General features: G+C 42.6%; 1 protein-coding gene and 1 long non-coding RNA gene across 4 annotated transcripts; one reads left to right on the top strand and one right to left on the bottom strand.

Moving 5' to 3' along the window:
* Positions 1–61,872: 61,872 nt before the first annotated feature.
* RASGRP1 (RAS guanyl releasing protein 1) lies at positions 61,873–143,098 on the top strand. 3 transcript variants are annotated; one of them, XM_061430720.1, is made up of 18 exons: positions 61,906–62,203; positions 64,821–64,991; positions 66,439–66,623; positions 104,532–104,637; positions 113,737–113,799; positions 114,158–114,289; positions 116,135–116,288; positions 117,621–117,794; positions 118,825–118,941; positions 123,141–123,416; positions 124,835–124,915; positions 128,060–128,164; positions 129,157–129,266; positions 130,063–130,207; positions 130,878–130,914; positions 131,628–131,780; positions 132,576–132,961; positions 140,577–143,098. In XM_061430720.1, exons 3-18 carry the CDS (start codon positions 66,548–66,550, stop codon positions 140,709–140,711), a joined length of 2,250 nt encoding a protein of 749 aa, XP_061286704.1. In that variant the 5' UTR covers positions 61,906–62,203; positions 64,821–64,991; positions 66,439–66,547; the 3' UTR covers positions 140,712–143,098. The 3 variants fall into 3 exon arrangements, with proteins under 3 accessions (XP_061286703.1, XP_061286702.1, XP_061286704.1); XM_061430718.1 differs by lacking the exon at positions 64,821–64,991 and having other exon boundaries at positions 61,876–62,203; XM_061430719.1 differs by lacking the exons at positions 64,821–64,991; positions 128,060–128,164 and having other exon boundaries at positions 61,873–62,203.
* Positions 90,250–104,537, bottom strand: LOC133256035 (uncharacterized). The gene is made up of 2 exons (XR_009739087.1): positions 91,021–104,537; positions 90,250–90,743 (listed from the first exon to the last, which is right to left on the bottom strand). It is a non-coding gene; the product is annotated as an uncharacterized LOC133256035 (long non-coding RNA).
* Positions 143,099–144,179: the final 1,081 nt, after the last annotated feature.

Genomic DNA, 144,179 nt, shown 5'->3' with positions numbered 1-144,179 from the left:
TCTCCAGGCAAGAACACTGGAGTGGGTTGCCATTTCCTTCTCCAATGCATGAAGTGAAAAGTGAAAATGAAGTCGTTCAGTCGTGTCTGACTCTTAGCGACCCCATGGACTGCAGCCTACCAGGCTCCTCCGTCCATGGGATTTTCCAGGCAAGAGTACTGGAGTGGGGTGCCATTGCCTTTTCCAAATTCAAGGTAGTATTAGCATATTTTTAAAACCATTATTTATGTTCATTTCTTTTTTTCCCCAGCCAGTTGACTTGGGCATGTATGTATACACACATATAAAAGTAAATAAACACATACATAGTACATAAATAAATATAATGCTAATTTTTTAAGTTATAAATTGTATCAAGTCATAGATATGAGAGGGAAGGGTATTGCAGTCTTCTCTTTCTTTTTTTCTCTTTTGCTGATCTCCTCCTTCACACCTCCTACCTTCAGAGTGCTAAAACCCTAGTAGGTATCCTCTTGTATCTTTTTCTCCATACACACTCATACATTTTCAAGAATGGGTCATTACTTATTTAACAATAATGGAAACCAAATTATATAGGCTTTTCAGTGTCATACATTTCTCAATCAACAGAATGCCATAGAAATTCCCCTAAGTCAAATGGTACGATTGCAAATTCTTCTTTTTAAGGTTACATCACATCTTATGATATGATGGGCCCACAATTTTTTTTTTAATTCATTCCCCTCTTAATGAGCACTTGTTTTTGTTTTTTACAAATGAGACTGAATGTAGACCTCCACATTTTGGTCTTTTATTTCTGTGGGCTACATGCCCAGGAAAGCAATTGCTGGCTTTTAGAATGTATTTCCAGTCTGATGGGACTAAGTAGATAGCTTATTGTTACTTAGGTGCAAGCTACTAGTGATGTAAACTTTTCTTTAGGTATTTCTTACCATTTTGGTTTTTCCCTAGTGAATTGTTTCTTCCGTATCCTTTGCCTTATTATTGTTGGATGATTTGTCTTTTATTAATTTATAAGAGCTCTTCAAATATTATAATAAAATCTTCTACACTGGAATGACATTTTTCCATATTTATTATTTGTTTCTTGATGTTATTTATGGTCTCTCTTCATTGTTACTTCTCTATGTGCATATGTATGTATATATTCTTATACTCTTTTATCTATTCTTTTATAGTCTCTGGTTTTCCTGTCTTAGTTAAGAAAATGTCCTGTATCAGAGATTATTCATGAAGTTTCCTAGGTTTTACTGTATTTCATTGCACTAACTTTTTTGCATGTACATCTTTAGTCATCTGAAGTTTATTTGACTTTCTGTAAGATAGAGCTAATTTTGTCTTTATCCAGATGAAGAAACAGTTGTGCCAGGACCTTTTATTTAAAAATCTATCATTTCCTCATTGAATCACCTTCGAAGTACGTTAGATCCTCCATATGTTTCACTTCTTGTCAAGTTTCTGTATTCTGTTATGCTAATCTAATTCTCTATTCTGAAAAGAACATCATTCTATGATTACAAAATGTTCTGATATCTTATAAAGTGAAACCAACTCAGAAAATCCCCCCTTCTTTTGATTCCCTTTTTCTTTCTATTATTGAACACATATTATTTTATGTGATATTTAAGATTACTTTATCCAGTTCTAAGAGGAAAGTCTATTGAGATTCTCATTGAAGTTTAATTAAATTTTTACATTAGTTAGAGGAAGATTTATTTATAGTTCTAAGCTTTTTTTAAAGGAACAAAGTGTGTCTTTATAAATCTTTTATAATTGTCATTGCTATTGAAAATGAAATATTTTCTCTATGTTCATCTTAAGGATTTATGGTAATATGGAGAAAAGTTCATGATTTATTTACATTTATCTTATAGATAACCACCTACTTAATTCTTTTATTAATTCTGGTATTTTATTACTGGATCTTCTAATTTTCCAAGTATACAATTGCATAGCCAGCAAAAGAGATTATTTTTTCCTCTATTCCCAAAGTTGTTACAAATAGTTTTTATATTTTTTTAGTATCATTATACTGACTGCTAATAGAATCTCTAAGCCAATATTTAGTAATATTTTTATTTATTCATTTGGCTACATCAAGTCTCAGTTATGGCACATGGGATCTCTGTTGCATCATGCAGGATCTTTTGTTTTGGCGCAAGGGCTCTCTAGTTGTGATATGCAGGTTCAAGAGCACACAGACTTCAGCAGTTAGGGTACACAGGCTTAGGTGCCCCATGGCATGTGGGATCTTAGTTCCCTGACCAGGGATTATACCCACATCCCCTGCACTGCAAGATGGATTTTTAACCACTAGGGCAGTCTCCTTACTAATATTGATGGCAGGCAATCCCACTTGTTTCGATGTTTACTGGAAAGGTTTCAGCAAGCTTGCATAATTTCAGAAAAGGATTCTGTCACTGTCTAGGATCTCATTTCCTAAGTTCTCTTCATTTGCTGAGAGCTGCCCAGGGATTTCCTAGGGAGCAGCATATTCCTGCATTCCTGTAGGTACTTAGAGAAGGGAGATTCGAAAGGCAGGCAGAGGGAGCACCAAGAGTGGTGGAAGTCTCCCTCCCTAAGAGAAACGGTTCCTTTAAGGAGCATCAGTGACAGCAGGAGAGAGAGCAGAGGCTCTGACCTGTGAGCATGAAGCCATCTGTGCCCCAGTAAGGAACTCTCTGCCTGCCACCATGTCACCAGCTGCTCCCCTTCCCTTCTTTACAGGATCCTATTTTCTAGCAAACTCTTTCTCAGTTCACTCCAAACCAAACTTTTTACTCCACAAATGTGGGCCAGGAAAGCCCAGCCCCCTCCGGCTTGCCATAGGCTTTCCCTCCCATCACCCTCTGGACTCCTGATGTTCCATGTCTTCCCCCAGGTGGAACACCTTGAGCATGGGTGTCACCGGTCCCTCCATTTACTACCCACCATTGACAAGTTCCTGCAGCAACAGACGCTTTACTACAAATCTGCAGGTAATAGTACCTGGCCACACAGGCATTGCACAGGAGGATATCTAATCATCATTAAAGAATTAAATCCCTAGATTTGACCACTGACAACTGGATAATTCTCTGCTGTAGAGGGCTTTCCTGTGCAACGTAGGATGTTTAGCCTATTTAAACACCAGTAGCATCCCCAGTTTCAATAGTGACAATCAAATATGCTTCCAAGCACCGTCGAATGATCCCTGGAGGTGGGGGCAAAACCATCCTCAGTGAGAAAATCACTGCCCTAGGCTATGTGTCCTGAAGCATGCTACCTAGAGTTGCCTGTATGTGAAATAGCTCATTTGCGAATCATTGCCCATAAATTGAAGCATCTGTCCTTGTCACTTTCAATTTGAAACTTATTTGAAACTACTGCTTCTTTCCTCTCTTAGAGTCATACTGCTTATAGCTTGCTTCTCTCAACTGGCAGCTACCCTAGCCTCTTGTCGAAGGATGATGGCTCAGAGATCCTGAAAGTTAATTTTGTGTGTGCCACGGTGTGGTCAGTTCACAACAATGTTATCTATTTTTAGTTGCTTAGTAGAGTTATTTTTATTTAGCCTGCTGGCATATCACTCAGCATGAAGTATGTGCATTTTTGTTCCTATTGATGATAGAGATAAAATATGTGCAGCTTTCAGAATTGCAATTTTAAAAAGGAAACTAGCTTTCCCCTGAGTAGCCTGACACTGCAGTTTGGCAGATGACATCCCAGTAAACAACCTACAAACAAACTCTTGACTCTAGAAATAAGTATGAACTATTTATAGGCAAGAGATGATTTTCAAGTGGGTAGGTCAAAGGGAAAAACAGGCTGAGAAAAGTCAGCAAGGAAACTCCCGTTCACCCAGCACCTTGAAGTGAGACACTGTAAGGCCATTCGCCAAAATGGAAAATCTGCATCACTGTTACTAATGGAGGAATGATGTTTCGCTGAATTTTCAGCTTGTTGAAAGGGTCAGCCCAATTTTTTTTGACACAACCACAGGCTCAATTTAAAACCTAAAACATGAAGACATATCCTTAAGACAAAGGAAACAAAAGGATTTCGTATGGGATCTTGAAAACATCAATCAGATGACATATATCTTAGCAACAGGGATGCTGGTAAAAGGCTGTCTGCTGCAAACATAAGGCTTTCCACTCTAAGGCTATTGGAGAGAGGTCTCCATGTGTGTGTATACACAAAGGCCATCAGCATTGTGAAAGACTGTCATGTCACTGCTGCACTCTTTGCTAAGGAAAATCAGAAAACTTTTCATTGTCCTTTGAGGAAGTATTAGTACAATCTGGGACAAGAGACTGGCTTGCAAGCAGCTCTGAGGTTGAAGGAGGCAGGGTCCTGAAAGGGGCGATTCGATGGGCTCTGCGAAGGCAAAGGTTGATTCTTGAGGAGGTTGAGCTGTTCGGTCATTGGCCGCAGACAACAGTCTCCTTCCCAATCAGCCTTTCAGAACTGTGTCTTATGTTGCTGGCTCTATGGCTCCCAGATTCACTAGAATTCAGGACAAAGCTCAAAGCAAAGAGCAGCAGCTGATGATGGGAAAACTGTTGCCCTTGGTTCCCAGACAACAAGGACAGATCTTGCTCTCTTAAGATGGCCCTGAATTGAGCATCTGCGACCTCTGTCTAGGATATACAGATACTGTCAGTCTTGACCATGAGTCAGCTAGCTTTTCTGTGAAGAGCGAGGTAGTACATAATTCGGGCTTTTCATGCCATAAGCTGTCACAACTCCTGAACTCTGCCAGTGGAGCACAAAAGCAACACTAGACAATACCTAAGAGAATAGTGTGTCTCCAAATAAAACTTTACTCACAAAAATAGGTTAGTGGGTAGGATTTGGCCCCCAGGACACAGTTTGTGAAAGTGTTAGTTGCTTGTCAGTCGCGTCTGACTCTGCGACCCCGTGAACTGTAGCCCTCTAGGCTCCTCTGTCCATGGAATTCTCCAGGCAAGAATACTGGAGTGGGTTGTCACTCCCTTCTCCAGGGGATCTTCTTAAATGATTCCTGATCTTGATGAAAGACATCAAGCACAGCTAATTCTCTTCATCTGAAAAAGGTTGCTCCTTCATATCTGTCTGCCCTAGTTCAGGTCCTTATCTTCTTTTCGATCCCAGTCTTTCCCTTTCCCAGTAAATGGTTTCTATTGCTGACAGTATTAATATTATCCTCTTAGAATAAACAATAGACCCTTGAACAACATGGGGGTTAGGAGTGCTGACTCTCTGCGTATGCCCTCATCCCCAGATTCAACCCACCACTGGTTGGATAATAAGCTAGTATTCTCTACTAAAAAAAAAGAAAAAGACTACACCTGTAAGTGGACCTGCAGAGTTCAAATCTGTGTTGCTCAAGGATCAGCTGTATTATGAACCCATCACTCCTACCTCAAAACCCTCTACTAGCTCCCCAAGGCTTAGATCAAAAAATCCAAATTCCTCCATACGATCTTCAAACCTTCCACAACCCACTCCTCTTTCCTACAGGCATCCTGAGTTCCTGCCATGGTGGCCAAGGTGCCTGTCCCCAAACATGCCAGGCAGCTGCTGCTTCCAGACTTTGTCCACACACGTTCTCTGCCCTGCAGGACCAGGCCCACAGTCCCTGCCTGCCTCATCCTTAAATCATCCTCATCCTTAAGTCATCCTCATCCTTAAATCATCACTTCTAACTCTCCTTCCCAGTGACACCTTTCCTGTCTGCCTACTGTGTATGATTTACTCCCTTCCACGGGCTCCCACAGAGTTGATTTTATCCCTCTCTTAAAACAGCATGCCTTGAATTCGAGTTCTTGCCATCTGTTGTTCCCTGTTCCATAAATCATATGCTTCTTGGCCATTTTAGTTGGCCTCTTGGTTAAAAAGAGGCCTTTTTAACCTCTATATTGACCACAGTATGCTCAATTCAATTAGTTCATTGTTGATCCACAGACAGGTGTGTTTTGTGTACCTGCCGTATATTTTGTGACGTTTTCAGTGTTGGGGAGAAAGCCACAAGCTAAATGATATCTCTGCTCTCAGGCTTATAAAATAGTGGGGAAAGATAGATCAAAAGAGACAAACAAACCAATATATTAGATCATTTCAGATTGAGATAAACACCACTGAAAAAATGCAACCCAGGGTAATTTGTTAGGCAAAGTGAGGGTGTGGGTGGGCACAAAGCTACTTTTGCTATGGGGGGAGCAGGGGAGGTCCCTCTGGGAGGAGGATATTTGAACTGATAACAAATATTGATGATGCTTTAAGTGCTGAATGAGGGGAGGCAACCACTTACACCAAGCTCTGCTCAGAGAGTGTAATTTTAAATATCCTTTAAATAAATAATACATTCAAATATTTCTAATATAAATAAGTTATATTCATTAAAAAGTGAGGTAGGTATATGCAGATATGAAAAGATGTCTAAGGTGTACTGTTAAGTGAAAATAAGAACAACTTGCGGATGGGTGTAAATTTTTAACTTTTCTTTGAAATTAAATAATTCATGTATACAGATGTTAATTCATGCCCAAGAGATTTCTAGAAGGCACAGAAGTCAGGGTTAAAAGCAGTAACTTTTAGGGGGGATACCAAGGGACTGTGATATACTTTTGCTTTCCTTTCCACACCTGCCTAAACCATTTGAAAATTCTACAAGCAAATAACCCTTCGATAATTTTACATACAAAAGAAAATCTATTTTTTATGGAGAAAATTTCCCTTTATGAAGCCTTCTTCAGGTTTTTTGTTTTGTTTTGTTTTTTTAGTCTGTAACTTTTGGGTGAATTTTCTCCTGACGTACTGACAGAATTCTTCTTGTTCTCCTTACTGTTACTGAAGCTTTTGTCTTTTTCTCCTCACTCCCAACAGCAAACAACCCCACCCCTGCAATACCCTTTATACACCTGCGTGCATGCGTGCACACACACATACACACACACACACACAGATGCTCAACCTCATAATTCACCACAGACATCTTTTTAGATATGCATGGTGTCCTGAAGAATTGGGATTTTCCCCATTTTAAACCGGTTAGTGTTGTCAGATAAAATATAACGCCCAGTTAAATTTGAGTTGCAGATAAGTAGTGAGCAATTTTTTAATATAGATATGTCCCAATTATTGCATGCTAGAAAATTATATTAAACAATAGCTCTTTGTTAGCTGAGATTCAAATTTAACTGAGTATCCTGTATCTTTTATTTGCTAAATCTGGCAACCCTAAGACAGGCACATGTGCTGAATGAAAGATGCCAAAATCTTGGATGAAGGACACTAAATCTTTTCCATGAACATCTTTTCACTGAGTTAGAGGTGCGTTTTTCCAAACCCTAATTCTGTCTGAATATAGTCCCATAGCTTCTCTTTCATGGCCTTATCAAAAAAATATCTACACATGATAAGGCTTGATTGTTAACTTCAATATTTATTCTGTTATCTCTCCTTGAGATTCATCTACAACCACACTGCTTTAGTTAGAGTCCAGCAGAGAGCCCTTGTCCTCACACCCGATACGTATCTTCATGATGGTAGACACCGAGCCAGGCCTCTGCTTTTCCCCCGGCAGTGGTGCTAACGCTGACAACACAGGAGAATCACCTAGGAAGCTTTTCTGTGTACCCATGGCCATACCCACCCCAGATAAAGGGATGCAAAATCTCGAGCAGTGAGGCCCAGTCTTTAACACATTCTCAAGTTCCCCAGGTGACTCTAAGGTGCAGCCAGCATTGTGAATAATTGCCATAACACATAACAGTCTGTACCCCACCCTCAAGCTTTAAGTTCCATAAAATAGTGCCTCTCAAACTTTTATGCATGCAGATAAGCTCAGGATGCTGTTAAAATACAGATTATGATTCCATTGTTCTGGGGTAGGGCCTGAGACTCTGCATTGATAACAAGTTCCCAGGTGATGCTGCTGGCCCTTGAGACACATTTAAGAGGGAAGGCCATTAATAATAATAGTGATAAAAAAAAAAAAAACAGGATTAAACCACTTTCAAATCAAAGTCATTGTTATCTTTTACATTATAACCCATACTCTGGTTTCTCTTCAGATCTTATAAATCTTTCGCCTTTTACTTTATAATCCAAATAAGCAAAATTTATGAGACTGGTAATAAAAACTTTCTTTGGATCCACAGTAGTCCTAAGACTCGCACCATATGTGCACTCCAGTTTGAAGTTGCAACTTTTCTGGATTCATTTCCTATCCGTGGGAAGCGAAAGAGAAAATAACAGTGGTTCGAGTTTCAGCACACAGATTTTTTCTAGGCGCAGTCAGAAACCTCAGGCTGACATTTCCTGTCTACGGGTCATGAAATGCAATGCTCGGCTGTGCAACGCCTTAACTCACAGCCACTTACAAAAGGAGCCACCACGTCTTAGGGGACCGGCCACAGGATACGCTCTTTGCAGGTGGGGAAATGGGCTAAGTGGGACAAAAGTGCCCTGCAGCCTCCGGAAGCCATAACTGCATTTCCCCTGGAAGTGCCCCAGCTGGCTTTTCAAGGGAACTTTCCATGGGAGTAGCTGGAGCCCCCTGGCTTGAATCTGCTCTTTCACTGACCAGCTCTGTGACCTAGGACAAGTTACATCAGTTGCTTTAAGCCTTAGGTTCCTAGATATCGTCTGTAAAAAAGGAATAAAGATTATACGCTACATTTTTGGTTAGCACAATGCATGGCACACTACTAACATTAAATCCTAGCCATTTCATGTCAAGTTCTCCTCCATCTTTAAGTTACCTGGAAATACAAGCCTCTCTGTCCCTTACAGAGAAAATCTGAAATCACTGCTTTCAAGTACAGCACTCACTACCCTCAGTCCTGGCTTGGGTTCTAGCCTGTGTGAAGGACAGCAACTGGTGCTCACAAAGAAATACAATAATAGCTACATCATATCTCCACATACGAGGAAATCATATCAGGCTTGAACGCAAACAAAATCCAGCAGATTTTTCTCCCACTTCATGGAGAAGGAAGTTTGTCTTGTGACCAGAGCTACTTCCTTTTAAGGCCAAGGAAGAGAGAACTAAGGACAGCTTGAGTTACCCCTGTGCATCTTTTATAAGAGCAGAGACTTACAGTGTGATGCTATTAGTGGGGTCTGCAAATGGCAGGAGAGAGGAGCCAGTGAAGAGAAAAGTGCCATAGGTTTTTAATATGGATGAGAAGCTGCCTGCTCTTTCCTAAGCAAATGAGGAACAGAAGAAGTAAGGAATTCAACCCTATTTACAGAGAGTCTCTGGAATAAAGGGGTAAACGGGAGTGGTGATGTTCAGAACCATGTTTCAGTGTAAAACCTACTAGGATAAAGTCTGGCTTCTGGAGGGCAATGTGTGACTTGTTTCAGCAAAGAGATGATTAAAATGTAAAAATAGCAGATAACCCTTGAAATGCCAGTGTCAGCCCCAAAGAACAGCTTCCAGAGATGAAGAGTGGGTGGACTTCCAGAGATACAGATTCAGAATCTAACTTTAGCCTGAACTTTCTGAAGCTGCTCAGCAGTACTGGGGGAAAGATTTGGTGTGAAGGCAGCTAAGAATAGTAGCTCAAATCAGACTATGGAATTAGATGAGTTTCAATCAGCCACATGTCCCCCTGCCCCCCACCTCCCCATCTCTTACCTACTCCCAGGCTCAGTGGGACGTGAACACTCATAGTGCTGGAGAGTTAGGGCTCTAAGAAATGGTACTCAGACCCAGAACAGTGATGACAAGAGCTGATATTTACTGAGTAATTTAAATTTGCAGGCCTTATGTTAAGTGCTTCCTGGAGACTGGTGCATTTAATACTCACCCCAGAACTAGGAGTATCTTCATTTTACAATGAAGGTACCTCATTTTACATGTGAGGACATTTATACTTAGAGATGTCAAGAAACTAATCCAAGGTCACTAGGCTTGGCAAAAGAACAATGAAGTCCTGGGAAATGGAAAGAAAAACTGAAAGAACTGGAAGCTCCAGGACTTTGACAAGGCAGGAGAGAACTTCAGGGAGAGAAAGGGCTAGATAACAGAGACGTGCATTGTCCTCCCATTCTATGAGAAATGAATAGAGACATCTTACACTGCAGCAAGGGGTAAGGAATTAGGTTAGAGCTAAGGAAAAAAGATTCTGGATTGCAAAACTGTGAAACATAAGAATTCATTGTTGAGGGACAATAAGAAACTAGCCAAGTTGATTTTTAAAAAAACAAGGTGGTTTTGTGTTTCTCCAAGTATGCCCCACTGGAGAAGGAAATGGCATCCCACCACTCTGGTATTCTTGGCTGGTAAGTCTATCAGACAGAGGAGTCTGATGGGCTACTGTCCGTGGGGCCACAAAAAGTCAGTTGGGGCCGCTAAGTCTGACACGCTACGCTAAGTCAGACATGACTTAGCGACTAAATGACAATAAGTATGTCCCACAGAACACTAGTTCTCTAAGACATCAAATACTCAGGAAACATTGTGCTATATTTGAACAGGTTTCTTTTCTGGAGGAACTCTTAAGAGCTTCGAATTAGCTAATATATATCGTGAGTCTCTAGCAGCAGAATGGAGTAGGTGGTGTTCCCCAAACTTACTTGACAAGAACATTTTTCTTAATAGTCTTTACTCAAACATGCATGGGGAAAACCTGGGGTTTTCTAACATGGTTTAAGTATGGAACTTCCTGGAGATTAGGAACTGGCCTTGCCACTCAAAGTATAGTCCATGCACTCTTGTCATTGGTTTGCACATCACTTAGGAGCTAGTGAGAAATGTGGAATCTCAACCCCACCCCAGACCTACAGAATCAGAACCTACCTTTAACAATTTTCCCTGATGATTTATTAGTATACTAATACTTGAGAAGCTCCAAATTTCTTCAAGCCTCAGAATGTAGCTGACTATCTGCTACATAACAAACCTCACCCAAGTTTACGGGGTCTTGAAACACTAACAATTTATTCCTCATGACTCTGTAGGTTAACTTGGCTGAGTTGCTAGGCTCTTCTGCTTCAGGTGCCATGGGCTGCATTTACAGCCTGGACTGCAGGGTCCCTTGTTTCACTCATATATCTGGTGCCTCAGTGCTCTTCCCTGGGACTTCTCTACATGGATAGCTCAGGTTTCCTCAAAGCACAGCATTCTTGGGGGTACTGGCCTTCTTACATGGAAACTGACTCCCAAAAAGGATGAAACAGATGCTGCCAATTCTACCAGGCCTGGATTTAAAAGTCCCAGAATATCACTTCTGCTGTATTCTATTTATTCATCAAAACAAATTATTACTCCAGTGGGATTCAAGGAGTGGGAAAATGGTTTCTACCTCGTGATGTGCGAAGTGGCATCTATATGTAAGAAGGAAGGAGTTAGTGGAGGCTGTCTTTGGAGACCATCATACTGCCCCTCTTGAGTGAGATTAGATGCTGTGCATGAGCCCCACCTAAAACTAAGTGCCTCAAGTGTGCTAAAATGTGTCCTGGATTGGCCCTTCCTCCAAGATCAACAGACATTTCAACCCCTTTTACAAAGGAAAAGTATGTCCCATCCACTGAGCCCGTCGGTACCAGAGTTGGGGTGGGAGAATGGGTTAAGTTTCATCATTTATCAACACCAACCAAAACTATTCTGGACCTAATTTGTGCCAGGAACTTAGCTCTCAACACATAATAGTATACAATGCAGTTACAAGCCCATTCTCTGAAGCTTTCAGTCTAGTGTTAGAAAACAGTCGATAAACTAGTGAGTCATTAAATAAACACAATAATCATAGGAAGTGATAAGGACTATTAAGAAAATAAAATGTGATTGTGAGAGACTTCCTAAGTTCACTTAGATGAGAGGTCACAGAAGATCTCAAGGAGAGTGTCATTGAGCTGAGACCAGGAGGATGGGAAGAAGGTAGTCATTCAAAGAACTGAGGTCAGGGTGGCTGAAGATACGAGTACAAAGGCCCTGAGACAGGAACATGGTCTACATGTCCAAGGGATAGAAGAAAGGCCACGAGCCTGGAGCACATTCCAGAAACAGAAGGGAACCCCGGATGAGGCTGGAGAGGTGGGTGAAGGCCACAGCTTCAAAGAGCTCTGCATACAGAGTAGGAATATAAGAACCAGACCAGAGTAAGAAAGTGATGTGCTCACATGATATCCTGAATGCAGTGGAAAAACACCAGACAGCTTACTGCAAGAGCTGACATAGCTTGTTGTGCATTTTTATAAGAAGGCTCTGGCTGCTCTGTGAGAAACAGATTGGAGAGAATAGCAGAAGCAGGGAGGCTTAGGAAACTAAGCCAGCCAAACCGGATGAGAGGAAAGGGCAGTTGGCGGCCCTCAGTGGGTGGGCTGTGTGTGCTGCAGGGCCCTGTGGAGCATCCCTGCCCTTTCCACCCTCCTAGCATCAGAAAAGTGCAGCCAGCCGTCCTCCCAGCCTCTGCGGTGTCACTCCTGACAAGTACATCTTAACTGAAGCCTTCACAGCATAGAATATTGCCCTGAATGTCTGTATTTTTCATTTCATTGTATTCAGCTGATGAGAATTAGAATGAAATTTTCCTGAAGGCTCTTCAATACCCAGAAAAAGTACTGTGAGACATTCCATTTCCTTCCGTCATCTTCCAGGATCCTAACCCTAAAACCCAGTTGGTCAGAAATAGCAGAAAGTGAGGCTGAGACAACAACAAATTGGCCAACTCTATGCGACCCCATGGACTGTAGCTCCCACCAGGCTCCTCTGCCCATGGAATTCTCCAGGCAAGAATACTGGAGTGAGGAGCCATTCCCTTCTCCAGGGAATCTTCCTGACCAGGGATCAAAACTGGGTCTTCTGTATTGCAGGCAGATTCTTTACCATCTGAGCTACCAGGGAAGCCCCCAACAGTGGCTTCCCTAAGCTGGCAACACCAGCTTACTAATATGAATTCTGTTTGTTCATGTCTCACATACTTTGGTAGAGTCATCCCCTCTAGCCACCTGAGACCAAACAGAAGGAGCTTCTATACGATTCCTGCTTCCAGCTGGAAGCCAGAAGTTCCACAGATGCGTTAGCTAGTGCCCATGCCAATCCTGCAGCCATTCCTGAGTTGTGACTTCACTACGTGACACCATTTGTATTTGCTCCTTCTAAGATGTTACTTTTAAATCCTTTACATGTTGCAGCTTCTCATTCTGCAAGCCGTGAGCATGACATTACCTGTTCAATTTTCTGATATCACCCCAATTTGTATATACATATTCCTGTCAATAAAGGTGATCCATTTATTGCATAACAAAGTAAATTTAATAGTTATACTTTCATAATTTCTTGTAAGTTCCAAAATCAGAAACACCTACATGGCCAACAGTGTCTCCCAGTGTTGTTTTTAAAATATAATTATCATCAATAGCCTCTGTCTCTGAGAAAGTTACAAGAAATGTATCCTTGAATATCACTGAGTCCAAAATAAAGTGCTCCCTGCATACTCGCTGTGTGCCAGGCTTGTGCCATGTGTCCTTGAGAAACTCGTGATTTAATGGAGCTTCAAGCATGATGTTCTAATCAATTAAAAACATAATAAATGACCTTTGGTCATCACAAGCTTATCTTTCTACCCTGTTGGGTAGAAGTTGTAACAAACAGCCCAGGTAAACTGTGTGACAAGGAGAGAGGCCTGGAGAACAGAAGGATCTGGCAAAACATAATTTATTTCTGCCTCCTTTTATTTCCCCTAAAACCTCTTTTAAAGTTCACAGCTAAGAGGAAAACAAGCAGATTGATGCCCACTTGCTCAGGGACTGGAAAGAGAAGAGGGTCTCAGTTCCAGAGCTTGGAATAATGGTTGTGTTTTGTGAACTGTTTTCCAGAAGCTATTTCGTGTAAACTAAGGCCATAGGGTTAATGGTAGGCTAGGCTGATTAGAGTAGTGGGAGGGAGGGAGAGAAAAGGAGGACACAGAGAGAAGATGGTTAAAATAAGAAGGGAGAAAACGGTGATAATAGAATATGAAAAAAAAAAAAAGTGATGAAATCAGGATCACAGAATCCCAAACCAAAAATACAGACTCATTTTCCCAACCCATTCTGAAAACACAGAGACTGAGGGCAAAGTACCACACGGGGGACCAAAACCCGGCCCTTCTGATGCTCAAAGCTTTTCCTCCTCCACATTGCAATTTGGGTGATTTTGTGAAGGCCTCCACTTAGAGCTACGTGCAAATAGCTCCTTGCAGTGTGTGGAACTCCATAAATTTTAATGACAGCCAGGTAGTGATGATAAGGGCAATCATATGAGTATTAGCACAAATGTTTCCCTGGGTCCCTCAGTAAGGAAAAGCCAATGTCAAGGGCAACAGCCAGGGTACAGAGCCTTGTAAGAAGTCTGTTGTTAATTTTTAATTTGGAATTCCTCTTGGCCTCAGAGTTCTTTTCCCATGGATTTTTCTCCCTAGTAGTTACTGTGTGCAATGCAGGTGGTTCTTAAGAAGGAGGGAGACTTCTAGAGAAGAGAGAATGATTTTCAACCACTCAGAGCTAATGGCATGGGCACCAAGTGAACCAGTGGCAGCTCCTTGCTGAGTAACTGGACTCCCAGAGAAGAGAGTGCCTGGCAGAGGGCATTCTGTAAAATTTTGATGAGCAAATAAACAACCCTGCCTCCTGCTCCACCTCTCCATGATTCTGGGTACAGAGGAAAGGTTTAAACATACAGAAGAAGAAAAAGAATAATGTGGCAGTTTCTCTATGGCCTCTATCCCACTCAAAGGAGATCTATTTTTTAATATTTATTTTATTTATGTACTTGCCTCTGCCAGGTCTTAGTTGTGGCACACAGGATCTTTCTTCCATCTTCATTGAAACACGTGGGATCTTTAGTTGTAGCGTGTGAAATCTAGTTCCCTGGCCAGGGTTTGAACTGGGGCCCCCTGCATAGAGAACACAGAGTCTTGGCCACTGGACCCCCAGCCAAGCCCCAAGATCTATTTACAAGCTAGGAGTGTCCCTCCTAAAACTGCTGTTTAAACATCCAAGAACTGATGGTTAAGTACCCAGTGTGTGACTGAAGGTAAGGTCCAGCTATGACATGCAGGCCACCAGTGGAGTAACAAACATTAGATGAGTTAAGCCAAAGGCAAAACACAGGAAAGATCAACACCACATCTCCTGAGACCAAGATATTCAAGGCCAGTAGTGAACTAAGGGCACCTGGATATGTAAGAATTACTGGCCTCTGTGGAGAAGAGGAGGAGCCATAAGGAGGTCCCTTAATCCCAGGTCAAGATGCCAGGGACAGGAGCTCTGCACCACAGTCCAAACATTGGCTAGAGTGCACTTTCTGATACCTGGACCCACACAGAAAGGAGAGTGAAGGCTTAAAGGAGAAGGAAAAAAGGCAGAGAGCCATAATTTGTACACAGAGATATCCAAAAACTCACTTCTGGCCCCTTTAAAAACAAGGGGCTTGTCCAGTGGAAATGTGGCTATTCTTCCTTAGCATTGACTCTAGTAATATATCTAGTAATTCATCTCTTGTTCAGTTCAGTTGCTCAGTCATGTCCAACTCTCTGCAACCCCATGGATTGCAGCACCACAGGCTTCCCTGTCCTTCACCAACTCCTGGAGCCTACTCAAACCCATGTCCATTGAGTCAGTGATGCCATCCAACCATCTCATCCTCTGTCATCCCCTTCTCCTCCCGCCTTCAATCCTTCCCAGCATCAGGGTTTTTCCAATGAGTCGGTTCTTCCCATCAGGTGGCCAAAGTTTTGGCGCTTCAGTTTCAGCATCAGTCCTTCCAATGAATATTCAGGACTGATTTCCTTTAGGATTGACTGGTTTGATCTTCTTTCAGTCCAAGGGACTCTCAAGAGTCTTCTCCAACACCATAGTTCAAGAGTATCAACTCTTTGCCTCTCAGCCTTCTTTATGGTCCAACTCTCACATCCACACGTGACTACTGGAAAAACCATAGCTTTGACTAGACAGACCTTTGTTGGGAGAGTAATTTCTCTGCTTATTAATATGCTATCTAGGTTGGTTATAGCTTTTCTTCCAAGGAGCAAGCATCTTTTAATTTCATGGGTGCAGTTACCATCTGCAGTGATTTTGGAGCCCAAGAAAATAAACTCTGTCACTATTTCCATTGTTTCCCCATCTATTTGTCATGAAGTGATGGAACCTGATGCCATGATCTTAGTTTTTTAAATGTTGAGTTTCGAAACAGCTTTTTCACTCTCCTTTCACTTTGATCAAGAGGCTCTTTAGTTCCTTTTTACTTTCTGCCATAAGGGTGGTGTCATCTGCGTATCTGAGGTTATTGATATTTCCCCTGGCAATCTGGATTCCAGCTTGTGCTTCATCCAACCCAGCATTTCACATGATGTACTCTGCATATAAGTTAAATAAGCAGGGTGACAATATACAGCCTTGACGTACTCATTTCCCAATTTGGAACAGGTTCATTTTTTTTTGTTTTTGTTTTTGTTTTTGGACTGGCGATTCATTTCATATATGATATTATACATGTTTCAATGCCATTCTCCCAAATCATCCCACCCTCTCCCTCTCCCACAGTCCAAAAGACTGTTCTATACATCTGTGTCTCTTTTGCTGTCTCGGATACAGGGTTATCGTTGCTGCTGCTGCTGAGTCGCTTCAGTCGTGTCTGACTCTGTGCGACCCCATAGACGGAAGCCCACCAGGCTCCCCATCCCTGGGATTCTCCAGACAAGAGTACTGGAGTGGGTTGCCATTTCCTTCTCCAATGCATGAAAGTGAAAAGTGAAAGGGAAGTCGCTCAGTAGTGTCCAACTCTTAGCGACCCCATGGACTACAGCCTACCAGGCCCCTCCATCCATGGGATTTTCCAGGCAAGAGTACTGGAATGGGGTGCCATTGCCTTCTCCGGGGTTATCGTTACCATCTTTCTAAATTCCATATATATGCGTTAGTATACTGTATCGGTGTTTTTCTTTCTGGCTTACTTCACTCTGTATAATAGGCTTCAGTTTCATCCACCTCATTAGAACTGATTCAAATATATTCTTTTTAATGGCTGAGTAATACTCCATTGTGTATATGTACCACAGCTTTCTTATCCATTCATCTGCTGATGGACATCTAGGTTGCTTCCATGTCCTGGCTATTATAAACAGTGCTGTGAAGAACATTGGGGTACACGTATCTCTTTCAATTCTGGTTTCCTCCATGTGTATGCCCAGCAGTGGGATTACTGGGTCATAAGGCAGTTCTATTTCTAGTTTTTTAAGGAATCTCCACACTGTTCTCCATAGTGGCTGTACTAGTTTGCATTCCCACCAACAGTGTAAGAGGGTTCCCTTTTCTCCATACCCTCTCCAGCATTTATTGCTTGTAGACTTTTGGATCGCAGCCATTCTGACTGGCGTGAAATGGTACCTCATTGTGGTTTTGATTTGCATTTCTCTGATAATGAGTGATGTTGAGCATCTTTTCACGTGTTTGTTAGCCATCTGTATGTCTTCTTTGGAGAAATGTCTGTTTAGTTCTTTGGCCCATTTTTTGATTGGGTCATATATTTTTCTGGAATTGAGCTGCAGGAGTTGCTTGTATATTTTTGAGATTAGTTGTTTGTCAGTTGCTTCATTTGCTATTATTTTCTCCCATTCTGAAGGCTATCTTTTCACCTTGCTTATAGTTTCTTTTGTTGTGCAGAAGCTTTTAAGTTTAATTAGGTCCGTTTGTTTATTTTTGCTTTTATTTCCAATATTCTGGGAGGCGGGTCATAGAGGATCCTGCTGTGATTTATGTCAGAGAGTGTACCGGTCCATTGTTACATGTTCAGTTCTAACCGTTGCTTCTTGACTTGCATACAGATTACTGAGGAGGCAGGTAAGGTGGTCTGTTATTCCCATCTCTTTTAAGAATTTCCCACAGTTTGCTGTGATCCACACAGTGAAAGGCTTTGGCATAAGCAATAAAGCAAAAGTAGATATTTTTCTGGAACCCTCTTGCTTTTTCTAAGACGCAACGGATGTTGGCAATTTGATCTCTAGTTCCTCTGCCTTTTCTAAATCCAGCTTGAATATCTGGAAATTCTCAGTTCACGTACTGTCAAAACCTCTCCTGCAGAATTTTGAGCATTACTCTGCTGGCGTGTGAGATGAGTGCAATAGAACATTCTTTATTGTGCTCATCTTTGCATGAAATGTTCCCTTGGTATCTCTAATTTTCTTGAAGGGATCTTTAGTCTTTCCCATTCTATTGTTTTCCTCTATTTCTTTGCATTGATTGCTGAGGAAGGCTTTCTTATCTCTTCTTGCTATTCTTTGGAACTCTGCATTCAAATGGGTATACCTTTCCTTTTCTTCTTTGCCTTTAGCTTCTCTTCTTTTCTCAGCAATTTGTAAGCCCTCATCAGACAACCATTTTGCCTTTTTGCATTTCTTTTTCTTGGGGATGGTCTTGATCACTGTACCATGTCATGAACCTCTGTCCATAGTTCTAGGCACTCTGTCTAACAATAGAATGGGAAAGACTAGAGATGTCTTCAAGAAAATTAGAGATACTAAGGGAATATTTCATGCAAAGATTAGCACAATAAAGGACAGAAATGGTATGGACCTAACAGAAGCAGAAAATGTTAAGAAGAGGTGGCAAGAATACACAGAAGAGCTATACAAAAAAGATCTTCATGACCCAGATAACCACGATGGTGTGAAATGCTGGCCTGGATGAAGCACAAAGTGGAATCCAGATTGCCAAGAGAAATATCAATAACCTCAGATAAGCAGATGACACCACCCTTATGGCACAAAGTAAAGAGGAACTAAAGAGCCTCTTGATCAAAGTGAAAGGAGAGTGAAAAAGCTGTTTCGAAACTCAACATTTAAAAAACTAAGATCATGGCATCAGGTTCCATCACTTTATGACAAATAGATGGGGAAACAATGGAAATAGTGACAGAGTTTATTTTCTTGGGCTCCAAAATCACTGCAGATGGTAACTGCACCCATGAAATTAAAAGATGCTTGCTCCTTGGAAGAAAAGCTATAACCAACCTAGATAGCATATTAATAAGCAGAGAAATTACTCTCCCAACAAAGGTCTGTCTAGTCAAAGCTATGGTTTTTCCAGTAGTCACGTGTGGATGTGAGAGTTGGACCATAAAGAAGGCTGAGAGGCAAAGAGTTGATACTCTTGAACTATGGTGTTGGAGAAGACTCTTAAGAGTCCCTTGGACTGAAAGAAGATCAAACCAGTCAATCCTAAAGGAAATCAGTCCTGAATATTCATTGGAAGGACTGATGCTGAAACTGAAGCGCCAAAACTTTGGCCACCTGATGGGAAGAACCGACTCATTGGAAAAGACCCTGATGCTGGGAAGGATTGAAGGCGGGAGGAGAAGGGGATGACAGAGGATGAGATGGTTGGATGGCATCACTGACTCAATGGACATGGGTTTGAGTAGGCTCCAGGAGTTGGTGAAGGACAGGGAAGCCTGTGGTGCTGCAATCCATGGGGTCACAAAGAGTCAGACAGGACTGAGCTACTGAACTGAACTGAACTGAACTTGAACATTCTTTGGCATTGCCTTTGGGAGTGGAATGAAAACTGACCTTTTCCAGTCCTGTGGCCACTGCTGAGTTTTCCAGATTTGCTGGCATATTGAGTGTAGCACTTTCACAGCATCATCTTTTAGGATTTGAAATAACTCAACTGGAATTCCATCACCTCTACTAGCTTTGTTCATAGGATGCTTCCTAAAGACCATTTGACTTCTCATTCCTGGATGTCAGGCTCTAGGTGAATGATCCCACTATCGTGGTTATCTGGGTTAGAAGATCTTTTTTGTATAGTTCTTCTATGTATTCTATCCACCTCTTCTTAATCTCTTCTGCTTCTGTTAGGTCCATACCATTTCTGTCCATGAGGGCAGACCCATGTCTATTTCATCCCTGTATCTTTTAGTGTGGAGCTCAACTCAGGAGTTTTGTACATAGAGGCCCTTTGTCTGTTAAATGAGTCATCATGGAGGAAGGCTGCTTCCATAGGTTTTGTAAGAAGTCTCTCATCTTTCCCCTACTCAATCTGTATGTTACTTCAAATCCAGGTTAACCTTCATGATACATGATTTTGAGTATCTCGATCTGTACTTGGAACTGTCTGTGGTTCTCTGGTGTGTACAATTACATCAAGCTTACTGTCCCTGGCTGATGTGCACACCCTCTATACCATGCCAGCCTTGTCTCTCTCCATTACCCTTTAAACCCTCTGCTTTCCACCCTCTACCTGCAGCATTCCCTAAGTTCCCAACTCTCTCCATGACTTTCCAAGGTAGGACCTTCATTTACACCTGCCATCTGCCTGGAATCACAGCAGGAGGAAGATCAGACCAGAGGTCTGGACACCTGGCTTGAACTCCCACCTCTACTAGTTCACTAGCTCTGTGATGCATGGCAAGATTTTTTAAACCACTGAGTCTCATTTCTCTACTTTTCAAATGAGGGATCTTATTAACTTCGCAGAATTGTCATAGACTGAGACAAAACTCAAATAACATTTGTAAAAGCAGCTAGCAGGCATAGTAGGTACCCGATAAATGTTTCCCCTTCCTCTTTATGACCCTTCAGTTCTGAGTATAAGTGACAGCTCATTACTGTAGTCAGAAGAGTCCCTCTTCCCTGGCCTGGGCAAGTAGTTATGGAGGATTTTCATGTCACAGTGAGGGAGACGTCATCTCTAAATCAGACACATCCTCCTTGGAAACAGACAGGCTGGCAGATGACACAGCTACATGTCCTCAGACACAGATACCTGGAATCGTGGTGCTAGAAAGTCCTTACAGACTAACTAGATTTCCTGAGTTATATATAAGGACATTGAAACACAATGAGCAGCCCAGCCTGACCACCTACCTTTTCTCTTTACTCATCACCATGCTGTGAACAGGGGTCAGTACTCACTGAACCAACTGGATGTACAAGAATGCGCTGGGCTGAGCCTGGAATCACAGGCCAGAGAACTTCCTAACCAGCGTCTAGCCCATTGCCATGTTCTAGACAAGCAGACACCTTCCACTCACCTAACAATTACTGGTCACCTACAAAGTGTCAGGTCCACACCTATGAGGAGGATGTTAAGATTCCTGAGAGAGACACCATCCCTCCCTTAAGATTCACAACCTAGCCAGGGAGGAGTCACACGTTCCAATAATCCCCTTGCATCATGAGAACTGTGTCCACTCAGCAAGCAGTAAGAGCATCACAGGACTGGGCCATGCTCCCTGAGAGAACAGAAAACTTTCACAAAGGAGACAGACAAGTTGGACCTTAGAGAATAAGCAGCTCACTATGGGTACCGATGTTGGCCAAGGCATTCCTTCTTGGTCAGTTTTTCACTGTGCAAACAAGTTGAACAGTACATGCTAGAGGGGAGGCTATACACCGATGTCCACTGGTGACTGTTCCCATCACAACAGAAGATCTGGCTCCATGAAGGGCAACTTGGGGCTCTGTCAATCTGTGCCAGGGTCAGGGATGTTTTTGAACCAAATGCCAGTTACCCAATATTTCCCCTCATTTATTTGTTTTACTCTGATTACTTGCAAATGTCCCTTTTCACTCCTTTACTGCTGGAATTGAGGTGGGTCTACACTAGAGAAACCAGAATTTCTGATATGTAAGTCTTCATTCAGGGAAAAGAAAGTGAAAATGAAAGTCGCTCAGCCATGTCCGACTCTTTGTAACCCCATGGACTGTAGTCCATGGAATTCTCCAGGCCAGAATACTGGAGTGGGTAACCTGTCCCTTCAGATCTTCCCATTCCAGGGATCGAACCCAGGTCTCCCACATTGCAGGCAGATTCTTTATCAATTGAGTCACCAGGGAAGCCCAAGAATACTGGAGTGGATACCCTATTCCTTCTTCAATGGATCTTCCCAACCCATGAATTGAACTGGAGTCTCCTGCATTGCAGGCAGATTCTTTACCAACTGAGCTATCTGGGCAGCCCCAAGTTGTCTTTCATCAGGGAAAAGAAAGACAAACACAAATGGGAAAGCTCTCCAGTGATAAATAATAGGTAAACCTCTGAATAGACAAGGTATTTTTGCACAGTAGGCTAGTTGGGTACCCCAGAAAACAGATACCTAAGACAGAGTTGAGAGTCCAAGAAATCTGTTGAAGGTAAGACCAATGAAAGAGAAAGAGGGCAGAAAGGCTTCAGACAGTGATAGAGATCTGACATCCGACAGGCGAGGAACAGAAGAGAGGCTTGGGTAGAATATTTGGGGGCTCAGATTGCTGACAGAGGAGACATGATTGGCCCTTGTCCCTGATGAGCTCAGTGATGGCCAGGCTGCCTGGGCACTGCTTAATGGGTTTCAAAGCTGAGGCAGATTGCAAAGGAACCTGCCGCAACAGCATGCCTCATGACAAGTTCTCTCTTAAAGAGAGATCTGAGCAACACATCTCCATGGCTGCCAAACACATGCATCATCCTGACATAAAGGAAATTAGAGGGGAATCTACTGTCCTGATAGATGACAGAAACTTGTTCTTCATCTGTGGGGACTAAACTCTGATCTTAACATATTAATTGTCAGTTCTATTTGTTAGTTAATTATTGGTGTAGCTGATAGGAAAAACTCAATCACTAGTATTTCTGGCTAAACAGTTGAGGGTAGAGCTTTGCTCCTGGGGCTTTTAGCTCTCTAGGAACCACATACTTTGGTTGAGCAAGTCACTCAACTATCTGATTACTAAATGAAAAGAGGTGTAAACAATGTTCTCAGCCAGATTGAGAGAATAATGAGAGAAAGAGGAATAATCCATGAGACTTTGAACGCCATGAATATGGGATTCCATTGTCCCCAGCCCCACCCCTCCAGTGAATGGCTTGCTGATCCCAGTGTCTTGGATATGAAAGACCTCAAAAAATATAGGATGAATGAATCAGTGGATGAAAAGATGAATGTTACCCGCCACCTCTAGATAAAACAGTTCTCTCTTATACTTATTCCTCCCCATCTTTAGCTTCTCAGACATATTTTGATCCCAGTGTCTGGGATATGAAAGACCTCAAAAAATATGGGATGAATGAATCAGTGGATGAAAAGATGAATGTTACCTGCCACCTCTAGATAAAACAGTTCTCTCTTTTACTTACTCCTCCCCATCTTTAGCTTCTCAGACATATTTTGATTTTTTTTTTCTTTATTGTTTTTTACATGCCATGCCGTATCCATTTGGGGTTCAATGGTAGAGAACATAGTCCCTTCTAACTAGTTTAAGTAGGAAGGTATTTGTTTCAAGATAGTAAATGGCTTGTAGAATCACAGTGCGGCCTGAAGAAACAAACTGTAGGTTGAGCTATCAGGAAAGACTCCAGAGGCACGCTGCAGAACTGGACCATCAAGGGAGCTCTTCCATAACCAGGAAGCTACCTCCATGAGAATCACACTGCTGCCACAGCAACCAGGAAGCTTCTAAGACCTGGAATTCTCCACGACTGCCAGCCTCGGATTATAACACACCTGCTACAATATGAATAAGTGTCCCATCCTCTGCCTTTCACCACCCATGAAAGAAATAGACTCTGAAAAGGTCCACATACTTTTTGGCCCTCAGAAGCATGGCTCCTGACCCATGACCGTCTTCCAGATCTGCATGAGTGTCACTAATTCATCAAATTTGAATCACTTCAGGAAGCCTACCTTCTAGGGAGTTGAGAAAATGTAGTTTTTAGACACTCAGCCTTTGCGGGATAGAAGAAAGCACTGTAGGAGGAGGGCAGAACGAATGGATGAGCCTTCTCACCATAATCTCCTTTGATGAAACCTCAGAGAAGGTCTTATCCTCTTATCTTCTATCAATTGCAAAGTAAGCACCGTCAGGCCAACCCTGAGGTAGCATTGTATCCTTACTTGTGAAGAGATTTCAAACAACTTTTGTGTGTTTTCTATAGACATGGAAGAGCAGGAGTTACTGATTGTTAGTTGTCTTCCACAAAGGAACATCATATAAGGATTTTGAGTCCGTAGATACTCTACTCAACTCAAAGGCCACAAGGTCACTGATGGCATTCTGTAATCATGACTTTTTGAGGTCAGATAGTTAACAGCACTTAAAGAGTTCATAGCAACTAAAACACAACTTCTAGATTTGACTTTTGGTGCTCTTGTGATTTCTGTGTCTCCATGCAGAGAGTTCTGGTACAATCGTTAAACCATTTGATGTTACTCAGTAAAAAGATACTTATTGAACACTGGATGCAAACCAAGCACAGTTTGCATGTGTAACAGGCATGTTGAATAAGTACTTATAATTTATTCAGAATTGGTTTTGTCTCTATTTTGTTGTTGTTGTTGTTGAAGTATAGTTGATTTACATTATTATATTAGTTTCTGGTGTTCATTTATCCAACATGTGTTTATTGAGCAACTACTACAGGCACTGAGGACACCATGATGAACAAGACAGATGAGGCCTTCACCTTCATGGCTCAAGGAACTTACACGCAAGGAACATGTAGCACCTCACAGAATGCCCCTCAGAGGTCCCATCTGTGCTGGGCCCCTCAGAGATGTGACCCAATGAACTGGCACAGTGAGATTCTTCACTGCTTATCATGGAGGTCCACCACACTTCTAAACAGTGCCACAAACACTTCCGGAGAACTCTGACTTGTTTTACTAATGTGGACTCACTCATTCAGTGGCACAGTTTATTCAAAAGAAGGCCTGCTGTCCTGTAAGTCTAATACTGGGGACTATTTCATGCTCCATGAAAAAGGTGATGCTCCCTAAAGTGAGGTTTCCTCCTCACAAGTTACCAGAGTACACACACAACCTAGGGCTCCCCAACAATAACATCAGGTCTGTGCACACAGAGAGGAAGAAAAAAATCTCTCTCACATAGCAAATATTCTTGTCTTCACTTCTAGTAAGAGAGCATGGTTCACTGAGGTTCTCAGTAGTAGGACTGCTGTTCTGTTGCAGCTCCTTGTGAGGGCTGGGGAGGACAATGACAATAAGGCAGATCATGCCTGAATGCTGGAGGCAAAGAATACCTGAGTCTGAATATGTTAGTGTTGACAAACACTACATATCAGACTCATTGACAGCAGACTCTTGAGCATCCCTTGGACAGCGAGGTGATCAAACCAGTCAATCTTACAGGAAATAAACCCTGAATGTTCATTGGAAGGACTGATGCTGAAGCTGAAGCTTCAATACTTTGACCACCTGATGCAGAGAGCTGACTCTTTGAAAAAGACCCTGATGCTGGGAAAGATTGTAGGCAGGAGGAGAAGGGGGCAACAGAGGATGAGATGACTGGATGGAATCACTGACTCAATGGACATGAGTTTGAGCAAACTCCAGGAGATGGTGAAGGACAGGGAAGCCTGGTGTGCTGCAGCCCATGGGGTTACAAAGAGTCAGACACACTAAGTGACTGAACAATAGCTCCTCACAGAGGACGACCTAAAGGCTACAGGGCCTGGAAGGCCCTCTACTGAGAAACCATTTCTCCCCTCCCTCCATATCACAAAGCAAGATATCCTCACTGTGGGACTTCAGCTCAGGCAGGCTATCTCTAGGAGCTCTGTGTTTAGATAGCCATGAAGGTCAGTGAATATCAAAAATTCTAATCATGGTTGATAGTGTCAGTCCCTGGGCCCTCAATGCTTTGATTCAGAGAGCAGTCACAGCCCCCAACACTATAGAATTTGCTATAACATTTGCTATATTTGCTACAGGGTTTACTCTGCATAGATTTGATCTGAGCTTGATCTCAAATAACACAGGATAGGTGAGACCTGACAAGGGAAAAGTTGAAAGACCATGTCCAGACTCTGGGATAACACACAGAAGAGCACATGCAGCAAAGCTGCAAGAGGCCAGGTCCCAGAGGAAGAGATCCCTCAGAAAAGACAGACTCCACATCAGCACACAGGCGGCTGGTCCCTGGAAAGAAGGGAGCTGGCAGCCCTGTGTTCACGCCCAACTATATTTAACAAAGACAGAGGGCCAATGTTTCTGTTAAATATGGTCTAGTTTCTCAGAAGCCTTCCTGAGCTAAGACTCTTGTGTCCTCCGTAAACCTGTCCTGTAGAGACTGTCAGCACCACAAAACCAAATGAGTCAGCTGAGCTGCCAACTTCCTGGAGGCCACCACCAAGCCCCAGGCTGGGCTCACGTTGGCCTAAAGTAACTTTTCCAGGTGTCTTGAACCAGCCAATTGAGAACTTTCATGCAAAGATGAGGTAGCACTGCAGCTAACACCACTGATCCGCTTCTCTCACTTGGGGCTGGTTTTATTTTATGGCACAGACAGCAGAGACTAAGAGCAGAAATGAGACCTCCTCAGAGCTAACTCGCTTTACCACCAAGGCCAACAAGAGCACTGCTCCACCCACTTCACAAAAGACTGCAACAAAAATAGGCCAAGATGATGCTGACTCTGCAAATATAAATGCAAAATGTAAGCATGCCACTCCAGTGGTTCTCCCCTTTGGGCCTGCTGCTTCTGTTTCATAAGTCTTGTTACTTCATCCACCTGCCAGCCTTTAACAGGTGCCCTGAAGAGGCCAAATTTCCTGCATATGCTCCTGCTTTTCTGGAATCTTTCCCTCCTTTGTTTCTCTAGCTCACATCTTCTAAGATCCAAGTCTAACTTTCAACTTCCTATCAAGACATACTAGACAACTCTGAACCCCAGAAAGCATAACTATATACTTCAACAGTGCTTCTGAAATCCAGGGCAAAGCAAAATTCTCAGAGGAATTCTTTAAATATTTATTATCTCCCTCCTCGAATTGTTTGGACTTGAAATTTTGGAAGTGAGGATGGGAAATCTGTCTTTTTGGTTTGGATTCGGATTTGCCTGTTTCTTGGTGTACCTGTAGACCCTCATTTAAGAATCACTGATCTCTAAAGAATTGTGTTGTATTTGATATATACTGCCATAAGGGTTTTTATTGTTTGGAATTTGCTACTTTAGTTTTTCATACCAACCCATCAATTCTTTTGGCCAGAAACAGGGCTTCTCTCTCCCTCCTCTTCTCTCTGTCTCTCGCTCACACATACACACACACATGTACGTGTACACACACACACACACACACACACACACACACAAAGTCCAGTGAAGTATTGAGTACACAGTAAGGATATAATAAATCACTGATACTATATTGCCATATCTGATGAGGAAAGAAGGAGATGGAATGGAGGGAAAGTGAGTAACTTACATTATCATCCTTTTGTTGTGATTCTATGAAGAACAAATCCTATACATGCCCCAGACCATATTCTAAAAAGCTGATCTTAAAAGGGGAGGGTTGCGGCCAAATCCTTAACACTGACATGATGAAGATGGAAATTAATAGGAACTCTCCTTCGGTGCTTGTGGGAATGCAAAATGGCACAACCACTTTGAGAGACAGTTTAGAAGTTTCCTACAAAACTAAACATACTCTTAGCACATGATCCAGCAGTGGTACTCTGTGGTTTTTACTCAAGTAACTTGAAATTTTATGGACACAAAAACCTAAACATGGATATTTATATCAGCTTTATTCATAATTTCATATGAACTAAAGAGCCTCTTGATGAAAGTGGAAGAGGAGAATGAAAAAGTTGGCTTAAAACTCAACATCCAGAAAACGAAGATCATGGCATCTGGTCCCATCACTTCATGGCAAATAGGGAAACAGTGGAAACAGTGATAGACTTTATCTGGGGGGGGGCTCCAAAATCACTGCAGATGGTGACTGCAGCCATGAAATTAAAAGACGCTTGTTCCTTGGAAGAAAAGTTATGACCAACCTAGACAGCACGTTAAAAAGCAAAAGGTCCATCTAGTCAAGGCTGTGGTTTTTCCAATAGTCATGTATGGATGTGAGAGTTGGACTATAAAGAAAGCTGAGCGCTGAAGAATTGATGCTTTTGAACTGTGATGTTGCAGAAGACTCTTGAGAATTCCTTGGATGGCAAGGAGATCCATCAGTCCATCCCAAAGGAAATCAGTCCTGAATATTCATTGGAAGGACTGATGCTGAAGCTGAAACTCCAATACTTTGGCTACCTGGTGGGAAGAACTGACTCACGGGAAAAGACCTGATGCTGGAAAAGATTGAAGGTGCGGGGAAAAGGGGACAATAGAGGATGAGATGGTTGGATGGCATCACTGACTTTATGGACATGAGTTTGAGTAAACTCCGGGAGTTGGTTGGACAGGGAGGCCTGGCATGCTGCAGTTCATTGAGTCACAAAGAGTTGGACATGACTGAGTGACTGAACTGAACTGAATTATTGATAATTAACAAATCTTGGAAGCAACCAAGATGTCCTTCAAGAGTTGAATGGATAAATAAACCATGTTACATCTTCACAGTGGAATATTCAGTTCAGTTCAGTTCAGTCGCTCAGTCGTGTCCGACTCTTGGTGACCCCATGAATCACAGCACGGCCAGGCCTCCCTGTCCATCACCAACTCCCGGAATTCACTCAAACTCACGTCCATTGAGTCAGTGATGCCATCCAGCCATCTCATCCTCTGTCATCCCCTTCTCCTCCTGCCCCCAATCCCTCCCAGCATCAGAGTCTTTTCCAAGGAGTCAACTCTTCGCATGAGATGGCCAAAGTACTACTCAGTGCCAAAGAAGGAATAAGCTATTAAGCCATGAAAAGACATGGAGGAAGCTCAAACACATATCACCAAGTGAAAGAAACCAGTCTGAAAGGGCTTCACTCTGTATGATTCCAACTGTTTGACATTCTTGAGAAGGCAAAACTATGGAGTCAGTAAAAAGATCAGAGGTTGTAGGGAGGAAGGGATGAATAGATGGAGCACAGATGACTTTTAGACCAGGGAAGTTACTCTGTATGATGCTATAATGGAATGGATACATGTCATTATTGATTTGTTCAAACCCATAGAATATAAAACACCAAGAGTGACTCCTAATGTAAACTATGGACTTTGGGTGGTGATTATGTGTTAACCTGGGTTCATCAGTTGTAACGAATGTGCCACTTTGAAGGAGGTTGGTAAAGGGGAAGGTTACACATGTGTTGGGGTAGAAATATATGGGGAATCTCTGTGCCATCTGATCAGTTTTGCTGTAAAAATTAAGTTTGTTTTTTAAAAATGAGAGAGAAAGTTATTGCTGTGTTACTTGACAACTCGTGCATTTCTATCGTCTCACTCTAGTAAAAGGAGGGTTATAAGTAAACAAGAGATGATGGAATCTTAGAAAAGAAACTGAGGCAAGCCTTAGGAGAACTGAAAATCCATCAGAAATAGTAATAATAATGATAATAGCTATTCTTTTGAGTGCATATCCTGTGTCAGGCACTGTGCTGAGCAATTTGCCTGATGCAATACCATCACTCCTGTAAGATGAGGAAATTAAATCCTAGAGAAGCTAGGCAATTTGTCCATGTTCACAGATAACCGAGTCCAGAGTAGAACCCTGGCCTGTGAGACCCCAGAATTGGAGTGTTTAAGCAGTCCAGTCATTTCTTAGCTTCACGTGGCTCTTTCCTTCTTTGCCTTGCTCAGTGGAAGAGCTCCTTCTACTTTCTCATCTACTGGCTGTCTGGTCCCTAGAGCTTTGGTGGATACCCCTATCTCTATGACTCCCAATCCAAATTCTTGACTTGCCAATGAGTTGGCTGTGTTTGCATCCAGGAATCAATTGACCATAGCCAGGGGAGTCACCCCAGAACTATGGGTAGCATACGTCAATTGCCAGATATGTCCATCATTTGGGGACATCACTTATTAGCCTTGGAAATAGAGCCTTGGAGAGGGCATCGGAAACTTGCTGCTTTCCTCATGTCTAGAATCAAGCTAATAAAAGCACACCCCATGGTGCTATGCTGAGATTTAAAGGACTTAAACTATGGGAAGTGCATAGGACAGTGCCTGATACAAAGTAATTGCCATGAATAGTATTATTATTCAAGTTGTGCTACAACCATATTTGCTCTGGTTTTCTAGTATGCTATGCCCTGACTCCCAACTTTGTTTACCTGACCCACCTCTTTCAAGAACACATGTTTCAACAATTGCCAAACGCAAATGTCTCTGGAAACACATCCTTTTCCAGTGCAGGTTTGATGATACCCTTAGACAACAGGGCTTCCCAGGTCACGCTAGTGGTAAAGAACCTGCCTGTCAATGCAGGAGACATGAGACTCAGGTTTAATCCCTGCATCAGGAAGATCCCCTGGAGAAGGAAATGGCAACCCAATTCAGTACTCTTGCCTGGAAAATCCCATGGACAGAGGAGCCTAGAGGGCTATGGTCCATAGGGTTGCAAAGAGTTGGACACGACTGAAGTGACTTAGTACTAGTGTCTTAGACAACAGAGGTGGATGATTCCCAGTCTGAAAATGTTCAGGGCCATCCTCAATTGACCCAAACCAATGCTATCTTTGGGAAAGTAGTCAAAACCAGATCTTGAAGGAAGAAAGTGGAGTTCACAGAAGCGATAGGCAGATATGCCTGATATCAAATTCTGCTCCTGAAGGCATAGGTTTTGCTCCACTGGTCCATTTAACAAGGAAATCTTTCATTAATGGCATAAACAACAGGTGGAAAAAACCAGCAGACTGAACTTGTCCAGACACTCAGAGTGAGTTATGCATTTGCATGATACCCCTAATTGATGACACCACACCCAGCTAGGGAATTTAAGCATTTCCAGAGGACTGCATAGCTCTTCTAGGTTCAATGCAAACAGTGCTTTATGCCAAATAGGTATTCTGACATTTGTTGATAATACAGAGTAAATTAAGAATAGAAACAGGCAGTGTTGCCCCAAGGCATCATCCAGACAAGCAAGGTAAGTGATTTCTCAGCCCAGGCATCACAACTGCCACCAATTTATGTTTGTGTTATTTCAGATTTTTCATCTGATTCCCAATCCCAACCATTGCCCTGCAAAGAAAGTAAAGTTCTCCAATTTTACAGATGATAAAATTGAAGCCTAGCAAATTAGTACTCTTGCCCCTGCTGGTAAGAACCAGAAGGACTAGAAGCCACATCTCCTGACTCATGTGTCAATTCACTGCCCCATGATGTCTCCCTGTGGTGTGCTCCTGGTGAAAATTATTAATATAGAAGTAACCTTCCAAATAGCGAAATCCACCAGCTGAGAAATAACCGGTCTATCTTAAAACATGTTCCTTATATCACTTTTGTGTCATGAAACTCCAAGAGTAAGCTTGGGAATTACTGTTCATTAGGTAGATCATCTTGATTTATATAATACCCATCACTTTATTAAAGGCCCTGAGCAATATGCCTACAATATGAGAGACCTGGGTTCAGTCCCTGGGTCGGGAAGATCCTCTGGAGAAGGAAATGGCAACCCACTCCAGTACTCTTGCCTGGAAAACCCCATGGACAGAGAAGCCTTGTAGGCTACAGTCCATGGGGTCGCAAAGAGTCAGACATGACTGAGTGACTTCTCTTTCACTTTCACTTGAGCAATCTTACCACAAAGAAACCTATATAATTCATATTAACCCTGTATTCCTCAAAATTTGACCATATTCTGGGATATGTTATTTATTAATATCTTAGAGTGGAATATTCTTTGGAAACTGTTTTAGACCATGTTAAAAAACAATCATTCAGTGACATAAGTAAGTTAGTGAAAAAAATTATGCTTCATTCTATTTTGCTTGATCCTCTCTTAGTGTTAATCACTCAGTTATATCTGACTCTTTGTGACCCCATAGACTGTAGCCTGCCAGGCTCCTCTGCCCATGGGATTTCCCAGGCAAGAATACTGGAGTGGGTAGCCATTCCCTTCTCCAGGGAATCTTCCCAAGCCAGGGATGAAACCCAGGTCTCCTGCATTGCAAGCAGTTTCTTCCCCATCTAACCCACTTGGGAAGCCCAAACTAATTTCTAGAAGTAATACTAATTCTCAGAAAGATTTCTGGACAGGCAGCATGCTATTAGGAAGCCTACAAAGGGGGTAGGTAAAACTTGAAAGATTTGAAGCAGGCATTAAGAGGGCAGATTAATACAGAAATAGTTTCTATCTCCAGCTTCTGGTGGAAAGTCCAGGTAGCCTCTGTCTTCAGTTTTCCCCTCCGCCTACATGTTTTTCATTTATCTGGGTTGATGTCAGTGGTGTGAGCAATGAGATGATTCTCCTTCCTTTCTTCATCTTGTGGATCCCTGCCCCCCCGCCCCAAAGAGACCTTTCTCTAATCCCTAGGGAGAATTGGCTTTCAGGAGATCAACAGCTTCTACATAAGATAGAATGGCCACCCTGTGATTGCCAGAAACAATGATGGTGGCATTAAGGAAAAGGGGACCGTTAATTCACCAACCAACTGAAATCCACAGCACAAGCAGAGAGAGGCCTTGATCACACTACTTTGTCACAAGTAGTGTGGCACTTATCAGTGGCGGGAGCTCCCCAGTTACAACCCAAACAACTTCCCTCAGAAGAATTAATTTTGACGCCTCTTGGCCCTACCCCTTTTACATCCAGATCAAACTCATTGATCCAATTTACTGCACACATTTCCCACGTGGGGAAACACTTGAGCTTCCTTGCCTGTGGTTATTCCCAGAAGCAGTCATATTTTAAGATGATTTTTCTCCTCTCTGTCCTCACCCTGGGTGGAGGGATGGTGCAGGAGACTGCCTGCTTTCTGTAATGTGTTTTCCTTCTCATAAGATCCAGAATGGCCTGGGCCTCCCAGAACTTTTCTCCCCATCAGGTTCTCATCTCTAAGGTTTCTTCTGTACCTTTGGAGTGGTTCTTCCAGGAAACAGTCTCAGTGTTTAAGAAATTAAGGGCACAGGGCAGCCCCTTCTCTCACCTGCAAGCTGCAGACATCACTTTCTCAGTGGTCCAGACGGTCCTCCTCAAACAAGGAATGTGCTTCTTCTAGGAGGGCTTCTCAAGAGTGAGATTGGCTAGTATCCTCCTGAGTTCCTGCTGAAAGATGGAAGAGGAATTCCCCCTTTCCCACCACTTTCACCTCTCCCACCTCCACTCTCTCCGGGGCCCCTGAAGCAGATGTTTCCCAGCTCCACAGGCTTCCTCTCGGGGACACTGGCTGCCTGACAACTCCTCACTCCATAGTTTGGCTGGCACTTTGCGGTTACCCCTGAGCACTTCTGAGTCACCTTTATGGGAAATCCAGTCGGCTACCATCTCTTTTACCTCTCTTTTTTGCTCAGAGGAAGAGCAAAATTAACTTGCTAGACATTACAGAGTGAAGGATTCTTAAGGATTTAACCACTCAGAGCAGTGAAAAGCACCTCTCCTCAAATTATTCCCATTCTTCACTGCTTGTGATGTCCTTTGTATCATTTATCTCACTCTACCTAGGTTAAAAATATTCATACTAGTTCTCTTAAAGAGTAAGAAAACACTTTTAATAATAAATAGTTATTTAATAACAAAACCAAACATATATGTGAAATGCACATAAATACTTTATAAATACTAATGTTTATATTTCATAAATATAATGTTAATAAACTCATATAACAATGCTATGAGATAGGTACTCTTATGATGTCCATTTTGCAGTCTAGAAAACTGAGGAAAAGAAAGGTAAATTCCCTATTCAGCTAGTGTAGTGAGTGGCAGAGCTAGCATTCCTTTCTTTGTCCCAGACTCTCTGTTTTGGTGTCTCCCTCACTGAGAGGAAAGAAAGAGCCTGGAGCTAAGAAGTTACACGTCACCTGGAAATGGAGCATAAACCTGGGTGGATGCTACCCTACCTCCTCCCCTGCATTCATTCTCAGTAGGGCAAGATGGGCTGCTGGGTCTGTTGTGCTCAGGACCCATGGGGACTGAATCCAGGAGGATCCACTGGATGGAAAATTACTAAGAGGAGACATCAAAGGTAGGGGTATTCTTGCTAAAGTGGTCTAACAAGATTTTTAGCTGGGAAGGCAGGCCAGTCACTTAGACATCAAAGATGGGGGACGAGGCACACCAGATAGCAAGGGTGTCAGGGGTTTCTGCTCAACTGACTCATCAGGATTCTTGCTAAAATCACACCAAATAGGCCCAAGACAGGACAAGGTCAACGCTTCCTAGAGAAAGGGGTTTGGAGAGAGAGAAACCTGGCCAAAGTTTGGTCAAAGAGAGAGTCTTGGTCAACACACACACACACAGCAGGCTTGCCTCCCTGCATTCCTTCTAGCATTACTTCTTTTCTAAGAAATTGGGGCAAGTTAGTGATCAGAAGACTTGAGTTCTAATCAAGACTTGAGTTGCCCCTTGTTCTCCCTTTTCATCCTTGAGCTCTTTCTCGTGGACTGCCTGAGAAGGTGCTTGCTGGTTGGGGAAAGCAAGAGAGAACCATCTCCTGGGTTCCGGTCACTAGAATTAGGTCTCAGTGGCTGGGACAGGTGTACAAGAAGCAGGAAATGTAGAGCAAGTACCAGTTTTAAGGAGAACTTAATGTTCATTTTAACTTGTTTTCAACTGCATAACAATGTGGCAGAGAGGAAATCAGTGCCACCGAGGATTTCCCGCCATGATTTCAAAGAATGTTCAGCATCCCTATAGATCTAAGCATATAGCAGGGTCAAGAAAAATGGAAAAACTCTGAATGTGCAAGATTATTGAGTATTCTCTCAATACTCATGCAAGATACTGTCTTGAAGACCCTCCTAGTTTGTCTGATTCATTAGAGGCCTGTCCTTTCTTGGTCTTCAAAGATTTTACAACTCTGCAGAGACACACTTTAACTCATGGAAAGCTGAGAACGATGCAAATGATTCCTGTCCATAAAAAAGCAAACGAATTTTTTCCTGTGTGTGTCGGGCTGAGGGGGCGGGCACTGATATTCATCCTGTGGAAAAGGCTGTTTTTGTATCTAGTAGCAAATTTAAATCAGCATTTCTGATTACCTATATGCATAACTGGACTTTGGCTTTGCCTTTGAACTAGTTATAATATCTTATTTTTTGTTGTTATGTCCAAGTCATGTCCAGCTCTTTTGTGACTCCATGGACTGTAGCCCACCAGGCTCCTCTGTCCATGGGATTTCCCAGGCAAGAATACTGGAGAAGTTTACCATTTCCTTCTCCAGGGGATCTTCCCGACTCAGGGATCAAGCCCACATCTCCTGCTTGACAGGCAGGTTCTTTACCACTGAGCTACCAGGGAAGTCCAATATCTTACTAGTTCTCTCAATATTCATGAATAAAGTGTTTGATGTGTATTCAGTTTGTGTGAGAGTCATAGTTTTACCTTTTTAAAAAATTATTCTCTGACAATGCTGCTGCTAAGCTGCTAAGTCACGTCAGTCGTGTTCAACTCTGTGCAACCCCACAGACGGCAGCCCACCAGGCTCCCCGTCCCTGGGATTCTCCAGGCAAGAACACTGGAGTGGGTTGCCATTTCCTTCTCCAATGCATGAAAGTGAAAACTCAAAGTGAAGTCACTCAGTCGTGTCTGACTCTTAGCGACCCCACGGACTGCAGCCTACCAGGCTCCTCTGTCCATGGGAGTTTCCAGGCAAGAGTACTGGAGTGGGTCGCCAGTGCCGTCTCTGACAATAGATAGCTGATAATAAAAATCATTTCTTACTCTTCTGTTCTAGAGTATAATATTAAGATTAGACCAGATGCCAGATCATGCTGACTCTCAAAAAGAGCAAGCTTTAAAAGTAAATGAAGTCTTAAAAGATTCCTTGCAAGGGGACTAGGGATTTGTTTATTTATTTCCTTATTTATTTTATTGAAGTACAGTTGATTTATAATGTTGTGTTAATTTCTGCTGTATAGCAAAGTGACTCAGTTATACATCTATTATTGTTGTTGTTCAGTCACTCAGTCATGTCTGACTCTTTGCAACCCCATGGACTGCAGCACACCAGGCTTCCCTGTCCTTAATTATCTTTTTTTTTTTTCCTATCCTTAACTATCTTCCAGAGTTTACTCAGACTCAGGTCCATTGAGTCAATGTTGCCACATTCCTGTTTATATTCTTTTCCATTATGGTTTATCTCAGAATATTGAATATAGTTCCCTGTGCTATACAGTAGGGCCTTGTTGTTTATCCATTCTAAATGTAATAGTTTGCATCTACTAACCCCAGACTCCCAGTTCATCCCTCCCTAACCGTGGGACTAGGACTTACAAAGCACCTTTTATTCATGGGTAGAGACTTCCTGGAGCATTAAGATGTAGCTGAACCAACAGGAAAATATCAATTAGCAGTGTAAGTCCAAATAAAGGACATGAAAGGTATGTCTGCAAGCACACCATGTGTATGTTAGATCCACACTAGTGGAGTTTGGACAAAATCTTTTAAGAGAGGGGTGGAGAAAACTAATATGGAGAGAGTTCTAAATTCTATTAAGATACTTAAGAACTGAGATTCTTTTTAGTGTACTTTTATAGTCCCATTTACCTATTCTTGCTTTTTTTTTTTTTTTTTTTGCTTGCACTTTTGGTGTCATATATAAGAAATCATTGTCAAGATCTGTAGAATATCATTCAGTTTTTTCGAAGAAGGAAATCCTGCCATACGGTGACAACATGGATAAACCTAGAGGACGTTATACTAAGTGAAAAAAGTCAGTCACAGCAGGACAAATACAGCGTGATTTCACTTATATGAAGTATCTAAAATCATCATAGAAATGGGGATAAAATGGTTGCCAGAGGCTAAGGGGAAGGGAAAATATCGTTACCATACAGTGGGTGTAAAGTTTCAGTTACTAGAGATCTGCTGTATACCATTGTGTCTAGAGTCAGCAATACTGTATTGTACACGTACAAATTTTTGATAAGAGGATAGATCTCATGTTAAATGTGCTTACCACAATCAATAAAAGTAACAAACTTTAAAAGAAAAAGAATTAGGGACTCTTTAGATTCCAACATTTCTCTGTTCTTAATTCAAGCATGGCAACATAGACCAGAACGTGGCTGTAATGATGAGGGGGTGGCTGCTGACATTACCGAGCAGCTGTTTCATTTCATGCCTTTGATTTTTGGTCTCCTTTATCCTGCTGCCGCTGCTAAGTCGCTTCAGTCGTGTCCAACTCTGTGCGACCCCATAGACGGCAGCCCACCAGGCTCCTCCATCCATGGGATTTTTCTAGGCAAGAGTACTAGAGTGGTTTGCTATTACCTTCTCCATTATCCTACTTTACATGAAAAAAAGATTGGAGGCAGTGAACAGTGGCTAGACTCACAAACTGCTGACTGTCAGCCTTGCTTTTCCCACTGCCCCTGATCTTTTCTACAGACAAAAGCAGACCAGAAATATAACCACCAGGGTAACTAATCTGCTGTCACTAAGTGGCTGAAAGGAACCCCAAGGATCAACCGGCCAATCTAAAGTCCACTTGCCTCTGAGTCACCTGGAGAACTTACTAGAAATGTAGATTCATTTTCTCCTAAAGGTTGTGAACCAGTGGTGATTCAAATATACTTCAAAGTTTGTAGGTCATTACATTTCAGCCCAAATAGCAAAAAGAGGGGAGGATGGTGCTTATCCTTTATGGGTCTTAAACACAAGTCAGGACAGATCCAAACTGGGCTCCAGGTATCTCGACATGTGGGCCCTCCCCACTGCCCCACTGCCTCTCAGGCACAGTTAAGATGGAGAAATGAAATGAGCTTGATCAAAGTGTTTTGCTCTTCACCATCTGCTCACCATTTTCAAACCATCTGTTCTTCCTCACGAACAATCTTGGCTATTAAGGCACTAGAGAGTGGTGAGTAGAGCTGGATTCTCAACCAGGATTTAAATTCTGAAATAGCTTTGAAATTTCCTAGCTTTGAAACCCTGGGTAAGTTGCTTTGTATCTCAGTGCCTCAGTTTTCTCATCTATAATAATGATATCTATGGTGTTCTTCGGAAGGAATGATGCTAAAGCTGAAACTCCAGTACTTTGGCCACCTCATGCGAAAAGTTGACTCATTGGAAAAGACTCTGATGCTGGGAGGGATTGGGGACAGGAGGAAAAGGGGACAACAGAGGATGAGATGGCTGGATGGCATCACCGACTTGATGGACATGAGTTTGAGTGAACTCCGCAAGATGGTGATGGACAGGGAGGCCTGGCATGCTGTGATTCATGGGGTCGCAAAGAGTTGGACACGACTGAGCGACTGAACTGAACTGAACTATTATTATTGTGAGAGATATTCTAATTAATACAAACTGTGACAGTTTAACTAACACAGCTTGTGTGAATTCAAATTACAATATACAGAGAGTTCATCAATGATTTTGATAAAGTTGCAGGATACAAAATTAATACACAGAAATGTGTTGCATTTCTACCTACTAACAACAAAAGATCAGAAAGAGAAACTAGAGAAACAGTCCTACTTACCATCACGTCAAAAAGTATAAAATAACTAGGAATAAACCTTCATAAGGATACAAAAGACCTGTACTCCAAATACTGTAAGACACTAATGAAAGAAATTGAAGATGACAAAAACAGATGGAATGATATGCCATGTTCTTACATTGAAAGAATCAATATTGTCAAAACAATTATACTACCCAAAGCATTCTATAAATTTGATACAATCTCCATCAAATTACCAGTGGCATATTTCACAGAACTAGAACCAAAAAAATCTGAAAATTTGTATGGAGACACAAAAAACTCCAAATAACCAAAGCAATCTTGATAAAGAAAAATGGAGCTGGCAGAATCAGGTTTCCTGACTTCAGATTATACTGCAAAGCTACAGTCATCAAAACCGTATGGTACTAGCACAGAGACAGACCAGTGGGACCGGATAGAAAGCCCAGAAACAAACCCATGCAGCTATGGTCAATTAATCTATGACAAAGAAGGCAAGGCTATACAGTGGAGGAAAGACAGTCATTTCAACAAATGGTGCTGAACAGCTGCAGGTAAAAAAAAACTGAAATTAGAACCTTCTTTAACACCATACACAAAAATAAACTCAAAATGGATTGCATACCTAAATGTAAGATCTGATAGTATAAAACTCTGAGGGAAACGTAGGTAGAACACTCTGAATAAATCACAGCAATGTCTTTTCCTAGCCATCTCCTACAGTAATGGAAATGAAAATAAACAAATGGGACCTAATTAAACTCTAAAACTTCTGTACAGCAAGAGAAAACATAAGAAAAATGAAAAGACAACCCTCAGAATGGGAGAAAATGTTTGCAAAAGGTGTGACTGACAAGGGATTAGTCTCCACAATTTATAAACAGCTCATGTGGTTCAATATTAAAAAAAAAAAAAAAAAGCCCAATTAAAAAGTGGGCAGAAGACCTAAATAGATACTTCTCCAGAGAAAAAACACAGATGACCAAGAGGCACATGACAAGATGCACAACATTACTAATTACTAGAGAAATGCAAATCAAAACTACAATGAGAGATACCCTCACACCAGTCAAAATAGCCATCATCAAAAAATCTACAAACAATCAATGTTGGATAGGGTGTAGAGAAAAGGGAACTCTCCTACACTGTTGGTGGGAATGTAAATTAGTACAGCCATTGTGAAAAACAGTATGGAGATTCCTTAGAAAACTAAAAGTAGAGCTACCATATGATCCTGCAATCCCACTCTTGGGTGTATATCCAGAGAAAAGTATGGCTTGGAAGGATACATGCACCCCAATGTTCATTGCAGCATTGCTTACAAATAGCCAACATGTGGAAGCACCCTAAATGTCCATAAACAGAGAAATGGACAAAAAAGGATGTGGTGTATATATATATATATGGCCAATGAAATATTACTCAACCACTAAAAAGAATTAGATAATGCCATTTGCAGTGCCATAGGTGGACCTGAAGATTACTAAATGAAGTAAGCCAGACATAGAAAGACAAATATCATATATCACTTATATATGCAGAATCTAAAAAAAAAATTATTAATGAACTTACTTACAAAATAGACCCACAGACTTAGAGAGTGAACTTATGATAACCAGTGAGGAAGGGTGCGGGAAAGGGATAGATTGGGACTTTGGAATTGACATGTACACACTGCTATATTTAAAATAGGTAATCAACAAGGACCTACTATATAGCACAGGGAACACTGCTCAGTATTCTATAATAATGTAAATGGGAAATAATTAGAAAAAGTATAGATATATATATAGATGTACACACATATGCATAACTGAATATATTTGCTGAAACTAACAGAACATTGTTAACCAACTATATAATATATAGTTAAAATAAATATTTTATTTATTTTATATAAATAATATTTATATAATTATATAATTATAAAATAAATAAATATTTTAAAATATAAATATTTTTAAAATTATATTATATTTATTACTTATATTTAATATTTATATATTATAATTATATATAGTATAAAATAAATATTTTTAAAATTACAATTTGTATATATATATATATATGACTACCCCCACAGCACAAACAGAGAAAAGGCCATGTGAGGACCCATGGAGTAGGTGCCCATCTACAAGCCAGGAAGAGAACGTCATCGAAACTGTGCTGCCATGTTGATCTTGGACTTCTGACCTCCAGAACTGTAAGATAACAAATTTCTGTTGTTTAAAAAAAACAGTATATGTATAGAGTTTAAAACAGAGCTTGATGTGTGTTACATGCTCAGTCAGTATTAACTGTCACCCTTATTATTACTGGCTTCTTGCCTATGATTATTTCTTAACATAGGAGGAGAGTTTAACAATGAATTTGGCAGTCATGGGTATGATACTGAGGCATTTCCCCAGCTACAACCTTAGCCCACTGGCCCCTAACTTCCTCATTTGGCCCTATCAGTCAAGGTCACCGTCCTTGAAGTTCTACTCAGGTGCATGTTCAGTGGGGACTGAGCTTGGTTAGAGCTTGGCAAGAGGCAGACGCACAAAGCGGATCCCAGTCATGCCTCTGAGACTGTGTAGTACGTCATTGGTAGTTACTTTCCCTTGGTGAGCTTCCAAAAGAATTAAAGGTGTATTTTGGTATTCTATCTCCTGACAAAAATCCGAGTGGCATCTATTAAGACATGACACAGACTCCTCAGATAAGAAAAACCTGAGACATCCCCTTCCCATTGCGATTGGATCTTGTTTTTCTATTACCCCACCCCAAGCTTTCCTACTAGACCCGCAGGTGGAGGACTCTAGAGTGGAGATAAACATCAAGATCAATTTACAGCATAAAAGGAGGCCTAGACTTCATAAGCCTTTGTAGTATGAATCTCATCTTTTTAAAAGAAGATGACATTAAGAAGTGCTAACTACCAAACCAAAGTCTATCATTTAAGTAAAGAGCAATCATTACTTATGACAAAGCTGAGTGTGTTGAAGTATGCCCTGGAAGCAAGAATCACTTTAGATAATGACTCTTCTTGCTTTTTAGAGAACTCATGAGACTCGCCATGCACACTGTGGTGATATGTCATTAAAACCTCCCACGAATGTCACATTCCCTGCTCCTGGCCACAGAAGTCTTGGACCACCTGCAGGTAAGGCAGACTGGCAAGCATCAGGAGTCTCTGAGATGCTGCCTACTCATTAAACAACAGTTATTGGTCCTGTGATGTCCTAGGCCCTGGAGGCCATAAAGGATGTAGGACATTGCTCTGTGGGGCCACTTGCTATCTGTCTGACCTGGAGTAAATAATGCAAATCCCTTTGAACTTCTGTTTCCTTGTCTGGGACATAGCAAGTAAAATAATTTTTTATTAGTTTATTGATTCACTTATTTATTGGCTACACTGGATCTTCACTGCTGTGCATGGGCTTTCTCCAGTTGTGGCCAGCAGGACTACTCTCTAGTTGCAGTGTGTGGGCTTCTCATTGCTGGGGCTTCTCTCGTTGAGGAGCATGGGCTCTAGAGCACTCAGCCTCAGTAGTCATGACACACAGGCTTAGTTGTTCTACAGCATATGGGATCTTGGTTCCTGGACCAAAGATTGAACCTGAGTACCCTGCATTGGCACACAAATTCTTAACCACTGGGCCACCAGGGAAGTCCTGGGAGCAAAATACGTATGTATATTCGTGTATTATTATTAGTGTATTATTTTTGGTGGCACAAGTTACAGAAAAAGCATGACTCAAATGCTTTAACAATCATCTCACCTGTCACCAAGTGCACAGATACGCCATGACCTGGGGCCTGTCTCTGCTTCACTTGGCTCTGGCCTCCTCCATCTGTGTTGGTTTCCTTTACATAGAAGTACCAGGCAAACATCCAGACACCACAGCATCCAGAGCAGGGAGAAGGAATATCTCTTTCCGTGCATGCATGCTAAGTCACTTCAGTTGTATCCAACTCTGTGCGACCCTATGGACTGTAGCCCACCAGGCTTCTCGGTCCATGGGATTTCCCAGGCAAGAATACTGGAGTGGGTTGGCGTTTCCTTCTCCAGGGGATCTTTCCAACCCAGAGATCAAACCTTTGTCAAAAAATCTCTTTTTCTTTACTGAGGAAGTCTTCCCAAACCTCTCACTCCCTTGAATGTGATCACATGACCATCTATGACCCAGGCACTGGTGACAGATGTCATGAATGGTTTAAAGTACTCAGCAGCTACCCCTGGGCTGAGGGCAGACTCACCCTCCCCAAAGATAGGGTAATCAGAGGACAAAAACCTAAAGGTTCATATGGATGAGGAAGAAGCAGTAGCTGGATGGTGTGGCAACCAGTGGTGTTTATTACATCACCCCACAAAGTTCTTGGGATAAACAGATGAGATGATGGATGAAAATGGCCTACTTGGTGCTTGGCACATGGAAATAATAGCAGCTGACATTTCTGAGGACTTAAAATGTGCCAGGCACTTTATATGAATTCTTTGATTTAATCCATGCCCTGTGAGGTAGGAGCCATTATTGTGCCCATTTTACAGATATGGAGACTGGAGCCCAGATGAGTTAAGTAACTTGATCAAGGCAGACAGAATCTGCATTTAAACCTGAGCACTCTGACTTTAAGTCCTGCTCTCCATTCTCTAAGATTTACTGCACTGAAACGAAAGTCAAATTCATCACCACATCTCTGCCTTAATCTCCAGATATGTGTACACTCTGAGTTCAGTGGGATTCACACACGTAAAAAAATTAGAGAGCAATATAATATAGCAGCTAGTGACAATCTCTGAGGTTTAAGAGAGGAAGGATGTAACTGGTTCACACAGAGAAAACAGCAGAGGGTGACGCTGCCAGGAAGGCAGCAGAAGACAGGCCTCTATGGAGGCGTGAGTTTGGGAGGCAATGGAGAGCATTCCAGACTGACGTAGCAGCTTGGAGCTTTCAAGAATAAAAGGCTATTCTTATATGACCTAAGCAAAGGACAGTGGACTCCAGAGTGAATCCACTCTGTGGAGGAATGGAGAAGCAGAGCAGGGCTCTGGCCACAATATCTGCTATAGATTTGGGCTGCACCAAAGGTGGTGCTAGAGTTCAAACTCAAGGTAGCAGTGCACCTATCCTGGCCTCCACAACCCCTCCGCTCCCCAAGAATCACATCCCTGTGCCTGCACTTTGGGTACCCAAGCCTTCTGAATGACTGGAGACCCATACCTAAACCTCACATTCTCATGAAGTGTACTGTAGGTTCCAGAGCAAAGAGGACATTAGTATGTTGATGGAATGCCATCCTCTGAATGGAATTTCCAAGAGGAATCTGACTTGAGGGAGAGGATTTCTATTTCTTACACCACTTGCTGCAGCACCAACTTTCATGCCAAGAAGGACCTCCTAAGATCATGTTCTGGGCAGGGTGTCTGGTCACATACTCAAAAATTGATGTTTTTGAATCAAATCACTGTGTCTACATCCTACTTAGAGTCTTGTTGCTAATTGTTCAGTCACTAAGTTGTGTCTGACTCTCTGTGTCCCCATGGACTGTAGCACACCAGGCTTCCCTGTCCTTCGTCAACTTCTGGAGTTTGCTTAAACTCATGTCCATTGAGTCAATAATTTCATCCAACCATCTCATTCTCTCTTGCCCTCTTCCTCTCCTGCCTTTAATCTTTCCCAGCATCAGGGTCTTTTCCAACGAGTTGGCTCTTCGCATCATGTGGCCAAAGTATTGGAGCTTCAGCTTCAGTCCTTCCAAGGAATCTTCAGGGTTGATTTCCTCTAGGACTGACTGGTTTGATCTCCTTGCAGTCCAGGGGACTCTCAAGAGTCTTCTCCAGCACCACAGTTCAAAAGCATCAATTCTTTGGCACTCAGCCTTCTTCATGGTCCAGCTCTCACATCTGTATATGACTACAGGAGAAGCCATAGCTTTGATTATCAGTTTCTTATTTATTGCCTTTTACCTTATTTAGTCTTCAAATTACTTCCCAAATTCCTCTGTAATCTGATATGTAGGCAACAGGTAACTTTCTAGCTTAATAAAATAGATTCAAGTTGGGACAGAATGGTCTTTGGAGTGAGTGAGTGAGTTCAAATTGCAGCAAGGTCATTTACCCCTGGGTGCCTCTGGAGCACAGAATGAGCTTCTGAGGCAAAGACCACACATGCACAATAGCACGATACCCTATCCTGACAATGAGCAAAGTATAAGGAAGGTGTCTAGATCATTGTCTGGCTATAATTGGTGTTGTAAATGTTAGTTTTTTATTCGCCTCTGTCCTTTTCCCTTTATAGGGGGTGGGAGGAATGATCAAAGGAGTAAAAGCAAAAGAGCCTGTATGTCGTTTTCAGGATACCTGATTATACCACCAAGTTGCTGGATATGCCCTGGGGTGAGATGTTTACCTTCTCTGGTTCCATTTTCTCATCTACAAAAAGAGAAGGTTGAAGATGATATTTTTCGAGATGATATTTTTATTATATATTAATCTGCATTCCCCAAGTGCAGAGTCACAGGAATTCCCCTAATTCATCTGTCTCATCTCGATTCCAGACTCATCTTCCCCAACTGGGTGTGCCCCAGTTTCTTTCCTTTCAACTTGGCCTGCAGGATCCTTCCTGCCTCATATCAGTTGTGAACTGGCCATTATCAAAGACTAACAAGTACCTACTGCCCACTTAGGGATAGGGCATGGCAGGCCCCAGCAATGGTGATCTCAGACCCGTCTAGACATTGACAGCAAGGCACTTGATAGCAAGATGTCAGGGGAAAGGAATGTGAAGTCACCTCACCCTGTGGTTTGCAAACTGTGTACCTCAGGGACCTGGAGGTTCCTCAGTGCCCCTGGAAGCTGAGAGGACAGGGAGACAGTAACAAATGGGCCTTTCAAACCAGAGTGGGTTCACCTCCGATTCATTCACTTCCCAATTTTCAGCAGATGTTTCTTCTGGAAGAAGAATCTAGTGGCGAAAAAGGAAAGAAATTCTTGAAAGTCATCAATTTCATCTTACCCTTTTATTATATAGATAAGGAACTATAATTCATATTTCAAAAACCTCAGAATGAGTCCCATCCCCTTCATATCCAGATCTTGCACTTTCAGGGAAGTTATCCTAAGAAAGTAATTGTGAATTTCTGAGTTTCAAGAATGTTCATCCTACTACGGTTTAAAATAGGGGAAAAAATTGGAAGCAACAGCAAGAGAGGGGTAATTGGACAAGTACTGGTACAGTTTCAAACACATAATATTGGGATATCCCATATATCATAGAAAGAAATTCCTTATATGGAAAATGTGCTCATGATATATTGATAAGTGCAGCACGCGCGTGCACACACACACATGTGTTGTTCTGCCTCTGCCTCCATGTCATAGGAAGACTTTCTGGGAGCCTCTAAATGGGGCCTTGTTTTGCTTGTGGTGGTGTTCAGTTGCTGTGCACATTCAGCTGTCCCTTCTCACTGTAGACTGACATTTGCTGTACATAGGAAGTCTGCTGGGTCCTTGGCTAAAACAGATAACTCTAAGTCACATTTCCCCCGATCCTAAAGCAGCCCTCTGTGTGTCCAGAGCTACACAGTCTTTCTTAAATGATTCCATCCATTTCTGACCATCACTGTCTATCCAGCAGCTCTCAAGTTCAGTTCTTCAGCCAGAACTAGAATGGACACTCCAGAACCTTCCGTCTTCTCTTTCTGCCTTTACTTATTCTGCCTCTCATTAAAAGAAGAAAAAAGAAAAACCGAGCTCCTCACTGTCTCTCAATTTATAACAGTAAGTATTTGCATGTATAGAAATCAAGGAAATTGCAAAAGGAATACGTCAAGTCTGTATATTGTCACCCTGCTTATTTAACTTATATGCAGAGTACATCATGCAAAATGCCAGCTGGATGAAGCACAAGCTGGAATCAAGATTACCACGAGAAATATCAATAACTTTAGATATGCAGATGACACCACCCTAATGGTAGAAAGTGAAGAGGAACTAAAGAGCGTCTTGATGAAGGTGAAAGAGGAGAGTGAAAAAGCTGGCTTAAACCTGAATTTTAAAAAAACTAAGATAATGGCATCTGGTCCCATCACTTCATGGCAAATAGATGGGGTCAGTGACAGACTTTATTTCCCTGGGTTACAAAATTACTGCAGATGGTGATTGCAGCCATGAAATTAAAAGATGCTTGCTCCTTAGAAGAAAAGCTATAACCAACCTAGACAGCATATTAAAAAGCAGAGACATTACTTTGCCAACAAAGGTCCATCTAGTCAAAGCTATGGTTTTTCCAGTAGTCATTTATGGATGTGAGAGTTGGACCATAAAGAAGGCTGAGCACTGATGCTTTTGAACTGTGGTGTTGGAAAAGACTCTTGAGAGTCCCTTGGACTTCAGGGAGATCAAACCAGACAATCCTAAAGAAAATTAACCCTGCATATTCCTTGGAAGAACTGATGCTGAAGCTGAAGCTCCAATACTGATGTGATGAGCTGACTCATTAGAAAAGACCTTGATGCTGGGAAAGATTGAAGGCAGGAGAAGAAGGGGACAACAGAGGCTGAGATGGTTAGATGGCATCACTGATTCGGTGGATATGGGTCTGAGCAAGCTCCAGGAGATAGTGAAGGACAAGGAAGCCTAGCATGCTGCAGTCCATGGGGGTCCCAAAGAGTCAGACATGACTGAGTGACTGAACAACAAAATCAAGGAAAACAGGTAGTGGAATGTGTTTAGGGATTGGGAATGTGTGACGGACAGAATATTGCCCCCCTTAAAATGTGACTGCTGGAATCTGTGAATCTGCTACTTTACATGGCAAAAGGGACTTTGCAGATGGAGATAAAGGGTCTTGAGATGGGGAGATTATCCTGGTTGGCCCAGTGTAATCACAAGGGTTTTTTTAAGAGCGGGCAAGAGGGACAAAGTCAGAGGAAGTGGATATGATGGTGGAAGTAGAGATTGGAGTGCTGAACTTTGAAGGTAGAGGAAGGGACCACAGCCAAGGAGTTCTGGCAGCTTCTAGAAGCTGGAAAGGAAAGAAAACCTGATCTTCCCTTGGAGCCTCCATAAGGAAAGTAGTTCTATCAGCATCTTGATTTTAGCTCCATAGGGCTCCTTTGGAGCTCCTTTCAGTCTTTTTTTTTTTTTTGGATTTAAAAATTCATTTATTTTGTTTTCATTCTTTTTTTTTCTCAAGGAAAAATTTCAAAATATTATTAAAGTATAGTTGATTTTGAAGGAAAGTTATGACCAACCTAGATAGCATATTCAAAAGCATAAACATTACTTTGCCAACAAAGGGCCGTCTAGTCAAGGCTATGGTTTTCCCAGTGGTCATGTATGGACATGAGAGTTGGACTGTGAAGAAAGCTGAGCGCAGAAGAATTGATGCTTTTGAACTGTGATGTTGGAGAAGACTCTTGAGAGTCCCTTGGACTGCAAGGAGATCCAACCAGTCCATTCTAAAGGAGATCAGTCCTGTGTTCATTGGAAGGACTGATGCTAAAGCTGAAACTCCAGTACTTTGGCCACCTCATGCGAAGAGTTGACTCATTGGAAAAGACTCTGATGCTGGGAGGGATTGGGGGCAGGAGGAGAAGGGGACGACAGAGGATGAGATGGCTGGATGGCATCACCAACTCGACGGACGTGAGTTTGAGTGAATTCCAGGAGTTGGTGATGGACAGGGAGGCCTGGCGTGCTGCAATTCATGGGGTCTCAAAGAGTCGGACAGGACTGAGCGACTGAACTGAACTGAACTGAACTGATAGTTGATTTACAATGTTGTGTTAATTTCTGCTGTACAGCAGGGTGACTCAGTTATCCATATATATTCTTTAGTTATATTCTTTTACATTATGGTTTACCACAGGATATTGAATATAATTCCTTGTGCCCTGCAATAGGACCTTGTTTTTTACCCATTCTAGGTACAGTAATTTGCATTTACTAATCATGAACTCCCAATCCTTCCCTTTCCCCACCTCCTCCCACTTGGCAACCACAAGTTTGTTCTCTATATCTATGAGACTATTTCTGTTTTGTAGATAAATTCAGTTGTGTCATATTTTAGATCCCACATATAAGTAATATCATATGGTATTTGTCTTTCTAATTTACTTTGCTTGGTATAATAATCTCTAGTTGCATTCATGTTGGTGCAAATGGCATTATTTCATTCTTTTTTATAGCTGAGTAATATCCCCTTCCCTAGTAGCTCAGTGGTAAAGAATTTGCCTGCAATGCGGGAGACCTGGGTTTGATCCCTGGGTCAGGAAGATCCCGTGGAGAAGGGAATGGCTACCCATTCCAGTGTTCTTTCCTGGAGAATTTCATGGACAGAAGAGCCTAATGGACTACAGCCCATGGGATCACAGAGTTGGACACGACTGAGCAACTTATACTTAACTTATTATCCCTTTATATATTTTTACCACATCTTCTTTATCCATTATATGTTGATGGACGTTTAGGTTGTTTCCATGTCTTGGCTATTGTAAACAGTGCTGCTATAAACATAAGGACATGTGAATCTTTTTGAATTATAGTTTTCTCTGGGTATATTTCCAGGAGTAGGATTGCTGGATCATATGGCAACTCTGTTTTCAGTTTTTTGAGGAACCACCATACTGTTTTCCATAATGGCTGCACCAATTTACATTCCCAAAAACAGGGTAAGAGGGGTTTGCCATACCCTCTTCAACATTTACTACTTGTAGAGTTTTTAAGGATGGCCATTATGATCAGTGTGAGGTGGTACCTCACTGTATTTTTGATGTGTATTTCTCTAAGAATTAATGATGATGAGTATATTTTCATGTACCTATTGGTCATCTGTATGTCTTCTTTGAAGAAATATCTATTTGGGTCTTCTGCCCATTTTTGATTGAGTTTTCTGTTTTTTTGATATTGAGTCACATGAGCTATTTGTATATTTTGGAAATTAAGCCCTTGTTGGTCACATCATTTGCAAATATTTTCTTCCAGTCCATAGGTTGTCCTTTTGTTTATGGTTTCCTTTGCTGTACAAAAGCTTGTAAGTTTGAATAAATCCCATTTGTTTATTTTTATTTTATTTCTACTGCCTTGGGAGACTGACCTAAGAAAACATTGGTACAATTTATGTTAAAGAATGTTTTGCCTATATTCTCTTCTAGGATTTTTATGGTGACATGTCTTTTATTTAAGTTTTTAAGTCATTTTGAGTTTATTTTTGTGTATGGTGTGAGGGTGTGTGCTAACTTCATTGATTTAAAGTTGGCTGTCCAACTTTTTCAACACCACTTGCTGAAGAGACTGTCTTTTCCCCATTGCATATTCTTGCCTCCTTTGTCAAAGATTCAGTCAGTTCAGTCGCTCAGTCGTGTCTGATTCTTTGCAACCCCATGAATCGCGGCACGCCAGGCCTCCCTGTCCATCACCAATTCCCAGAGTTCACTCAGACTCACGTCCGTTGAGTCAGTGATGCCATCCAGCCATCTCATCCTCTGTCGTCCCCTTCTCCTCCTGCCCTCAGTCCTTCCCAGCATCAGATTAATTGACCATAAATGTGTGGGTTTATTTCTGGGCTCTCTATTATGTCCCATTGATCTATACATATATTTTACAAATATCATTGTATTTTGATTACTATAGCTTTGTAGTATTGTCTGAAGTCTTGGAGGGTTATGCCTCCTGCTTTCTTCTTTTTTCTAAGGATTACTTCTGCAATTCTGGATCTTTTGTGGCCCTGTGTAAAAATTTTAGGATTATTATTTCTAGTTCTGTGAAAAATGTCATGGATAATTTGTTAGAGATCACATTAAATTTGTAGATTGCTTTGAATAATATGGTCATTTTAACAATATTAATTCTTCCAATCCAAACTTCCCTGATGGTCCATGGTTAAGACTCCATGCTTCAATTGCTGGGGACATGGGTTTGATCTCTGATTGGGGAGCTAGGATCTCGCATGCCACGAGGTGCAACCAAAAAAACACAAAAAGACTCTAGTTAATTCTTGAAGTCCAAGAACATGGGATATCTTTCCATTTCTTTGAGTCATCTTCAATTTTCTTTACTAATACTTTGTAGTTCTCAGCATATAAGTCATTCACCTCCTTGATGAGGTTTATTTGTAAGTATTTTTTGATGTGATTTTAAAAGGAATTGTTTTTTTACATCCCCTTTCTGTTATTTTATTGTTAATATAAAGAAATGCAACTAATTTCTGTATGTTAATCTTGTATCCTGCTTCCTCACTGAATTCGTTTATCGGTTCTAGTAATTTTCATGTTTTTTATATATAGTATCATGTCCTCTGCATGAAATGATGACTTTACCTCTTTTCTACCAATTCGAATACCTTTTATTTCTTTTTCTTATCTGATTGCTATGACTAGGACTTCCAATAGTATGTTAAAGAGAAGTGAACATCCTTGTCTTATTCCAGATTTTAGCCAGAAGGCTTTTAGCTTTTCATCATTGAGTATTATATTGGCTGTGAGATTGCCATAAATAGCTTTTATTATTGAAACATTTTCCTTGTGCTCATTTTGGTAAGAGTTTTTATCATGAATGTATTTGAGTTTTATTGAATGCTTTTCCTGCATCTGTTGAGTTGATCATGCGGTTTTCATCTTTTATTGATGTAGAATATCACACTAATTGATTTGCGTATGTTGAACCACGCTTTTGTCCTTGGGATGAATCCAACTTGGGTGTGGTGTATGATTTATCTAATGTGTTGTTGAATTCTCTTTGCTAATATTTTGTTGAGGATTTTTGCATCTATATTCATCAGAGATATTGGAATGATGTTATTTTTTATTTGATTCGTACCTGTAGCAACAGCCATGCCCTTCATGAAATACAAGGTGAGAGGAAGTGCAGATAAGACAGGAAAGGGTTATTGATTTCTTTCTTTTCCAGATAAACTTTATGGCAAGCAACTTTTTGGCACCTATCCTATGGTGGCTGACCTGCAAATCAGAGTGTGCTTGGATTCCAGACAGCAGAGTTTTGTGTGCTTTCTCCCGGCAAAATGGGCAACCTTGGTTCAGAGAGGGATGAAATCCTGAATACCAAGGACAGAAAGGACTTTTGTTTTAGACGATCTTTTGAAGTCCTAATTTCCTTTAGCCCTTGTCCTATCCATGTCACTCAACAATGACTTGCTGTTCAGAAAGAGCTCCATCTGCCAAAAACACTGGGTCTAGAGAGTCTAAATCAAAAGCCAAGCCCTGACTCTCAAATGCCTACCAACCTTAGTAAAGTCATGGTGTAACAAATATTAAGACTGCTGTCAACCTCAGGCAGCTCAACCCCCTGCCTCCAAGTGACAAGAGAAAAAACACAAGACTGTTCAGAGGAAAAACTCTTTCCCTGGAGGATGAAATAGGATGGGGCATAGCTAAGCTTTCAAGAAACTGAACCTATCATGATTCTTTGTAACAGAAGCTGGAAAGTAGGCAAGGCTTCCTACTTGATGTGTCTCCACGTAGTTCCTTATCTCCAGCCCCCATTTTATAGGCATCTTGGATGGTTGGCCATCTAACCCTTCCTGTGTGGGTTCCAGTGTAAGGGCAGGATTTAGCATGCACTCTTGGGGCTGGTAGGCTTCCTTTGTGGCTCAGATGGTAAAGAATCCACCTGCAAAGCAGGAGACCAGGGTTCAATTTCTGGATCAGGAAGATTCCCTGTAGAAGGGCATGGCAACCCACTCCACTATTCTTGCTTAGAGAATTCCATGGACGGAGGAGTCTGGCAGGCCACAGAGATAAGCACGACTAAAGCGATTTAACACACACACATGTACTTGGGGCTGGCGGATATCCTAGACATCACATTAGACAGAAGGGTAAAATAAGAAGGGGTCCTCAGATGCCTTGGAAGAGTAAAAGGAAAGGTGAGACACTGATGGAAATAGCAAGGAAGGGAAATCGATGTGTCACCTGTGAGTCTTCCAGAAAGGCTGAGAAACAGGAAAAGAAGCAGCACCATTGAGTCAAGAACTTTGCAGCATGCAATTGCTCTATGTTGAGAACAAGGTAGGCAAGAGTCCCTTCTTCTTCAGTGTCCAAATCTGCATCAGAAGCTGTAGGCATACTATGTGGGACAACAAGGAGGGGGGATCCTGGGAACCCTGGCTTTCTGGGATGTTCCAGGAAAGGAGGGAAACTGAGGAACTAGACAGAATAATCTAAACACCAGAAGTCAGAATCAGTCTTCACTCCCAAGTTGACAGGTTAGACCAAACGACTAAACTCATATTAGCACCTCAGAAAGATATCCACACCTGTTGAGGGTAATTTTAAGACTGGAGTACAGTTCCATTAGTAACTCAGTTATGAGATTTTTATTTGGAGTATAATGATGAGCTAAAACTCTATTTGCACAAATGAACAAACAAGCAAACAAATCAGAGCTCTCGGGTTGTAGTAAGAAAGCCTGAAGGAATAATGCTTGAATCACTTGATACAACAATTTCCTGTTTTTTCCCCAAGAGAAGACCAAAGTCTCCAGACAAGGAATCATGGGGAAGAAATCATAGTAGGAACTGCATTTTTAGCCCAGTCTGCTAAGGAAACATTCACAGATGCAGGCACACATGTACACAAGAGATGAGGTACATGTTATCTGAGAAGTGACATAATAAGGTAACAAGATCAGGACCTTGCATTAATAGCATTAATAGCACATTGACAATAGTTATACTTTCACTTTTCATATAGCTCAAAGTGAAAACATGAGCCTGAAGAAGTCTTAATTCAGTGGCTTTCCCTCCCCTAACCAATGGCCAAATCTTTTCAGAGGCAGTTCTAGTTTGAGCTCTAGAGGAGCAGTGTCACTTGACCAAAATTTTGATCCTTTGATGCTCTGTTTTACAACTTGTGGTTGATAAGACTGCTAAAAGCTCAACACTTCATTAAGGTCATGAACAATATGGTTAGTTCTGGTTACTGATCCTCTTTACTGCACCTAGAATTTTCTAATAGGTTATAGCCAACGAACTCAACTGTTTTGGGTGCCAAATCTAATATATCATGAGTGGGAGGTGTAACAAAATGGTGATAAGCTTGGGCTCCAAAATCACACTGAATTGAAATCCAGCTTCACATTTTACTAGTTGTGTGTTTGGGGTGAGTCACTTAACCTTTTTCAGCCTGAAACCTCCCACGACCCCACCAGCTATATAAAGTGAGAACAACCATGGTAAATCATCATAAAGTCTTTTTGCAAGGATGATGTGAAATAATGTGTACTTATTTCTTGGCTCAGTGCTTGACATGTAGGAAGTGCTCAATATGTCAGCTCATAGAATCAGCATGAGGAATCTAGGATAAACAGAAAAAAATAAAAAAACATTCTGTTTGATCGTAGAATCCAGCTCAGCGTAGCTTAAGATGTAAGTTGGCCCCTTTTGGTTTACTTTGTTGGTTGTTTTCACTGCTGACCCATTGTTCCCGGTAGTCTAACCTGCTTTCTGCAATAGACCAAGGACTGCCAGATCCTTTCTGGCTGGGTCTCTGAGTACTCTAGTATCAAGTCCAGGTCAAATTTGATTTTCCCCTACACCAGCAGCCACTTGGTCAGTAAATACTATGTTTTTGGTTCCTCCAAGCTAGGCCCTGTGTCCTTGAATGGCCCTGCAAAGCCCCTAGTTTTATTTCTCAGCCCCAGGCAAACCTCCACTTTCCTTGCCATTTCTCACCTCACTGTCCTACAGGTCACCTTTCATATGCCTGCCTACTGTATGTTCAAAAGGGACAGAGGGGGCTCCTCCTTGAAACTCACTTTTCCCCTTGTTTTATACCAACATCTCCCTAGAGCCAGAAACCACTGCTCTCTCAGAGCCAGGAAAGAGCACTCTCTCTCTCATGAAGGAACCAGGCTCACTCCCAGGGCCGACTCATCCAGGAGGTTCGGGGCTGAGAGATTGTAATACTCAGAGGCACCCACAGAAAGGTTTTCATTAGTTTTAAAAACCAAAGATTGTATGTGTAATAATGAATCTGATCTGGAGTCTATTCAGCTTTATGCCAATGCAATCATAAAATTTATTTTAAAATATATTTGTACGGAGGAAGGAGCCCCCAGATATCACACTGTGGCCCTACCACTCCTGCTTAGTTTAAAGTGGTCCAAGCTGGAGCAACCTGGGGCAAACTCACCCACCTGGACCCCACCTCCTGCATGATCCATGTGCTTCCTCTGGCTGGTACAGAACAAAAGTCACCGCAATTTAGATTGTTAATAGGGTTTTATTATATAGCACAAGGAACTATACTATTTTGCAATAACCTATAAGGGAAAAGAATCTGAAAAACAGATATATATATATATATATAGGTGTAACTGAATCTCTGTGCTGTATATCTGAAACTAACACAACATTGTAAATCAATTATACTTCAGATTTTTAGAAAAGAGGAATTTTTAAACAATTGCAACATTGATAATATAGAACTTGTCTATTTCCATAACAAGTCTAACCCAGACTTCTTCACACTTCCATCCAAAGACAGGCAATGTCAGAGCAATAACACTGCCTTGGGAATGCACCTGCATGAGCCAAATTGAGAGCCAGCATGAGGTAACCTTCCTCAGGAAGCAAAACCTCATTTCTGGGGACTTGAAAATCACACATAAATGGGCACTGATTGCATTTATCACAACATATGGCAATCTTTTTCACTGATTGATTTAATTTAAAAATCAATTAAGCTGAACACTTGGTTGACTGCCTTGGTTGACAGTTAGGTCTCTATTTATACTTATGAAGCCACCAGGCTGACTCCCCCAGCTGCACACACAGTTTAGAGGGAAGTTTTCTAGTTTGACGCAAGGTGCAGAAACAAAACAACACAAAATAAAAAGATGGTTTTCTGTTACAGTAAATTTTAGCTATCATTTGAATGAATGCCAAGAAATTACTTCAATCAAAGTGTTTGAGTCTGTTGCCAATTAGATATGGTGGCAGATCAATCTTGATCAATACTTGGAGGAAATGTAAGCCTTCACCTTTGTTTTTTAATCAATGCATTTCTAATTTTTAAGTTGCGCTCTTGGGTGTGACTTGATTATTTGTGAAACACCATCTCTTTAGCCAGGGGACACAGGGGTTAAGTCTGCCTACAAGATTAAGTCACACTCCTCTTTAGTTGGGCTCACTTCTACCTCTACATCCAGAGGCAATGTCAGAGTCAGGCAAGTCAGACTATTCCATCCCAATATAACTTTCCTAGGCGTGTTATCTGCCTTTGAGAGTTTCACTCTCTGTTCCCACAACAGAGAATCCTACTGAATAAAAAGACACAACACCCCATGTGGGATGGAAAACTAGGCTTTGGCATAGGGGAGTGTGCTGGGGTAACCAACACTGTCAGATCAATTGGTAAAAATGTTTGTAAGTTGTGTATGAAGCAGCCTACTTTAGTATTTCTTAAATATGACCCCTTTTAAAGGGGGAAAAAAAAAAGTCTTCTAGACCCTTAAGGACTAAGCATGTAATTTACAATTATTTTCTCCATTGCTCACATGCAAGTGTCTTTATTAATACTCAGGAGTTTTCATTTCAATACTATGCTTATCACAGCACTTTTTTGAATACATATTAAACAGTTTTTGTACTCAGAAAACCACATCCTTTGGTTGGTCCAGGCCATTTGAATCTTTCTATTAACTGGGTTTTTTTGTTGTTTTTTTTTTCCAAGCTTTTACCTGTGTCTTTGTAGGTGTTAAGTGATTAAGTAGTATTAGTGCTAGAGTGGTGCTGGGTGCACAATAGGGGTTTTAAAAATAGCAGTTGCATTACTAAACTAGTTTTAGCTTTACAACTGTTGCTGTTCTGATTGCAGGGCAGCCATTTGAAAAGAAGCTCAGTATTGAATGGTAATTAACTCAGCCCTCTGCAGTGGTGCTCAGCTCAAGCACCCAAAGGCAAACTTGGGAAGTAGCCTTAATTGAATCACATCTAAAGTGGAGCAAGGGATTCAAGGAGCTCACAGGGGATTCTTCAAGATGAGAAACCTCTCAGTTTCTGCAAAGGCAGTGAGATTGTCAGACTTGAGAGCCTTATCTATGTATCGGCAGGGAGTGGGGGAGAATTGGAGTAAGTTCCTGTGTTTAGTTAACGCAAAGCCCTTGGCTCTGCTTTTTCCTTACCTCTGCATCTCCCTTGTCTCTGAGACACTGGCCTCGCCTCACCTCTTCTCGGCCCTCACTTCTCTTTGGTTCACAGTTCATCTCATCCTTTATATCTTAACCCATACCTCACTTCCTTTGAGAAGTCAGCTCCCCATCAACCAAGACGAGGGCAGGTATCCCTTCAATGTGGCAAAACATTCACCTCATGTCCCTGTAACCAGGCACTAAAAACATCAGTGTGTCCACAGTGGTCAGTCCATGCCAGGCATAAACCACGTCATGTAATCATTAGCAAAACTGCATAAGTAGGGCTTGTTTGTACCCATTTTTACAGATACAGAAACTGAGGCTAGAAAAGTTAACTTGCAAAGGAAGCATGAGGACTGAAATTCAAAATCAGTCTAACTCCAGAGCTCACACTTTGAACTGCTGTGCTATTCTGCCTCCCAAGTATTTGTGGAAAACATACTGTTTGATTTATATATGAACTTGAACAAATCAGTTTCACTGACAAGTTACCTTTCCTGGTCTCAGCCTCTGTTGTTTTTTTTTTTTTTTTTTAAAGCCATTTGGGCCAGCATCAGAAAGCAAGAAATTCTATGTCAGAATGATTCAAAATAGGATTTATTGATGGACTAGATGCTTGCACACAATACAAAAATAAAAGTTACAGAAGGGGAAACAATGGAAAGCAACAGTCCCCCTACTCAGAGTCACCTAGTTCCCCATTCCCAGAGATAACTATTGAGATGTATTATTATCATGAGAGGAAGCCTTGGAACTGCATTTTGTATAATATGATCCCATCCAACTGATGGATCAATTTTAGGGGTCCTGATCTGCATTAGTTTTTTAATACCATTTTAAAAATTTTTGAAAGGATAGTGTTTCACACAACTTGTGTTTCAGTTTGACGCATAGCACAAATGTACATCTGAGTCACAGAGTGTAAAATGTGATATTACACTTCTCACCATGGAGTAATACTAAAAACTGTTTGACAGCCACCAACTGGGCAGACCCAGAAGCTGAAAATTATGAAGGTCCCTTCCATGGAGAACCTCCTGCCCTTACTTCCCATGAGTTACTTTGGAATTCAGCAGCCAGACTCAGTAAAGCACAATTTGGATCCCTTCCCTCCTCTGTTCAAAGTTTTCCAGGGACCCCCCATCTCCCTAAGAGCAAAATCCATGAGACAACATATATCTCTATTTGTTTGTTAATATCCTGAAACAATTCCGAAATCAAATGAAAAATATGGGCTCCATGATGTAAAGAAATATGACTTGTAAGGGAGATTGGGCCTCTGGTAAGGGACTTCAACAAAGACAAGCAGCATCCTTCAGCTGAAAACAAAAGTGCATATGCACAGAGTCTAGGTATAGGGTGATTTATCTTAAAATATCATTTACATGACATTCATCAAACTCCCTATGGAGAATCCTGGGGATACCTGAGGAAGACAGAATGCTCTCCAGAAGAGCTGGCCAGCAGATGGAGAGACTCTCAGAAAAGCGTGGGCTGCATCCACAAGAAGATGCTGAGGACAAAGAATCATGTAGGAGTCCAACCACAAGGTGCCAAACTACAGGCCCATAGCAAATGAAGCGGCTTCTCACATGGGCAGTTTCTCTAGCTTTAGTCAAGGTGAGCAGCAACAGGAATGCAGTGTTCACTGTGGGGCAGCCAGTCACAATAATAAAATACTGAGGCCAATTCTCCCATCTCAGAAACTGGAGCAGAACTCAGCAAAGGAGGAAATGATGGTGCCACATCCCCTCCCTCCTTTTCTGTCTCCATCTCTTCACTCTCCTGTAGTGCTATGTATCCCTAAATGTGGCAGCTCTGTCTTCACTGATGCAAGTGAGTACCTCAACCAGAATAGCCCATGGTGTCCCATGAGGGCAGGGGTAACCCGACTGCAGGGGCAGCTTCTAGAAATCAGGATGTAACATCATGGCATATTTAGACTTGGATACTATTTATTAGACATGTAAGCTCATGTGAACAAGGCTCTTGTCTGTCCTGGTCTCCTTAGATTCTCAATGCCAAGCATTGACACTTAAGTAGGGACCCAGTGAACATATCTCAAATGGATGAAAAAAATGTTAGACCACGTAGTGGAAGCTCTGGCAGACAATAGTTTCTTCAAGCCTAACCAGTCATCAGGCAGATTCTGCAAGGTGGGTTTTTATCCCTCTGCCCCTGGGAAGCAGCCCTGTGTGTGTTCTACAGGGCGAATTGCCAGTTTGACATGAGTTCAGTATAACTGTGCCTTTGTGCATCTAGGTGAAAAGAGATGACAGGTGGAAGCAAGTACACGAGCAAAAGCATTGAGGCTTGCAAGGGCACAGCAATTACCGGCAGTCACCAGGTCATGACCTAAGAGGTCAGGTGCCTGGAGGGCATGGCTGGAGGCCAGGCAGAACAGGTTTGGTTAGTTGTGAAGCTGAGTGTCAGACTTTATTTTTTGGGGCTCCAAAATCACTGCAGATGGTGACTGCAGCCATTAAATTAAAAGACGCTTACTCCTTGGAAGAAAAGTTATGACCAACCTAGATAGCATATTCAAAAGCAGAGACATTACTTTCCCAACAAGGGTCCGTCTAGTCAAGGCTATGGTTTTTCCAATGGTCATGTATGGATGTGAGAGTTGGACTGTGAAGAAAGCTGAGCACCGAAGAACTGATGCTTTTGAGCTGTGGTGTTGGAGAAGACTCTTGAGAGTCCCTTGGACTGCAAGGAGATCCAACCAGTCCATTCTGAAGGAGATCAGCCCTGGGAATACTTTGGAAGGAATGATGCTAAAGCTGAAACTCCAGTACTTTGGCCACCTCATGCGAAGAGTCGACTCATTGGAAAAGACTCTGATGCTGGGAGGGATTGGGGGCAGGAGGAGAAGGGGACAACAGAGGATGAGATGGCTGGATGGCATCACTGACTCGATGGACGTGAGTCTGAGTGAACTCCGGGAGTTGGTGATGGACAGGGAGGCCTGGCGTGCTGCGATTCACGGGGTCGCAAAGAGTCGGACACGACTGAGCGACTGAACTGAACTGAACTGAAGGTGAGTAATGTTAAGAACTTTGTTTTTTATTCTGTAGACAACAGGAGAATTCCTCGGCAGTTTGGAAACAAAGAAATGACATGATCAGGTAATTCTGAAAACAACAGGAAAAAAGGATTAGAGAACTAGGAAGGCCATTTATGAAGCTATGACACATGTTCAGGTTTAGAGATAATTGGGGCCAAGACATGTGGGGATGGAGATGGAGAGGAAGCCCTGAGGGACAATTCAAGGAGGAGACCAGTTGGAAGCGTGTTTTGGGATGTTAGATATCAAGGTTGGATATCCAGACTCAGGAGTCATTTGGGTCCTGTTGAAGTCATAGAAGAAATTAAAAACACCGAATTTGAGTAGTGGGTCATTTGGAAAATCTGACAAAAGCAGGCATTTTTAGTTGCAGAGGTTTCTCAGATACTCACAAAAAGCTGAGCAAAAGGTCCAGGGATATCACTGAAGAGCCTCTGGTGAGAGAAGAAAGAATATCAGAGAGAGGATCCCAAGGAATGACCTTACCCAAAGGGTAAGCGAAGACGACAGTGGTCCCCAGCCTTTCTCAGCTGTTACAGAGACACTGACTACTGCCCATCAGAGGGTTGTTTGGAGAAGCAGAAGAAAGGATAAGAGAACATAAGTGAAGAAGGAGTGCTTTGTTCCTGAGGTCAGAGGCGCCTCAGACAGGACCAGGGAGACTAACCACATGGCTGAAAATGAATAAAGAGATGGAGCTAACATCTGATTTTTAAGGTGTTTGGAAAAGACAAATTGCTCAAGTAGCAACAACCAGAAAGCCTCTTCAAAGAGTTCAGCTGGGCCCAGAAACCTAGTCAGGTGCAGGCGGAATGCACAGCTCTCAGGAAGCCTAAGAAAAAGCAGCTTCCTAGGCAGATGCAGGCCTCTTTCTTTAGAAAACTCAGCAAGACTCGTTTCTCGAGTGAACTAATAGCTAATCATTTCTGTACTTATTACATAATGAACTGCAGGTGTATAGATGTATGCAACTGCCTGAAACTGTGCTCAGTATTATGTGTATACACCCAGTAGTCTATCTATCTAAACACATTTACATATAATTATGCATTTATATAAAGGTATGTGTTTATCATCTTGGCATATATACATATGCATATTCAGTGTAAGTCTGGAAGAGTGTCATAGTTTAATATTAAACATCCAAATATTCCTTCAGCTGTGTATACAGCTGTGACTGAGAACTTGGGTCTGTTACCCAATGTTCATGAGCATTCTCAAACTTCTTTCTGGTCTCAGTATCAGAAGAACTGATCTCATGAGCAATTGTTGTTGTTTTTTTTTTGTCTTGCATGTGACAGAAATTGAACTTTAGACAAGGCCTCCTTTTCGAAAATGACTACTCGAAATCCAGGAGAAAAATCTTTGGTCCCACTTGTTCTATGGGTTGCATTTAAAAAAAACAAAAGACCAGCAACCTTTCATTTCTGTCTCTATTTTATGTACTTTAATTTCACATTTCATTTCATCCACTTCTTTTGGTGAATTATGCAACTTTGTAAGCTATCTTTAATTTCCTTTTTAGGATAAGGTGGCATATACTTATAAGGCTTTAAGGTCCAGAACATCACGGCTGGGAAGGAACTTACTAACGTGGCTGGAGTTAAGGCATGTGACCGTGATAATAGGTATGTTATTAGGACAGTCCTGCAGCCATTACAGGGAGCAAGCCAGATCTCAGCACAGGTCGTGGTTCTCTCTGGTGTGTACTACTTGTATGATGGGAAGCATATTATGCTCTAAACCTTAATATTTTCCATCTTTAAAACAGTGACCTCTTGGTATTTGGGGGAGACGGTGTAAATGAGGAAAGCACTTAGCACAAGGTACTCAGTCAACATTTGCTATTGTCATCACTGTCTTTTCACCATTCGTGATCAGATCTGCCGTCAGAAAGTTCTCCCACTCCTCCCCAGCTCTGCGCCCCTCACTCCCATACCCAACAGAGGCCGCGCAGCTGTGTCTCCCCTGATATGGATCGTATCTGGAGTGTACCTAGGGGTGCAGAACAAGTATCTCCGGCCCAGTTGCTAATTACTAACAAGATGATACTCACAAGCACAGGCAAACGCGGACCCACAACTTTGTTTTCGTTCCTTACCCCACCCTCGACTCTGCGCTCCGATGTATACAAGAGAGGCTGGCAAGGGGATAAGGGGTCTTCGGGAGCCTGGACTGAAATTCGGGAAGGCGAAGGAGGTGGGGATTGCCCTGAGAGCCACCGAGCGAGGCCAGTTTCCTCCGGCTCCCACCCGAACTCCTGCCGCGGGCTGGGTGGGATCCAGGGCACCTGGAGCCTTCCCGCCCCTCCAGCTCCGCTTCCGACTTCAGCCCCGGGCCGATGTAGGCACCGGGAGCAAAAGGCGAGAGCGGAGGGAGGCGCAGGCCTCCGGAGACTACGGAGTAGCGAGGGCAGGTTTCGGGGAAGAGCTGAAGAGCGCCACACATTTCCTCGGGCGATAACCATCAGCGCTTGTCAGGTGGTGGTGCGGCAGAGTGTGCGCGCGTGCGCAGGGAGGAGGGCGAGGGGGCGCGCTCACACAAAGTTTGTGCTGCGGTGCGCCGCGGTCGGGCTCACCCAGCTCGGAGAGCGGCAGGTGGGCGGCCCGGACGAGAAGACCCGGGGCGGAGGAGCTCGGCAGGCGGCGGCGGCGGTGACGGCGGCGATGCGCCGCGCCCCGCCGAGCCAGTCCCGCCGCGCTGGGTGAGGTGGCTCGGGGAGCGCGGCTGCGGCCATGGGCACCCTGGGCAAAGCGAGAGAAGCTCCACGGTGAGTAGGCGCGCCTGTTTCCTTTCTTGGGGCGGGGGACACGGCGCCCACGACCCCTGGACCTCGCCGGGTGGCTGGCACGGCTCCACCTCCTATGGGAAGCTGCGGGCCCGATGTGCGGAGGGCGGCGGCCTCCCGGGGTCTCGGGTTAGTCCAGGGCGACGGGCTGGAGGGACGGACGCGCCCGGGTCGCCCACCGCATCTCGCCCGACGGGCTGGGGAGGGAGCCCGGTTGTGCGGACGCGCGCCCTGAGTTGATCCGGCGAGACCCGGAATCGCGCTAAGCGACTGGACCCCGGGTCCTTCGGCGCTGGGCCGATGGGACTCCCACTCGTGGACTTTCCGCGCCCCGCGCACCTGCAGCGGCCCCGGCAGCGCCACCTGGCGGTGCGTCCAGCCCCGCGGATGTCTGGAAGGACAACTGCGTTTGCCGCCAGCGCGCAGGGGTCGGCGAGCCATGCAACCGTTTGGGGGGAAACCTACACTCCCCTCACCCACCGTGATCCTAGGGACATGTTTCAGGAAGGACTTGGGGTGACAGAAAATGACGGAAAAGTGACCGTGAGTCAAAAATCTGTTGGCAGGGTAAAGAGGCCCGGAGGGGCCGGGCAACTTTGAGTTTGTTCCCCAAAGGGCCAGAACCGGACAACTGCCTGAGCTCAGCATAGGGCCGGGCGAGCTGGGCTCTTCCCACCTCCATCCACGCAGACTCTGTTGCGCCTGACATGCCCCGTCCGGCAGGAAGCGTTGCCCTGCTGGACCTCCTCACTAAAAGCTCTTGGCCCCTTGTGCCCTCCCCTGCCCTGCCCTTGAAGGTCCCGCGCTGTTCTCTGCATGGGATTGAGATGAGGGGGGTCCGGTAAATTAAATTCAGCCTGTATTATGGGAGGAGGGAGAGGACAGGACTGAAAGAAATCCTCACTAGAAGCCGATAAAAGCCATCTTTCACTGCAAAGAAAACTGTGGGACTTCCCTTCGTTCTCTCTGTCCATTTCTCCCCTCACTCTCCTGGGCTGAATTTCATAAAAAGTTCAACCCGAAATTTTGGCCTCCACTGAGGTACCTGAGGCTGGAGAGGATGAATCAGTTCAGAGTTTTGAAAATCTCCTTCAGCAAACTAGATAGGGCCTTAACCAGCTGTAGCCTCAGGGAACAACTTACAAGTTGTTTCTCTTCGGCTTTTTTTTTTTTTTTTTTTTTAAGCTGGTGAGGAAACATTTGCCTACCATCCTTTAAAAAGACATAAGCATTTGCAGACTTAGGGGCTGTTGGTTCTATGGATTGGAAAAACACCCTTAGACCTGCCTAAAAGAAAGTGGTTTATGAATTCTTATGTATAGCCATTTCACCAGAAAAGACAGAACAATTTGAAGGTCTGTCGCAAAGCAGCCAATCAAGAGACAGCACAACAAAATTGCCCAGTTTCCTAATTATGGTGCACATACTTCTCATCTTCCTGACCTCTCTGAATGCTGTCTGGGTTTTAGCAGTTTCTCTTCTCCCTGGTTTCTCCTGCCCAAGCCCTCTGAGTCTCAGCAGCCTCTCTGCCAACTGCATCTCTCACCTTCCTTTTACCTTCCTCCTCTCTAAATACTCCCTTTGAGTCCATTTGTTTTGGGTAAATGTTACCAGCCCCTCCTAGTTCTGGTAAAAGCGTCTACCTTTGAGAATCACCTCCTGGACCAAAGTGGTTTCCCCTTCAGGTGACACTGGGAAACATTACTCGGATTAGAGTCAGGGCAGTCTTCGGAGTCCTGAATGGTTGATGCTATCAACTGAGGGAGAAAATGGAATTTTCCTTGGATTGGCCAGTCGGGAGACAGAGGTGGACACCCACCTCCCAGTCCTAGTGGGAAGAGCTGCATATGGAGACAGCCTCATTGCTGTGGCCTCATCTCTCCAAGCTTAAGAGAATGTGGAAGGCGTATGAGAAAAAAAAAAGACTTCTAACCAGAAGGACTTTCTTTTCATCTTTCCAACTCTGCCTCAGGAGGAGGTCTTAAAGGTGAACAGACAGCAGCTAAGGCTGAAAGCTGACTGATCCCAACAGTGGATAACCAGTGCCAGGTTTAGGATCGTCACTGCTTCTGCAGTGGGAAGAGAGCATGACATGGGCAGAGGAGGCCTGGCTTCCACCTGGCTCAGCACTGGTGCCCCATCCCACTGTCTTTCCAAGCCTGGACTTCCACAGGCCTGGTTGAAGGGCTGGGAGAATGACCTCGGAGGGGCTATCCAGCTTTTTGCTAATTCTGAAATATTGAAAGATGCACAGTTCCAGGCACAGTAAATATTTATTAAACAGAACCAGAGAGGTGCCACGTACAAGTCCCAGATCTAGTACATATGAGTTATACAGCCTTGTCTATGTCACTTAGCCTCTTTTAGACTCAGTTTCAAATCGTGAAATGGAGATAACATCTTGGCTGTAAGCTTTAAAGACTGTGTAAATCTCCATCACAGAGCCTGCTGTCATCAGAGGTACTAGTTCCGGCGGCCATTACCGTTTCCTTTCATTTTCAGATACTGATCTGATCTTGGGGCCATCTCAGGGCCTGGGTGAAAATCAGTAGTGGCCAGAAACTTGATCAAGTCCTATAATACCAATTTGATCTTTCAGAAATCACTGCCTTGAGCTAGCAGATCCTAAGAGCCAGTTTCTGATTGGACTTCACTGAGCCCACCCTAGGTCAGAACAGGTGGCAGCAGCCAATGCCAGACCAGCATTCTGAAGCTACTTTGAAAAGGAATTCGAAGGGCCTGGTGTTCCCTCCACAAGTCTGGCTGTGCAGTAAGTGGTCCCATTGTCTTTTAACAGGGTGGTTTCACCAAATCCACATGTACGTCAATATTTTATTTTGATCCAAGAACTTCTTCAGCCCCTTCTGGGTGACATTACATCTTGTCAGTTACAGCTTTCCCCAACATTCCACCTGGAACTGGTTCTCCCTCCTCTGGGAACATCACACTTCTTGCCCTTGTCATTCACAGGCCAGTTATTTAAGATTTGCAGAGTTATCTTTTCTTGGTCTGGTTCTCATTCTCCAGCTAGATTTTTGTATTAAGGAACTTGCAGATGACCTTCATACTACAACAACAACATGTAATGAGTGTGTTTTATAGTTTGCAGAGTACCTTCACAGACTGTCTCACGGGTCCACTCTGGTCTGGCACACACGTGTTACTCCTAGAATGAGTACTTATTGATTAATTGATGCCATCATATGTTTATCAAATATGTGTAATTAAAGTTATGGATCTGAGGTGCATTTCTTTGGTAATAAACATGATAGGCAGAGGCACAGTAAGAAGGGGAGAATATGCTCAAAGGAGTTACCAGCAACAATACCCATCGCTCGTAAACCTACAGAGATGATAGATATGTCTCTGTGTATGTTATGTTTATTTTTTTTAATGGAAGAAAAAATAAAATGCTCAGTTAACCTACTGATATTTTGCAACAACTTGACTTTTACTCTTGAGGTCATGACCAAAGATAAAGCTAAGTGAAAGTGGGTGAAGCTGACCTATTGGGCTACTAAGCCATTTCCAGATTCAGACTTGTCCTTTTGCATTCACATCTAGAATAAAGCTCTCATAATCAGTAAGGACTTGATAGAATGAGGTTTAATGATAAAAATGACTCAATGACCATCAATAATGAAAAACAGAATCTTAGAACCCACCAAGATTTATTATCTAAACACCACCTCCATAACCCTCAGGTCCTCAATGTTTGTCTTCTCCTCCCCACATCCTTAAACATGTTTTTGAGGCCACCTGACTTGAGACAATAACTCTGGTATTGCTCAAGATGGGTGAATTTAGCTGAAGAGGGGACCAAACTGAAACAATTCTTAAGACCCAAGTCAATGGTCTCTGGGCTAAAATAAAAAATTTATTGCTCGGAGCTAAAACCTGCCAGGATGGTCTTGCGTCTGCCTCTCCCCTTCAAGAACTGGAGAAAGCAGGCCAAAGCAACCCGTCTCAGGCTGAAGAGCCCTGCTTGCAACCCTGAAATCTCACCTTGCTATTTACTTGAGAGATATCCCTTTAACAGCCAACCAGTCCACTTGGTGCCTTTACCAAGTAGGAGGGGTATGTCTTATCAGCCCAGCTCCTGGGATTAATTGTTTTATCTCCTTTTCTGCCCTGTCTGCCTACAGAATGCAGAGCTGTCAGTGTGGTCTGTCCCCTGGCTGCTCTGATCTCATTCCCTGACTCTTCTCTTTCCCTAGGAAACCAACTCATGGCTGCAGAGCAGTCCCTAAAGCGAGACTAGAGGCGAAGCCCGCCAGCAGCCCCCTCCCCTGCCATCCCGGCCTGGCCCAGATCACCCAGTTCCGAATGATGGTGCCTCTGGGACATTTCGCCAAAGGAGCCAGCCTGGACGATCTCATCGACAGCTGTGTTCAATCTTTTGGTAAGTTGGCGAACTGCCCACATGCATAAATGGGGCTCTTTTACTTTGTTCTTCCTTAAAAAGTGCTTTATAGAATAGCAACCTACATTGCATTTGGGGTTTAAAAATAGCTTTCGAGCCTTTGAAATGTTGGAGACAGTGTGCAGTGCCTATGGCACATGACTGTGTGGGTGTAATAGGTCGTGATGAGAGGTGCGATTTAAAGCGAGAAAAGTTACTGAGGAGAGTTTGTGTTTCCAATTTTCTCAGGATGGAGGTTTTTCTCGTGATGAAAAAATATCATAAAATGCAGTGATGCATCTGGCGCTTTTCTGTTCTTGTGTTCTTGGGGCACACAGAGACTAGCAAACGCTGTTACCAGACAGCAGTTTGGATCATTGGATGGCAAAGTCTGAATAATTCCCCTCACAATCTCGAGGGGTGATTGTGGTGGAGTAGGGAAGGACTGAGCAAGGCCAAACTGCCTGGCCTGGGAGATGGTGCCAAATGAGCGGCGTGATCGAAGACTGCGGATCTGTGAAAGGAGCAGCCAGACGTGTTGGCAGGGAGTGATCTAGATGCCGCACTCTGTCATCACCCAACACACCATGAGGGGCGAGCAGCTTAGCACAGCTGACAAGGGTTTTCGGCAAAGATGCCCTATTTAAAAAAAAAAAAAAAATTGTGGGCACGCTCTTTTGATTGTTATATGTGATATGGTGATGGAAAAGTACTAAACATTTGTTCCCCTCCCTGAAAAAGGAATGATGGAGAATTCATCGAGTTCTGTTGTCACTGGTACCCACTCTGCTCCTTTGGGACCTCTCTGTCTCCCACTGGGAAGCTGATGAGCTTGTGTGGCTCAGCTCAGAAGCCCCAGACCACCCACCCTGGCAGCTTCCAGGTGCCTTGGAAGACTTGATCAGATTCCAGGTGCTTGATAGGATCCCAGGTAGCATGACTGTGGGATTGTTAGAACTCAGAATGAGGGATTTATTCACTGGCTGGACCTGTGTTCCCTTGTGGCTCAGCTGGTAAAGAATCCACCTGCAATGCGGGACACCTGGGTTCGATCCCTGGGTTGGGAAGATCCCCTGGAGGAGGAAAAGGCTACCCCCTCCAGTATTCTGGCCTGGAGAATTCCATGGACTGTATAGTCCATTGGGTCACAAAGAGTCAGACATGACTCAGCGACTTTCATTGGATCTGTGTGGTGCTTGGTCAGACCTTATTTGTAGACTTAGGAAAACTGGACATTTTGGGGATTCTCCTTTAATCGGATTTAGCAAAGCATTGAATAGTCTCCATGATTCCAACATTGATTTAAAGTAGTGGTTCTCAAATTCCTGTGAAATCTTGTGGTGGTTTCTGTGGTAACCCAGATTGCTGGGCCCCACCCCCAGACTGGCTGTTCTCAAAGGTCCAAGGGGGGCCCAAAAATCTACTGTTCTGTCAGTTTCCCAGGTGATGCTGCTGCAGTTGATCCAAGAACCTCACTTCGAGAATCACTGCTTTTTTGTTTTAGATTTTTTAACTTGGAAAAGAATGAGCATTTTTTTTTTTTTTTTTACTAATTCAGCATTAAATTTTAATTGAATTGTTATTGATTTATACTTTAGTCTTTCAGCTAAGAATGAATTCGGGAACAAAATAAATGGTTTTCTATTTAACCTCTTTGGAAAATAACCATACAAGGAGATAAACTAGAAGCCAGGGGGAGGGGGGGAAGCATGGCGGTGATGAGCCGTTGTTCATCAGGCACTTGACTTTCACCTGGTTCCCAGCTCATACGCTGCAAAGCTTCTCACACAGTCATGGTCGTCTTATTTATCGGTCTTTGGCAGGGCACTGTGACTATTTCATGAATAAGCATTTTGATCCTCTTTCCATTTCCCTGTTGAGGAAACAGGACCCAACAATCCTGCCATCTTTCTTCCTCCGGTGCCAGTCATGCAAGTTGCCCTCCGGGTTCAGGGCTGTTTTTCTAACCTTCAAATCATCCAGCCATCAACCTGAAAAATACAGGAGGGATTCTGAACCCCTGCAGAATAAGCAAGCCTAACCCACTCCCCTCGATGAATGAATCCTAAGAGGGCTAAAGATACTTTATTTCCTGGATTATATTGACTGAAAAATACCTTAAAATCCCAAAGGTATAAAAATCCCATCGAGTCTAATGGTCTTTTAACCATTATCATGAAGCATAGATAGTCCCTAATTAAGCCCCTAATTGCACCTGACTGGCTGTTCCATGAGGAGAATTACAGTGACCGAACCCCTCTTCAATTATTCAAGCTTAGAATTACTGAGAAATGCACTATTTAGTGGGGGAAACATGCAAAAGACAGGGCAGTGATAAGCTGAGGCATGCAGGAAGAATAAATTCGTTAAACCATGAAGACTTGGAGTAAGTTCACTCTGGGGTTGAGGACGCATATTGGGGAGAGCAGCCACTCTGTTCAAATCTCTGAGCAGGACTGTGAGAATGCTGCGGGAGGCAGCAAGGTGCCATCTCAAGGCAAGGCTTTGCACGTGATGTCCTGAAGGGCTTCCTGCCACAGAATTTACATGAAACAGACAGAAAAGAAAAGACACCCTATGTCTGGAGGGAATGGGAGCCAGCACTTTCATCTGTGATTTTGACTCTGGTTATCAGTTGAGTTGTCCAGTGGAGGAGGGGTGTGGAGCTGGAGGGGGTGGGGCTGGGGATTCAAGCACGACAGTGACAGGCAGCCAGCCGTGTCACTTCTGCCTTTGTGGGTCTCCTCGGAGATGATCAGAGAATAGTAATGAGCGAGGTTAATTTTTAAAAAATTTTTTGAGACATCTTACTGGTTATTTTCTCTGATTAGTGTAGAAGAGTTTTGCTTTAGAATAAAACAGCCTGGCTTAGTTTTTCTTCGTGAGTTTAAAAGTCTTCTCATTTGAATACCCATGAAAAGAGGGAAATAGCATTGTTGAAATGTGGGGAAACGTTTTTTTTTTTTTTTTTGTAATCTCTCCCTTTAGACTCAGGTTTCAGCCACTCCTCCCACCAACTTGGAAAAAAAGGTGGAGGGAAAAAAATTCTTTTGAACATAAAGACTGATTAGTTAATTTATTAATTTATTTTTTACTACTTTCTCAACCTCACCTTGGTGTTGCTGCTGCTGCTAAGTCACTTCAGTCGTGTCCGACTCTGTGCAACCCAATGGATGGCAGCCCACCAGTCTCCCCCATCCCTGGGATTCTCCAGGCAAGAACACTGGAGTGGGTAGCCATTTCCTTCTCCAGTGCATGAAAGTGAAAGTGAAGTTGCTCAGTCATGTCTGACTCTTAGCGACCCCATGGACTGCAGCCCACCAGGCTCCTCTGTCCATGGGATTTTCCAGGCAAGAGTACTGGCGTGGGGTGCCATTGCCTTCTCCGCACCTTGGTGTAGATGTTTTGAATTGGCTATAGCTTTGCAGTCCAATATGGTAGCCACTACCCACATGTGACTATGTAGACATTTTAATTAAAATTAAATCAAATGTAAAATTCAGTTCCTAAGCCTCAGCAGCCATATTTCAAATGCTCAAGAGTCATGAGTGGCACCTGCTACTGGACAGAGTAAATAGAAAATATTTCCTTCTTTGCAGAAAGTCTGTTCAATGGTGCCAGCCTGGGTGGACGGTTGACTCAAAGGGGAAAAGCAGTGTGGGATTTACATTCTTCTAGCAGCTCCAGCTACTAGACTCTAAGGCATCCTGGGCATTTGGCAGTCTATACAGATAGCTTCCCCTTTAGTATTATTAACCAATAATTTCCTCCCACACTGTTCTCAGAGGAAGGACTTATTACAAGGCCTTTGAGGGTGGATGACCAGCACGTGCAAATTAAGGGTACTCTTGAAGGTACTAGTAAGCCTCCCAGTGTCACACACAAGGTTACAGATCTGTGATTAGAAATTCAGAGCCTTGAGTCATCGTGTGTTGCTTTCACCATGAAACAACCCACTCCCACCTTCTGTTTTAAGCAGAGGTCATGCTTTTATATCCTCACCATATTATTGCTGGTGAATCCACTCTTCCACTGAGCATAATGAGGCAGATCATCACAACCTGGTACGTTTATGTCAAATGTATGTGAATCACACCATCTGTTTCAGAACTAGGAAAGACCTGTGAGATCATCTGAGCTCTTCATAATGTTTTCACTTTGTAAGAGGGCTGCCAGCTTTGAGAGCCAAATGGAAGGTTTCAGCTATCCCAGTTCTGCCCCCCTCTGAACGTAAGACAACTGTGACAGCATCAGAAAGAAAACTCCAGGCACGTCCCAGTAAGGGACCCTCAGCAAGCAGTCCTCCTGCTCCCCGGTGGGGCATGGGAAGAACCTCAGCGTCTTTGTCTTACATTGAGAGAGGAAACACAGTGGTATCTTATTTATTGTGTGTGTGTGTGTGTGTGTGTGTGTGTGTGTGTGTTTGAAGGCTATATGTATTGATTTTCTTTTAAACTAAAAACAACTATGAAATAGGTCTGGTATTACTATCTCCATGGACAAACAAGAAAATAAATAAAACTTATGAGAATTAAAACAACTTCCTTCATGTCTCCCCTCCCAGAAGCCTCTTGCAACCTGAGCTGGGCCATGCTTGGGTTCTTCTCCTAGGGCAGGCCACCCCTTACTCAGGGGAGCCCTTCAGGCTACACAGAACACATCTGCTCTCTGCGCCCACAATCTGCAGGCTTGGTGTCCCCCGGATTAGAAATTAAATTCCATTCAATGCAGGAAATAGTTAGTGAGCCCTATCTATATACCAGGTATCTGCCTGAAATTCTCTCTCAAATAAATTCTGAGTTAATTAAAATTAGTGTATGCATTGTGTCTCCCAAAGAAGAAAACCCCAAGACTGGTAGGTTTATTTCCCATACCACTAACAGGTATATTTCCTGCAGTTGGTTGTTAAAAGCATTTTATAGACCTCAGCTAATTAAAGATAAAGCACTACATCTGTTTTTAAAGTTAGAACCAAAAAAGCACGCACACTCCTGTTGGGACTACAGTTCCCTCCATGGCAGAGGCAAGATTCAGGGTTCCTCTGCATTCTGCGGCTTTAGTCTGTACCAAAGCCAGGTGTCCAGAGGCAACAGAGGCACAAGGCCAGAAGCCAAGGGCCATGACCCTGAAAGGCACTCAGACCCAAGAACCAGCAACTCCAAGGCACGAAACCAAGTGTAGGGTCAGGAAGGCTGGCCGTCATGAGCACAGGCCCTTTGTGAAGACCACAGCGGTACCAGGAGCCTCCTCAGTGGCAGTCCCATCTCTGGGAGTCATAGCTGCAAGATTTCACTGTAGAGGATGGTCCTAAGGCACCCACGTCCTGAAGCTTCTCGGCATTAGAGCAGCTCCCAGGTATGACCATTCTTAGCCCCCTGGAGTGAACTCGTATTGTGTGATGGGGATGCTGTGTACTCCAAGGAGCCTCTTTGCTGCATTTTGCCAGACTGGCATGTCTGCCCTCTCCTGGGTGTGAGACACAGTGACTGCCAGGCCTGAGAAAGGAGGAGATGGGAAGTCCCCTCCACTCACATCTGTGCTCTGTTGTGCGATGGTATTTAGAGCAGACCTCCATCTGCAGCAGAGAACAGAGGTGGTCCTTACAGTGTACACGCATAAGGTTGACAGTGTTCAGGAAGGCTGAGCATTTTAGTTCAGAAACTCCAGTCAGAGAAGTGAGATTACTGAGAGAAAATAAGAGATGGTAGACAGGAGACTGATGGTGGTTGGATACCTATTTAACTGCCTGTTCAGCAGGGCGCTGGACCCTTACCTGAACTGGTCTCATCCATGTTCACAACAACCCTGTGAGGTGGATATTATTTTTGCTTCTTTAATTAACAGACATTTGAAGCTCAGGAACGTTAATAACCTGTGGAAAGTGGCCTCCCTCATGAGTGGGAGAGCTACTGAGGTCTGGACTCTGGTCTCAGATTCCTATGCTCTCCACTCTACCGGAGGTTCTCCAACTTTAACAGGAATAGTCATCGTTGTGGGGTGTGTTCAGCATTCAGATGCCTGGGGGTCAACTCCAGGATTTTTCATTAAGCCTGCAGTCACTGTGGCTTTGAGGAGGTGACCCACAAACTGATTTTGAGAAATACCATCCTACAGCACACATACCTGCTTCTTGGACATATCAGAGCATTTTCTCAGGCTTTCCAAAGAAATGTGGAAAGCTTGCAGCATACAAATCCTCTGAAAAACGAGAGAGCAAATAGCTTTTCAGCCCTGTGAACCATACAGTCCTGAGATGAAGCCAGCCTCCTGGGTATGTCTGAAGCAGTCCGTCCAGATCTAACAAGAGAAAGGCCCCTGCCCCTGAGCAGGTGTGTAACACTGTGCCCACTTCCGTCAGATTTACCTGCATTTCTATCCCTTCTCAGCTGTAGGAACTCTCTTGAAAACTCCCACCTGTCAGTCTTTTGGCCATGGAATAAACAGAAATGGGTGTCTGCCATTACTGTAGTTTGGTTCCTGGCCCGCGAAGGCAGCATTCCCAACCTGCATTTCCACCTGTAAGCCACACTCAGCCCAGTTCACTGTGGTGCTGGAGGGCCTGTTCCCCACAGGTCAAGACTTGGAAGTAGTGGCTTGGCTGGGGGAGCTGGAGCAGTGCTGCTTTTCCAGCAGGCTTTTTAAGGCCCTCTGTTGACATGAAGGTTATTAAATTCATGATGGAAACACGTTAGGAAGTAATGTGAAAGCAAAAGCAGTGTGTTCAGGGGACTTCCCGATAGTCCAATGGTTAAGACTGTGCTTCCAATATAGGGGGCTCGGGTTTGGATCCGGGGTCAGGGAACTAAGATGCTACATGCCACACAATATGGCCAAAAAAAAAAAAAAGCAATATGTTATGTTCAGTTGTTGGCTGAACCAGCAGTGATGGACAGTGAGACCACCGGGGAAGGTCATCTGAAGTGCAGGCCTCATCTCTGGCCCAGCTCCTGAGGGTAGGACCCGCCTGTTTCTTCCTGGAGTGGTTACGGCTGCTGGACTTAGTGCCTTGGTCTGCAGATAGTTTGAGCTGCCAGCTGGATGTTGTTGTCCTAAAGTGGTTAGGAGGAAGACAGCAGGGAAAGAGCGAGAGTGGAAGCAGGTGAGCCTCACACAGTCTCTGCAGATACACGGGGCACCACACTCGATTGGATGCTGTCACAATCTTGAAAGCCTTACTCTGCAAGAGCAGGTTGTTACCTCTTCAGGAGTTTGACCAGCCAGTTGCTAAACACAACCATCAATAAAAATTAAATTATATAAACTTACAATTATATTAAAAATAAACCCTCAAAACTCATCATTTCCTAATATGTCATCACATTTTACTGTCATCCATTATCTTGAGATGATGCTCACTGTGTCTGTATGGTACGAATGCTGTATGCTGTATGTGTGCTGTGCTGTTACTCAGTCACGTCTGACTCTGCAACCCACGTACTGTAGCCTGCCAGGCTCCTCAGTTCATGGAGTCCGCCAAGCAGGAATACTGGCGTGGGTAGCCGTTCCCTTCTCCAGGGGATCTTCCCAACCCAGGGATCAAACCCAGGTCTCTTGCGTTGCAGGCAGATTCTTTACTGTCTGAGCCATCAGGGAAGCCCATGAATGCTTTGTAGCAGTATGATATTCATGAATAGCACATACATGTCATACATGTATTAATACATATAGTGGGTAGACACGCCTGTGTCTCTTCCCAGCTCCATGGTCATGAAGTCATGCCAGGAGCTTGATGTTGCCTGCTTTGGGAGTATTTACACCAAGGAAATGGGCCAACACTACTAATCAGGGCTTCTTCTCAACCCACCCCTGAAGAGAACATTGTTAAACATTTACTAGCACTTTCCCCCAGCTACAGAAGATGCTTACATGGCAAAGGGCCAAGGTAGGAAGCTGAAAACTGGAAATCTTACTTTGTGTTACCTGGTTAGGAGAACTATTATTTGCCTTTGTTTTACTTCTTTCTTTCATCTAAGTATCTTATAAAACAACTCTCCATGTGTTCTTCAAAGAAAAGGAACAATATACCTTAGAGATAAAGAGTTATGTATCAGTGAAGTTGAGAAATTTTCTTAAAGAAGTGACAGTTCTGTGGTCACGAGAGAGGAAGGGGACTGGGGGTTGAGGTGCAGGGGGTCAGTTGTATGGTTCAGTTCAGTTCAGCTCAGTCCTGTCCAACTCTTTGCGACCTCATAAATCACAGCACGCCAGGCCTCCCTGTCCATCACCAACTCCCGGAGTTTACCCGAACTCATGTCCATTGAGTTGGTGATGCCATCCAGCCATCTCATCTTCTGCCATCCCCTTCTCCTCCTGCCCCCAATCCCTCCCAGCATCAGGGTCTTTTCCAATGAGTTACTTTGCATGAGGTGGCCAAAGTACTGGAGTTTCAGCCTCAGCATCAGTCCTTCCAATGAACACCCAGGACTGATCTCCTTTAGGATGGACTGGTTGGATCTCCTTGCAGTCCCAGGGACTCTCAAGAGTCTTCTCCAACACCACAGTTCAAAAGCATCAATTCTTCGGTACTCAGCTTTCTTCACAGTCCAACTCTGACATCCATACGTGACCGCTGGAAAAACCATAGCCTTGACTAGAAGGACATTATGGTAACAGGCGGTAAATGGACTTCTGGGGTGGTCACTGTGTAGTGTATACAAACACTGAATTACAGTGTGTATACCTGAAACCTATATAACATTAAAAAGGTGTCACAGTGGAACTTTAATACTGAGAGATTCTCATTCTAGAGTCAAAGTTATCACTCTATGTTTTTGTTCTCTTAATTTGCCTCCTCTAAAAATTCTCTGTGATTAAATTTTCCCTTATTTCTGGTCAGCTAAACCTCAGTTCTGTGACTCTGTTCTTCATGTGTTTGTGTATTATACACTGTCACTCTGTTTCTGATTCCATCTGTTTAATCATTTGCCTTCGTATCTCTCCATGTGGTAACAGGCACTATAGATACATAAAAGCAAGCTTTTGTTGAATGTGTTTTCATAAGTTTACTGCTTACTATATTTCTAATTTTGTGAACTGTTTATATCCTTTGCCTATTTATCATTTGCTTAATGATTCTTATTAGAGGTTTGCAAAAGCTTTTTATTTTATTTTATTTTGTAAGCCTGTTAACTGCTTGATGGGTATTTGTTACTGGCATTTGTTTTCCTCCTTTCCATTTTTATGTTGGTTTTGGGGTATTAATGAAGTGAAATTTTACATTTTTATGTAAATTGTTGATGTTTTCTTTTATCTGTTATCTTTTCCTGTATTATTAACTCTAAACTTGAAAAAACAAAAAGTCCCTGTTCTAAAGATTTGGTGACTATTCCATTGTCGTTTTTGTTATTTGTTCATTTATTTGGCTGCTGTGGCCTTGGTTGCGGCGTGCGGGATCCTCCGTTTGTTGCAGCGTGCAGTCTCTCTGGATTGGCTGCTGTGGCCTTGGTTGCGGCGTGCGGGATCCTCCGTTTGTTGCGCGTGCAGTCTCTCTGGATTGGCTGCTGTGGCCTTGGTTGCGGCGTGCGGGATCCTCCTTTTGTTGCGGCGTGCGGTCTCTCTGGATGTGGCGCAAGGGCTTAGTAGTTGGGGCGCACGGGCTTAGTTGCTCTGCATCATGTGGGACCTTAGTTCCCCTCCTGGGGTTGAAAGCCTGTCCCCTGCCTTGCAAGCAGGTTCTTAACCACTGGACCACCAAGGAAGTCCCTCCATTGTCATTTTAATCAAAGTTTTATTAAATCCATTGTATGATGAGGGCTTTCTGGTGGATCAGAGGGTAAAGTGTCTGCCTCCAATGAGGGAGACCCAGGTTCAATCTCTGGGTCGGGAAGATCCCCTGGAGAAGGAAATGGCAATCCGCTCCAGTATTCTTGCCTGGAGAATCCCATGGACAGAGGAGCCTGGTAGGCTACAGTCCACAGGGTTGCAAAGAGTTGGACACAACTGAGCGATTTCACTTCACTTCACTTTTTATGATATAATTTCATATTTCTCTGTTGTGGATGTTTGGTAAAAGTTTGTCGACGGTTTTCAGTGAAACAATAAGAAACTTTGAGTTTTGTTTTTGAGGTTGGCATTGGCTTTAAGTCCAGAGCACTTAGACTTGTCATTTTGTAACTCAGAGCCTCAGTTTCCCCTGTTGTCATATTCCTGAAACGATTTCTGAGACTGAAAATGCCATAATCAGGTTTCAATTATGATGTTGAATGTGAACTTGAAAGTCCTTTGGGAACGTGTATATTTTTAAAGAAAGTACTTCTGATTATTAGAGGAGTCCAGTATCCTTGGGGTGAGGAATTAGAAGGCCAACCAGATTTAAATCCATTTTTCTCTAAATTATTAATTAGACTGAATCTGTGTTGTACTTGCATAGGCACTTTTATTGTGGTAAAGTGTACATAACATAAAATTTGCCACTGTATAAGGTCTTGTATTTACAAAGATCTGACTAACTCAACTCACATACTTCCATTTTTCTAGCTTTTTTGAGAAATATACATACATCACTGTGTAAGGTTAAGGTGTACAGCATGATGGCTTGATTGATATATACTGTGAAATGATTACCACAGTAAGTTTAGCTAACATCTATTTTCTTGTATTTACAAAGATCTAATTGTAACTCAGTTCTCATGTCTTACTTTTAAAATTTTAATAGCTTTTTAAATTGCATTCACTATAGAAAGCTTACAAAAAACAGACTTGCAAAAAGAAGAAAATTGCATTCACCCATTCTACCACCAAAAGCAAGATAAACACTATTGACACAGTTGGGTGTGTCTTCCTAGATTCTATTCTATGCATATTTATGTTCTGCAATCATATAACTTTTTCTGGTAGGTTGACTATAATTAACTCTTTGCTTTTCATAATCTACATTGTAAACAATTATGATCTTAAAATCAATATTTATAAAGAGGTGTACTAGCATACAGAGTTGCTACTCCATCCTAAAATTGATTTTAAAAAATAATTCTGGCATAATCTCTTCATGTATGAGACATAAAAGTGAAGGTTGCTTGGCAACTAAAATGATTCTAATGAGGAATTAAAGACATTGCAAGAAAAGAAGAGTAGTTACTCATTCCTTTTCAATGCTAAATGCTAATTAAGTTATGATAACTATGACTGATTATACTTATAATAAATGAAGGAAACAAATGCTCCCATTAACTTAAAAGTCTTGAGGTGAGTGAGCTTTTTTCCCTCTTATGAATAGGAAAAGTCAGATCGCTTTTGCTGAAGGGAAGCTTTCCTTTCAGAAACCAGGAAAAGTCTTTGGGCCTTGTTAACTTTCTGACTTTTAAGAAATAACAACTGGGAAAGATACCTAGTAGAAACTCAAAGATGCTACAATTTGGTACATCTGTGAATCTTCTGGGGAGTAGAAGAGATGGTTGGCAGTGGTGTGGGGGAGGCCATGTTGTCGGCTTTGGTTTTTCCAGAGAGTGGTCCAGGGCCCTAGGGAAACTGCTGAGGTTCTTATCAAAAGCCTTCAGGCAGAAGATGCTGCCAGGATGGAGCTTCCACTGTAGAGACAACAGTGGTTAATTGACATGAACAAAGAGAATGGGGACCGGAGGCACTGCTCTTCAGGGGGAAGAGGAAGCAGAGATTGGCAGAGTGAAGGTGAGAGTGGAATAGCCAGAGCAGTAAGGCAGCCAGGGCTGAAATCACTTGGGAATTTCTTGGGTGAAGGAGCAAAGGTCACTATGTCTGGCTTCCCTGCACTGATGTCTCTTAACCTCTGTCCTCCAGGACTTGTTTTTGTAATCTTGTGAACAACCCCATTTTAAGGGGGGGTTCACGACATTTAAGAAGCCAGGAAATGTCCCAGCATTATGATTTATGAGTCTATCTTGTTAGAACGTAGTTACAGCCTGCAGAGCATCCTTAAATCTGATGAGCAGTTAATTATTTTGGTTAATTCCTCATTCACTTATTTAATGCCAGATGCATAGAGATGTTTTCATGCTTCCTTCCCTCATTCTCCTTAGCTCACTAGCATCCTGGGCTCCATATTTACCCCATTCAAATCTGCTTTGATGGATTCCTCATTGACCCCCACTCCTCGGTGTCAGGCCACAGTGAGTCACTCTAGCTTCTAATTGTTGCTTCCCAGAAGAGAGCTGTAGCTCCCACATTCCTGGCTGCTGGACTTTGTCCTCTGCTATTGCCAAGGATGAGCCAAGTGCTTGGTGACTGGAGTTCACCTGACTGGTACTGCTTTAAATAAACCTGGAAGGACCCCCTCCCTGCAATTACTGTGCCCATGACTCCCCCAGCCTCTCTGTCCCCATGATCCAGAGTCGTTACCTGGCCAGCAAGCACCAAGTCTGCCTGAGATAGACTTAGCTTCAGTGAACTGAGAAAGTGTACCCTGAAACTTGTAAGAAAGACAGAGGAGGATTCTCTGGACTAAAAGAGATTTAAGGATATGTCAACCATCATAATCTGTGAACCATTTTTTTAAATATATACACACATATATTCATAATTATTTTATAATTATATGTACTTGTAAATTTATATGCTAGTGACTGGATGTTTGATGATAGTAAGTAATTACTATTGATTTTATTTTAGGCAGGTTGATTCATTGTTGTTTTTTTTTCTTAGAAGTTCTTTTTTAAAATACATACTGAAATAGTTACTAATGACATATCGTGTTTGGAATTTGCTTTTGAAAAACACGAGAGGGAGACGTGAGTCGGGGTATAGAGTCGGGGCCATGTACTGATCGTTGAAGCTGGGTAAGTCCATAGAGGTCCCTTACGTTGTTTTTGCCTACTGTGATATATGCCTATAATTTTCCATATTGACATCTTAAAGATAAAAGTATTCTCAGAGCTAAGAAAAACAGATGATTAAGTTCCAGAAAATTCAAAGGAATCTAGTCTAATTTCTTGGGTGATGAATTAGAGTGCTATGTCTGTCTTAAAGAAGGAAAAGAAGAGAGTCCAGAATAAGATACTTTGGTTACACAGGCTTCCCTGGTGGCTCAGAGTAAAGAATCCACCTGCCAGTATAGGAGACATGGGTTCTATCACTGGGTTGGAAAGATTCCCTGGAGAAGGAAATGGCAACCCACTCAACTATTACTGCCTGGGAAATCCCATGGACAGAGGAGCCTGGTGGGCTACAGTTCATGGGATCCCAAAGAGTCAGACACAACTTTGTGACTAAACAACAACAATTTTGGTTACATAGCACTGAAATACTTATTCATGTCCTGCACGTGATGTCCTACACTCAGCCCATTCCCTGTTCAACACTGAGATGCTGATTTCCTAGTATCCAGAAAGACCAAAAACAGAACTGCAAACTTTAATCTTCAATCGTACTGTCAGAGGCAGGACTTGGACTTAAGTGACTGAGAGAATGTATTATTTTCCTCCCCACCCCACAGCACCCCACCACACACACACACACACACACACACACACCCAGCTTTAATCACGGGAATGCCATGGTCATGGTAGAACTTGATCCCAAGAAGGCAGTGAACAGATTACAGAAGAGGCCACGTGAGGCCACACTACATCGTGGTCTTTGGAATCCATTCCTAACTCTTCTATTTACCAATTGTGGGCCTTAGGCAACTTATTTTACTGCAGTTTTCTCATCTGCAAAACAGATAATAATGGTGAAGGCTTTTAAAGGTCATTTTTGTTTAGGTGAAGATCAAATGTCTTAGCTTGGTTTTCTCAAAAGCAGATCCTGAGACAAGAGTTTGAATACAAATAGTTTACTTCAAAGATAATTCCAGGAAAAAACTGGGAAGGCAGTTTATGAAGGGTGCATTGTCAAGTGGGTTATTACTCTGGAGTCAGGGTAGGAGGTTTCAGAACTATCTTACTTAAGGCAAAGAAACAGGGGTACTTACATGGTTAAGCACTGCTTCTAAGGGATGTTAGTTCTCCACCATGTCTGGGCTGCCTTGCACACAGGTGAGGATGGAAGGGGCCTCCCAAGGAAGCCCTCAGGCAGGTGGAAGTTGGGTGGGCATATACTATAATGGGAAGGCCTAAGAGTATATGGGTGAGGCTCTGATGGCTCTGCTGCAGTCAAAACTAAATGCTCAGTAAATGTTGGATGGGCAAATACAGGCTGCGTATAGATCCAGATAGATTCAGAGCTGGTTAGTAATTAAAATCGAAGTGTGTACATACAAACATGGGTATGGACGGATGTCATTCTGCAGATCTAAACACTTATGAGCGGCTCTGGACATTTCATCAACTTTAAACACAATCAGTGGTTTTGTTAGACACACTGATGGAAATACTATGGATTAGATGGATTTATGGATTAAATAAAAAGCAAAGTTCAGGAAGATCAATAAGGAAGAACAAAGAATTTGGACGACACTTCAGTAAGAATAAATGTCTTGCACTTACATTTAGTAATATTGCTTTGTATATATTCTGGATGGAAAAAAACAGATTGTCATCTTATGAAAAATATCAAAGGATTTTAGTAGATTATTAATTCAGTATGAGCCAGTAATGCCATGTGACTTCTCAAAAAGTTAACATAATCTGAAATTGCATTAATAGAAATAGACTTTTCTGGTTAAGGGACTAATACCCTGATTGAATTATGAGTTCTAGTCCTAATGCTCACACATAGGAACATTTTTGCCCTTAGCAAGTTTCTTAACATTTCTGAGACTCAGTTTCTATTAACATGAAATTTAATACATAACCTCTGTTTTGTTGTGAAGTGCATATCTTAAGTAGAAAGAAATCATTTATGTAAAATATTATCAGAAACTGTTAGTAGACAGGGCCCCCCTGGTGGCTCAGATGGTAAATAATGTGCCCACAATGCAGGAGACCTGGGTTCGATCCCTGGGTTGGGAAGATCCCCTGGGGAAGGGAATCTTCAGTACTCTTGCCTGGAGAATTCCATGGACAGAGGAGCTGGGTGGTCTACAGCCCACGGAGTTGGAAAGAGTCCAACATGACTGAGCAATTAACACTGTTGTTATAGTAGATAATCAAAAATAGTAGATAAGCAAAATGTTGGGGTTAGGGTTTAGGGTTAGTTTATAGACTCGAATGTTAGTGTGCATCTTCCTAGATTAATAATGCAGACTATCAAAGGATCCATAATCGCATCATGGAGATACAAGATGGAGATATCTGGTCAAAATGGCTGGGTCAGAAAAACTTACAGATGTTGTCATAGTAGACACATCCAAGTATGAACATGTAAGTGTGAACCTAGCAGGCAGGGCTATAATTTTACATTGTACATGAATATGAGCTATATTAATAGGTATTTAGTCAATAAGACCCAAAAAAGTGATTTTCTCATTTTTTTCAAAATATTAGGGCAGTGATAAATCCAATATGAACTCTTATGGAATTTATTGAAGGAATACAGGTATTTGATGTAACTGAAGAACAGAAGTAGAGGATACCTGTAGGCCTTGGAAACCTCTAGAATTAAGGACTAGAATACTATCATGAGATACCAGAATGTATTTTCTGTCTCTTTCTTCTTTCTCTGACTTGCTTCTCTGCTTATCAGCTTATCATTTTCTTTCACTGAAGATTTGTTTCCTCCCAAGTCAGGGAATGTGGCACTTAACAAATCCTGTATCTTTAACCATTAGAGATTTAATATTTTTTTCCTCAAGTTCAGTGAAAAAATTGTCAGTGAAGAACTTTAGTTTGTTCAAATTGGGGTAGATGGCTACTACCTAAACCAATCAATTATGGCCACAGGGGTGGAGTAATTTAAGAGTAGAACATGATTGAATTTGAGGAAGAAATTTTTGCTACATGTTTCCTGATGTTCTGGGCACATTAAAACAGTATCTGTCTATTACAGCAAGATCTGGCCAAACAGTATAGAGTGTAGGGTATTATTAAATTTAGGTTTAGTCTCTGGGTTTTAAGATAAGAATGGAAGGCTAGAAAGAGTACAGAGAATATAAATAGTTAATGAATGATATAGAAATAAATTCTATGGGGATATAAGATGACAGCAGCTGAAAAGAAAACAAATTACTGTTTTTTCTTCTTCTTAATCTTAACAGTGTTAAGCATGTGTTTGTCTTGATGATGTTATGCTTAGAAGAGGTAGTATGAGTTGTTTACCTCCAGGAGAACAGATACAGAGTCAATGAACCAAAATTACACCAAAGAGCTGCAGCTTCCCATTTATAGAAGTATTAAATATCAAAACAGTTCTGGCTCTAATGGATTATTGAGTATTAGAAGTATTTTTCTGCTGTGAACAACTATAAAACTGGATATAACATGTGAAACAACTGTTTTTAGGTATTAGAAAACAGGACAGACTTGTGATTATGGATAAAATGGAAAGATATGCAGAAACCTCGAAACTCATCTTGACATTCTCCTGGAAGCACTTTAAAAATTATTACACAGAAGACTGGAACTCAGCATCTTGCCTGGCAGAGGAAGTAGAGTTTATGTTCAGGGCTTCTGGGGTGGTTGAAATTTATGGAGTAGGGTACTGGAAAAAAGGGATCTCCTTTAGACTTTTGCAAAATGTTAAATTGTGTACAAATGTGGTAAGACTCCATACTACCAAATAGTTACTGGGGTTCTGTAAGTCAAAGGAGGTCTTATAGTCTGTGAAATATTGCAGTTTGGAACCAGCCAGAAAGTAGGAGATAACACCTGAGACATTCAATTGAGACATGAAAAAGATCACACCACCAGGAGTCCTAGAGCCCTGGGATAGGTGCTACTCGTGAGCCACCCTAACAAAGCCTAAATCCAAGCCTTGACAGGGTCAGTTTTAAAGCCCCAGTAAATTAAATGTGGCTATAAATTAACATGATACAGATTCTCAACACTGTATCCACAGTGCCCAGCATATAATATAAAATTACAGGAAAATTTAAAAAGCAGGGAAATGTGAACCATAACCAAAAGAAAAAAAAGGGTTAATAGAACTAGACTCAGAATTGATGCAAATGTTGAAATTAATAAGTAGGGAATTTAAAATAGCTGTTATAAATATGTTGAAGGATTTAAAGTAAGGTAAACAGGAGAGTAAGTCGATAGATAAATGGAAACAGTGAAATCAGAAGACTGACAGCATTAGGTGTTGGTGAGCATGTGGAGCATCTAGAAGCCTTAAACATTATGAATGAGATTATAAAGTGATATAATCACTTTGGAGAACTGTTTAGCCATTTCTAATAAATATACACCTACCCTTTGACCCTTTAATTCCACCCCTAGGCATTCATGCAAGAGAAAGGAAAAGTATAAGTCATATCATGGACTTATAACTTATACAAGATATGATATGACTTATACAAGAATGTCCATAATATTAGGTTGATGAAAAAGTAATTGCGGTTTCAGACTGTGAATTTTAAATCGTTATATTAATTGCTTTTTCCATGAAAATCCAAAATTGGAAACAACCCAGATATCACGCAACATCAGAAACAATATGCCATGTATTCTGTTGTATCAATAAGAAGGATTGAACCACTGAAAGAGTCAGCACTGGTTAATTGCAAAAATGTTTTGCTTTGTGAACGAAACATTGCACACAAAAATAAATACTGTATGATTCCAATATATGAAGTTCTAAAATACGTAAAACTAACTTATGATTTAAAGAAAAAAAGAAAAATGGTTTTATGGTTGGGTGAGTAGGAGGAACTGACCAGGAAAATAAGGGAACTTACTGGGTCATAGAAATATGCTAACTTTTGAGAGGGGTTTGGGTTATAAGGATGTAAGTATTTGTCAGAAGACATCAAACTATATGTTAAAACATATGCCTTTCACTGTACCTTAATAAGATAGAAAAAGTTATTAAAAAAAAAAACAGACACACAAACTGGCTAGCATAAAAAGTTCCTTCTGTAAGGACTTCAAGTGAGAGGAAATGTTTTCACAACCCAATCCCATGTGGTAGAGCTTGCTAGAAGGCAAAGCCAAGACTTTTCAGTGCCTACCAGATAGCAATGACTAACTTCTCTTTCACCTCGGGTTTAATTCTTTGGGTTCCTCTGTGATTGTGTGTTGATCAAATAAGTGAGGGCCAAGATCTGAGGAACGAAATGTCTAGTGACTCAGAAACCAGAGCCCCCCCACCCCCCGCCCTTCTGATGAATACTGGCAGGGTTGGGGAGATAAATAAAACTCTACCAAGAACATCCTTGTTTAATCAGGTGATCTGGTGCTAGTGAAATGCTCTATGAAGCACCACGAGAACCAAAGAGGTGAAATAGCAAACTCCTTGAAAGTGAATTCGTGAAACAATGCTGGTGCAGAAGAGAGGTTCATTGAAACTGACCAAGAACCCACACATTTCATTTTAATCATACTTTTGAGTCTGTTCCAGTTGTTTTACTGGAGTGGCTGAAATAGTATAAAATGACTGGTGTTCAATTCCTCATGGGTCCTCTCTCTGGCAGAAATATTATGAGTGGTAAAAGGCCCAAGAATTGGATGGTGGAAAAGGAAGAAAAAAAACATGTTTTCCTACTGTGGATAAAATGCCCCTGACTCAACACCAAAGAGCAGGGTCATCCCGACACTGATGCCCGAAAAGTGACAGACCCTAGTGGACACTTGCCAGGGTTCCAGGGCGGAGGGGAGAGAGAAGATGTCCCAGATAGGCAAAGACCCTTAATCAACAAAGCCTGTGAAGAGCCTGGGAGAATGGACATCTTTATGTTGGAGTATGTGCAGGGCCCTGCTCTCTGGCTTCAGAGATAAAATATCCCCTTAGAGTATGGTTGTGCAAGCCCAAGGAAGAGAGGGGTTTGCTAAACAGTAGGAACTCCCTTGGGTCAGAACAGTTTTGTGGTCCTCTGGTTTACCCCAGATTGATTTCTTTCATTAAAAAATATATATCTATTTATTTGGCCGTGGCGAGTCTTAGTTCTGTCACATGGGATCTTTGATCTTTTTGCACCATGTGGAATCTTTAGTGGAATCCCACATGTGGCATGTTCCTTCACTAAGGATGAAATCCAGGTCCCCAGCATTGGGAGCGCAGAGTCTTAACCACTGATTCACCAGGGAAGTCCCCCAGATTGATTTCTGATCTGCTCTGATTGTGCTTTATGAATTAGAACTAACTAGTCCTCACTGAGGAGTCTGTAAATGTTGGCACCAGATCACCTATTTGTTAAGAACTTCCCATGTGTAGCCCTGATAACACCTGGAAGACCTCACCATTGACTGCTGAAATTGGAAATGTTTTCAAGGGTTATTTAGTAGCTTGCAGACCTGCCCCTTCCTTAGCAAGGAATAAACTAAGTGGTCTAAAGCAATCTAAGCAAACTTGAGCGACCATCATACCTTTGGGGAGATTTTTTAAAATACAAATTCTATGTCCATCCCTGAATATTTTGATGGAACAGATAAGAGATAAGACCTTGGGATTTATTTTGAGGGAGGTAGTTTGGTTTATTTTTTTGTTTTGTCTTATTTTTAAGCTATTTTCACTTGAAATGTGAGTCAGATTTAATATATTCACTTGCTTCTGGATAAGTCTGAACATACTCATCCTAGGATAGAAAACCTTTGATTTTTTTTTTTTTTTTTTTTTTGCCCTGAAACTCTTTGTTAACATTAAGGCCACCTCACTAGAAAAACAAGACAAAGTCACCCACTAAAGCCGAAAATTTGACCTGGTGTGGATTTTTTTCATTATGTTATCCTCTCTCAGAATGACAAATTATTATGCAAATACGAGTGAAGGAAAATTGAAGTCTTCAATACCTTAACACAGATCTTTCCTATGGTTTCCACAGGTGACCAGGTGTGTGGAAAGGTGGGAGGTAAAGGGGAAATACACACCAAGGGAGGAAAGCCTTAAAGCGCTTCCTGCTTATCCGTCTGCTCTAGACTTATCCAGAATGGCTATGGGATCATAATTTTACCTCACTCACGAGCACGAATCAGGGGCACAGTTGCCAGCTGGTGCCTAGGAGGGAACAAAGATGAAATAATGATATTGACCCTGCTGTGACCAAACTCTTAATCAAGCATCTGAAGCCAAAGCCTTGCCAACTTTCAGTCCCATCTTTGCTGATGTCTTATACATTTTGGGGCCTGAATTTGTTTGAAAGTGGATGAGCCAGCATCCCTGTGACAGATCTGGGAAGCCCTAGAGTCATGGCTCTCTTGTAATCATAGATGGCCTTCCATATGGTTCCTTGGCTTCTAAAGTAGTCTGGGAAGGTTGATGACAAGGAAGGAAATTGAGAGTTAAGATGCTCATGCTGGCTAAGTGTGGGAGGAAAATTAACTTCAAGTAACTGAGCTTCCTGAATTACAGCAAAATTAGGCAAAACCAGCCTTTATTTCATGCTCTGATATGACCTCACTGTAGCAGCAAGCATACATACATGCCCACATACACACTCACACACCCACTCACACACTGTCTAGCATTCCCTTGGTAGCAATGTAATTAGGGAAAAGATGCAAGAAGAAACTAAGGTTCTAGGCTCTTTAGAAATGATTCACCTTGAAACGAGCCTTTAAGGCTCAGGTTGTAAGATACGACCACCTGCAGTTTTAAAAGATTACTGGGTGAGAGGTTGCTGCCTTCTTCTTTGTGTGGATAGACCATCTGATTTTGCAGAATTTTAAAGATCAGAGTAAGGGCCCCTCCCCAGTTTGGTATATTAGGTCCCCAACACTTTGACCCTGACCCATGTTTCCATACCTCCTATCTACAGGTGCTTTCTGATTCAACCCAACTGGCTTCACAATCCTTTCCTGGATATACCTTCAACTCTCTCATCTCCAAGAGCAGAAACCATTTCTTCCCTCACCCAGAATGTCTTTACCTCCATCTTAGTTTGTCAAGGTTTGACCCCCTCCTTCAAGACCCACCTCACATGCCACCTCTCCATGAAAGTTAAGTCATTTCTTCTAGTCAGATCTAGCCTTCCCCTTCCCCCACACTGCCTTAATGTTTCATTCATACCTCCCTCCAGGCCCTTGTGTTTTGTACCATGTTATAGCTGGAAGCTTCTGGACGGTTGCTAGAATAGGACCTTGGTTATCTGCACCCGCCTCAGTACCAGGCACAATTCTCTTAGAACAAAGATCCTGGACTTGTGATGAGAACATCTGTGCTTGGAGCACCAGCCCTGTCACTGCTGGTGATGTTATCCATGGGCCAGTTGTTCATCCAAGGTGATATTCAAAATGCTTACTCACTGGTACAGCACAGGCCCATCTGTCCGCATAGATACCACTGAGACAGACTGAGCATCAGCCCTGTCTTTGCGCCTTTCTCATCTGCCAAGTGGCTATGTCCCTACCACGTCAGTGAATGTGATGGTCAGACGTGACCGAGCATGTGGAAGAATTGTGTGATGGGAAGTGCTGTGTTCAGGTGTATTTGGCTGTTTGATGGCGTTTTCAGGGCCATATGGGTTTGGTGACTCTGCCCTTGGCATTCCCTCCTGCTCTGCTCTGCTCAGAGCAGGCCTCAGAGCTGACCACAAGCTGCTGATTAGACACAAGCCAAAGAAACCTTGGCATCAGCCTGTTAGATCTCACAGACACTTAGGATATCAGCTTCTTCAGGCATCTTACTTTGCCATTTCACTCCCGAAAATGTCAATTTTTCAGTGGATGATTTGGGAATTCTTTTCAAGATTGCAAGCCCAGGAAGCCTTTTTAAACTGTAGTCTAAGCTTTTCTCACTCGAGGAAGCTTGTTCTGTTGAACAGTGACTTTAAAGTTCAGAAGCCGTAAAGATACCTGGGAATCTCTTGATTGTCACCAAGTCAAAGGGTTGCTGTGTTTAGATCTGTAAATGGAGTTAAGTGCCAGTGGCATTAACACAGGTTGAACGAAGAGCCTGAATCTTAGGTCCTGCTTTGTCCTTATAGTTCCTTGATTTCTTTTGACCCTTTCTTCTAAAAACTGTGGTCATTCCCTTACCATCACCTCCCTGCATTCTCTCACGTCTCCAGGACACAAACCCTCACTACATCTTTCTTCCAAAGACATTTAACTCTTCCTGTAAGTGCACAGCTACTGTTCGTGTTTATCATTGGCTACTACTAGTCAACATCTGTTCTTACACAGAGTGGTGCCCCCTTATCCAAGACTTTGCTTTTTGAAGTTTCAGTTACCCACAGTCAACCACAGTCTGAAAATATTAAATGGAAAATTCCAGAAATAAGCAATTTGTAGGTTTTATTTTCTTATTTTTATGTGATATTTTTTATATGTGCTTTTTAATTTTTTGTTTACATATAGTTGATTTACAATATCTTTTTAGTTTCAGATATACAGCACAGTGAGTTATTTATATATCTGCTTACATATGTATATATATATATTCTTTGTCACATTCTTTTCCCTTATAGGTTATTACAAAAGACTGAATACAGTTCCCTGTGCTATACAGTAAATTCTTGTTGTTTATCTATTTTATGTATGGTGGTATGTATCTGTTAATCCCAAATTCCTAATTTATCCCTCCTCCTGTTTCACCTTTGGTAACCATAAATTTGTTTTCTATCTGTGAGACTATTTCTGTTTTATAAGTAAGTTCATTTTATATCTATTTTTTAGGTTTCATATATAAGTGATATCATAGGATATTTTCTTTCTCTGACTTAATTTCATTTAGTATGATAATCTCAAGGTTTATTTATGTTGTTGTAGATGATGTTACTTCATTCTTTTTATGGCCAAGCAATATTCCATTGTGTGTGTGTGTGTGTGTGTACACACTACGTCTTCTTTATCCATTCATCCATCAGTGAACATCTAGGTTGCTTGCATGTGCTGGCTGTTGTAAATAGTGCTATGAACACTGAGGTGCATGTATCTTTTCAAATTAGAGCTTTCTCCAGATATATGCCCACGAGTGGGATTGCAGGATCATGTGGTAACTCTATTTTTAGTTTTTTAATTGCATGCCATTCTGAGTATGGTAATGAAATCTCACACTTTGTCCTGCTTTGTCCTGCCTGGGACATGAATCATCCAGCAGATCCACACTGTAGACTCTACCCAGTTGTTGGAATAGGAAAAAGCATACATGGTGTATTTAGGGTTTTGTACTATCTTTGCTTGCAGGCATCCACTGGGGGGTGTTGGGACATGTCTCCCGTGGATGTAGGTAAGACTACTGCCCTGTGATTTGGGTGAAAGAAAGGGCCCAGTTCTAGGCACAGCAGGAGACTGGAGACTGCAGGGAACTGACAGGAAGTCAAGAAACCCTTGTCCTTATCCTCAGAGGATCCTCATTTAGAAGGCAGTGCAGGTCTGCCAGAGACTACAGCCCTGGACTCAGAACACAGGGCTGAGTCCTATATTTATATTGATATAATATTATATTTTATATTATAAATATAATAGTACCATTGTATTACTGGAGAAAGTAACCAGAACAGTCATTTGTAGCCCCTTCCTGCCACTTCCTAACTGTGAGACCACCGATGGGTTATTTTTACCTTCCTTGAGTCTTTTTCTTTCACGTGTGAAGCAGAGCAGCGTGAGTGTGGTGAAAATTAGAATGCTTGTGTCATGACTGTTTTGTGCATGTCTCAGCCTGTCAGTTACCAGTGTTGTGGTTGGACCAGCCTTTGTGGTTCTTATGATGATTACAAGATACCGTTCAGTAATAGCCATCAGGAAACTTTGAAAAAATAAAAGTTTATTGCTTACAAGACCTGGAAATTACACAGCATACCAGAGGCAGTCCACACAGCAAGGTCGGGGGAGGGAGAGAGGAGGGGAAGAGGGAGGGAAGGAAGGAAAGAAAAAGAGGAGCAAGAGAAAGGGCACAAAGGCCAGGGGTTCTGCATTTATTGGGGCTGAGGGTGGGGGCAGATCTCTGTCTTTATGAAGTTCATGAAGATCTTTCTCTTCATAAAGTTCTGGTGAACTTTAAACATAAGGGCTGGGGTTTAAAGCATGATGAAAGGGAAAAACAAGTAGCTCAATGGTCAGTTACTGAAATCAACCGCAGTCTCTAAAACCAAGGAGCCTGGGGTGGAGAGCCAGTCGGCAGCCTGGCTTTTATCTGTCTTATGGCTGGCAGTGCGTTTATTTGCAAGATAGCCATCTTCAAAGGTCACCTCTTTGAAATGGACGCCTCGACAATCAAAGCTTAGGTCAGGCACTTGTACTACAAAAAAGAAAAAAACAAAACAACTATCAGAGCTTACACCACAGTAGCCTGGCCCACCCACAGGCATAAGGGAGGCTCAGCTACTTTCCCAGGCAGCCTGGCACCAGAAACCCTCCAGAGCTGAGACAGAAAGGAGGTGCCTTTAATCTGCATGACCCAGAGAGAGTGACGGGAGGACACAGTGGCAGAGGTGGGGCTGAGTCGAAGACCTGGGCTCAGGCCAGGCCCTCACCACTTCTGAAGTCACTGTGTGCCTTCCAGCAGCTCGCCTCACCTTTCTCTGTTTCTTTATCTATCAAGTAATAAAGGTAATACTCATCCCGCAGAGTTGGTGTGAGATGAGCGAACCTGTGAGGAGAGAAAGCACTCATAAATGTGCACTGTTAGGGCTTCAACAGTGCAGTGAAGGCTTGGGCGCTACGTGACGACTGTCAGGCAGCCTAGGTATCTGTGACCTTCCAGTCACCCAGATATCATAGTGGTTTGCACTTAGTTCAGGACCTTGGTTTTCCCCAAAAGATGTCAAAGCGCTTTCCTTATCTCGACGGAGCTCTTGATTATCTCTCTGCTGAGAGGGATGGAAGCAAGATGCTATCAAGCTCTTCCTCTGCAAGTGAGCACGTGGAGGCTCGGAGATGACAGAGCTCTCCCAGGGCCGGGATCTGGGTGCAGATCCCAGGACTGCTGTTTAGGAGCTGAACTCCAGCAAGTTACCTTACCCCGGTTTCTTCATCTGTCAGATGACAGTACCACCTATCTCGTAGAGTTGACGCATGTGAAGACTCGGGACAGTGCCTGGTACCCAGGAAACACTCCATGTATGTTTAACAAAAAGAGAAACAGAGAGACAGTGAGCAAGAGAGAGAGAGTCAGGTGAGACTTAGAATGTAGTTCATCAGTTCCCATTAGATGTTTTTCCTCCAGCAGTACCAAACACTGCTCCTGGCTCTTGCGTGTTCCAACTGACACCAGCCCTGAGAGTTTCAGTGTTGGCGTTTTTGCTGTCTGTAAGTCGGTGACACAGCCCTGCTTCTTGACTGGGGATGTGTGAAACGTTTTCTTCTTTGGCTCTTGGCACCTGAGTGAAGGGCTGTTTGTTGTTTTCCTTTGCTTCAGTTGTAGTAAGAGATTCCTTACCCACCTGTGAAGTTCTCTGTTTCAAAGTCATTCCTGGGTCCTCATGCAGATTTCCCTCCAGTACCTTAGTAAACCCTGAGAAATCCTTCTGCCTTGAGGGCCTGAGGGATGGGTTGCATTTAGAACCTAGAACTGAAAAGAAATTCGGATGCCCCTGCTCCCTCTGCCATGGATGGGGACCATGCTTAGAGGAAACCATGCCCCATCTCACGGGCACGGACAGTATGACCTACCACTGTGGATCCCTCTTTCAGGTTTGGTTATAAAGAAGTATTTCATGAAAAATCATTGTCCCACTCTGGAATAACCAAAGCCTAACAGGAGCAATGGCACCCCACTCCAGTACTCTTGCCTGGAAAAGCCCATGGATGGAGGAGCCTGGTAGGCTGCAGTCCATGGGGTCGCTAAGAGTTAGACACAACTGAGCGACTTCACTTTCACTTTTCACTTTCATGCATTGGAGAAGGAAATGGCACCCCACTCCAGTGTTCTTGCCTGGAGAATCCCAGGGATGGCAGAGCCTGGTGGGCTGCTGTCTATGGGGTCGCACAGAGTCGGACACGACTGAAGCGATTTAGCAGCAACAGGAGCAAAGAGAAAAACAAAATATTGTTCCAAATCCAGCAAGAGAAGTGAGAATAGTTCACCGCTGTTACAGTGGTTAATGGATTACTAAGCATTTTTCTATATTTAATCAAAGGTAATCTAATCCTAACTACAAACAACAAAGGGGCGAAGAGGCTTTCAGAATAACTTCTATCTGATTACAAAAGGCTTTGCTCAGTTCTCTTGACTGTACACGGTGGTGCGATGATGGTTTTTGTCTGGGACTGTTCACTGCAGAGAATTATGAGCCAAGGACAGTTTCTGTGGTGAAAGCAGAGTTTGCGGTGAGCTGTGTTGTCAGCCCTGTTGTGGTACACTGGAATGAGGTTATCTAGGTGGCTGTTAGGATCAAGTCAATATTGAGAAAAACTTTCTGAAGAAGGCTGAGTTCATGGCTATCCAGTAAGTCTCAGGCCTGTGTTATTTCACTGAGTCAATGTTTGGAACATTCCCAAGTTGCTTCTTAATACCTATTCAGCCTGTCAACAAGCATGCCCCCAAAAAGGCCCAGGCAAGACTGAAGCAACACAAGTGCGCTCCAGTAAGCAAGAGGAGCGCATAGTGCGCCCTGCCCCAGATTCCTCTGTGTCGTGTCTTTGTCTTGGGTCCATCCCCTCCCGGGCTGGCTGCCTCCAGCCATCTGCGGGCAGCTCTCTGCATCCTCCTTGGGAAGCTGAGCTGGGGCCCTACTGCCATCCACTCCCCACCAGGCACATTCCTGTGGGGGGACAGTCACCCCGTGAGCCAAGTAGGCTGCATTGACAGCAGCTCACCAAGGACTCAAATGCCAGCGTCTCTACCTAGCCAGATAATCCGATTTTCCCCCAGGGACTTGGAAGCTCCCTGGAGGAACAGCCACCCACCCAGGGTATTCAGTTGGCACTGTCTTCCAAAGTGGCTCTAGAATGTGCGGTCACAGCTTCGTCCCAGAGTCCCATCACGGGCCCACCCAGCGCCCACCGCGAATCTTTCCACTGCTTATCTGTTAGTGCTGGTGCAGCCTCCTCACGCCCACACCCAAGACTGTGTTCAGTTTGCAGAAGCGACGAGGACAGCTTCCCTCACTTTTCTCAGACCCCTCATTCTTGAGACCTGACGGTCCGGATGGAGGCTACAGTCCCCAAGGAAGGCCATTGGCTGGCTCAGTCGAGGCAATAGAGCTAAAAGCTCTTTTCCACTTCAGGCAATTTTGTGCGCATGGTTAGACATTTATAGATTGCAGTCGCTCATCCAAGAAATCTAGGTCATCCTTTACATAGAGCTTCATGCTTCGAAGAAGAGCCATGCCCAGGGAGGACCGTCCCTGGGGCTGACTGGTTTGGCTGAGGGAGTGGAGAGTCTGTTGCAAGAGGAGGGACAGGTGGGCCATATGGGGGCCATGAGCTCTCAGGGGACTGGGCATTTTCACCCATGCGACCACTGGCCACAGGCTCTCCAGGGTCTGGTCATCCTAGCCAGATGGTGCCCATGATAGCCCTCGTGTTGTCAGGACAAGTGGTGGGTTTAAGGGTTGGGGTCTCCAGGGAGATGTCTGTACTGCGGCTGCAGTGAGAAGGACAAGGCTGGGCTGCAGACGCAGGGCTTCTCAGGGAGAAAAAGAGAAGTGGGTGTGAGTGAGAGGCTGATTTAGCTTTGTAGCTTGGATGGCTGAACGTCATAGCCCTTCGCAGTATACCCAGTCTTCACCCTGCTCACCTTCCAACAATCCCTCAAGGAGAGGCAGGTTTCAAGGATAGAGCCCTAGGCTGGGGGGCCAGAGGGCCGATCCTGTCTGCCTCCACTCACCAGCCCTGAGACCACAGCCAACATGTGATACCTGCGTCTTCATCTTTAAAATCGTGTCCTTGGTGCCTCCTCCTCACAGAGTTGTACAGCTCACGTGCTCAGCAGAGGTGATTCTGTTTATTGAACATCAGTGCTGTGAAAACATAGCCTTGCTCTCAGGTGTTGCATTGAGGGAGAGTTCTCCAGCTTCTGGGGGTGTCAGGGGCAGCTGTGTATGCACGTGTTGTGCATGTACGTGTGTTGTGCTTGTACACGGATGGGTGTGGATATCCAGATGCTGCTGCTGCTGCTGCTGCTGCTAAGTCACTTCAGTCGTGTCCGACTCTGTGCGACCCCATAGACGGCAGCCCACCAGGCTCCCCGTCCCTGGGATTCTCCAGGCAAGAACACTGGAGTGGGTTGCCATTTCCTTCTCCAATGCATGAAAGTGAAAAGTGAAAGTCAAGTCGCTCAGTCATGTCCGACTCTTGGTGACCCCATGGACTGCAGCCCACCAGGCTCCCCGTCCCTGGGATTCTCCAGGCAAGAGTACTGCAGTGGGGTGCCATTGCCATATCCAGATGCTAGGCAATTCGAACGCCCTCTCAACCTCCTGATCCCCAACCCTGACCCAGCAGGACAGTGAATAAATCCAAAACTCATGGGAAGCAAATACAGTCCCTTTCCTTTACAACATGCCTCCAGGTCAGCCTGTCTGGGACAGTAGTTGAGAGAAGCCTGATTAGATGAAGTCAAGGGTCAATGAGCCAGGTTTTCCTGTCCTCTGTATCCCTGGCTTTGACTGTCAGCAGCCCCACTGAGAAGACATGAGCCTGCCTGGCCCTTTCCCACTTGGGTGGGATGCTGCTTGAAGGCTTGTTGCAAAAGTGTGAAATTGCAGGTCATGGTTAAATGGAGGCCTTGTATTGTCCTACATCATGGTGTCCTCCAGCCAGTGCAAATAAGTAATTAAAAGCTACTTGTAACGAAGGTCTTCAGAGCTGCTGGACAGTGTATTGGGCCAAGGAATAGAAAATATTCCAACTAGACCTAGATTTTCTCAGTCATGTGGTCAGGGTACTCACCCTGGGTCTGGGTATGATGTACCACATTACCCCAGAGGGACCCAGAACAAGGCATGGGCAACTGGGCACTTCCCTTGTCCCAAATTCCCACTCTACGTTAAAATGCTCATCCTTGGGTGCGAGCTGTAAGCACTCCCAAGAAGTCACTGTTACAACGAAGACATCTAAAAGGGTGCTCCCGTATGTCTTGCTCTCCTCCCAGGGCCTGCAATGATAGAGATTAGCTGGTCAGTTACACCAGGCAAGCCCAGAGGGCACGAGATCAGGATTGAGGGGGACAGTGAATTTGGGAGCACTGGGAATGAGATACCCAGGTAGGAAGGAACCCAGGTCCGTGGGTGCGAGTGGCAGCCATGGCATCTAGGAGCAGCCGCACCCGGCCTGAGAGCCAACTGCCAGCATCTCCTCCCAGCTCCCCACTCTGACTTCATACTGGTGGCTTGGAATTGGCCATAGTGGGAGCATTAACACCACAGAAATGTGCAAACACTGCAAATCAGAGTCCCCCTCACCCTCCAAGGAGAGCTGCTGTTTAAACAGCGCATCCCCAACAGCAGCCACGCTGGTTAGCACACATGCCCTGTGAAGTGAGACTCCGTTCTTAGCAAATCACTTACTTTCTCTTAATTGTAGTCTTCCCCCAAATCTGGAGGGGCTGAGGACCAGAAATAAACAAAGATGAAGGTGGTACTGATACGTGTCATAAGCTGCTCAGGTGGTAGAAGCTCTGAGCTCAAACCATGTACGTGACACCACGTTCTTCTTCACGTGCACTTCCTGCCCAGCTGCAGCTGTAGGCTCTAAAACATCAATCCCCCAAGCACACAACACACCAGTAAACCTGCTTTCAGCTTGCCAGTTTCTCTACACTCTCCAGGCAGGATCTGATGAGTATAACAGTCTTGCTGTCAAGTAGGGTTCGTTTCTTTGGAATGTTTATCGCCTTGTAGTCCATTCAGAACTCTGGGTGTGCCTGGCAGGTTCTATGTGGAACAGCCTCTTCTGTTTCCAGACTTTCTGATCTGCATTAGCAGAAGCAGTCCTGCTCTAGCTCTAGATCCAACTCTGCCCCCCAGCTTTCTGATACAAGCTTTCCCATTACCATCTTCTGGCCTCTGGTTTCAGCACACCTGGTGTTGGCTTCCCTGGTAGCTCAGCTGGTAAAGAATCCACCTGCAATGCGGGAGACCTGGGTTTGATCCCTGGGTTGGGAAGATCCCCTGGAGGAGGGCATGGAAGCCCACTCCAATATTCTTGCCTGAAGAATCTCCATGGACAGAGGAGACTGGCGGGATATAGTCCATGGGGTCGCAAAGGGTCAGATATGACTGAGGGACTAAGCCCAGCACCCTGCCCCCACCCAGTGTTGACAGCTTTCTTACCCTCAGGATACCAATTTCTGACTTTCTGCCTTTGAAAGTGAACGTCGCTCAGTCGTGTCTGACTCTTTGCGACCCCTTGAACTGTAGCCTGCCAAGTTCCTCAGTTGATGGAATTCTCCAGGCCAGAATACTGGAATGGGTAGCCGTTCCCTTCTCCAGGGGATTTTCCCAACCCAGGGATGAAACCCAGGTCTCCTGCATTGTAGGCAGATTCTTACCAACTGAACCACCAGGGAAGGCCAAGAATATTAGAGTGGGTAGCCTATTCCTTCTCCATGGGATCTTCTCCACCCAGGAATCGAACCAGGGTTTCCTGCATTGCAGGCAGATTTTTTACCAACTGAGCTACCAAATCCTTTCACACTCAAAAGAGATTTCCATGGTAACCAAAACAGAGGGGAAGAAGAGACTCTGCTCTGGAGTTTCTGTGGTGTGGACATGTTCTATGTCCGTCTTGCAATGAGTCATTCCCACCTCACCCCCCAGATAAGCCTTCGCGTAAGGAAAGTCGCCCCCACCCCTCGTCAGCAAGAAGTGGGGCCTAGAATGCAGCCCTTTGCAGGTTTTTTGTTCTCACAGGAGTCTCATCACCAGGGAGAAGATAGTCACCCTGGGAGGCAAACAGCTTATTTAAGATTAAACCACAGAAAGGAAGAACGGCGTCCGCAGGCCAACCAAGAGGCAGAGGGCTGGACCAGATGGCCTCTTGAAATGTTGGATCACCTCACTTCAGATATCAAGAGATGCTTCCCGAGTCATCACGACTAGATAGGGTTTCTTCATCCCCAGAACTTTATCACCATTCAGCATGGTCTCCACAGGTTTCACCTCTAGCATTGACCACCTGAGATGATGTTCAAGTATCTTGAGTGTGTGTCTTATCCCCCACGAGATTGTGGGCTCCTCGGGGACAAGGGTTTTCTTGTAGCTCTTCATACCTCCTTTGGTACCTAGGACCGTACCTTGCACTGAGTCAATTAATGATAAAATGTTTTTAATTGAAATAGAGTGAAAAGTTGCTCTGTAGAGTAGTTAGAGAGTTGTGTCCTGTTATTGGAAGGGCACAGGCAGGGCCTGTTACCTGTGATGCCTTTAGGGGAGGGGGTCATGCATCAGTTAGAAGGTTGAGGTGGAAGGTAGCTGAAGTCATTTCCACCCTGAGATGCTTTGATCCCATGAAGCGTGGCTGCTGCCAGCACTGAATCGAGGGATGGAAACCCCGTTGTTGGCTCACAGAGAGATGACTCTCTAGAAGCCACATGGCTTTCCTGCTTGTTCTGTGGAGCAGATGGACCACAGGTCGGGTGGGCCTTCGACCAGCAGCACACACTGCTCCTCAGGTCACGTGATGGAGTACGTAAGGTTGACATTTTATGTCCCACTGAGGTTTTAACCTTTTAAAGCAGGCTTCCACTGAAGTAGAAGGAGAAGCAGATGGTAATGAGAAAATATGCACATTATGCACATTGCATATTGCACATTTCACTTATTAGAATTTTTAGTATGACACCCTGTGTTTTTCAAAAGCCTAAAGCTGCAAACAAAATTAAATTATTTGCTGAAATATTTGAATCAGCTTACAGAAGTTATACCAAACTATCAAAATAAAATCCAGAAGACTGGAAGGTGATCCCCTGGATCACCCACTTTGAGATCTGCCTTTCAGAGGGAGGCTCTTCCCCTCGAGAAGGAAGAAGCGCTGCTCTCTGAGATGAGGGCAGGAGACGAGTGCCTCCTTGATGCAGTCATACAGATGCTGAAGGTCGCATCAGGGAGAGGCAGTGGTGGGAATGAGGGCAAATGCACACACCAGGACGTTCTCCTGTGGAAAAGGGGGCACCGAGGAGCGGGGTGTGGACTGAGATGCCGAGATGCACCTGCCCTCCTCTGTCTCTGCCTCCCTTTGCTGGGTGAGTCACTCCCTCCCAGCCTTACCATTTGCCAGCCGCCCTCCCCCAGAACATGCCCCCGCCCTCTCCCAAAGTGTGGAGGGCGGGGGCATCACAGAACCCTGGGGAAGAGGGGAGTGCAAGGTAAGTGGAGAGTGACTGTGACTGTGAGTCTTAGGCACGGCACCCTTCTTATTTTAAAGGCAACTTGAATGATCAGAGTCCATCCACCAAGACATATAGGAGAGTTTTTCAGAAATCATCAGATGCAAAAAGCTGTCCTTTCAAATGTGCATTAATTGGTTCCAATCCAATATGCCAGTGGCATCTGTTAGTCTTGTAGCCCTCAGGACTGGAAGAGATCATAAAGCTTATCTACTTTAGCCGTTTCCCCTTTTTCATACTTGAATTCCCTCTTCTGACAAATGGCTATGCAGTGTCATGGAGAGCTGGGGATCTGGAATCAAACCAACCAGCAGCCAGATCCTAGCTCCTCCACCCATTGTCTCTTTGACCCAGACAGAACAAAGGAACTCATCTCTCTGTGTGTTGATTTTCTCAGCTATAAATTATAAGCAGGACCAACACCATTAGAAGTGTTGTGTGAATTAGAAGTAAAATTGTTAAAGTACTTAGCAGAGTCTCCAGTATTGAGTAGGACTTCAGGGCTCAAACAGTAAAGTATCTGCCTGTGATGCAGGAGACCCAGGATCGATCTCTGGGTCAGGAAGATCCCCTGGAGAAGAAAATAGCAACTCACTCCGGTATTCTTGTCTGGAGAATTCCATGAACAGAGAAGCCTGGCAGGCTACAGTGCATACAGTCCATGGTGTCACAAAGAGCTGGACACAAGTGAGTGACTAACACTTTTACTTTCATTTCAGTAAATAGCAGCTGCTAAGCCAGATACAATGATGTGGTTGGATGTCCTGGCCCGCCTCCTCTTGAAAGCGTCTATGATGGGAATGGCTCCGCTGTTGGGCGGGCTTCAGGATTAGGATTTTTTCTACCGTGTGTTGTGCCCAGGTCTCTTTCCTGTCATTTTTCTCTATTCATCCTCTCTGGTTCCACGGTTTGTGGCCCTACAGAAGAAGTCTAAACCTCCTCCTACACATAGCATTACAAACATTTGAAGATAATTTTAATATCGCTCCTGAATCTTCTCCATAATAAGCCTATCTGGGTCCCTGAATCTTTCTATGTGTGACTTGGTTTTGATCTCACTCAGGACACGTCTAAGCCCCTTTCCCTAATACGTGAGAGTCCTTGGAAAGATGCTTGGCGGCCACAAAGAACAGTTGAGAGAACCGGTTTTAGGTTCCGTCCACACTGAGTGCGTCTGCGATTGTGCCCGTGCCTCCTGTGAACATTCTGACACACGCCCTACAAATACGTTTCAGATCCTCCCGCTCTGTGCCATGACGTATGGGGTAGGAACACCCCTGCTTCTGTGAGGAGAGGTGCATTGTAACAGCTCTGTTGTCAGATGCCGAATTGAAAACTTGCATCCCATAATTGTGGCAGAGTGGATTGTTGTCCCATCCTCCAGTTTTTTGCCTTCTCCATATCAGTGATCTTTTCCACCTGACTTTGAGGTTCCTGCCCTTTGCCTTGAGGTTCAGCCGTGACTTTCTTTGACCAAAAGAATAAAGGGGAAGTGACAGCATGCCCGTTCCAAGGCTAGGATAAGAGGCCTTGGACAGTTCCAGTTACCCTACAGCGCCCTGCCATCACCATGAAAACACACCATGGCTAGCCCACTGGTCCAGGGAAGCCGGGGGCCTGTAGGGGAGGAGCCCCAGCGAAGCCCAGCCGATATCAGCCAGCCCCTAGCCAGCTTACAGACACTTGAGAAAATAAAAGATCACTGTTTTCAGTCATGGAATTTTGGGATGTTTTGTTTTACAGAATTTTTGTGGCAGGAGATATATATTACAGAAATTATGTGGGCCAGAAAACAGAGAGTTAGCCGTACTGGCCCTCTCTCACCAGAGGGTAAGTTTAGAACAAGTAATGAAAGATTTACAAAACTGTAACAGGCTAGATTAAATACTTCTTAAAAATGATTTATCGAATTATAACTTTGTTAATTGTAACTTTATAAGTTGTGGCCAAGAAGAAAATAAGTGTGTATATTATATATCATTGGGGATTCCCAGGTGGCTCAGTGGTAAAGAATTCTGCCTGCTAAGCAGGAGAAGCAGGCTAGATCTCTGGGTTTGGTGTATTCCCTGAAGAAGGAAATGGCAACCCACTCCAGTATTCTTGCCTGGGAAATCCCATGGACAGAGGAGCCTGGCAGCAGACTACAGTCCTTTGGTTTGCAAAAAAGTTGAACACAACTTAGCAATTGAATAACAACAACAATTAAATATTAATGAAATAGCTAATGAAACAAGCAAACACAATATCCAAAGAAACATGAAAAGTTAAGGGGTCTTCTTTTTGGTATGCTGCTGCTGCTGCTGCTGCTAAGTCGCTTCAGTCGTGTCCGACTCTGTGCGACCCCATAGATGGAAGCACACCAGATTCTCCCGTCCCTGGGATTTTCCAGGCAAGAACACTGGAGTCGGTTGCCATTTTCTTCTCCAATGCGTGAAAGTGAAAAGTGAAAGGGAAGTCGCTCAGTCGTGTCCGACTCTTAGTGATCCCATGGACTGCAGCCCACCAGGCTCCTCCATCCATGGGATTTTCCAGGCAAGAGTACTGGAGTGGGGTGCCATTGCCTTCTCCGCCTACTTGGTATAGTTCACTCATTTACTCTGTAAATGTTTAATGAGTAACTGCATGTATCAGCACTGTTCTGGACCCTAGAGATATGGTTGTGAAAAAAACAGACAAGGTCAGATCTCACGAAGCTTATATTCTAGTGGAGACTCAGAAAATGAAAATTAAACACATAAAAAAGATAACTTCAGATCATTGGTAAGTGCTATGAAGAAACTCGGGCAGGATCATGGCTACAGAGGTAGTTTAAGGATCACCATTCTGAGGATGTGACATTGAAACTGAGACATAAATGACGTGAATGGGCCAAGGGAAGAAAGGCCACATTCAAGGAAAGAACACATGCAAAGTAGGAATAAGCTTGGAGCGTTTGAGGTATAGACAGGAGTATGGAGAAGAGTAATATGATGTGAAATGAAATGGAAGACTAAAAGGAACCAGAATGGGGAGAGCTCTGTGGGCTGCAGCTGGGAGTTGGTGCTTTATTGCAAGGGTAATGGGCTCCATTGAAGCATATTAAGTACATTTGTGGGTTTTAGGAGCTCACTCCTGGCTGCTTCGTGGAAAACAGATGGCAGGTAGGTGGATAAGAGTGAAAACAGGGAGGTCAAGTAGGTCTCTATGGTGATGATTACAACTAGAATGGTGGCAAGGATGGGGGAACATGGAGAGGTTTGAGACCTATTTTGAAAGTAGAATCAAGGCTCACTAATGGATTGGATATGAGGGAAAATGAGAAATAAAGGGTGACCCCTCGGTTTTCTGTTTGGGTAAGTGAAAGGATGGTTGTGGTGCCATTTCTTGAGATGAGGAAAAATGGAGGAGAAGTGAACTGGGGAAGGGAGAGGTCAAGAATTTTGCTTGGATGAGTTAAGTCTGAAATTAGACATCTATATGGATTCACCAAGTAAGGCTGAAGATGTCTGTTGGGCAGTCACAAGCATATCAGTGGTATTTTATCCCAAAGGACTATAGATGAATTTCCCTGCCTAGAAGAAATAAATTAATTTTTTTTAAGTTAAAACTTAAGTTTTAACTTTTAAAAATTGTTAGAAAAGAAAAAGAAGTGGGAGGACTGAGCCACAGCATGGTGACATTTAAGAGCTCAGCAAAGGAATAGGAGACAGAACAAGAGCCACAGAGAGAAGCTGAGAGAGTGTGATGCTGAGGAAGCCAAGAGGAGAAAGTGTTCCAGGAAGGAGGACAGAGTTGTCAGCTTGGGTTGGGTTGGATTGAATGCAACTTGAGTCATAAAGTAAGATGAGGACAGAGGAATGAACTCTTGGATCTAGCAATATGGACCTGATCAGTGACCCTGAAAATAAAAGATTTAGTGGGATAATGGAAGTAGAAGTCAAAAATGGAATGGTTGAAAGGGGATGGGAGATGAGAAATAGATGACAGTGAAGTTTTACTGAAAGGGGGAGCAAAATTGAGAGACAGCTAGAGAGGACAAGGGTTTCAGGTTTTGCTTTATTTCATTTTGTTTTAAATAGGAGGTTCTGGTGCATATTTAAATGCCAATGGAAGTAAACCAGGAGAGAGAAAAGTTGATATTGGAGGAGAGAAAGTGGACAAAGATGGTGTCACTGTCCTTAAGAAAAAGATCCTCAGAGCTCAGTGGAGGCATTGGCTTCTGAAGTGCTTTCCATGGTAACAGAGGAAGGCAAGAAGTAAGAGTAACAGAATTCAGGTGAACTGGTGCATTTGGTGAGGGGAAGGGGAGTGATCTCGTCAGGGTTCCTTACGTTTTCGCAAGTAGTTAATGAACTATGTAGTCATTGTAGTCAATGAACTATGACTTTAGATCATCATTTGAGGATGAGCCAGGACTTCTGAATTCTGAGCCCAGATGGACTGTGTCCTTCATTTACAATTTGGTACACTTAGAAAGAATGAAAATGTCAACCCCTTTTGTATAATGTGCTTTAAAGAGCAAAAAATGATTAAAAAAAAAACACAATTCATGTATATTCTTTAATTTGATATTTTCCACTGAATCATTAAAGTTCCCAAGAGGGAACAGAATTCACATGGTTTAAGTGAAGACACTTTAATGAAGGGCCACTACTTACAGAGAGTGGAGTTGAGATACTGTACCCAGATACCCAGAGACTGTCAACAGCCAAAGGTTGCTACCATCCTTAGAACTAAAGTCAAGGGAGAATACAGTTTTAGATCCCAGTGAGAGCTGGAGCCCTGAAAGAGGGGCCAAACAGTATAATCATTTATCGAAGAGACCTGTAGCAGCTGTCAGGAAAGTGGTACCAAAGCAGAGAGGGAAGGAGAAAAATATCTTGACTTCCCTCTCCTCCCATCTCTTGCTGATGCTTCCCAATGGCTGAACCCAACTATCAATTAACTGGCAAGGGAACCTGGTGATGCAATCCATGGTGAAGGACAGAGAATAGATGTCTGTGAACAACCAGCCCCTAACACTTCCTGCCACAGGTGTTAAAGATTTTGAAAACCACTCTAGGGGGAATCTTTATACCCAGTGCCAGAGTATGGAAAAAATCTTGTTATCTGGTACCAGTGGGATTTGGAAACCCAATTAAGAAGCTAACCATGCTCTTTGATACAAATCATCATAGGTACTTGTAAACCCACCCATAATCTCCCAAGGTCACATTTGCCCATAGTCTTCCTCCTTTATGCCCATCCAGAGACGCGTTGCCCGTGAAACTAGGGAGACTTGCATTTTAGGTCCCCTCACTGGCATGAGCCCTTCCAAGATCATGGGCCAGCCCTAGAAATGTATTCATATGCTCATATGTTTTTGTGCAGCTTATAAAAGCAAGGTATTTTAACTGTGATCTATTAAGACTGTAACTCGTTTCACTGGGATCCCTCCCCCCACCATATGCCCTTTGGGAGCCACAAAACCTGGATCTGCTTCTGCTTTCAGCAGACTCACGTGTACCTATGCAAATGGTACCACTTCCCCACGATTCTACCACCTTCTGGCGGGGTGATTAATGAGCATCAAAACAGGCATTTGGGGAAGGGGAGTATGCAGCAGGAGGATAAGAAAAGCCAAGAAGGGAGGGATGTGCACTGCCGAAGGCCACAGAGGAGGCGCTGCAGAGCCTGCACTCTGGTCTCCCTCATGAGTGATGAGAGTTGGCAGGTGTCCTGTCAGGTAACTAATTCCTCCCTGGGGCCTTGCTCAGATGCTGCTCTTTGTGCTTTCAGATGCAGACGGAAACCTGTGTCGAAGTAACCAACTGTTGCAAGTCATGCTGACCATGCACCGAATTCTCATTTCCTCTGCTGAACTGCTCCAAAAAGTTATCACTCTATATCCTTTAGCCCAGTGCCTGGCGGCAATCCACAAATAGGATTGATTCAGAAGCATCTTGAAATGTGAATGATGCTTTCATTTTGGTTGTTTTGGCATAACCCTGAGTGGTTAATGGGTTCATGCGTCCTTTCAGGGAATGGCATGCATGTCTGGGGATATGTGTTGTGTGTGTATATGTGTCTTCTGTTGGAAAAGGCAGTGTTATTGATGCTGATTTTTCTGGGAAGAGGTCAAAGAGATTAACATGCAGACACGGTCTTCTTCGTTCGCTCTTGCTAGTGAAAAATACTTTTCCTGAAGATTAATCAAAATTCATATTCATCGCATGCAAATTGACAAGGGTGCTGCATTCTGGCTTTCCTGTCTAATTCTTCAACCTTCCCAGGTTTTGAAGAGAGCTTCCTGACCCCAGGGCAGCTGGTGCCTTTCTGCTTTAGACTGAGGCACTGGCTGCGCCAAGCAAACCCTGCTGGATTCTGACCTTCTTTGGGCTGTAAATTGAGTGGGGTGGGGAAAACGACTGCTTTCTCTCTCTCTGATGCCTGATGACACCGTGGGCTGTAGGTGAGGTGAGACTGTTTAGCACCTTGAAGCCCAGGTCCTGGGCACTGAGTCATGCTATAGAGCTCTTCTAATCCTTTAGCACTCTCCCCAGCCCTCCCTTTTCATCTCATGGCACTCAGCAAAAGCATAAAAGCCATCAGGACTGAATCTATTCCCTAAGCCTGCTTATAAACCTCTCAGAGGTGTTTTCAGTGGCATTTCAGTGGCCTTCAAAGGAGTCCATATAATCAGAGGTACAGGTAATAGATGGATGTCTAATCTACAGAGCGTTCTAAAACCATACTAGAACTCCATGTACCAGCAGTTCTCAATAGTGTCAGTAATTAAATACTCAAAGAAAAAACTGTTCTCCAAGGACTAATTTGTGGCCCCCTCTGTGGACCCAGAGTCCTCCTCCCTGCTATTCTCCCTTCCACTTTCGCAGATTCTTTCTCTATATTTTATCTTCCCTCTTTCCTGTCCTTTTAAACCCTGCATCTTCAGTGGCACCTGCCCCTCAGTCTAAAACTCATTCACATCTCCCTAACCTAAAAATAAACTCTCAACCCTGCCTCCCCTTCATTCCATTGTTAGGGTCAGAAATGTGATGCACAGACTTCTTAAAATAGTCCACGCTCACTATCTCCCATCTCTCAACTCCCACTTACTCCTTCACCCGACTGTGGCCTCCACCCCTGTACTCAGACTTTCCTCTGATGTCACCAGTGACCTCCTGGTTGTCAAGCCCAGTAGCTTATTTTCCATCCTTGTTTATAGCGACCTCCCTGTAGAGACATTGTTGACAGCACCCCACCTCTCCAAACTCCTTCCAGGGCTCTGGACTGCACCTTCCTGGGTCTCCCTTCTCCTGGGACACCCGCCTCCAGCTCTCCATCCAGCCTTTTCTTTGAGAACCTCTTCAAAATGAGATAGCATTCTGGTTTTATTCTCTCTATACTTTCCCTGGGTGATTTATCACCAGGATTTCCACCACCATTCTTCTGATGACCTTCAAGTCCATATTTCTCTAACTAACTCAAACTATTTTTTTAAAAAAATGTTGGGACTGCTTTGTCCTATGACACTTCAGTCTTAATATACTCAAAACTTAACTTGCCACCTCCACTACTACCCCGTTAGTTCTGCTTTGACACCTGGATTTTCATTTTCAATTTCAGTCCATGGTGCCGTTGCCCCTCTGATGTCCTGAAGCAGCAACATCAAAGCCCTCACAATCCTCTCTGCCTTTCACCTCCCACAGAGCCAGTCACCCAATCCCAGGGTTCCTGCTTCAGAAATGACTCTTAGCTCTTTTCTCCTCTCCATTCCCATGCCTCCGCCTTCCTTTGGGCCCCAGAGTCTCTCTCCTCGGCCTCTGTCCCATGCGGGGCTGCTCATCTGCACAGCCACCTCCTCCTCTATCATCCAGCCCTGCAGTTACTTTCCTAGGAAGCAAATGAGATCTTGCTTCGGAGCCTCTGCAGATAGAGGGGGATGGTAGACCCTCAGCCTACCCAGTGTGCCCTGCCTGCTCCGTCCTCAGCTCTCTCAGAAATCCTCCCTCTTCCATGCCAAACTTCTCAATACACCAGACTTGAGTGGGTCCTTTTTATTGTTCGTTAAGAAAGCTTGGATCATTTCCTGTTGTTTCCTGTTTTTCCACGGTTGAGAGAGAAAAATTTAACTACGTGCTTTGAATAGTTTGGATGCCTGTAAGGTACAGTCGGAACTGTCCTGGTACTTTCTTGCCACAGCACTGCCTGTGAAGATGTGGCGCCTGAAGCTTCCAGCGAACAATGACGGTTGCCCCCGCAGATGCCTGAGCCTCAGTCCTGGCCTGCAGATGCTGCTGCTTTCTTCCTCTCCTCAAGTGAGAAGCAGTGCCTGCCTCGCTCAGGTGGCCCCACTGTGGCACGCTCTTAACCTTGGGGGCTCTGCCCTCCTGAGTGATGTTCTGTGTGCCCACAGGCTTGGCCCTCAGATGAAGACCGACGGGCTTCACAGATCCTGCTGCAGTGTAGCCGGCACTGAGCACAGGGGAACAGACGGGTGAAGAGAAGGATGGGGGCAACCAGGAGGAAGACAGACTCCACGATAAGAGACACCGTGTTGATTTGTGTCCACCCAATTATTTTAGAAGAAAAGTGGGTCTTTTTGTGTGCCTTACTCATTCATAAGGAAGAAGTTAAAAATTTCAACTACTAGACCAAATAATAAAAATACAGACTCTAGAACATTTTTCGCTTGAATATGCCTTATGCTTGACTCTCTTTGCACTGAAGGGATGAATAACATGTGTCATAAAGAAATATAAAATCATCTCATTCTCATTCCTCCCTTTTGTGCCCAAAGGCAAGGATCGGAACCATTCACTTCAGGAAATTTACCTGGGCTTATTTTTTATATTGATTACCTTTGTTGATGTGTGTATGTGTTGTGGTTTTATGTTTCGTGTTTCTCTTTGGTTTTCATGCCCTTAAGGATAGATTTTATAAACAGTAAGTCTATCAAAAGTTAGGTTTTTTAAGTTAAACTCCTTTTATGAAAAGTACAAATTTCACAGTCATAGTTTTTCTTTAGGGGTTCAAGTTTAGCTTGCAAATCTTGTTCTTTCCATAGGTCTAGAGTGTCCCTCTAAGCACTTGTAAGGGACCTTTAAAAATGTTTAATTAAAATAATGCCAATTAATTAAATACTTGTAATGGTTTTAAACTGCAAGTTGGATTTTATTTTTTATTCCACGTTTTTTTTTTGAGATAAAGTTGACTTAAAGCACTATAAAACTTTAAGGTTTAAAGCATGATTCGTAAGTTTAGTGAATATTTATCATCTTATATAGATACAAAATTGAAAATAGATGAAAGTTTTATTGTGATGATAACTTAAGAGTTTATCCTCTTAGCAACTTTCACATATACTGTAGAGCAGTGTTAATTATGTTTATCATGTTGTACATTACATCTCTAGTACTTATTTGTCTTACAACTGGAAGTTTGTACCTTTTGAGTGCCTTCATACATTCCCCCCTTTTTCCACCGCCTACCTCTGGTAACCACAAATCTGATTTCTTTTTCTTTGTTTATTTGTTTTTGAAGTATCATTGACCTATGACGTTATGTTAGTTCCTGTCATGTAACAGTGATTTGATATGGCTCAGATGGTGAAGTGCCCACCTGCAATGCAGGAGATGTGAGTTTGATTCCCGGGTCAGGAAGATCCCCTGGAGAAGAGAATGGCAACCTACTCCAGTATTCTTGCCTTGAGAATTCCATGGACAGAGGAGCCTTGCAGGCTATAGTCCCTGGAGTCAAAGAGTCGGATACGATGCAACTAACACACACACGTACATTTCAAAATGATCACCACAATGAGTCTAGTTATGACATGTCATCATACAAAGATACTATATAATTATCGACCGTATTCCCCATACAGTGCATTTCATACCCATGACTCATTTATTTTCACAAACGAAAGTTTGTACCTCTTAATCTCCTTCACTTATTTTTTTCCTCCTCTCTGGCAAACACCCGTTTGTTCTCTGTACAAATAACTCTTTTTTCATTATATTCATTTGTTTAGTGTTTTTAGATCCATGTATAAATGAAGTACAGTATTTTTCTTTCTCTGACTGTTTTCACTTAGTGTGTACCCTCTGGGTCCATCCATGTTGTTGCAAATGGCAAAATTTTGTCCTTTTTTATGGCTGGGTAATATTCCACTGTGTGTTTGTGTACACCAAGTATTTATTCATTCGTCTCTTGATGAACACTTAGTTTACTTCCACACCTTTGTTATTGTAAATAATGCTTCACTGAACATCGCGCTCCATATATCTCTTCTCATTAATGTTTTTGTTCTCTTCAGATAAATACCCAGGAGTTCTATTTTTAATTTTTTAAGGAACCTATTTACTATTTTCCATAGTGGCTGCACCAATTTATATTCTTACTAGCAGTGCACAAGGGTTTCGTTTTCTCCACATCTGCACCAACACTTGTCATTTGTTGTCTTTTTTATAATAGCCATTCTAACAGGTATGAGTTGACCTCTTTGTGGTTTTGATTTGCATTTTCCTGATAATTAATGATGTTGAGCATCTTTTCATGTGCTTGTTGGTCATTTGTATGTCTTCTTAGAAAAATGTCTATTCAGATCCTCTGCCTGTTTTTTAACCAGTTTTTTTTTTTTATGTTGTATGAGTTATTTGTATATTTGGGGTATTAAGCCTTTATTGGACATACTGTTTGCAAATATTTCCATCATTTAGTAGGTGGCCTTTTCTTTTTTGTTGATAGTTTCCTTCATTTTGCAAAAGCTTTTTAGTTTGATATAATCCCACTTGTTTATTTTTGCTTTTGTTTTCCTTGCCTGAGGAGACATATCCAAAGAGCATACTTCCTATGTTTTCCTCTATAGGTTCTATCGTTTTGGGGCCTTTACGTTCTTAATCAGTTTTGAATTTATTTTTGTGCGTGGTGTGACTGCATAGTGGTTTGATTCTTTTGCATGGAGCTGTCCAGTTTCCCCAGTAACATCTATTGAAGAGACTGTCTTTTCTCCATTGTATATTCCTGCCTCCTTTGTTTTAGACTAATTGACTGTAAGTTTCAAAGTTGTTTTCTGGGTTCTCTCTTCTGTTCCATTGATCTAGACGTTTGTTTTTATACCAATACTACACCGTTTTGATGACTGTAGCTTTGTAGTTTGTCTGAAGTCAGGGAGCATGGTAAGTCCACCTGTGCTGTTCTTTCTCAAGATTGTTCGGGTTGTTCAGGATCTTTTGTGTTTCCATAGAAATTTTAGAATCGTTTTAATTCTGTGAAAAATGCCATTTGTATTTTGATAAGGATTACATTGAATCTATAGACTGATGGGTAGTATGGTCATGATAACAACATTCTTCTAATCCGTGAACATAAGTATCCCTTTCCATCTGTTCTGTCATCTTCAATTTTTTTCATCAGTGTCTTAAAGTTTTCTGAATATGAGTCTTTTACCTCTATAGTTAGATTTATTCCTATATATTTTATTCATTTTTGATGTGATTGTAAATGATGGTTTTCTTAATTTCTCTTTGTGATAGTTCCTTGTTAGTATATAGAAATTCAACAGATTTCAATAATTTTGTACCCTGCACCTTTACCAAATTTATTGATGAGCTTTAGTAGTTTTTGGTGGCATCTTTAGGCTTTTCTATGTATAGTATTATGCCATCTTCAAACAGTGACAGTTTTAAATTCTTCCTTTCCAAGTTGGATTTCTTTAATTTCTTCTTACTGTCTGATTGCTGTGGCTGGATTCTAATACCATGTTAAATAAAAGTGGTGAGAGTGAGCATCTTTTGTCTTGTTCCTGACCTTAGAGGAAGTGCTTTAAAGCCATTGAGTATGATATTAGCCATGGACTTGCCATATATGGCATATATGTTGAGGTATGTTCCTCCATTACTCACACTGTGGAGAGTTTTATCATAAAAGGATGTTGAATTTTCTCAAATATTTTTTCTGCATCTATTGAAATGATCATATGATTTTTATTCTTCAATTTGTCAACTGACTGATTTGTGGAGACTGAATTGTCCTTGCACCCACTGGATAAATTCAAATTAATCATCATATATAATTCTTTTAATATATGGTTGAATTTGATTTTCTAATGTTTGTTGAGGATTTTTTCATCTCTGTTCATATTTTTATCAGTGATGTTGGCCTGTAATTTTCTTTTTATGTCAACTTTTTGTCTGATTTTGGTATCAGGGTGGTGCTGGTCTCATAGAATGAGTTAGGAAGTATTCCTTCCTCTGGAACTTTTTAGAATATTTGAGAAGGATAGGTGTTCACTCTTTTCTAAATATTTGGTAGAATTCACCTGTAAAGCCATCTGGTTCTGAACTTTTGTTCATTGTATTGTTTTAAATTGCTGATTCAGTTTTGTTATTGGTAATTGGTCTGCTCATATTTTCTATTTCTTCTTGATTCTGTCCTGGGAAATTGTATATTTCTAGGAATTTGTACATTTCTTCTAAGTTGTCAAATTTATTGTCATATAGTTGTAATCTCTTATGATCTTTTGCATTTTACTGGTACTCATTGTAACTTCTTTTTCATCTCTGATTTTATTGATTTGGGCCCTCTCCATTTTTTTTAAGTCTAGAAAGGTTTACCAGTTTTATCTTTGGAAAAAAAAAACAGCTCTTAGTTTCATTGATCTTTCCTATTGTTTTTAGTCTCTATTTCATTTATTTCTGCTGATCTTTATAATTTCTTTCCTTCTACTAACTGGGTTGTGTTTGTTTTTCTCTTGTTCCTTTAGATTTAAGGTTAGGTAATTTATTTGAGATTTTTGTTTGTTTCCTAAGATGAGCTTGTGTCACTATAAACTTCCTTCTGGGAACTGCTTTTGCTGCATCCCATAGATTTTGTGGTTTTGTTTCCATTTGTCTCCAGGTATTTTTTTATTTGTTCCTTGATTTCTTCAGTGATCCATTGGTTGTATAGTAGCATATTATTTAGTCTCCACACATTTGTGATTTTTGAGTCTTTTTTTTTATAGCTGATTTCTAATCTTACAGTATTGTGGTCAGAAAAAATACTGGGTTATGATTTCAGTTTTCTTAAATTTACTGAGATTCATTTTGTGGCCTAGCCTGTGATGCATTCTGGAGAATGTTCCGTTTGCATTTGAAAAATGTATGTATTCTGCTTTTGGATGGAATGTTCTCTATATATCTTAGCACATCTAGGCTAATGTTTCACTTAAGGCCAGTGTTTCCTTACTGATTTTTTTGTTGGATGATGTTCATTGAAATAAGGGTGTTAAAATCCCCTATTACTATTGTTTTATTGTCAATTTCTTGCTTTATGTCTGTTAACATTTTCTGTGTATGTTTAGGTGCTCTTATGTTTGGTGCATATATGTTTACAATTATATCCTCTTCTTGGATTGACCCCTTGGTTACTCTGTAATGTCCTCCTGTATCTTGTTACAGTCTTTGTTTTAAAGTCTGATATAAGAATCACTGCCATGGCTTTCTTTTAATTTCCATTTGCATGGAATACCTTTTTTCATCCCCTTACTTTCAGTCTGATTCCGAAGTGCATCTCTTGTAGGCAGCATATATGTGGATCTTGCTTTTGTATTCATTTAGCCACTCTGTGTCTTTTGTTTGAAACATTTATTCCATTTACATTTAAAGTAGTTATTGATAGGTATATACTTATATAACTATGAATTTTATATTTTATAGTTTTAAAACTATTTCAAGGACCTTTTTGAATTCTAAATAGGCTTGTAACTTCAATAGATTAAAATTATAAACAGTAAAGCTGACATCTTAGGTGTTTCCAAGCTATGCATAAACTTAGTAAGGTTTGAATTTAAAATTTAAGAGTAAAGCCTTAATTGTATATTCCAAATTGAAGTTTCACAGCTATCGTTCTAATATGCTCTTAAATACTGGGTATGTAAGATCTCAAAATACACAGACTCCTTCCTAATTAAAAAAAAAAAGTAATAAGCTTTGGACTGTTTTACTTTACTGTATCTACATCTGTGTTTTCCAAGGGTTAAAACATGCATACCCAGTGAATGAAGACTGCTCAGCCCCAGTTAATTGAGACATCTGCTGGCTGCTCAGTAGAGTCCTCTCAGGGACCTGCTGGAATTCATAGAGTTCTGGGTGGTTTTTAAGAGAAAGAGGGCAGTGGCGTGTATAGCACATAGCCTGCATAGTATTCCTCAGTATGTTGATAGAACAGAGTACAACCACACAGCTTCATCACTGGACTGGACTTTGCATTTCTTTGACCTTTGCAATAAATGTATATTCTTTCCATATATCGCTAGAGACATGTGAACTTGGTGGACTGTTGCTGTTCTTTCATGTTCTTAGGATGGCATCATTCTCATAGAATATTCCCAGTGATATTAATCCTTCACATGCTCTCCAACTGTATTTCGGTCATTCACATAACTTTTTCTGACTTGCCATTACAACCTGTAAGATCAGTCTACTGACACCCGCTATGCATATATTATCATTTTCCTATTATTGCTTGAATTTTCATTATATCTGAATATTTATTCCTTCTTTTTTTTCTTATTCACTGCATAGGGTGTTTTTTGTTTTAAATCAGTTGCTGGAAAGAAAAGAAGGGGCTCTTCTTTTTAGCTTGTTTTCTCTGGCAGACTAGACTCCTAGTCTTGGATGTGGGCAGAGGCACCTCTTCACTTCTTACAGATCATTTTGCTGGGGCCTTGCTGTGCTCGTGACTTCCTCCTTCTGTAGAGGAGATGCTGTGGCATTCTTCCATAAGCCACTTCAGCATGGGCTAGATAAAGTCACAACCTTTGCCCTTCTAGGTGATGATAAGCATACAGCTACACACATCAAGTTGGTTTTATCCTAGGTCCAGAGACGTAAGAAAACATTTTAATTAAAAGAAAATTTTAGGAGGGCTGGGGGAGGGCAGTTTTAGCAAATCTTCCAAAGATAAGAAGTTGCTTGGTTTTTATAACAGAGGCTTCCATTTCCCTTAACCACAGCCCTACCTATAAGGATGCCTTGGCAAAGAATTCACCAGGGCTTTGCCTGAAGATCTGCTATTTTGTAAGGTAACATTTCTGCATACATTTGGGACTTTGTGGGGTGGGTGAAATGAAAGAGCCACATGTTGTACCTAAATCTTTTGTCATGGCTTCTCAGATTATGATTCACTTTAGCATAGCATAGCATTTGATATGGGCAGGTGTGGGGGCCCACAGATGATTGTCAGTGGGTGGTTTTCTTCTCTTCCCCCTACCCCAACTCCAGCTCCTTATATTCTGTACAGAGAAATATATAGTCTTTATTTCCAGGGATACAGGACAAATCAGCCCGTCTTTTTCTGAGTCCTTCTTGTGGGAAGAACCTACCAAAATGTGAGTCCTTGGCTTCAGTTTTGGCTTATGTTTTGTGATTCCCACCATGTAGGTACTGGATAACAGAATTCTGGATCATGTTTAAGATGGATACCAGCCTGGCAAGCACCATGGAGGAGTTTCAGGAACTGGTGAAAGCAAATGGCGAGGAGCTCCACTGCCGCCTGATTGACACAACGCAAATGTGAGTATCCTATCTTTCGAAACCACCTCCCTCCTGTGATATAACCCAGGCTGCTCAGCAAGGCTCTGTGTCCTGCTGTGACCCAAGAAGGCTTCAGGCAGGTTCAGTGGCTTTACCAAAGAGAAAAGCCTGCCAGGTACCAGGAAAGCAGAGAAGTCCCTGGTGATAATGCTGTATGTGGCTTATACCTGACAGCAGGAAAAAAAAGTCTCAGTGAAAAAGAAATCAGGTAGCAAGACGCTGATTAAAATTTATACAAATCCTAAGAAACTGAAAGTACAGTGACTAAATTGGTGCTTCTTCAGCAGCCATTGCCTGGAGGCACCCTGAACTTACAAATACAGAAGGCACTGCTAGAAAATGGATCCTGCAGAGGGTTTATAACATACATGGTACATCTGCGAGAGACACTCCAATCTGTGCAGAGGTGGAAAAGTACTCAGGAATATTTCATATTGTTCCTTGGGATTTTATATTTATGAGATGGTCCCAGTCTGAAAAAATGAATGCCTAATTTGGGGGGAGGAGAGTACACTCATTGTCTGCTAAGGTTTTCATAATGTGATTGCTTTATTTTAGAATAATACAGATCCCGAGGATATAGAATTCTAGTGCTGAAATGTATTTTAAAGATGCTTTTATCTTGGGAAACTGAGGCTCAGCAAGACTGGCTCGTCTGGGGATACAGAGCTAGTTGAGTTAATGACAGAGCAGAAGCTGGACTGTGAGAGCCCCTAGTACCTTGTGCCACGGCCAGATAGAAATGATCTCCAAATCACGTACCAGAGTCCCACTTAAATCTCCTTTGCAGGTTGGACTCTCTGAACTTCTTTCCTTAGAATTGTAACAACGTGAAAGATAAAAGGTTTTGCAATAGCAGCATCTTCATTTTTAAAATGCAGCACACAGGGCCTGGGACAGTACCCTGACTTCCTTGTCCCGAGACACCCCTAGCTGACTTTCCTCTACCAATATTTTCCACAGTATGTTCTTTAGGAATTAGTCAGTGGGATGTTGCCTGACCAGATACACTTGAGAAATAGTGAACTGAACTTCCCTTTTGCGATGCATCTCCGAGCCTATAATGTGCTCTTTGGCTAAAGGGGCTGCAGAATTTGTAGCATTTCCCAAACTTGTCCGACCATACAACCCTTTTGTCAGGAGACAAGGTTCTCAGGAATCCCCGTTTGGGAAACACAGCCTGCAACCTGCTACCTTTCTCTTTGCTTCCTTAGTGAAGGAAACTGAATAAGAAATATGTGGATTGATTACAAGAAAATGTGTGTGGGTCCAACTCTAGAGCTAGCTAGGCTTCCTTGGTCATTTCATTTCCTGGGGACATTTGAGGAAAATGTCACAAGTCTGCCCAGAGGGACTGTGTGTTCCTACACATGATTCCCCAGCATGGCACCTCCTCTCTGTGCTCTTCTGGCATGGAAACTGCCCCCAAACCTTGAGATTTCGACCAGATAGAGTCCCCATCACCCTCATGAGATGAAGGAACACACAGTGGACATGGAGAGAACATATGTGAGGGGGCCAGGACTTGAAGGCCAGGGCACCATGACCAGTGCATTGTTCCCACTTCCTTAAGATCAGCACATTTTACCCAGTTCCCATGGCACATTCAGAAGGCTCATGGGAACCATCAAGGCTCCCTAGCTGTCACCACAGGAAAAGCTGACTAAAGGACACTGTTAATACATTGTTTTGGCCCTGGAAAGTTAGCTAATGGTGCTTTGCATATTCTTGTGAGAAACGTTCATGGATTTACTTGCATTAGAAAAGCAATTTTGATTTATTCTTTTCCCCCGTCTTCTCCCTTTTCACTTTTACTCACAAAAGCAATGCCCGTGACTGGTCCAGGAAACTGACCCAAAGGATAAAATCGAACACCAGCAAGAAGCGGAAAGTCTCCCTGCTCTTTGACCATCTGGAGCCAGAAGAACTGTCTGAGCACCTGACTTTCCTAGAATTCAAGTCCTTCCGGAGGATATCGGTATGTACCCAAGGGGCTGGAGAAAAGCTGCCCTGCGACAGCTCTGAGAGTAAGCAGAGGAATTCAACAGGCCGCCCACCTCCTCCCCCTGAAGACCCCTCTGGGCTGGTGGGCTTTCCCGTCAGGCTGTGTGTAGGTGGGCAAGTCAGGGCACACTGCTGGGCTGTGTTCCTCCTGCTCTGCTCCCCGCTCCACCCTCCAAGCCCAGCTCCCCCTCCCCACCCCTCATTCAGGTGGTAGTACTATGCACACACGATGCCTTGTGCACATGAGTGTACACACAAGACATGTACACACGTGCACACACACACACACACACATTTTTCCCCTTATAATCATCAGTCTTTCAGAAATTTTCTTTAAAATTTTCCTCTCCCAAAATGAGGATAAGTCCTGTAAGAGTTTGAATTCATTCTAGAATAGGCTTTGGATGGCTGGGGGAAATTTCAAAATAAATCAGTGGCTACTGGTCTAGTTCAGAATTTACCTAAACTCTTGAAGTGCTGCTGACATGGCCCCACAGTCACCCCTGATCCTAGAGATAAACTCTGCTGACCGAGACCTTGCTCCTTGAAACTCTATATGTGATACCAAAGAACACCTCTATGCAAGAGAACTTGCTTCCACTGAAGCCAACAGAGCTTCGTTGGAGAGAGAGAAAGAGAATGACATAATAAATTTTGGATTATCTTTGTTTTTCCCCTTCAGCAGCAGAGCTGGAACTAGTATTGAGATTTTTCTTTTATACTGTACTCGTTAAGAGTTTAAACAAGATCCTATCCATATCTGCTCAGCATAATATTTGGGTTAACTAGTATATGTACAGAGAAGGCAATGGCAACCCACTCCAGTACTCTTGCCTGGAAAATCCCATGGACAGAGGGGCCTGGTAGGCTGCAGTCCATGGGGTCGCTAGGAGTCGGACACAACTGAGCGACTTCACTTTCACTTTTCACTTTCACGCACTGGAGAAGGAAATGGCAACCCACTCCAGTGTTCTTGCCTGGAGAATCCCAGGGACGGAGAGCCTGGTGGGCTGCCGTCTATGGGGTCACACAGAGTCGGACACGACTGAAGCGACTTAGCAGCAGCAGCAGCAGCAGTATATGTACACATCCATTTATGCCTAATGACTTCTGATGTAGAGGGGCATGCTGTGCGTGGAATAAGAAAGATGTCCTTCCTGCTGTCCTTGCTGGCAGGAAAGGAGAGGAGGCCCAGGAGCTCCTCTGTCCCTTAGCAGATGCTGGCCATCAGCTTAGCAGAGGCAGCATGCCCCTCGGGTCTCCAGGAGTGCAGGAGCGCAGTCGTGATGAGTTTCTTTTTCCCCAGTTCTCTGATTATCAGAATTACCTCGTGAACAGCTGCGTGAAGGAGAACCCCACCATGGAGCGGTCCATTGCTCTGTGCAACGGCATCTCCCAGTGGGTGCAGCTGATGGTTCTCAGCCGCCCCACCCCCCAGCTCCGAGCTGAAGTCTTCATCAAGTTCATCCAGGTGGCTCAGGTGAGTGACTGGATGAAGACTTGAGGCCTGGGCTACCGGGTAAATTACTCCCTCTCCCCTCAGCCTAGTCTGTCCCTGAGAGCTGCTTTCCCCTCATGAATCTCCTGGTGGGGTTTGTGCACCTTCACCTGTCCTCAGATCTCGATATGATGCCTTTTCTACATCCCACATGAGATCAGTATGGAGAGGGCCATGTAGTCCATCTTCAGAGTCAGGGTACATCTTTAGTTCTGTTTAAATCTTTAACACGTTTCAGAAGATGCTTACCAGCCAGCTTTGTTTTACCTAGTGTGGTCCACTTAGCAAAGGAAAGGGTAATGCAGATTTCAGTCTAGCTGGGCCAGCTTGATTTAGGTCTGTGAGCCCAAGTTATGTTGAAAGGCTGGGTTTAGTGTTTGAGGAGTATGTTTTAAGCATGTGATAAGAAAAAAGCAGATACTATGAACACATATCTGAAATTTCACAGAGATTCTAGCACTCTATCCCAGTTAGTTACAATCCTGTTTAAGCCATGGTGTTGCCCTCAAAAATAAAACAGTCTGGTTACTTTGGGGTAAAGTATATAAAAGATTACACTGAATAATATATTTTTCTAGCTTCAATGTTCTAAACCAGTGTTTCTTAAAGTGTGGTACATGGACCACTTGCTCTGATATTAACTAGAGCTATGTTAAAATCACAGATCCCTAAAGCTCAGCCCCAGCTCCAGGGAATCTAAACATCAGGACTTGGGTTCAGAATCTTTGTGTTAAACAAGTACTTGGGGTGTTTCTTAGAAACGACTGATGTAGAGAGTTGTCTGCAGACCAGCTGAAATGAAAGGAAGAAGATGGGATGCTTTGCTAGATTTGGGATCTGCTGGTCTAGAACTAAGCCTGAGAAAAGAAATGTTTGGAAAACTGCAATACTTGATCACTAGCCTTTGGCCAGAATTAGGAATACTCACAGCACAGAGACAAGAGACAGCCTCAAGCTCCCACATAACTGACATGTACAGTGACTCTGCTAGCATCTGTTTTCTGTGTCACAGAAGCTCCATCAGCTGCAGAACTTCAATACGTTGATGGCCGTGATCGGAGGGTTATGTCACAGCTCTATTTCCAGGCTCAAGGAGACAAGTTCACATGTCCCGCATGAAATCAATAAGGTCAGTGCTCCTGTCTCCTCTAGGGCCCTTCAGCAGCATTCCTAGGACCAGTGTCAGCATTTCCTCCTTGAGGGGCAACCCAGAGAGCATTTCCAAGCCACGCCATCCCTTTTTTAACAAGGCAGAATACCCAGGAGAGAACCCCTTAAGTAAACCCACAGGGTGGGGACGTCACAGATTTGCGGGTGACTCAGTCAGTCTGGCCACAGTGTTACTGCCCTCATTCCCGCTGGTGATTTGGAACATGTGCCTCTTTTCCATGCTCATTGGCCACTGAGTGTCCAGAGCCACCATCTTTAGTACTGACTCCCTTGTTGAGCAAGGAACAGTGGTGGCTCAGTGACCGTAGTTCAGTTTGCATGTCAAGTGAGGTTATATAGTGACACGTTAGAAATCTAACTAGCCACAAACCTTGGAGAGTGCCATTCTGGAAAGTTGAATTTTCCCAGATAGTTGGAAATAAGCTTTTCAGGTACGATTTTGTAATAGGTGGTATTTTATTGGTATTTATTAAGTGTCCTATGTACTTTCCTACATTAGATTTTACAGAGACTTTAATCCTTTATGATACAGGACTATTATTATACATATAAACCATTATGATATAGTGCAGATATAAATGCAGCTATGTATAATATAGGTTTGATGATGACTGCTCTGAGTATTTCATCTCACCTGGCCTTTCTTACTGAACTCAAACCCCAGCCCCCACCTCCAAGCTGACACAGAAGGAGACTCTCTTCTTAGGGAAGAGATATCTTAGCCTCAGCGTCCCATCTGCTTTTCCTAGGTGTTCACCCTTTCAGGAAGTCTCTTATTAGCCATCCCTGCTCTCACAACACTGGGGTTGGAGGGTGCTGCCCCACCCCTACCTTCCAGTGGTCTGATAACCTTCTAATTTTTGGATCATGCTGGCTGAGACCAGGCAGAACAACTGAAGAGGCACATACTGTTCCAAATCAGAGGTGACGCAGGGAGAGAATCACAGACACGAATGTGCCTTCATGTCATATTGACAAGCTTGCTCCTCTGCAAAGCTGCTGGACCTTCGGGGTGGTCTGCAGAGTGAATTCCTAAGACCAGAGTTAAAGCTAGTGTCCCCCAGTGGTTTATTTCACTTTCTATGGGGAACAGAAAGTTCTCTAGCGTCTCTGCTGCTCATCTCTCATCTTGTGAGCCTTTCCCCGACTCCACATTCCCCAGCCCTATTTGCTCAGGTGTGTGCTCTCTTGAGTGCCTGATGAACTATGGAATGAGGTTTGTGACATTGTACAGGAGACAGGGATAGAGACCATCCCCATGGAAAAGAAATGCAAAAAAGCAAAATGGCTGTCTGGGGAGACCTTACAAATAGCTGTGAAAAAAGAGAAGTGAAAAGCAAAGGAGAAAAGCAAAGATATAAGCATCTGAATGCAGAGTTCCAAAGAATAGCAAGAAGAGATAAGCCTTCCTCAGCAATCAATGCAAAGAAATAGAGGAAAACAACAGAATGGGAAAGACTAGAGATCTTTTCAAGAAAATTAGAGATACCAAGGGAACATTTCATGCAAAGGTGGGCTTGATAAAGGACAGAAATGGTATGGACCTAACAGAAGCAGAAGATATTAAGAAGAGGTGGCAGGAATACACAGAAAAAAAGATCTTCACAACCCAGATAATCACGATGGTATGATCACTGACCTAGAGCCAGACATCCTGGAATGTGAAGTCAAGTGGGCCTTAGAAAGCATCACTACGAACAAAGCTAGTGGAGGTGATGGAATTCCAGTTGAGCTATTTCAAATCCTGAAAGATGATGCTGTGAAAGTTCTACACTCAATATGCCAGCTAATTTGGAAAACTCAGCAGTGGCCACAGGACTGGAAAAGGTCAGTTTTCATTCCAATCCCAAAGAAAGGCAATGCCAAAGAATGCTCAAACTACCGCACAATTGCATTCATCTCACACACTAGTAAAGTAATGCTCAAAAGTCTCCAAGCCAGGCTTCAGCAATACGTGAACCATGAACTTCCAGATGTTCAAGCTGGTTTTAGAAAAGGCAGAGGAACCAGAGATCAAATTGCCAACATCCGCTGGATCATGGAAAAAGCAAGAGAGTTCCAGAAAAACATCTATTTCTGCTTTATTGACTATGCCAAAGCCTTTGATTGTGGATCACAATAAACTGTGGAAAATTCTGAAAGAGATGGGAATCCCAGACCACCTGATCTGCCTCTTGAGAAATTGGTATGCAGGTCAGGAAGTAACAGTTAGAACTGGACATGGAACAATAGACTGGTTCCAAATAGGAAAAGGAGTACGTCAAGGCTGTATATTGCCACCCTGCTTATTTAACTTATATGCAGAGTACATCATGAGAAACACTGGGCTGGAAGAAACACAAGCTGGAATCAAGATTGTCGGAAGAAATATCAATAACCTCAGATACGCAGATGATACCACCCTTATGGCAGAAAGTGAAGAGGAACTCAAAAGCCTCTTGATGAAAGTCAAAGTGTAGAGTGAAAAAGTTGGCTTAAAGCTCAACATTCAGAAAACTAAGATCATGGCATCTGGTCCCATCACTTCATGGGAAATAGATGGAGAAACAGTGGAAACAGTGTCAGACTTTATTTTTTTGGGCTCCAAAATCACTGCAGATGGTGACTGCAGCCATGAAATTAAAAGATGCTTACTCCTTGGAAAGAAAGTTATGACCAACCTAGATAGCATATTGAAAAGCAGAGATATTACTTTGCCAACAAAGGTCTGTCTAGTCAAGGTTATGGGTTTTCCTGTGGTCATGTATGGATGTGAGAGTTGGACTGTGAAGAAGGCTGAGTGCCGAAGAATTGATGCTTTTGAACTGTGGTGTTGGAGAAGACTCTTGAGAGTCCCTTGGACTGCAAGGAGATCCAACCAGTCCATTCTGAAGGAGATCAGCCCTGGGAATACTTTGGAAGGAATGATGCTAAAGCTGAAACTCCAGTACTTTGGCCACGTCATGCGAAGAGCTGACTCACTGGAAAAGACTCTGATGCTGGGAGGGATTGGGGGCAGGAGGAGAAGGGGACAACAGAAGATGAGATGGCTGGATGGCATCACTGACTCGGTGGACGTGAGTCTGAGTGAACTCCAGGAGTTGGTGATGGACAGGGAGGCCCGGCGTGCTGCGATTCATGGGGTCACAAAGAGTCGGACACGACTGAGCGACTGAACTGAATTGAACTGTGCTCTCTTGCAGCCTTGTGACTGTGGGAGGCTGACTCTCAGATCTCAAGTAACTTTATCAGGGAGAAATGGCGCTTCCCAGGCCACAATTTTATGAATTACAAATTTCCGGCACAGCGTTTAAAATTGTTGTTTTGTGTTGTGACATGATTGGCAGGGAGTCTCTTCTTCCTGTCTTTGCTTCTGAGAAAGCTGGTCACCACACATGGGGATGGGGTTCTGTGAACCGCATGCTGACTTGAAGCAGGTGTGCTGGAAGGAGCAGGAGATGTGGCTGCACCCTTGCCTAGCACCCTTAGGCCATAGCAGAGCACAGCCTCTAATGCAGAGTCCCCAGGCCTCCGCCTCATCCCTGTCCGGTCCTATGCCAGGAATCAGTCTATCCTGTTCAGTCTCTCTGTCCAGGGTCTCAGTCTGTGAGTGGACTGTCACCTGCTTCCTAGACATAGGCCCATCCTGAGACTCGCTGAGTGAAGGCCCACAGAGCCCAGCATAAGAAATATGAACACTCGACAGAGGACTGAAGTGCCACACTGGAAACACACCCTTCCCTATGCCAGCTGTGGGCAGCACACTTCACTTTGTCTCTGGAACACACAAGGGAAGGGGACTGCGGACACAGTTCAGAGGCACACTTGCCATGTGCTGTATAATCTTGTACCTTTAAAAAAAATTTATCATGTGCTTGTATCACTTATTTTTTAAAAGAACAACTTTAACATAAAAATATTAAAACCTTACTTAGAATTTTCCAGCTGTGAAATAGAGTACACCTTGCGCTTGGTAAGTCTGCTCTGTGACATGTGACGTTAAGTTGGAGCTGTCATTGGAGAGTCAGAAGCTGCACCTTGAGATGGATCGCCCCACGCCTGACTCGTCAGGCACCAGGTGCGATCACGGTAGGGGCTAAGAGTAAACAGGAGGCTGCTGCAGACAGCAGAGCCCGCCTGGAGGGTGCCTGTGACCAGCTCTCCTCTTCTGTTCCGTAGGTTCTAGGTGAGATGACCGAGCTGCTGTCCTCCTGTAGAAACTACGACAACTACCGGCGTGCTTATGGGGAGTGCACCGACTTCAAGATCCCCATCCTGGGGGTGCACCTCAAGGACCTCATCTCCCTGTACGAAGCCATGCCTGACTACCTGGAGGAGGGGAAGGTGAACGTCCATAAGCTGCTGGCCCTGTACAACCACATCAGTGAGTTAGTCCAGCTACAGGAGGTGCCCCCGCCCCTGGAGGCCAATAAGGACCTGGTGCACCTGCTGACGGTGAGGCTCCGTGAAGACAAGTTACTAGCACTTCCTTATCAAATATCAGCTCAGTGAAGCCTCACAAAACTCTGTGAAGCAGATACTATCATTATGTCCATTTTACGGATGGGGATTCTGAGGCAAAAATACGTCACTTGGCAGAGGCTGCACGTTATTAAGTAGCAGAGCCTGGTCTTAGACCCAGGTGGTGGGACTCCAGGGCTGTGCACCTTGAACTTCTAGAAAAGCCAGTCCTAAGCTGTCTGGGAGGAGCTGATAGCAAATCATGATACGAGACTTGGTAAGAGATGGAGACAGTGGGTTTTCATTTAAAAAAAAAAAAACGGTGGGGGTTGGGGGGACATGGCAGTGAGTTAAAAAAAAACAAAAACAGGTTCATTATTTGGGTCCTGCCACCACTGGCTTAGATTCCAGAGACATTCAAGCCCAGGGCAGGTGAGCACTTGTCGTGGCGTGGGAGATGAGGATGTGCCCTTTGGGTGCAGCATGAGAGCAAATGAACTCCCTTCCAGACTGTGGTTTTGTAGTTCACCAGCTGTGTGACTGTGGGCACAGAACTCTGTTTCCTTCTCTGTAAAATCAGAGGGGTTCATCTCTGTGATGACTTCTCACTTCTCTTTCAGTACTAAAATTGTACAATTTTTAATCTGCGCTTTTTCTTTTTGCAGCATGGAATAATCACTGTAGCCTCTTTGTACCTCAGGGGACTATTCTGATAGTTTCTCAGGCTTTGCATTTAGCTGGTATCTAATCCCAGCCTTTTTACTAATTGGCCAGGTGACTGTGGCTGGTCTCATCCTTAAGACAGTAACATCTGAGAAAAGAGCACCGAAACTTAATTTTCTTGGATTACAAATTTTGTGAGGAAAGCAGTAAACATTCTTCTACCCAAAACATACATAAGCCGCACTCAAAAAAAATGCATGTTTTTGAGTTCTTAAACCCCTGAAGTCCTTCCATAGAATTAGGTTAAGAACAAGATTATTTCTAAGACTGCTGTCCTCTAAAATTTTAAAGTTCTAAAATACATAAAACTCTTAATATCATTTGATAATTGTCACCTAAATGGAATTCTGTTGCTGGAATCAAATTTCAATAGTTATCTGGCCATGAACTGTCCTTTCAGTCTGCTTTGGGAGAGAACACCTGAGGTGTGGACTGTCTGACCAGATAGGGCCTTTGGTCTAGGTTCTACATAGAAGCTTAGCTATTTAACTGTAGTTCAAAAGGATCTTCTCCAAATTTAGAAACATTCTGAAGAACTAATGCTTGCCCTACTCCAGTAGTAGATGTTATATCCCCAAAACTTCGTGAATTTTTAACAAGTAACTTACAGCCTGGAAGAGGGAACACCAGGAAAGAAACACTGGCAAACAGCATCCTAGCAATTAACTCTGTTCTACTTTGCTTGGCAGTTATCCCTAGATCTCTACTACACTGAAGATGAAATCTACGAACTTTCCTATGCCCGGGAACCCAGGAATCACAAAGCCCCAGTGAGTTTTTCATACTAAGCCTCCCATATTTAACAGGTGCTTTACAAGTTGCTCATCAAGGTCATTGATCTTGTAATAGACTTTAGTTCAGTTTAAGAAGCATATTATGTTTCTATTATGTGCCTAACATTGTGCTAGGAATAAGGAAGACCTGAGTACATATGAGGAATAGTTCCTGACCAGAGAGAGCCTGCACAGTACTCAAGGGGATAAGACTCCTATGTGAACAGTAAATAACAACATGCCATGAGTGTCAGAAGTGGGAGAATCAGTCAGTGGTTTACTAGTTAGAGAGGGGATATGGTGGGCTGGAGTGACCTTGCCCTCCTGTTGATTATAAAGCATCTTCACATCAGTTGTTTCTCTGTATCCATTCATCTGTTCGTGGATATTTAGGTTGCCTCCATGTCTTGGCTATTGTAAATAGTGCTGCAATCAACACTGGGGTGCATATATCATTTCAAAGTACGATTTTCTCCAGATATATGCCCAGGAGTGGGATGGCTGGATCATACAGTAGTTCTCTTTATAGTTTTTTAAGGAGTATCTGTACTATTGTCTATAATGTCTGTACCAACTTACATTCCCACCAGCAGTGTAGGAGGGCATCCTTTTCTCCCCACCTTCTTCAGCATTTATCATTGGTAGACTTTTTGAAGATGGCCATTCTGACCATTGTGAGGTGATACCTCAAAGTACTTTTGATTCGAACTTCTCTGATAAGTGATGTTGAGTATCTTTTCATGTGCTTTTTGGTTATCTCTGTGTCTTCTTTGGAGAACTATCTATTTAGATCTTCTGCCTTTTTTATAATATATATATATAGGGTTTGGTTTTAAGGAGAGCTGCATGAGTTTTTTGTATATTTGGAGATTAATCCCTTGTCACTTTTTTTGCAAATATTTTCTCCATTTTCTCAGTTGTCTTTGGTTGTTTGTGGTTTCCTTGCTGTGAAGAAGTTTTTAAGTTTAATTAGGTCTCATTTGTTTTTATTTTCATTACTGTTGGAGGTGGATCAAAAAAAGATATTGCTGTGATTTATGTTAATATTCTGCCTATGTTTTCCCTCTAGGAGTTCTATAGAATCTGGACTTACATGTAGGTTCTTGATCCATTTTGAGTTTATTTTTGTGTATGGTGTTAGAGAATGTTCTAATTTCATTCTCTTACATGTAGCTATCCAGTTTTCCCAGCACTACATACTGAAAAGACTTTTCTCCATTGTATATTCTTGCCTCCTTTGTGTGGGTTTATTCCTGGGCTTTCTGTTCTGTTTCACTGATCTATAGTTCTGTTTGTGCACCAGTACCATACTGTTTTGATTACTGTCGCTCTGTGGTATAGCCTGAAGTCAAGGAGTCCAATTCCTGCAGTTGGTTTTCTTTCTCAGGATTGCTTTGGCTATTTGGGATCTTTTGTATTTTCATACAAATTTTAAAGCTGTTTGTTCTAGTTCTGTGAAAAATGCCATGGGTAACTTGGTAGGGATTGTGTTGAATCTGTAGGTTGCCTTGGGTAGTCCTTGGAAGAATACTGATTCTTCCAATCTAAGAATATGGCATATCTTCCCATCTGTTTGTGTCATCTTCAGTTTCTTTCATCAGCACCTTAGTTTTTGGCATACAGGTCTTTTGTCTCCTTAGGTAGGGTCTATGCTTAGGTATTTTACTCTTTTTGATGCAATGGTAAATGGTATTGTTTCCCTAATTTCTCTTTCTGATATTTCATTGTTAGTGTATAGGAATGCAAGAGATTTTTGTAGTCTGAAACTTTACCAAATTCATTGACAACCTCTAGTTTTCTGGTAGAATCTTTAGGATGTTCTATGTATAGTATCATGTCCTCTGCAATGATAGTTTTACTGATTTTCCAATTTGGATTTTTTCTCTTTTTCTTCTCTGATTGCCATGGCAAGGACTTCCATAACTGTGTTGAATAAATGTGGTGACAGTGAACATCTTTGTCTTGTTCCTGATCTTAGAGGGAATGCTTTCAGCTTTTCACCTATGAGTGAAAATGATGTTAGCTATGCATTTGTCATATATAACCTTTATTATGTTGAGGTAAGTCCCTACGCCCACTATGAGAAATGGGTGTTGAATTTTATTGAAAGCCTTTTCTGCATCTATTGAGATGATCATATGGTTTTTATTCTTCAGTTTGTTAATGTGATGTATCACATTGAGTGATTTGTGGATACTTAAGAATCTTTGTATTGCTGCTATAAATCCTACTTGATCATGCTGTATGATCCTTTTTAATACATTGTTGGATCTGGTTTGCTAGTATTGGGTTGGCCAAAAAGTTTGTGTTTTTCCGTAAAATGTTAAGGAAATGAACTTTTTGGCCAACTCAGTATTTCATCTAGGATTTTTGCTTCTGTATTCGATATGAACCTGTAATATTTATGTGTGTGTGTGGTATCTCTGTTTGGTTTTGGTATCAGGGCGATGGTGGCCTCATAGATTGAGCTTGGGAGTCTACCTTTCTCTATAATTTTTTGGGAAGAGCCTCAGAAGGATAGGTGTTACCTCTTTTCTAAATGTTTGATAGAATTCACCTGTGAAGACATCTGGTCCTGGACTTTTGTCTGTTGGAAGTTTTTTACATCACCATTTCAGTTTTACTACTTGTGATTGGTCTGCTCATATTTCCTATTTCTTCCTAGTTCAGTCTTGGAAGATTGTATCGAAGAATTTGTGTATTTCTTTTAGGTAGTTTAATTGACATAGAGTTGTTTGTAGTAGTAGTCTCTTATCATCCTTTGTATTTCTATGGTGTTAGCTGTAACTTCTCCTTTTCCATTTCTAACTTTATTGATTTGAGCCCTCTCTTCTTTTTTCCTTGATGAGTCTGGCTAAAGGTTAGAGGTTTATCAATTTTATTTTTTTATTCTTTCTCTAGTTGCTTTACAGGGAGGAAATCTAAATGAACTACTGCTTTACTCTGTCAGTAGCTTCAACAAAAAGTTTAATGGAGAGAGAACTGTTCTAGATTACGATTACATGTGGGCCCTCTGCTCCCTGCCACTGTGTAGTTGACGGTTATCCATAGATGCAACTACCAGGTAATGGGAAAACAAAGAGCTGTAGGTTATAAGACTGCATTATAGTTATTGGGATTTCTCTAAATATTTCATTTTAGCCACTAACACCTTCAAAGCCACCAGTAGTAGTGGACTGGGCCTCTGGAGTATCTCCCAAGCCTGATCCAAAGACCATAAGCAAACACGTCCAGAGGATGGTGGATGTAAGTACAGCTGTGTTTCCATGCAGGCAAAAAGCAAGGTACTGCCTGGTTTAGTTCGGGGCGGGGGAAAGGGGGTTGGCTAGGGGAGTACAGCAGTAGAAACAGAAAGGGTAAGAAATTTGGAACTTTCCTTCCTGAGCACGGGGAACCACTTCTCACATTGTGGCTGCAAACAGTTCAGAAGTTACATTTTGCCAACACACTTGGGCCTCATGGACGGAAGTGTACCTCTTAAAAGCCTAGCAAGACAGCATACACTTAAAGGCTGTGAGTTGATTTGCAGGCAGAGAGGGGTTAGAAAAGCTTTAAGTTAAAGGTGATAAGGAGAATCTAAAAAGTTTGGCACTACTTGATTCAATTCACTGTGCTACATGCCTTCATATTTCTGTGTTTATCCTGTGGACTATTTCCAGTGTAACAAAAGTACAAGCCAGCAAATGACGGGAGCACTTTGGACTAGGCTCCTAGTAGAAGCTACACTGCAGCCTGAGCTGTGGAGTGGAGGAAGGGCAGAGTGGAGGGAGGGGACGTCCCTCAGTGAGGGGCACTATGGGCACAGTGAGCCGGGGGGTGGGGAGCGGCCTATGGACATGCTAATGGAACTGAAAGCACCTAGCTACCCTCGACTGAGCAACTTCACTTTCACTTTTCACTTTCATGCATTGGAGGAGGAAATGGCAACCCACTCCAGTGTTCTTGCCTGGAGAATCCCAGGGACGGGGGAGCCTGGTGGGCCGCCATCTATAGGGTCGCACAGAGTAGGACACGACTGAAGCGACTTAGCAGCAGCAGCAGCCACCCTCCAGATGCTGGTGACTGCAGAGACTGGGATGTGACCCGCTGAGTCTCTGCGGCATCTTAAGGAGCAGGTTTCCTTGTTCCTGTCACTTAGGACTGAGGAGAGGCTTTTTACAGGTGTTCCAGCCCCTTGGTCATTTGGGTATGCGTGATTTCTCCCTTGGTAATCACCAAAGAAATACCTTTTTTCACAGTCTGTCTTCAAGAACTATGATCATGACCAGGATGGATACATTTCCCAGGAAGAATTTGAAAAGATTGCTGCAAGTTTTCCATTTTCCTTCTGTGTGATGGATAAAGACAGGTGAGAGTTGGTGCATGGGAATATGTGGTTATGAGTCTGGTGATGAGAATGCCTCATGGAGGTTCTGCTGGAAGAATCTGTAAACTCATATGTTTACATATGCTACTGTGCTCACTGAATGAATTTTGGATCTAAGAGAGCCATCATGAAGCAAATGCCTGTCTGGCTTCAGTTTGGACCACAATGGACCAGGAGAAAATGCATGCCTTTTTGAAATGCCTGAGTTGAGGATTCCGTAACTGCCGGTTTAGGAACAGCCAACTCAAAAAAAAAAAAAAAGTTAAGAAAAAGTTTAAATCTCTTCTTGCTTTCCTTACAGATCATGAGAAACTAATATTTATTAATATTTTGCATATTTACTTTTCTCAAGATTACATAAGTTCTATGTTGGTGGTTCTCTGTGTGAAACCAAAAGTTTGATTGGTGGGTTCCAGCTATGTAGATATACTGTCTAAAGCCAGAAGCTACAGCATAAGGTATTTGTCTCCCTATACCCACATTTCCATCACTTCTTTTTGAAGTCTTAATGGATAGTGGTTAAATTAGTTAGGAGAACCAAACCTACTCTTTGGTTTAGCCAAAGAGTAACTGCAGAGATAAGTAGTGTCATCTTACCTAATTATTACATGCAACCTACTCATCCTTATTAAGAGGAGGGCTGTTGGAAGTAACTGTCAGGTAATACATACTGTACTACCCCTCTACCCCTCAAGGATACAAAGAGAGTGAGTTTCTAAGGCTAGAAGGAGTCTTGTGACCCAACTCCACTCACACCTCATCTCTCATTTGCTGGCAGGGAAGGCCTCATCAGCAGAGACGAGATCACGGCCTACTTCATGAGGGCCAGCTCCATCTACTCCAAGTTGGGCCTGGGTTTTCCTCACAACTTCCAAGAGACCACCTACCTGAAACCTACTTTCTGTGACAACTGTGCTGGATTTGTGAGTTGTTCTTAAGAGTGCTTCAGGGTTGAACTTGGGGAGGAGTATGAGATAGTTTAAGAGATTAACCAGGCACAGCCCTCACATACATTTTATCAAATTGTCCCAGCCTAGAGTCTAAGGAAACACCTGTGGTAACCTTGTCCTTAAATGCATGGGTTTTACTTTTCACTCATCTTTTCCCATTTCTTCCTGACTTATTTTTCCCTCTGGTAGGTGCGGCCTCAAATAAAATGGTGAGGAAATGTTGAATTGAGGCTATACTTTTTTAGATGTTAGAAAATAGAAATATGAGACATCCTTCCCCCTTCAAAAGAAGTCACCTGGATAGCTGCCCCATCCCTGACCCCAGGATTCTATATTCTTGCCCTTTAGTTTGGAGTCTCAAGAATCCTATTTGTCCTGTGATCTATCCACTGTAGACGTTGAGTCATAAATCCACTGTAGTATAAGCTTTTTGAACACTTAACTCTGATTGGCACAAACTTTTCCTGTTTTCAGTTTAAGACCAGGAGGGATAAAGACACATGAGAGATAAATGAGGTTTCCCTCCCACCTGAGGCAGAGAAGAATGCAGAAAAATAAAAGAATGGATCTCAGTGTCTAGGTTCATACCAGGTAAGATCATGGACATGCAGCACATTCTAACCATCTCCTCTTTGTCTCACAGCTCTGGGGAGTGATCAAACAAGGGTATCGGTGTAAAGGTAAGGCTCAGCTTTGTCCAGCCTGTTGTCTTCCCTGGTCCTAAGGGCTCTCCTGTAAGGCATGTTTGACTCACAGCCTCATCCCCTAACTGGCTTCCCTAGAGCACCCCTGAGAGTGACTGCCACCACAAAGAGAGGAATCCCTAGGTGACAAGTTATGCAGCCTCTGTTACAAGATCCTCTCTTTGCCTGGGTTGCCCTGGAAATTGGGGTGACTGCTAGATCATGTTCTCATGTGGTCATGGGTCCCCAAAGACAGGCACAGAATCACTTTTGAAACAGAAGAGAAGTGATTACCAAAGGCCCTTGTCAGCTTTCCTTTTACCATAGTTGTCCTTGTGACTAGAAAAGTTCAAGAGTAAAGGAGCAAAGACATTTAACTGAAAGGAAGAAAGATTAAGACCTAAGAGCTGGGAGCCTCTAGAGGTCTCATTAGAGTGGGCAGTATGTGCAGGATGACCAAAAAAGACACCCCTTCTTCTTCCCAAGATAACAGGATGCCACTTCTGATTCTCAAACTCATGATAAGGGCTGTGACAAGACTGAGATCCAGGGTTGACCCAGTAAGAAGAATGCTAAGTTCATTAGAAATGTTAGATGCCCTAGCTCCAGAACTTAGGAAAGCATATGTGACAAGAACAGTGCACAGGTGTGGCTTTGAGACGCTGGAGGAGAAAGTGAAGGACTTCCTGACCAGGGTGTCTTGTCCACAGACTGTGGGATGAACTGCCACAAACAATGCAAAGACCTGGTTGTGTTCGAGTGCAAGAAGCGAGCCAAGAACTCAACAGCTCCCACAGAGATCAGCACCTCTGTGGGGCCAACGTCCAACCTTTGCTCCTTGGGAGCCAAAGATCTGCTCCATGGTAAGCAGGCACTGGGAACATTCATCCTGGAAAATGAAGTCAGAGGAATATAGTTTTTGGGAAGCAAAGATTACCTCTATCCTTCCTACTCATAATGGAAACTATATTATGCACCTTGTGTTATTAAGAGTTCCTTGTCACCTGTGGGCACCACAGTTCTGACACACACAATGCAGACGTTCTTAGGAGAAAGGTGGCAGAGAACAGCATGAAGGTCTGGGGACTCAGACTGAAGCCTGGGAAGGGGCTGCACCCGCAGACCATCTGTCCCCAAGCTTTGTCCAGTAGTGAGGCTTTCCTAGAACTTCCGGGAAGAAGAATGGGTAGGTTAAACATGGGTGTACTATGGGCAACAAATGAACACTGATGTAGAAGTGCTATAAGGCAAGGTCTGCTTGTAATGAAAAAACTGACCACCAGTTAGTAGGTAACAGTGATGCCCAGTAAACCCCCTTCTGTGATTTAGAGCAAATTCCTAGACATACAAAAACCTTGGGATGGAATCTTAGGCACTCTGCCTTTTGGGGAGCAAAAGAAAGCAACCAACAGGAAAAGAGCCTTTAAGGATGGCCTTTTCTCATGGTGGATGAAGCCTGACACCAACAGCCATAGCTTGCCCAGCAAGGCCTCTGAATTCAGCTGCCTCACCCCCTAACCTGGCTGCCTAAAAGTAGTAAGTCTACTTTGGGCCTGTGGACTCCTGTAGCAATAAGAAAAGCCTCGTTTGATACTCATGTGTGAATGTCGAGTGCCTGCTTTTCTAAGCTAAAGTACCAACATGTCTTCTTCCTACAGCACCTGAGGAAGGACCTTTCACATTCCCTAACGGGGAGGCTGCGGAACACAGTGAGGAGAGTAAGGATCGGACCATCATGCTCATGGGAGTATCCTCACAGAAGATTTCTGTTCGGCTGAAGAGGACTGTCGCCCACATGGCCACCCAGACTGAAGCACTGTCTTGGCCTGGCAGTGAGGGCCCTTCCAGTCACTTTGTGCTGTCATCCCCAAGGAAGACAGCCCAGGATACTCTGTATGTACTGCCCAGCCCTACATCTCCGTGCCCCAGCCCAGTCTTGGTCAGGAAGCGGGCTTTCGTCAAGTGGGAGAACAAAGAATCCTTCATAAAATCAAAGGAGGAGCTCCGTCACCTCAGGCTTCCAACATACCAAGAGCTGGAACAGGTACCTTCCTTTTTCTTTTTTTGCAGACTCTGAGAAAGTGGGGCTAACCAGGGAAGAACATGTAAACTGAAGATTCCGATCAGGTTGATTATTAGAAAGATAAAGGGGAGGAAAAGGAAAAGAGGTAAGAAAAGGATTCTGCTTTGTCTCAAAGAAACCAGTGAGGGCCCTGGTTCACATTACATATCTATGACAGGACAGACAGGGCTCCCTGTTGCCATAAAGGTACAATCTCAAAGTGCTGGTACCAAGGTCCAAAGCTCTTTTCACAGCAGGCTCCTTGAGAAAAACCAGTTTCTACTGACCAGCTTTACTGTGGTGACACCACACCCTTTTTCTAGACTTAAAGGCAAGTTGCCTAAATATTCCCTCCCTAGAAGTCTTTGTTACATTATTCAGTTATGTTTGGGGAGGGGACTGGGGGGAGTACTTCATGAAGGTTACCTGGGCATCTTCTTAAAACAAGGGAGATGAACATCATGCTATCAAAAGAGACTATTTAGCTCACTGCACAGAAAGCCTCCTCCTTAATGTAAAATGAGGGAGCTTTCCTCTAAAACTTAAGATGTACTGATTTATATGTTTATACATTAGAAGAGCTAAATCAACAGTAGCTGGTAAATGCACAGTTGATTATTACATATAGCAATATAATCCATTAATTGCTAACAGTTGTGGTACCAGGAGTTTTTTTTTCCTATTAGGCTCATAATGTCCTAATTATAATGTACGTAATGGAGGCATGAGAAAAGACAAGGTTATAAGAAAGAAAGGAAAGTAGGAGCTAGGACAACTGGAGGCAGCAGGTCATTGTCCAAATAATTCTGTAGGGTCATCACTAACGTACTTCTTTTTGTGTAGAGTACAAAGCTCAGAGTGAGAGCTGGTTAGACAGACCTCTTGTCATGGGACGGTAGTTTCTTATCAAAGATAGGTAACTTAGTTATTTTAGAGAGAGCAAAGACACATTAGCTCCAACATTATCATTCACCTTATTAAAGGGGAAGAAGGCCTGTCTGCTTTTTACCCCCAGAACATCAAGGTCAGCAATGTGTTTTTGGAGGCCTATCAGTACAAACACAAAACCAACATACAACTGGCTAGAATCCCTTACGTAATTCTACACACTACATAGTAAAACTGCCCTATAGGGTTTCAGGACTCCCTGCCTGGTCCTCAAGTGTTGCGCCTTCCCTGCTAGACCCCCAGGAACTGAATCAAAGGAACAAGTTAGATGAGGCATGTGAAACTCTCGGTTTGGTGCCTAGAACAAAGAACATACCTGATAAAATAACAGATTTTCCAGATGAAAAGTACTCTCACTCAGAAATACTTAGGACATGCTTTAAGAAACAGATGGTGGCACAATGTGGGCTTGGCCAGAATCAACCTTTAAGAACAATGAAAGAAACTTTGAAAAGTGAACTTGATAGTGTAGAAAGAATCTCAGTCTTGATGACAAACATCTGGGTTCCTTATCCAAACTATTTCTTACTGCTGCTGTTACAGTCTGTGACCTGTTTGGTCCTCTGTAAAGTACATAAAGCCAGACATTGTCCATGCTGTCTACAGCTTGCTTCAGATCCTGACATTTTACATGCCCATGAAAAGGAATAATGTAGTTGGCAACAACGACTTCTTGCTGCAAAGAGTGAGTGGTAGAAAGATTTCAGAAAAGTGAGTTAGGTCCAGAACTAATTCTCACCCAGTAATACCAGAGCATGTAAACTCTATTTTTATCCTTGTCTTAGAGTATTTAAAATAATATGTAATATTAAAATAACGTACAGCACATACTAATAGTGTAAGTATGCTGCTGTTGCTGCTGCTAAGTTGCTTCAGTCGTGTCCGACTCTGTGACCCTATGGACAGCAGCCCACCAGGCTCCTCTGTCCACAGGATTCTCTAGGCAAGAATACTGGAGTGGGTTGCCAAAAGTATGTTTACACCTCTAAACCAGCATAGGACGGCAGAAAATACAATGCCTCTTAGATTCAAATCGCCAGTCTGATACTATTCCCACCTCTATCATCATGTAACACAGTACCTGGGGCTTCCCTGGTGGCTCAGTGAAAATCTGCCTGCCAATGCAGGAGATGCAGGTTTGATCTGTGGGGTCAGAAAGATCCCTTCGAGAAGGAAATTGCAATCCACTCCACTCCTCTGTCTGTGGGCTTTCCGAGGCAAGAAGAATCTGGCAGGCTGAAGTCCCATGGGGTTGCAAGAGAGTCGAACATGACTAAACAACAGTTACCTGGCACATAGCAAGTACTCAGTGCTACACAGTAGCTAATAGACAGCTATCTAGGTAATTTACGTTGAGAAGTAACTCATGTATCTCAAATCACCCACATATTTTGGGGGGGGGGGTAATCAGTACAGTATAAGCAAGGTAAGAACACGAGATTCAAAGTCTTAAAACCCAGGGACGTTGGCATCATGGTAGTGTGTGTTACTCCTTTGTAAATCTCCCCTTTTATTTACAACCATATTGGTCATTCATAAACAAAAGTGACTGTGCATCTTATACCAGAACACCCAGTAGATTTCTACCCACCTGTCCTTCAGAAAGTACTACATAGGACCTCAGAGAGGGCTGTGAAGCCAAGGGAGTTGGTTAGCCTACTCCATGCTGATTCACTGCTATCAGGAAGAAAAATAGAGACCAGAAAAAAACAAAAAAAGGTGACCAAAATTGGTAGCTGTGAATAATCATTTAACCAAGACTGTTGCCTTAAAAAAAAAAAAAAAAGTTGCACCATCATGAACCAAAACTTCAGGCCCACTAACCAAAGGTGAAACTGCCAAACCTTTATTCACACTAAGAAAAAATGAAAGCCTCAATATGTAAAATTAAAAAAACAAAAGGCAACATTACAGCTGTTACTATACAAATCCATAGAACCATGAGAAACTTATGAATATTCCAACATATTAGATAACCTAGAACAAATGTATAAATTTCCAGAAATGACCAAGACTGAACCCAGAAAAAATAGGAAATCTAAACAGACCAATAACAAGCAAAGGCATTGACTCAGTAGTCAAAATCCTTCCAACACAGAAAACCCAGGATCAGATGGCTTCATTGGCAAATTCTACCCAACACTCAAAGAATTAACACTGGTCCTTCTTAAAAGCTTTCTAAAAAATAGAATACTTTCAAACCATCAGGGTAGTTTTACCCTAATACCAAAGTCAGATAAGGACACTAAGAAACACAAACTATAGACCTATGTTACTGGCAAGTATACATGCAAAAATTCTCAACAAGTTATTAGCAACCTGATTTTTTTAAGAACACATCAAAAAGATACTATAAACTATGAAAAATGGGATTTATTTCTTAGGATGCAAAGACAGTTCAACATATGCAAATCAATAAATGTACTATATCACATTAGTAAAATGAAAGAAAAATCATGTGGTCATCTCAACAGATGCAAAAAAACATTTGACAGAATACAACATTATTTCATGATAAAAACCCTGCTCAGACTGAATAAAAGGAATATACCTCAACATAATAAGGGCCATATATAACAAACTGACAGCTAACATTATACTCAGTGGAGAAAATTCCAAAGCTTTTCCACCAAGATTAAGAACAAGACGAAGATGCCCACTCTCACCACTTATTCAGGTACTGAAAGTCTTAGCTAAAGCAATTAGACAAGACAAGAAAATAAAAAGCATCCAAATCAGAAAAGTAACAGCAAGAGTGTCACTACTTGCAGATGATGAGTCCATATATAGAAAAACCCCAAAGATCAAACATCAACAAACAAAAAAAAAACCGTCACAGCTAACATTTTCAGTTAAACTGCAGGATACAAAACCAGCTTAGAGAAATCAGTTGTGTTTCTACACACTAAGGATGAAACATCTGAAAAAGAAAACTTCCCTGTTCCCAACAGCATCAGAAACAAAATATTTAGTAATAAATTTAACCAAGGAAATGAAAGATTTATACAAGGAAAACTACAAGACTTGGCAGAAAGAAACCTAAGACACAAATGGAAAGACATGCTGTGTTCATGGATAGAAGAATTAAGACTGCTGAAATGTCTGGCAGAGGACCTAAATTCTTTCAAGGAAGACATACAGATGCCCAACAGGCAAACGAAAAGATGCTCATCATCATGAGACAATTATTCAGTTCAGTTGCTCAGTCATGTCCGACTCTTTGCGACCCCCATGAATTCCAGCTCCCTGTCCATCATCAACTCCCGGAGTTCACTCAGACTCACGTCCATTGATTTGGTGATGCCATCCAGCCATCTCATCCTCTGTCGTCCCCTTTTCCTCCGACTCCCAATCCCTCCCAGCATCAGAGTCTTTTTCAGTGAGTCAGCTCTTCACATGAGGTGGCCAAATTACTGGAGTTCCAGCTTTAGCATCATTCCTTCCAATGAACACTCAGGACTGATCTCCTTTAAGATGGACTGGTTGGATCTCCTTGCAGTCCAAGGGACTCAAGAGTCTTCTCCAACATCACAGTTCAGAAGCATCAATTCTTCGGCACTCAGCTTTCTTCATAGTCCAACTCTCACATCCATACATGACCACTGGAAAAACCATAGCCTTGACTAGATGGACCATTGTTGGCAAAGTAATGTCTCTGCTTTTGAATATGCTATCTAGGTTGGTCATAACTTTCCTTCCAAGGAGTAAGCGTCTTTTAATTTCATGGCTGCAATCACCATCTGCAGTGATTTTGGAGCCCCCCAAAAATAAAGTCTGTCACTGTTTCCCCCCATCTATTTCCCATGAAGTGATGGGACCAGATGCCATGATCTTCATTTTCTGAATGTTGAGCTTTAAGCCAACTTTTCCACTCTCCTCTTTCACTTTCATCAAGAGGCTTTTTAGTTCCTCTTCACTTTCTGCCATAAGGGTGGTGTCATCTGCATATCTGAGGTTATTGATATTTCTCCCGGCAATCTTGATTCCAGCTTGTGCTTCATACAGCCCAGCGTTTCTCATGATGAAAATCAAAACTGCAATTAAGTACCACCTTACAGCAGCACTACTTATAATAGCCAAGACATGGAAGCAACCTAAGTATCCACTGACAGATAAATGGATAAAGATGAGGTGCAGATATAGTGGTATGTGTGCATATATATGTACGTATATGTGTGTGTGTAAAAAAGAACGAAATAATGCTATTTAGATGGACCTAGAGATTATCATAGCTAAGTGAAGTCAGTCAGAAAAACAAAAAAAAAATTTCACTTCCATGTGGCATCTAATGGAGAAGGCAATGGCAACCCATTCCAGTACTGTTGCCTGGAAAATCCCATGGGCCGAGGAGCCTGGTAGGCTGCAGTCCATGGGGTCGCGAAGAGTCAGACACGACAGCGACTTCACTTTCACTTTTCACTTTCATGCACTGGAGAAGGCAATGACAACCCACTCCAGTGTTCTTGCCTGGAGAATCCCAGGGACGGGGGAGCCTGGTGGGCTGCCATCTATGGGGTCACACAAAGTCGGACACGACTGAAGCGACTTAGCAGCAGCAGTGGCGTCTAAAATATGACCTAAATGAATTTACCCATGAAACAGAAAAGACCTACAAACGTAAGAGAACAGACCTGTGGTTGCCAAGGGAGAGGGTGGGGGAAGGATGGGATGGAAGTTTGGAATTAACAGGTGTAAACTATTACATATAGAATAGATAAACAACAAGGTCCTACTGTGTAGCACAGAGCATTATATTCAATATCCAGTGACAAACCATAATGGAAAAGAATATGAAAAAGAATCACTTTGCTTATAGCAGAAACTAACAAAACATTGTAAATAAAGTCAATAATTTTTTTAAAGGACTGTTAAAATGCCCATACTACCCAAAGCAATCTACAGATTGAATCAGAATACCAATGGAATTCTTCACAGAAATAGAAAAAAAGTCCTACCATTTGTATGGAACAACAGAAGACTATGAATAACCTAAGTAGTCCTGATGAAAGAAGCTGGAGATACCACACTTCCTCATTTCAAGTTATATACTACAAAGCTACCGTAGTAAAACACACTACGGTACTGGCACAAAGACAGACACATAGACCAGTGGAACCGACAGCAGCCCAGAATTAAACCCGTGTATGCAGTGAACTAATACTAGAGAGCCCAGAGCACACCCAAGGCAAAAAGGATAGTCTCTTCACAAATGGTGTTGGGAAAACTGGATCAGCACATGCAGAGCAATGAAATTTGACTCCCATCTTACACCTCTCATAAAAATTAACTCAGAATGGATCAGAGACAAACATGAGGCCTGATACTATGAAACTGCTAGGGAAAAAAAAGTAGGGAAGAAGCTCTTTTTCATTGGTCTTTGGCAGTGAATTTTTGGACATGACACCAAAAGCAAACATCAACAAATGGGACTACATTAACTAAGCTTTTCACAGTAAGGAAACCATCAATAAAATGAAAAGGTAACCTACTGAATGGGAGAAGGTATTTGCAAATGATATATCCAATAAAGGGTTCTTTAAAATATGTAAATAACTCATACAACTCAATACCAACAACAAAATCTAAAAACCAGAACTAAATAGGTTTTTTCCCCAAAACATACAAATGGCTGATAGGAACATGAAAAGATGTTCCATGTCACTAATCAGAGAAATGCAAATCAAAACCACAATGAGATATCATCTCATACCTGTTAGGATGACTGTGATCAAGAAGGTAACAAGTGCTGGTGAAGATGTGCAGAAATCAGGAATCCTTGCACACAGTTGGTAGGAGTGAAAATCGGTATAGCCACTATGGAAAACACTATGGCGATTTCTCAAAAGACTAAAAAAGAACTACCATTTGATTAGTAATTCCACCCCTGGGTATATATCCTTAGAAAATGAAAACACTAATTCAAAAAGATACATGCACCCCAGTGTCTGCAGTATTAAACAGTCAAGATACGGAAGCAAACTATGTGTCCATCAACAGATGAATTGATAAAGATGTGTGTGTAAATGCATATACATATATCAATCCATATGCACAATGGAATATTACTCAGCCATATAAAAACTGAATTTCTATTTGTAACATTGGAAATCAATGGCTGACTCTATAACTAAATCACTGCAAATTAGATAATTAAATCCCAGTTTAAGGGGATGGGATAAAATTCTCACCTTTATCAAGTCTGTTAGTTTTCAATGATTTGGAGAAGAAAATATGTAATATATGGATAATGTATGTAATCTCCCATGTGAACTGTAATATCACGTAGTATATTCCAAAGTCATTGCTTTCATACCTCAAACCTGACCAAGACTTTTTCTGCCACATTTAGGTCTGCTACACAATATTCAAAGATTTTCTTATTATCCATCTATTGCCCATGAATGGTTTATTCTGCCTGCTAGCTACTCACATCTTTGATATAACAAAGATGTGATATAACAAAACTAACTGATACACATGATCATTTGATAAGTATTTAACTTAGTTTTTATTCAGGGCAAAATAACTACCTTGAAAACAGTTTCGCAGCTACAGTGAAAAGATGCCAGTCAAGTGTAGTACTCCTGATGTTACTAATCTGCCATTTATTCCTGCTTTATTAACATACCTCATTCTCCTTTTCTTTTAGGAAATAAATACCCTGAAAGCAGATAATAATGCTCTAAAGATCCAACTGAAATATGCACAGAAGAAGATAGAAACCCTCCAACTTGCAAGAAACAATCATGTCTTGGCTCAGATGGAGCAGGGTGACTGTTCTTAGCCCAGAAACTCAAGAAACACAAACTGTAGAGTGTATCAGAGATCTCACTTCCTAAACCTCAACACAAAGACCCGGAGAACCTTAGGCTGACTGGCTTTAAAAAGGGTACTTTAAAGAAAAGGAGCTACTTTTTTACTTAAAAGATTCTTACTGTGCAGTAAGGTTTTCTCTTCTAGTCAGTTGAATCAAAGGGAGGAAAGCTGAAGAATGCAAAATATTTGCCATTCATTCCACAAACTTTTTCTCCCCTTGGGACTAATATCAAAAGCATGGTAAAAACATGACTATAGTTTTCTGACAAGGTAGCTTCTTCTACATGACCTGTCCAGCTGCTTCTTCCTTAGACCTAAAATCCCTGGAAAATGAATGTTTCCTTCCCTGGCTTTTTCTGAGGCATTGTTCCATCCAAAACTTGCTTATGATGGAAAAATACCCACATTCCAAAAGGAAAATCACTTCCTCTGTATTTCAGCATTCTTTACGAATCTGGTTCCCACTTCACTACCTCAGATCTAATCAATTTGCCTTTCCCCCTCCTTCTTCACTATATTCTTACACAAAGAAGGATATCTACCTAGAAGACAACTTCTAGAGATGTAGCCATAAATTTGGGGGTGGGGGCCAGGAAGGAGCTATTAAACATGACATCATCCAATTACAAGTCAACTCAATTTTAGTCTCACAGTCATGATAAAATAGCCAAATTAAGCACCTGGAAACGTGGCTATTACCACCTCATACATGGCTGGCTAACTGGCTAAAATAAGTATAACACAAACATATTTGTCCCTTACATAATCTACAATGGATAGAATTAAGAATTTATAGCTTTTTTTAAAAAAAGTCTAACTTACATGTGCCATTTTTTTTGAAGTAACTTTTTTGAACTGAATTTGTGCTGGTACTGTCTTCACTATTAATACTATTTACAAATAAGCTAACTGGATGAGAGGTTTCTATAATAGCTGACAGCATGTACATATGTACATATTCTATATATACAACATCAGACATGCATGTGGCTTGGAATTCTGTTTCCTCCGTCAGATGTGGAAGTGATTTAGACTTTTGGTCATGTATACAAATTCACAAAGTTCAGTTTGTTACAAGAAATTACTTATAATGTAAATTGTATTGTTTGGCAAAATCACAAGAGTCCTGTGAGTTTTCTGTTAATGAAGGTTAATGATAAATGGGCTCAACTAATTATCTGGGCAACTGTTCACAAACTTCTCTGTCAAACTCTATTTCTCTAAAAAACTTTCACAGCCATTTTCTTCCTTCCATGCTTGGATGCCTAATGCCGAGCTGACTTAAAATTCGTACACAAGCTGACCAACTGCCAAGAATATAATCTCAACAACCAAAAGTTCCAAACTGGCAACACCAAGTCTTAGTCAGAAACAAACTATATATGCTGTATAGTTTCCTGGGAGGATTCAGACCATTTAAGAAGTTCCTTTCATGAAAGACCAGTTCCCATTTGCATACCCCCTTGTACTGAGCTTTAGTGAAAAAGCAAATGACTAGCTTTCACTTAGTGTTTAGTGTTTTAAAAAATCACTGTACACACGAATTTACCTTTTTCTACATCCAAACTCAGAAACCCCCTTGGCAGGGCTGTTTAGGTCCACAACTTGGTATATAATCGTATAGGAAGTACTTTGCTACTTACCTTATATCGAAGAAATGTTTACAGTCATCCTTAAAATGACTTATTCATTTCCTCTGATACAAACCAAAGACAGTATAGCTCAATCTCTTTATGCGGAGTTATAAAACACAACTGAATTTTTTTCATTCTTCTTATATATGCCATCCAAAATACAGAGCCCAGGTTAGTGTATGTAAATAATTTGTAATCTAGAGGAATTCAAAAGGTCACCATCTCCTTAGTCTAATTAACATGGCTAGAAGCTCTCAGGCCTTCCAGAATTTATTACTGAAATGGACAGGAAGCAGTAGTTTCACCGCAGGTCTTTACAGTCCAGCAAGGGCCAAAGAAGTATAGTGTATAAATCAGTATTATTTGCTCTGAGCAATATAGGATTAGTGGAATCTACAGAGATAATCTGGAACAAATTTTTTTGTCAAGCCTACAGTACAAATCTGTGTTATCTTGTATCAACTTGAAGTAAGTTTGCGCATATATTTATCCGTCAAAACAAGGCCAAATCTTGTTTCATTAACAACAGTGTCACTTCTTTTCTTTGGTAATTGATTTGCTGTTTTACTGGGCACTTGTGAATTTCTGTTTAAAGATGTATAATGTAAAAGAACTGCAAGGAAAAAAACATGTACAGATTGTAAAGGTGTTTTTTTTTTTGATACCTAATGTAAGTTTTCTTTGTGTAATATTTATATGATAAAAGACAGTAGAATCCCTACGACAAAGATGTCCTGTGTTTCTTCTAGTTCATAAACATATAGATGCTTTATCTGAATTTTTACTATTATCAACAGCTGAGACCACTCCCTAATTCTATTAACCAAACCAGTTGTCCTGAAAGGAAAAGCAAAGCAACTAATTACTCAGTATACATTTTTCTATATATGTAACATGAAGTGGTAACATATAGAAATATTCAATCATTTCCCATCTTATTCCATAATGACAGTGATCCCCAAATATTGTCTATAAACACTTAACACTGAAGGAGACAAGTCTGAGGCTGTCATTTCTCTATGCTTTCATCTTTAAATCCACAGTTCTATCTAAGAAAACTAGCAAGAAAAGATAAACTTTGAAACTGTGGATGGAATTGGTAAAGGATCATTCAATCTAGTGTACAGATCACCCAGAGTAATTCATTTGTGCTCATGATTAGTGATCATTTAGAGTAATTAAAGATAGCCATGATTTTTCCTTAATCCCCAGGCAACTTTTGTTTAACTAGACCAATGAAGGGGAATAGGGGGATGGATTCTAGTCAAACTCCATAGTGGAATGCATTCAATCAGTTTAGTTCAGTTGAGTCCCTCAGTCGTGTCCAACTCTTTGTGACCCCATGGACTATAGCATGCCAGGCTTCCCTGTCCATCACCAACTCCCAGAGCTTACTTATACTCATGTCCATTTCTGCAGTCCCCTTCTCCTCAGGCCTTCAATCTCCCAGCATCAGGGTCTTTTCAAATTAGTCAGTTCTTCACATCAGGTAGCCAAATTATTGGAGTTTCAGCTTCAACATCAGTCTCTCCAATGAACACCCAGAACTGGTCTCCTTTAGGATGGACTGGCTGGATCTCCTTGCAGTCCAAGGGACTCTCATGAGTCTTCTCTATCACCATAGTTCAAAAGCATCAATTCTTTGGCACTCAGCTTTCTTTATAGTCCAACTCTCACATCCATACATGACCACTGGAAAAACCACAGCTTTGACGAGATGGACCTTTGTCGGCAAAGTAATGTCTCTGCTTCTTAATATGCTGTCTAGGTGTCATAACTTTCCTTCCAAGGACTAAGCGTCT

The sequence above is a fragment of the Bos javanicus genome, chromosome 10 (genome assembly GCF_032452875.1).
Source record: "Bos javanicus breed banteng chromosome 10, ARS-OSU_banteng_1.0, whole genome shotgun sequence".
In the NCBI taxonomy this organism is placed as follows: Eukaryota; Metazoa; Chordata; class Mammalia; order Artiodactyla; family Bovidae; genus Bos; species Bos javanicus.
Note: the sequence above shows the minus strand (reverse complement) of the source record. Positions and strands in the feature narration are given on the sequence as shown.

Excerpts from the sequence above, each read along its gene's own strand:
- RASGRP1 (XM_061430718.1), top strand. The coding sequence starts at position 62,169 with ATGGGCACCCTGGGCAAAGCGAGAGAAGCTCCACG. Across the intron at positions 130,208-130,877 it reads GTGACAACTGTGCTGGATTT|CTCTGGGGAGTGATCAAACA; the intron begins GTGAGTTGTTCT and ends TTTGTCTCACAG. Across the intron at positions 130,915-131,627 it reads ACAAGGGTATCGGTGTAAAG|ACTGTGGGATGAACTGCCAC; the intron begins GTAAGGCTCAGC and ends TCTTGTCCACAG.